The 144179-nt window shown below is 43.0% G+C and overlaps 2 protein-coding genes across 3 annotated transcripts; one reads left to right on the top strand and one right to left on the bottom strand.

The window, feature by feature from the left end:
* Positions 1–33085: 33085 nt before the first annotated feature.
* Positions 33086–72439, bottom strand: LOC141153035 (C-reactive protein-like). 2 transcript variants are annotated; one of them, XM_073637710.1, is made up of 3 exons: positions 38582–38910; positions 36130–36193; positions 33086–34429 (listed from the first exon to the last, which is right to left on the bottom strand). In XM_073637710.1, exons 2-3 carry the CDS (start codon positions 36188–36190, stop codon positions 33819–33821), a joined length of 672 nt encoding a protein of 223 aa, XP_073493811.1. In that variant the 5' UTR covers positions 36191–36193; positions 38582–38910; the 3' UTR covers positions 33086–33818. The 2 variants fall into 2 exon arrangements, with proteins under 2 accessions (XP_073493811.1, XP_073493810.1); XM_073637709.1 differs by lacking the exon at positions 38582–38910 and adding an exon at positions 72313–72439 and having other exon boundaries at positions 33087–34429.
* Positions 72440–81647: 9208 nt separating this feature from the next.
* On the top strand, positions 81648–93655 carry LOC141155456 (mucosal pentraxin-like). The gene is made up of 5 exons (XM_073642321.1): positions 81648–81945; positions 82171–82217; positions 82304–82402; positions 87893–87956; positions 91641–93655. Exons 1-5 carry the CDS (start codon positions 81648–81650, stop codon positions 92255–92257), a joined length of 1125 nt encoding a protein of 374 aa, XP_073498422.1. The 3' UTR covers positions 92258–93655.
* The last annotated feature ends 50524 nt before the right edge of the window (positions 93656–144179 follow it).

Here is a 144179-nt window from a genome sequence, read left to right as displayed (position 1 = left end):
GGCACTCTTCTAATAAAAAGAGATTGTCCAAAGTGGACAACCCCCTTTAAACACAGTTGTGGGTACATATATATATATATATATATATATATATATATATATATATATATATATATATATGTATATATAAATATATACATATATATAATATATATATATGTATGTGTATATATATATATATATATATATATATGTATATAAATGTCTATATATGTATATATGCACGCATTTAATTTAGGTTTGGATATTTGCATTCATTCCTTGAATAATGGAATGTGGGGTGAAAAATCAAGCCTTAATTTAGACTATGATCATAGGCATGAAACGGTTAATCCAAGTGTTTAAGCCCTGAGAGAAAGTAGCAGCAAGAAGGGAACCCTGGGGGGAGGGCAGGAGTATCTCCATAACAGCAGGGCCCGCGGGGAGGACAAGGTCCCGGAGTGTTGTGTGTATGGAAACTTCCTTCAGCAGACCTCTTCACATAAATCATGTTTTTGGAGCTTTATGTTTCCTACATTATTTCATTTTGTACCAATCTGTGCGGAGTTAAATTAAAGGAAAAATATACATAGCCCACGTTAGAAATCCTTGTAATTATTTCCTGTAGTCCAGGACAACTGAATCAATGGTGCCCTTTTCCAGTAGGATGAAGATTGGGACAAGTTGCATCTAGCATGTGCCTTTAAAAGGGTAACAATTGACATTAGCAAGGCTTAAAGTGGCAACACCATTTCATTTTTATTTCATAAACCAATAGTACACATGAAAATAAGCAACTTTCTAATATATCTTATCAGATAAATCTGCTTCTTTCTCCTCCTGGATTGATTTTTCAATCTCAATTCAGTGGTAAAATCTGTAAAATCAGTGAAGATAGATTTTCTCATTACTGAGATAGTAGATGACAGTTGGTGCTTTTAACATTCTATGGAGGAGGGGGATCTCGAGGCCAACACAGAGATTCTGCTGTAAGTTCCAAAGAACTTTATAACCTCCAACTGCCATCTCCTTTCTCAGTTATGGGAAAATCTGTATTCCCTGCAGACAGATTTTAGCTGTGAATTGAGAATTTTGAAAATGAAAGATCAGACCAGAAGGAGAAAGAAGCAGATTTCTCTGATAAAATATATGACAAAGTTTATTATTTTCATGTGTACTATTGATTAATGAAACAAAAATGAAAGCAATGGTTTCACTTTAGCCCCTTAACAACATTTGACGTACTAATACGCGTCTGTGCCCTGGGACTTAAGACCCAGACCCGTATTAGTACGTCATGGCGATCGCGCGCGCACACAGGCTGTGCAGGCGCGATCGCCGCCGGGTGTCAGCTGATTGTCACAGCTGACACCCGGTACTATGTGCAGGGAGCGGTCCCGCACCGCTCCCAGCACATTAACCCCCGCGATGCTGCGATCGAAGTCGATCGCAGTCGATCGCAGCATTGCGGTGGCAAGGGGAGATGATCGCAGATACTCACCTCCTCTTCCGGCTTCCAGCATTGTCTGCCGTGGCTTCCAGCATGTTGCCATGATGACCCGATGTCTTCATGACAATATCCGGGTCACCAGACAGCAGAAAGATTTTTTGGACATGCGCAGTACATCTCCAAACAATCTTCTCCCTGTCCAGCGCTGACAGCCTGCATGACACAGGGATGGTGCTGCATTCCTGTGCCATGCAGGCGATCAGAGAAAAAAAGTGAAAGTCCCATAGTGAGACAAATAAATAAAGTCTAAAAACTATCAGAAAGTGAAAAAAAATTTTTTAAAAAATTATAAAAATATAAAAAAATAAATAAAAAAAATAATTCACCAAAAATAAAAATATAATGTACCCATCAATAAATATTATTATAAAAAAAAAACAAAAAAAACAATAAAAGTACACATATTTGGTATCGCCGCGTCCGGAACAACCTGACCTATAAAACTGTCCCACTAGTTAACCCCTTCAGTGAACACGGTAAAAGAAATATATAAAAAACAAAGCAAAAAAACGCTTTATCACCATACCGCCAAACAAAAAATGGAATAACACGCGATCAAAAAAACAAATATAAATAAAAATTGTACCGCTGAAAACATTATCTCGTCCCGTAAAAAACAAGCTGCCATACAGCTCCATCAGCCGAAAAATAAAAAAGTTATAGCTCTCAGAATAAAGCTATGCTAAAAAATAATTTTTTCTATAAAATTGCTTTTATTATGTAAAAGTGCAAAACATAGAAATACGATGTAAATGTGGTACCGCTGTAAACATACTGACCCGAAGAATAAAGCTGTCTTATCAATTTTACCACACGCGGAACAGAATAAAAAAGAAAACAAAAAAAGCAATTCCTGAATTGTTGGTTTTTGTTTATTCTGCCTCCCAAAAATCGGAATAGAAAGCGATCAAAAAATGTCACGTGCCTGAAAATGGCACCAATAACAACGTCAACTCATCCCGCAAAAAACAAGCCGTCAAATGACTGTCTGCCAAAATCTGGAAAAATTATAGCTCTCATAATATGGCGATGCAAAAACTAGATATTACAAAAAATGCGTCTTTTAGTGTGTGACAGCTGTCAGTCATAAAAACCCCATATGATTCTGGTATCGCTGTAATCACACCGACCCGAAGAATAAAGTCGTCTAATCACTTATACCGCATGAGGAACGGCGTCAAAAATAAACTCTCAGGTTAGGGTTGGGCTAGGGTTAGGGTTGTGCTATGGTTAGGGTTGTGGTAGGGTTGTGATGGGGTTGGGATTTTATTCAAAAGTAAGAAAAAAAGATGACGATATGGCGACTAGTGTTGAGCGCAAGTGCTCGCTACTTGAGTTTGCATCGGGTGTTCTGGTATGCATTGAGTATCGTGGGTATTTGAGTGACATGCTCGAGTCTCCGCCCCATATGCTTCACGGCCCAAAAAACTTTGCGGGGATTGCCTGCCATGCACGAGCGATCCCCGCATGTTTTTTTTTGGTGTCTAATAACCGTGAAACATCCGGGCGGGGACTCGAGCATGTCACTCGAGCACACGCAGTACATGGTGCATACCTGAGTACCCGATGCAAACTCAAGTAGCGAGCACTTGCGCTCAAGACTAATGACAACTTATTCAATATGATGACTGTAACGGGTCTGGGAGGCGGAACCTCTGAGCTACTATACAAGGGGGCGGTCCTTGTAAGGGAGCGGGTGGCGACCAGGCAGGCAGTCACAGCAGGTGACCGGGACAGTCTCTAGAAGAACGGGCAGGAGGTCACGGCAAGTGACCGGGGCAGTCTCTGGATGAACGGGCAGATGGTCACGGCAAGTGACCGGGGCAGTCTCTGGGTGAACGGGCAGATGGTCACGGCAAGTGACCGGGGCAGTCTCTGGGTGAACGGGCAGATGGTCACGGCAAGTGACCGGGGCAGTCTCTGGGTAAAGGGTTGGTACGACCTGTGGCGGCTGATGGTAGACGTGAGCTCCCAGGTGAGCAGGCGAGAGTCTCTGGATAAACGGGTGGTCACAGCATGTGACGGCGGAGCCTCCAGGAAGACCAACAGACAGGCGGCAGATGAGCGCTCCCAGGTGAGCGGGCAGAAGTCTCTGGACAGGCGGGTGGTCACAGCACGTGATGGCAGAGCCTCCAGGTAGGCTAGCAGACAGGCAGCAGATGAGCGCTCCCAGGTGAGCGGGCAGGAGTCACTGGACAGGCAGGTGGTCACAGCACGTGACGGCAGAGCCTCCAGGTAGGCTAGCAGGCAGGTAGCAGATGTGCGCTCCCAGGTGAGCGGGCAAGCTGGTCCATAGACAGACTGACAAGAGTTGGAAGGCAGACCGTCGGACCTCAGGCAAGCAGGCAGGTAGTTGATGTGCGCTCCCAGGTAAGCGGGCAAGCTGGTCCTTAGACAGACTGACAGGAGTAGTAAGGCAGACCGTCGGACCTCAGGCTAGCAGGCAGGTAGCAGAATATTAGGCAGGAATAAGACAGCAAGCTGGCAGGAATCTGGTAGGTATCTGGCAGGTAACTGGCAACGGGACCTGAGGGCTGAAGCAGAGTAGTGAACAGTGCAACAACATTGCTCGGGCACCTCCATTTTGGAGGAGGTGCCTTATATATGGTGAAGTCCTCCGGCCATTGGCCGGGGACTCCTTAGGACGGCGCGCGCGGCCCCTTTAAGAGGGAGGGAGAGCGCGCGCGCGCGCCCTAAGCACAGTGGCCGGGAAGGAGCGCGCGCTGCCAGCAGAGCGGGAGGAGGACGCCGGGCACGGAGCAGAGAGGTGAGGGGAACAGCGTCCCTGCCTAGCAGAGGGCAGGGACGCCGGCGCTACAATGACCTAATGTTTTCAAATTCTGTGTCGTACCTCTGGGTTCAAAATGTTCACTATACACCTTAATAAAATCCTTGAGGGGTATAGTTTCCAAAATGGGGTCACTTGTGGGGGAGCTCCACTGTTTAGGCACATCAGGGGCTCTCCAAACGCGACATGGTGTCCGCTAACAAATTGAATGGAAAATCGGCTCAAATTGTTAGCACCTGGGGGTTGCAAGTGCTCACTATGCATCTAGATAGGTGCCTTGGTGGGTCTAGTTTCCAAAATTGGGTCACTTGTGGGGGAGCTCCAATGTTTAGGCACATCAGGGTCTCTCCAAACGCAACATGGTGTCCGCTAATTATTCAAGCAAATTTTACAATCAAAAGTCAAATGGCGCTCTTTCCCTTCCGAGCCCTGCCGTGCGCCCAAACAGTGTTTTTTCCCCACATATGGGGTATCTGCGTGCCCAGGGGAAATTGCACAACAAATTTTGGGGTCCATTTTTTCTTGTTACCCCTGTGAAAATAAAAAAAATTGGGTCTAAAGTAACATTTTTGTGAAAAAAGTTAAATGTTCATTTTTTCTTCCACATTCCAAAAATTCCTGTGAAGCACCTGAAGGGTTAATAAAGTTCCTGAATGTGGTTTTGAGCACCTTGAGGGGTGCAGTTTTTAGAATGGTGTCACTTTTGGGTATTTTCTGTCATAAAGACCCCTCAAAGTGACTTCAAATGTGATGTGGTCCCTAAAAAAACGGTTTTGTAAATTTTGTTGGAAAAATGAGAAATCGTTGGTCAACTTTTAACCCTTATAGCTCCCTAACAAAAAAAATGTTGGTTCCAAAATTGTGCTGATGTAAAGTAGACATGTGGGAAATGTTATTTATTAACTCTTTTGTGTGACATATCTCTCTGATTTAAGGGCATAAAAATTCAAATTTTGAAAATTGCAAAATTTTCTAAATTTTCGCCAAATTTCCATTTTTTTCACAAGTAAACGCAAGTGATATCAAAGAAATTTTACCACAATCATGAAGTACAATATGTCACGAAAAAACAATCTCAGAATCAGTGGGATCCGTTGAAGCGTTCCAGAGTAATTACCTCATAAAGTGACAGTGGTCAGAATTGTAAAAATTGGCCTGGTCATTAACGTGCAAACCACCCTCGGGGGTTAAGGGGTTAAATAAGTTTATAAAACATGGCTGCCTTCATCTGGTAACAGCACCAATTTTATACGTGGACTATGTATTGCAGCTAAGCTTCATTCTTCTGGAAGAAGGCAGCCATGTCTTCTTATCTCATTTGATCCCCTTGAAGACATTTCACTTGCCATAATGATGGAAATGCCATTGTTTTTCTGAATCCGGCGATGTTTTTCTTTTGCTCCTATGCCTTTCCATTCCTGAGATATGGCCTCTTCTTGCTTGTTTGCAAACCTTGTATTTTTAGCCAACTGGATGTAGTCCTTAAAAAAAGTTAAGGACAACGCCTGTTTGGCTAAAAAAATCATACATGGCTCAGTGCGATAGTAGTCATATTTATAGTCCCTCCCCCAACTATTTTATATTGGCAGAAACCCACCATGTAAAGTGTAGAGTAATAGTAGTAGTGGTGGAATAGAGCTGAGGGGATAAAAATGGTGTCCAGTCAGAAGTGGAGTAATAACTAATCTGGAGTTAGCCAGCCACCCAACCTGTCACCATGGCCGTCACTGCCAGGCACAAGTTGACCCCACATGGATGTCCCTGATTTGGCTGCACTCTGCCTTCTTCAATGAGTCTACATTAGTCTGAGCATTCGTGTGTTTTCAATAGGAAGACAGGTGAAAGCCACTGCCACCGGACTCCCCTGGCAGTGTCGTATTTTCCGTGAAACCAAAAGGATCAGGCATTGAAATTCCAAATACCATTGCTTCTCTCTCCCAATATCATCTCTTGGAGAAAAGTTGGGAAGCCCCAATCCAATCAATTGGGCAACCAGGCCAGCCAAAATTGGCAGGTGCATCCGAGTTTTATGTAATACGTATGCTTCTCCAAATGAATGGGGAGTCACTTGTTACCATAGGGAATCATCAAGGCAAGAGTAAAGTCTATATCCAACGCACTTGGTGCCTGGAGAAGCTCGGCAGTACTATCTGTGGCACCAGCATCTTATTGGGTCAATGATGTACTAAGGGGATATTGGAGAAATGTATGCATTTGCCCCACTCAATATATCAGCATCTTAAAACCCCTATAAACATTAGATCAATTTTGGAGAAACCGGCAGACCATCTGGTCTGACTTTTCTCCGGTAGATGATGACTGGGGAGGGAAGGATCGGGCGGGTGGAATTTTAACAGTTAATATTTTTGTATTCTTGGGAGATAAGTCATAGCCATAAGAACGGCTTCCCCTTCTCTCCCCATTGAAAATACATGGACACTCTTCCGAGTCGAGTGCTCAGGTGTATGGGGGAGTGGGGACAGCTGTCTGCTTAAAGTGGGGCTGTCCAGACAAAGAAAAACTTTGTGAAGCGAATGAGATATGAAAAAAATAAGAAACTTAGTCCTACTCACCGAATGACACCCGCCCAGATCCAGGGTAGTCCGAACGGAGACCAGAAGCATTTTACCAGCCGATGTGACCTTTGACTGGCTGCAGTGGTCAGGTGACTTTGAGCAGTGTGTCATCTTAAAACATCTGACTACATGCTGCTCAAGTCACATGATTGCTATAGCCAATTACAGAGTGCCGTGGTCTGATTGCTAGACCAAAGCGAACTGCGTTGGATCCAGGTGGCTGCTGGTTGGTAAGTACGGCTGCGTTTTACATATCCCACCCCCTGGACAAAGTTTTATTTTGCTTGGACAACTCCTTTAATGAACCTTCACCCAACAGTTTCTCATTAGATTTTTCCATGGTGATTAAGAAATGCAAATTTACCAACAATTCGATAGGCATGTGAACCCTACCCTGAACATCTACAGCCCACTTTTTGCATAAATTCCACCCCTTTGTGGTCCAGTTTGCAAGGCTGTCATGGCAAAATCGAGTGCAATAAATAATCTGGTACTGATGAGATCTGTCTTCATCTTGTCTTGTCTGGTTTGTAGAGACCCCCTGTCTGGATGCAATTGATTGACAGCTTGTCAGAAAACTTCTCCATCACTGACAAGCCGGGTATTCATCCCGAGATTTGCAAATGAAAGGCTTTCAGGTCTCCATGTGTTAACAATTTAGAAAATTCCTGAGCAAGGGGAACTGGCAGAGTCTGCTGGGAAAGTACGTGGCCCCTCAAGTAATACAGGACAATGGATATCGATATGGCAGGATTTCTCGCTCCATCTAGTAATGTATCGGGTTCACTTTGAATAATCACTATTTGTTAAAAGGTTCTCTTGACAATAAGTAAATCCCAATGTTTCCCCCTGCTCAGACCACCAGAAATCAGATGGAATTTGTGAGGAAGCCAGACAATGTTACATTTTTCTGCAGCACCCCCACAGGAGAAATGAAGTATTACACAGGGCTTCATTCAACTCACAGGGTTGTCTGTGTAATGCAGGACAGGACAGGTCCTCCAGAGAGCGATGCGCTTTGTAACAGTTGTTCTCTTTAACAAAGAGATGAGAATCCTGAACAGAGCACCTCTCTCATACTAGTAGGGTATGTAAAAAATGCATTCTCTAAACCAGACACCTACTGTAAAGGGTTATTCCCAAAAAAATCAAGTTATAGGATAGGAGATAACTTGCAGATTATTGGCAGTCCAGACATTGGGACCCCAACAATCCCGAGCACAGGGCTTTAGAATCCCGAGAATGGAGCTGAATGGAGTAAAAGTGTACATGCTTGACCTCCCCTCCAATCACTGTCTGTGGTTCTCCCAAGGACAATGGTAAGCTCTTTTTCGGCAGTCCCACAGACTATGAATGGTGTGGAGGTTGAGCATTCACACCTCGTCTGCTTTCAGTCCTGTCCTCATTGTTCCAGTGTCCTAGTCTTGGGATCGATGGAGGTAAAAGTGGTCAGACCACCAACAATCAGCAAGTTATCCAAAATCCAAAAGACGTAGCCATGCTTCTTTTTTAAGCATAGGTCTCTACATGCCCATTTTCTGCCCCTCTCCACTCTATTCTTCACCTCCCTCTGGAATTGTTGGATTCATGAAGGCATGAGGCATTTTTTGTGGGGCCCGAAAAATTTGCAGAATCTTGGTGAAGTTTTAGAAGAATGCGAGGTTTTGTTTCAAGATGCCTCATGACTCTCCACCGACAGATGAAATTTGGGTAAAGAAGGAATATGGATGGGTTATGCTGAATTTCCACTTCCAATTGTTTTGTTGTAAGGGGCAATAGATTGTGTTGTGTCATCTGTCCACAGGGTCTTCGGGGGTCCACACAAGAAGATCAATAGGAAGATAATTACATTATTTCCATAACAGCATGAAATCACAAGTGTCCTGTATAGAAGACCTGCCATTGTCTTTCTCCTAGTTATTCATGTCTATGTTCTTACCCTCAAACGGGACAATTCTGGATTATACTTTACTCAAACTTGTACTGTGCTTCTTTTATTCCTCCTGGCAGGGGATGACTAATTTGACACCTGGGTGTTACCATTCCCTTTATCAATGAGAAGCATCCAACACAGATAGATAGATAGATACAGTTGTGCTCAAAAGTTTACATACCTTGGCAGAATTTTCCCTTTATTGGCCTTGTTTCCGAGAATATGAATGTTATTATTTGACCATTTATTGTCAAACTACTGTGTTTTCTCTTTTTAAATCTTAATGACAACCAAAAACATCCAAATGACCCTGATCAAAAGTTCACATACCCCATTTCTTAATAACGTGTATTGCCCCCTCTAACATCAATGACAGCTTGAAGTCTTTGTGGTAGTTGTGGATGAGGTTCTTTAATTTCTCAGATGGTAAAGCTGCCCATTCTTCTTGGCAAAAAGCCTCCAGTTCCTGTAAATTCCTGGGCTGTCTAGCATGAACAGCACGCTTGAGATCTCCTCAGAGTGGCTCAATGATATTGAGGTCAGGAGACTGAGATGGCCACTCCAGAACCTTCACTTTGTTCTGCTGTAGCCAATGACAGGTCGACTTAGCCTTGTGTTTTGGATCGTTGTCATGCTGGAACGTCCAAATACGTCCCATGCGAGAGCTTCCGCGCTGATGAGTGCAGATTTGCTTCCAGTATTTGCTGATAACGTGCTGCATTCATCTTTCCTTCAACTTTTACCAAGTTTCCTGTGCCTTTGTAGCTCACACATCCTCAAAAAATCAGCGATCCACCTCCGTGCTTTACTGTAGGAATGGTGTTCCTTTCATCATAGGCCTTGTTGACCTCTCTCCAAATGTAACTGACTCGCCCCCTGGGCCGTAGGGCACTCGGAGCCGGGCAATAAGGAGACGAGACGATGGGGAGGTAGTAGTGGCAGCCCGGTTCCGTGGCTCAGGGTGGTCAGACCAGTGGTAGTCTGCTACGTGCTGTTGACAATGTCCTACTACGCCACCCGTGGATTGCGGTTATTAGGAACCGCCGCTGCAAGGCAGTCCCCTGAGGTTGATGGTATGCGCAACTGAGATTGTATAACTCCCCACGGGAAGAGTGTAACCCCAGGGCAGTGCAGTGGATGGTGGGGGTGATGGTGCAGGGCGTCCCAGTACCGTTAGTGCTGGAGGGACGAAAGAGTACACAGACAACGTACTGCAGTCCAATGTCTTTTACTCACAGTTCATATGCTCCGGGTCACTGCGGCACCAGTAGTGACTACCCGAGCCGTGCGGTGTTCACGAGGTGAGGGGCTCGGTCAACCCCCAGGCGGTTCAGGAGCATGGTACAGGACCCCCTTCTATACTTTCTCTGGCCTGCCTCACCAGTGACCCACTTTTGTCCAGCTGCCGCGGATCTGCGCGGGTAAACGTGGGCCCCGTCTCCCGCTGTCCTATATGGTGCCTTCCTAGCAGGTTTGATGAGGTGTCGCACCAATAAATGATCACGACGTCTGGTCTTGGCTGAGGGTAGTTTCTCCTCCACCAACTTGGGATCCGGTACCCTTAATCTGCCTGACCCTTCACCCGGTATTCTCGTGGGTTCTTAGGGTCCCTTCCACCTTCTTGTTCCTGAGCCCCTCTGTTTCTCTCTCTCTTCCCCTTCTTTCCTGTTCCTTCTTCTCCTCCTTCCTTTGGCCTCTTCTCCAGGCCCACTTCTCCTTCTCCTCTCAGGCTCCGGCCTTTTCTCTAGGCCTGCCTCTGAGCAGAGCTCCTACAGAGCCTCTGCTCCCTGTCTTCTCTGACTGAACTTCTCTCAGGACTGAACCCTGATCTAAGATGGTGCCCACCTTTTATACTTCCCTCTAAAACATGAGCCCAGGTGACCAGCAACCAATGGGCTCCTATCTACGCTCAGGAACCAACCCCTATCTGCTCCTACATCAATGGGTATTCCTCCCCCCTCCCCACTCCAGCCAGGGACATGGTCTGTCGTGCCTGCATTTCTGTCTAATGGGAGTACCGTTGAGCTGTCCCTCGGAAATGGGGTGAGTGTGCTGTATGCAGCTAACTGAGCCCTGGTCCATACTCCATCCTTACCTGGGAGTGGAATACCACACCTCTGGCAGAGGTGCAATACCCCTTGTAAGGCAGCGCTAGACAACATAATGGGGGATACTCGCTGCACTGGGTAAATCAAAGCACACCAGCAATGTCCTTCCGGTATTTCACAATGTTGCAGTTTATTGCTCTATCATAAACCGCATATTACACAGTCCTTCTTAGTTTATCACCGGCCTGTTTACACACTTAACATCCGGGAGTCTCTCAAGTAGCAGACAGGCCCAATTGGCCCAAGTTACAGCCTTCAGCAAGGTAATAACATAGCAATGTCCATATTAATATCCATATAACACAGGGTATTACCTTTGTCGGGTTTAGCTGCTGCAGTCCATTTAATCCGCCACCACTGTGGCTTTGCGGCTTCCCAGGTGGGGGTCTCTAGCCGTCGTTCCCTCAAAGGCCACTGATATCCACACAGGATCCAGGCTCTGCCTTTCAGGACTCTTCATCAATCCTCTGCCTTCCAAGGCCACTAGCATCCACACAGGATCCAGGCTCGACCTTTCAGGCACCAGGCTTCACTTGGCCTCACTAGGCCTCACACGGTCGGTGTCCCACACACACGGGAACAGGCCTTACGCCTCTCTCACAGAACATACCTGTCTCCCATCAAGCATGGTTTATATATCCATCCCGTGCACACACACACACACACACACACACACACACACACAGACAGGACCTTGCTGATGTCACAGTCATGTGATCAGACAGACATTCTGTGCGCGCAGGACCTGTGCTATGTCACAGTCATGTGACCAGTCACCTGAGGGGGAAGGTACATGGTCAGGTAAAACACATCCTGGACCATTACTGTAATGCCAGCAAGTCGCTGCATTACACCCTATAGCGGCCGAACCCTCGGGGCACTACATTCCCCCCTGGTAAACCACAGCATGTCCTCGGGCTGGAACAGAGCAAAAACAATTAAATACAGGACATGCAAACTTTTTCAAAACTTTTCACATTAGGAAACAGACAACGCAGTTCAATTCCCTTTATGGGAAACGCTTTTCTTTTCTTGTTACACTATTGTAAAACACGTTACTAACACTTCTGGAACTCTTTTGAAATATAAACATTATAGAAAACAGTCACAGTACTATTTAGCAGCATATAAAACTCTTTCTACATAAAACATTCACAAGAAAAACATTTTCAGAACACATTCTTAGATCCTGGCTGCGGTGCAACTTGCGACCAGGTGTTCATTCTTCTTAAAGGTGCAACACTCTAGCAAACTCTAGCAAACTGTCATATGAAAACACCATCGCTTTGAAAGCGATCTTTCTGCACACTGCATCAAATTGGTGGACCAATTATCGACAAAGTGACCTGCTTGTGTGTCTTTTTCAAATCAAGTTGTTTATTATGAGATACGATACATCTTTAAATGCAGTGTTATATTTATTATATGCACTTCCGCCTTAATCTGTGCCCTTTTGATGTTGTGCGCATGCTCCGCTCCCTCCGCTGTGGGTCGCGCGCCCGGCTGTCTCTGCGGGGCTGGTGCGTGCGCGGGCGCCCGGCCTTGTCTCTGGCCGTGCGCCCGCGCTTGCGCACTAGCCCCTGACTGCCTGGCTTCGCGTCCTGGGGCGGGGAGTGGCGACGCATGCGCCGCTTACCGGCATCAAACCACGCCTACTTGCTGATCAGGTGATCGGTCATGTGTGGCCACACATGACCGACGCCATGGTTGAAAAGGGTGCCGCTTTTTTACTCCTGCACATTCCCCTTGAGGAAGCGGCCAGTTTTGGGCCGTGAAACGCGCGTCGGGGCTTGCTACAGCGCGGCTATTACTACTAGCCAGTGTTTGGCTTTTCACTGGGTAAGATGACCTAATGTTTATATCTGTCCTTATGGTTATCCCTCTCTTTAATAGTAATTACTTTATTCTTATTACTTGATTAACTTACTGCATATTTTGGGATCATGAGGACCTCTACTGTTGGCCATCTTTTTCAGTGTACAATTTTCTTGGCCACCACCTGTATTCTGGGGGTTTGCCATTTTGTGGCCATTATCACTGGCTTGTGATTGATCTTCACTGGGTAAGGCTGCCTAACGCATAGGACCTGTCCCTCTGAAAATCCTTTTCTTCAGCAATAATTATTTTACTCGGAAACACACCTACAATTGTGCTCCGATATATACCACTATTGGTTTCAGTATATATATTATTCTGCTGTATGAATTTTCTGGGACCATGGGGACCTCTGTTGTTGGTTGTCTTCTCCAGTGAATATTTTTCTTGGCCACCATCTATATACTGTCACTTGATATTGTACTTTATATGTAATTTTAAATGTTGTAATAAAATTTGAATGTTTTATGCCTATAAAACAACTCTGTGTTTCTCAAATCTATTATATGTAACATGAGTTGGCATGATTTGGTGCTCAGGGTTAGTCTTTTCTTCCCCCAGATGCGCCAATCTAGCTATAAAAGGGTTAAATTGTTGACTCTAGCAAACTTGTCTTGAGGTAGACGTTGCAGTCTTTTTATAAAACCAGTAGGGGGCGCTTTAGGAAGTGCAACTATTTACAGGGGCGGCCGCTCTCAGTCCTCTGCCAGTTGGAAGGGGGGAATGGCTGCTCTCAGTCCTCAGCCAGGTAGGGGATGAGGGGCAACTTTCACGCGGTCAACAGTTCCATAACAGTTCCTTTTACCCCGACAGGTAACTATATACAGTCACACTTTACCATTTACTGGTAACGGTGTCCTCCTGATGCTCCTTGCTCCTCCTGGTCGTCTTCAGGCCCGGTGTGCTGGGCGAACAAGTCCGCGCCCAGGGGCTGTATGGCAGGGGGCACCGGTGGGGGAGCGGCGCTTGGGGGCACTCGGCCTTGCGACCAAGCCAGGGGGTCTTCTGGTTGTGCCCAGTGGCGGCCCAGTCCGGGAAGGGGGCGCTGGTGGTGTGACGGCGCCCGGGTTTACCAGGCCTTGCGACCAGGCCGGTGACGCTTCCCTCTTTACGGCGCCCGGGGTCAAGGGGCATGGCGCCGGGCGGGGCGTGGCCATGGCGCTCGCCGCTTGAGGCCTAGCTGGGAGCAGTGGCGGCGCGGCAACAGGTGCGGTGAGTGGGGCTTCGGGTTCTGCGATGGGAGGCTGGGGCAGGCTTGCAGCTGCTGGGCCTGGGGTGGTAACGTCCCCTGTACTTGCCTCGGTCCTCGTGGCTCCCTCCGCGACACCGTCTCCGGCCCTCACTCCTCCTTCACTGTCCTCAGAGGCAGGCGTACTCCGGGGTGCGGGTGATGCCTGTCGCTGGCGGGTTCCAGCCTGCCGGGCCAGTTCTTCTCTCCACCCGGCAAGCGCATCCCGCTGCGCCCGGACCATCCTCTGATTCAGGTCCTCCAGCGCAGCTTGCGTATGCTCCGGATCTCTAGGGAGCTGCGCCAGGATCTCCGCTAGGCTGCATGGCGGTTCAGCCTGCAGCAGGCTCCGAGCCATGGTATGGGTGCGGTTGGATCTCTCCTCCATTCCCGGGTGCGGTCCGTCCAGACTGATCCAGACCGCGCCCTGCCCCACAGTTTTCTTCTCTTCCCACCCCCATTGGGGGTGGTCCCGGGGCAACTTGGTGACAATCACTTTCAGGGGCAGTCCCCCCACCTTGATGGACATCTCCACAGCCGCGCTCATGGCTCTTGGGGGTGGGCTCCTTCTTTGGTGCCATTCTGGGACCTGGCCCATGATGGGAGGTGGCTTCCTGTGGTCTTTTGGTGCGCACATTATGGCGCTCGTTCTTCTGGGGCGGGTGCCATTTTTAACACAGTGAAACAGTCTCTTTTCAGGCGCGCAATACCCGTTTGTGGCGGGTTGGTCACAATCCTGCTGACTACGCCAAAGCTGACTCGCCCCCTGGGCCGTAGGGCACTCGGAGCCGGGCAATAAGGAGACGAGACGATGGGGAGGTAGTAGTGGCAGCCCGGTTCTGTGGCTCAGGGTGGTCAGACCAATGGTAGTCTGCTATGTACTGTTGATAATGTCCGACTACACCACCCGTGGATTGCGGTTATTATGAACCGCCGCTGCAAGGTAATCCCCTGAGGCTGATGGTGTGCGCAGCTGAGGTTGTCTAACTCCCCACGGGAGGAGTGTAGCCCCAGGGCAGTGTAGTGGATGATGGGGGTGATGGTGCAGGGAGTCCCAGTACCGGTAGTGCTGGAGGAGCGATAAAGTACACAGACAACGTACTGCAGTCCAATGTCTTTTACTCACAGTTCATATGCTCCGGGTCACTGCGGCACCAGTAGTGACTACCCGAGCCGTGCTGCGTCCACCAGGTGAGGGGCTCGGTCAACTCACAGGCAGTTCAGAAGTATGGCTCAGGACCCCCTTTTGTCCTCTCTCTGGCCTGCCTCACCAGTGACCCACTTTTGTCCAGTTGCCGCGGATCTGCGCGGGTAAACGTGGGCCCCGTCTCCCGCTGTCCTATATGGTGCCTTCCTAGCAGGTTTGATGAGGTGTCGCACCAATAAATGATCACGACGTCCGGTCTTTGGCTGAGGGTAGTTTCTCCTCCACCAACTTGGGATCCGGTACCCTTAATCTGCCTGACCCTTCACCCGGTATTCTCGTGGGTTCTTAGGGTCCCTTCCACCTTCTTGTTCCTGAGCCCCTCTATTTCTCTCTGTCTTCCCCTTCTTTCCTGTTCCTTCTTCTCCTCCTTCCTTTGGCCTCTTCTCCAGGCCCACTTCTCCTTCTCCTCTCAGGCTCCAGCCTTTTCTCCAGGCCTGCCTATGAGCAGAGCTCCTACAGAGCCTCTGCTCCCTGTCTTCTCTGACTGAACTTCTCTCAGAACTGAACCCTGATCTAAGATGGAGCCCACCTTTTATACTTCCCTCTAAAACATGAGCCCAGGTGACCAGCAACCAATGGGCTCCTATCTACGCTCAGGAACGAACCCCTATCTGCTCCTATATCACTGGGTATTCCTCCCCCTCTCCACTCCAGGGACATGGTCTGTCGTGCCTGCATTTCTGTCTAATGGGAGCACCGTTGAGCTGTCCCTCGGAAATGGGGTGAGTGTGCTGTATGCAGCTAACTGAGTCCTGGTCCATACTCAATCCTTACCTGGGAGTGGAATACCACACCTCTGGCAGAACCCTCGGGGCGCTACAGGACTTCTCTGCTGACAAGACCCAGAACTAAGATGGTGCCCACCTTTTATACTTCCCTCTAAAACATGAGCCCAGGTGACCAGTAACCAATGAGCTCCTACCTACGCTCAGGAACCGTCCCCTCCTGCTCCTACATCACTGGGTATTCCTCCCCCCTCCCCACTCCAGCCAGGGACATGGTCTGTCGTGCCTGCATTTCTGTCTAATGGGAGCACCACTGAGCTATCCCTCGGAAATGGGGTGAGTGTGCTGTATGCAGCTAACTGAGCCCTGGTCCATACTCCATCCTTACCTGGGAGTGGAATACCACACCTCTGGCAGAGGTGCAATACCCCTGTAGCGGCCGAACCCTCGGGGCGCTACATAACCTTTATGGTTGTGGCCAAAAATTTTGGTCTAATCACTCCAAATTACCTTGTTCCAGAAGTTTTGAGGCTTGTCTCTGTGCTGTTTGGCGTATTGTATGTGAGATACTTTGTGGCATTTGCGCAGTAATGGCTTTCTTCTGGTGACTCAACCATGCAGCCCATTTTTCTTCAAGTGCCTCCTTATTGTGTATCTTGAAGCAGCCACACCGCTAGTTTTCAGAGAGTCCTGAATTTCAGCTGATGTTATTTGTGGGTTTTTCTTTGCATCCCGAACAATTTTCCTGGCAGTTGTGGCTGAAATTTTTGCTGGTCTGCCTGACCGTGGTTTGGTTTTTACAGAGCCCCTGATTTTCCATTTGTTAATCACAGTTTTAACGCTGCTGACTGGCATTATCAATTCCTAGGATATTTTTTTGTATCCCTTTCCTGTGTTATACAGTTCAACTACCTTTTCCCATAGATCCGTTGACAATTCTTTTGCTTTCCCCATGACTCACAATCAGGGTCGGACTGGGGTGTCTGGGGCCCACAGGGAGAACTGACTCTAGGGGCCCACCTACAGCCATATGCAAATATCTGTTATCCGCTATCCCTGTTATAGTGGAGCATTGACTGGCGGCTCCTGCACATCTACTGTGCACCACTATAACTGGGATGTACAATTATGGTAGTTTGCATTAAAGGGCTTCTTTGGTTAAAACAAGTTATCACCGATCCATGGGATCCACAGGATCGGTGATCACTTATTGATCGTTTGGGTCCGAACATTGGAAAAGGCGCCTATCAGAAGAATGGGGAAGTTTCATCCCTGACAGGACACTTATCCCCATTTTAAAATGCAGCTTCCAAAAAAGAGCAGCGCTCACAGTCACTGAGGGAATGACTGGATGAGTGGTCGCATCTCACATGCCGCTCCAGTCTAATGGGGAGAAAAGCTCCACATTCTGCCGATTGTGTCCCAGCAGTCAGACCCCCACCAATCAATATCATCACTGATCCTGTGGAGAGGTGATTACTTGTTTTCACCAGAGAACCCCTGTAAGTGCATCTCTGCCGCTCTGGTCCAAGTATTTAATCTCTAAGGCTGCGGCCCCACTATCAGTATTTGGTCAGTAATTTTTCTCAGGAGTGGGAGCCAAAACCAGGTGAGGAACAATCAGAGAAAAGGTATAATAGAAACAAGTCACCAATTCTGTATTTATCACCCACTCCTGGTTTTGGCAGCTACTCCTGAGAAAAAATACTGACCGAATACTGATGGTGGGGCTGTGGCCTAATGGAAAAAAATCTTTTCCTAGTTAATATCAGCAAGAACAAAATGACTGCCATACACAACACAGTCCACTATATCAACACCAATAATACCACATACAAAAGAGACAAATATCGCCACACCATGACTAGATCACATATTACCACCACATAGTGACCGAATAATACTACATACAAGGAACAAATACGGCCACACCATGACCAGACCACATATTACCACTCCAAAGTGACCAAATACTACAATACTGATCATGAATACAAACCACAATACTAACAACACTGTTATTACCACCAGTGACATTATACACAGGAGCTCTGTATATAGTGTCAGTGTACAGGTAATACAGGGATCACCAGTGACATTATACACAGGAGCTCTGTATATAGTGTCAGTGTACAGGTAATACAGGGATCACCAGTGACATTATACACAGGAGCTCTGTATATAGTGTACAGTGTACAGGTAATACAGTGACCAACAGTGACATTATACACTGGAGCTCAGTATATAGTGTCAGTGTACAGGTAATACAGGGTTCACCAGTGACATTATACACAGGAGCTCTGTATAGAGTGTCAGTGTACAGGTAATACAGTGATCACCAGTGACATTATACACTGGAGCTCTGTATTTAGTGTACAGGTATTACAGTGGTCACCAGTGACATTATACACAGGAGCTCTGTATATAGTGTACAGGTAATACAGTGGTCACCAGTGACATTATACACAGGAGCTCTGTACATAGTGTATAGTGCACAGGTAATACAGTGGTCACCAGTGACATTATACACAGGAGCTCTGTATATAGTGTACAGATAATACAGTGGTCACCAGTGACATTATACACAGGAGCTCTGTATATAGTGTACAGGTAATACAGTGGTCACCAGTGACATTATACACAGGAGCTCTGTATATATTGCACAGGTAATACAGTGGTCACAAGTGACATTATACACAGAAGCTCTGTATATAGTGTATACATAATATAGTGATCACCAGTGACATACACAGGAGTTCTGTATATACTATATACACACGTGGTCAGAATTGTTGGTACCCCTCGTTTAATGAAAGAAAAACCCACAATGGTCACAGAAATAACTTGAATCTGACAAAAGTAATAATAAATTAAAAATCTATGAAAATGAACAAATGAAAGTCAGACATTGCTTTTCTGCTTCCACTGAATTTAAAAAAAAAATTAAACTCATGAAATCGGCCTGGACAGAAATGATGGTACCCCTGAAAATAATGTGACAAAAGGGACATGTTAAATAAAGTTGTGTCCACTAATTAGCATCACAGGTGTCTACAATCTTGTAATCAGTCAGTGGGCCTGTATATAGGGCTACAGATACTCACTGTGCTATATATAGGGCTGCAGATACTCACTGTGCCTGTATATAGGGCTACAGATACTCACTGTGCCTGTATATAGGGTTACAGATACTCACTGTGCCTGTATATAGGGTTACAGATACTCACTGTGCCTGTATATAGGGTTACAGATATTCACTGTGCCTGTATATAGGGTTACAGATACTCACTGTGCTTGTATATAGGGCTACAGATACTCACTGTGCTTGTATATAGGGCTACAGATACTCACTGTGTTGTTTGGTGACATGGTGTGTACCACACTCAACATGGACCAGAACAAGCAAAGGAAAGAGCTGTCTCAGGAGATTAGAAAGAAAATTATAGAAAAGCATGTTAAAAGGTAAAGGTTATAAGACCATCTCCAAGCAGCTTGATGTTTCTGTGACTACAGGTGCACATATTATTCAGAAATTTAAGATCCATGGGACTGTAGCCAACCTCCCTGGACGTGGGTGCAGGAGGAAAATTGATGACAAATCAAAGAGACGGATAATATGAATGGTAACAAAAGAGCCCAGAATAACTTCTAAAGAGATTAAAGGTGAACTTCAAGCTCAAGGAACATCAGTGTCAGATCGTACTATCCACCGTTGTTTGATCCAAAGTGAACTTCATGTAAGACGACCAAGGAGAACACCATTGTTGAAAAAAAAAAAATAGTAAAAAAGCCAGACTGGAATTTGCCAAACTACATGTTGACAAGCCACAAAGCTTCTGGGAGAATGTACTATGGACAGATGAGACAAAAATTGAAGTTTTTGGCAAGGCACATCAGCTCTATGTTCACAGATGGAAAAATGAAGCATATCAAGAAAAGAACACTGTCCCTACTGTGAAACATGGTGGAGGCTCTGTTATGTTCTGGGGCTGCTTTGCTGCACCTGGCACAGGGTGTCTTGAATCTGTGCAGGGTACAATGAAATCTCAAAACTATCAAGGGATTCTAGAGAGAAATGTGCTGCCCAGTGTCAGAAAGCTTGGTCTCAGTCGCAGGTCTAGCAACAGGATAATGACCCAAAACACACACAGCTAAAAACACCCAAGAATGGCTAAGAGGAAAACATTGGACTATTCTGAAGTGGCTTCTATGAGCCCTGACCTAAATCCTATGGAGCATCTTTGGAAAGAGCTGAAACATTCTGGAAAAGGCAACCTTCAAACACGAGACAACTGGAGCAGTTTGCTCATGAGGAGTCGGCCAAAATACCTGTCGAGAGGTGCAGAAGTCTCATTGACAGTTACAGGAATCGTTTGATTGCAGTGATTGCCTCAAAAGGTTCAACAAAATATTAAGTTAAGAAGAAGAACCATCATTTCTGTCCAGGCCGATTTCATGAGGTTAATTTTTTTTTAAATTCTGTGGAAGCAGAAAATCAATGTCTGACCTTCATCTCTTCATTTTCAAAAATTTGTAATTTATCAGATTGAAGTTATTTCTGTGACCATTGTGGGTTTTTCTTTCATTAAACGAGGAGTACCAACAATTTTGACCACGTGTGTAGTGTAAGTGTACATGTAATACACTGACTCACCAGTGATGTCTCTAGGTGAAGTCCTTCATCTTCGCTTTTCTTCTTCATCTGGCACAGACAGCCATCACTTCTTCCAGCCAGGAATCATCTCTGCAGAAAATAACACACAGTTATTAATAACTGATCTCTTCTAGAGAATATTCCCACTTTCCCCCCCGACCTCTACACTACACCAGTTGAAGAAAAAAAGCAACATAGTGCCGTCCTGCACAGTAACAGGACCTCTCTTTTGTCCCATCCCATGGAAAACAATTTCCTAAAAAGTAAATTATATTACAGAAGTAATAATGTAATAATAATTGGAATCTAAAGTAATAATGTTCCCCACTGGTCACCATAAACTAATAAAGTATGTTCCTCAATCTGGCTCCCAAACAGTAATTAAGTCCCTTGTCTAGCCAGGCACCCCCATATGTCCCTTCTGGCCACCATTTGTCTAGTGTGACCCCTCCATATATTTATCCTAGCACATGTGTATCGAGCCTGCCCCCTCCCATATACCCATCCTAGCCCCCCCATGTGCCAGTCTGCCCCCCCACATATCCATCCTTGCCTCCATGTTTCCAGCCTGCGCCCCCATATGTCCCCCCCATATATCCTCCATGTGTCCAGCCTGCCCTCTACATATTCATCCTGGCCTCCATGTGTCCAGCCTCTCCCCTCATATATCCATACTGCCCTTACCCCCTGCATATATCCATCCTGACACCCCCCATATATCCAGCGTGCCCCTCCATATATTTATGCTAGCCCATGTGTATCGAGCCCGCCCCCCCCCCACATATTCATCCTAGCCCCCCATGTGTCCAGCCTGTCCCCCCCATATATCCATCCTGGCCTCCATAAGTCCAGCTTGCCCCCCAGCATATATCCATCCTGGCCTCCATATATCCATCTTGCCCCCCCATATATCCATCCTGCCCCCCCCATATATCCATCCTGCCCCCATATATCCATCCTGGCCTCCATGTGTCCAGCCTGCCCCCCATATACCCATCCTGGCCACCCCCCTTTGCCTGGGTCCACCTTGGTTCCCCCTTGTGTGTCCTGCCAGGGCTCCCCCTTGTGTGTCCAGCCAGGGCTCCCCTCCCTTGCGTGTCCAGCCAGGGCTCCCCCCCTTGCGTGTCCAGCCAAGGCTCCCCCCCTTGCGTGTCCAGCCAGGGCCCCCTCCTTGCGTGTCCAGCCAGGGTTCCCCCCTCGTGTGTCCAGCTTGGCCCCCCCTCGTGTGTCCAGCTGGGCCCCCCTTCGTGTGTCCGTCCAGCTGGGCCCCCCCTCGTGTGTCCATCCAGCTGGGCCCCCCCTCGTGTGTCCGTCCAGCTGGGCCCCCCCTCGTGTGTCCGTCCAGCTGGGGCCCCCCTCGTGTGTCCGTCCAGCTGGGCCCCCCCTCGTGTGTCCGTCCAGCTGGGCCCCCCCCTTGTGTGTCTGTCCAACTTGGCCCCCCCTTGTGTGTCTGTCCATCTGGGCCCCCCTTGTGTGCCTGTCCAACTTGGCCCCCCCTTGTGTGTCTGTCCAGCTGGGCCCCCCTTGTGTGTCTGTCCAGCTGGGCCCCCCTTGTGTGTCTGTCCAGCTGGGCCCCCCCTTGTGTGTCTGTCCAGCTGGGCCCCCCCTTGTGTGTCTGTCCAGCTGGGCCCCCCTTGTGTGTCTGTCCAGCTGGGCCCCCCCTTGTGTGTCTGTCCAGCTGGGCCCCCCCTTGTGTGTCTGTCCAGCTGGGCCCCCACTTGTGTGTCTGTCCAGCTGAGCCCCCCTTGTGTGTCTGTCCAGCTGGGCCCCCCCTTGTGTGTCTGTCCAGCTGGGCCCCCCCTTGTGTGTCTGTCCAGCTGGGCCCCCCCTTGTGTGTCTGTCCAGCTGGGCCCCCCCTTGTGTGTCTGTCCAGCTGGGCCCCCCCTTGTGTGTCTGTCCAGCTGGGCCCCCCCTTGTGTGTCTGTCCAGCTGGGCCCCCCTTGTGTGTCTGTCCAGCTGGGCCCCCCCTTGTGTGTCTGTCCAGCTGGGCCCCCCCTTGTGTGTCTGTCCAGCTGGGCCCCCCTTGTGTGTCTGTCCAGCTGGGCCCGCCCTTGTGTGTCTGTCCAGCTGGGCCCCTCCCTTGTGTGTCTGTCCAGCTGGGCCCCTCCCTTGTGTGTCTGTCCAGCTGGGCCCCCCCTTGTGTGTCTGTCCAGCTGGGCCCCCCCATGTGTGTCTGTCCAGCTGGGCCCCCCCATGTGTGTCTGTCCAGCTGGGCCCCCCCCATGTGTGTCTGTCCAGCTGGGCCCCCCCTTGTGTGTCTGTCCAGCTGGGCCCCCCCTTGTGTGTCTGTCCAGCTGGGCCCCCCCTTGTGGGTCTGTCCAGCTGGGCCCCCCCTTGTGGGTCTGTCCAGCTGGCCCCCCCCCTTGTGGGTCTGTCCAGCTAGGCCCCCCCTTGTGTGTCCTGCTGGCCCCCGCCTTGTGTGTCCAGACCATTACACACACACACACACACACACACACACCTCTTACCTTCCTGCGATCCCGTGCGGTGTCCTCCTTCTCCTGAGTTGCGCGCCTCCTTCACAGCAGGCGCATGACGATGACGTCATAAGCCGGCCGGCGAAGGGAGACACGCAGCTTCAGCTGCTTCACTGGGACGTGCGCCGCGGTGGTTCATGTAATGAATGCTGCGTGCGCGCGTCCCTGCATACACTGTGCCTGCGCTTTTAAAGGGCCCGTGCCCCTTAAAACCGCAGGATTTTTTTTTGTTCTCTTCTCCCCCCTCTACTCTGCAGCAGGGGGTGGGGCCCACCGGGAAATTTCCCGGTATCCCGCCAGCCCAGACCGACCCTGCTCACAATCCAGAAACATCAGTGGCTGGATGAAAGATGCAAGAGTCTTTCTGGATCCCAGAACTCACTCAGCTTTTATGCACACACACGGATTACAAGCAAACAGGTCACAGGTGAGGATGTTACCTTTAGTAGCCATTCAAACCCATTTGTGTCAAATTCTGTGCATGCTATCAGGCCAAAATCACCAGGGTATGTGAACTTTTGATCAGGGTCATTTGGATGTTTTTGGTTGTCATTGAGATTTAAAAAGAGAAAACACAGTAGTTTGACAATAAATGGCTTCACCCAACCAATAACCATGAGTGGAGAAAAAGTTTTTTGTTATCATTCATATTTTCTGAAATAAGGCCAAGAAAGGAAAAATTCTGCCGGGGTATATAAACTTTTGAGCACAACTGTAGATAGATAGATAGATGATAATATATAAATAGATAGATAATAGAGATATAGATATGATGGATAGATATGATAGAGAGATAGATAATAGATAGATGGATGGATAGATAGATAGATACTGTTATGATCTGCAAACAAGAAGTAAGGAAAGAAGGGGAAAGCTTTCCCTACAGTAAGACTAAGCTGAATCCCTACGATGTAGCGGGCTGCCTGTTCCTAGTGAACAGACCCGCCTTAGTCCTAGGCTAGTCTGAACGAAGACCTATAGTATAAAGGGAAGGGGTCCCTAAAAGAACTAAGGACTGGAACAAAAATGGGACACCTCCTGAACAGAGAAAGTTGTTGTAGAAAACAAAAGATAAACTGACCAAAGGTACTAGAGGTCCCAGAAGGACCAAGCAAACTGAGAAATATAGGCACTGAAGCACCTGGCTAGCAAAACAGTCAAGCAACACTGAAGTCCTGCACAGCCAAAAAGGCACAGCTGGAATATATAGGCAGATGGTCACGTGACCGCAAAACTCAAGATGGAAAAAACAAACAGGAGGGTTCTAACAATAAGAATTTGATCTATCTGGATGCTGCCAAGCGCTTGAATGCCCGGTTTCATTTTTCTGTTACCTATATCCCTGGTACTAAGAATGTTAAAGCCGATGCTTTATCTCTCAGCTTCTCCCTTACAATCGGTGCCGAGGAGGAGGAGAGCATTTTACAGAAAGGAGTTGTGGTGGCGGCATTGGGCTCCGTTTTGGAGAATGAGGTTCTGAATGCTCAAGATGATGCTCCATCTAACACTCCCCATGGGAGGTTGTTTGTGCCTAGAGCCTTTAGGAGAGATTTGTTTGTGGAGTGTCATGAGTCTCTGTTGGCAGGTCATCCAGGAGTTTCGGAGACTAAGAGACTTATCATTCGCAGTTTTTGGTGGCCTGGATGGCAGAAGGAAGTCATCAAGTGGGTGCGTCAGTGTACTGTGTGTGCTAGGTCAAAGGCTTCACATACTCCTGCTGTGGGGTTGCTTTGCCCTCTGGAGGTTCCTAGTGTGCCTTGGACGCATCTCACAATGGATTTTATTACTGATCTTCCTGTGTCCGAGGGTTTTACGGTCACCTGGGTGGTCGTGGACCGTTTTAGTAAGATGTGTCATTTGGTTCCATTCATTAAGTTGCCCTGCACCAAGACACTCGCTAAGGCGTTTGTTACGGAGATTGTCAAGCTCCATGACTTTCCCACGGATATTGTTTCTGATAGAGGACCTCAGTTTGTGGCTCGCTTTTGGCGTGCTTTTTGTGACAGGTTGGGAGTCCATTTGTCATTTTCGTCTGGTCATCATCCTGAGTCTAATGGACAGACTGAAAGAAAGAACCAGGATGTAGAACAGTTTTTGCGTTGTTTTGTGGCGGACAATCAAGAGGTGTGGTCTGAGTTTCTGCCTCTCGCAGAATTTGCTCTTAACAATCATACATCCTCCTCAGCTGGGTGTTCTCCTTTTTTTTGTTGTACTGGGAGACATCCGTCTTTTGGTTCGTTCTCGAAATTGGGGTCGGCGGTGCCGGAGGAGGAGAATTTTTCCGGTGATTTGGAGAGAGTTTGGACTAATGTACGTTGCAACCTTCAAGAGGCTAATAAGAAGTCCAAGAATTAGTTTGACAGGAAACGTAAGGAGGTTTTGTTTACTGTGGGTGACATGGTTTGGTTGTCCTCAAGGAACTTGCGGTTGAGGATTGCCTCTAAAAAAACTGGGTCCTAAGTTTGTGGGTCCATTTAAAGTGCTTCAGGTTGTTAACCCGTCTGCTGTTAGGTTGGCTGTCCCTACTTCCTGGAAGATTAATCCGGTGTTTCATGTTTCCTTGTTGAAAAAGGCTGATGTATCAGATAGGGACACCACTGTCACAGTTCCTCCTGTGGTGGAAGACGGCGAATATGAAATTTCTCATATCTTGAATTCTAGATGGCATAGAGGGAGATTACAGTATCTCATCTCCTGGAAGGGTTTCGGTCCCGAAGATATCTCCTGGGTAAGGGCGGATGATGTCTCTGCTCCTAGGCTTGTTAGAGCTTTCCACAAAAGGTTTCCGGACAGACCAGGGCCTGGAGGATCCGGAGGATCCTCATAAAAGAGGGGGCACTGTTAGAACCCTCCTGTTTGTTGTTTCCCATCTTGTGTTTTGCGGTCACGTGACCATCTGCCTATATATTCCAGCTCCGGCCTTTTGGCTGTGCTGGACTTCAGTGTTGTTTGACTGTTTTGCTAGCCAGGTGCTTCTGTGCCTATCTCTGTCAGTTTGCTTGGTCCTTCTGGGACCTCTAGTACCTTTTTGTCAGTTTATCTTTTTGTGTTCTGCAACAACCCTCTCTGTTCAGGAGGTGTCCCATTTTTGTTCCAGTCCTTAGTTCTTTTAAGGACCCCTTCCTTTATGCTATAGGTCTTCATTCAGACTAGCTGAGGACTAAGGCGGGTCTGATCTTAGCCATGGTCCTGATCTTAATCCGATTGAGATTCTGTGGCATGACCTTAAAAAGGCGATTCATGCTTGGAAACCCTCCAATGTGACTGAATTACAATTTTGCAAAGATGAGTGGCCAAAATTCCCCCAGAGCATTGTAAAAGACTCACTGCCAGTTTACGCAAATGCTTGATTGCACTTTTTGCTGCCAAGGGCGGCCCAATCAGTTATTAGGTTTAGGGGGCAATCACTTTTTCACACAGGGCCCTGAAGATTTGGATTTCTTTTTCCCTTAATAATAAAGACTTTCATTTAAAAATTGCATTATGTGATTACTTGTGTTATCTTTGTCTAATACTTAAATTTGTTTTGTGATCAGAAACATTTAAGTGTGACAAACATGCAAAAGAATAAGAAATCAGGAAGGGGGCAAACTCTTTTTCATACCACTGAAAATAGATGATAGATATATGATATACCTTAAACTCCCTCCTGAAACCTAAAGCACAGGCCCCCAACCTCAGCAGTGAGGATCTGGCCACTTATTTCCTAGAAAAAATCAACCACATCCATCAGGACATCTCAGCCCCATCTCCTCAGTGCCTGGATCCCCTTCCCTGCCGCACTTCAAGCTCACTTGCCTTCTTTGAGCGTGTCACAGAAGAAGTTACCCAGCTCCTCGCTTCTTCTCGGCCTACAACCTGCACCTGTGACCCTATTCCCTCACATCTCCTGCAGTCTCTCTCACCAGTGGTCACCACTCACCTGACTAAAATATTTAACCTCTCTCTTTCTTCAGGTATCTTTCCCTCCTCATTTAAACATGCCATCATAAGACCTTTACTTAAAAAGCCATCCCTGGACCAGAACTGCACTGCTAACTACAGACCGGTCTCTAATCTTCCATTCGTCTCTAAACTCCTGGAACACTTGGTCCACTCCCATCTGATCCACTATCTCTCAGATAACTCCTCGACCCTCTACAATCTGGTTTCCGCTCTTTACACTCCACTGAAACTGCCCTCACTAAAGTCTCTAATGATCTACTAACAGCTAAATCCAATGGTCACTGCTCCCTGCTGATTCTCCTGGATCTCTCTGCAGCATTTGACACTGTGGATCACCAGCTCCTCCTCACTATGCTCCGCTCTATAGGCCTCAAGGAAACCGTTCTCTCCTGGTTCTCCTCCTATCTCTCTGACCGCTCCTTCAATGTATCTTTTGCCGGCTCCTCTTCCTCTCCTCGTCCCCTTACCATCGGGGTTCCGCAGGGCTCAGTCCTAGGCCCCCTCCTCTTCTCTCTATATACTGCCCTATTGGACTAACAATCAGCAGATTTGGGTTCCATTATCATCTGAATGCTGACGACATCCAATTATACACTTCTTCCCCTGACATCACTCCTACCCTAACACAAAACACCAAGGATTGTCTGTCTGCTGTCTCTAACATCATGTCCTCCCTCTATCTTAAATCTCTCCAAAACTGAACTTCTTGTGTTTCTCCCCTCTACTAACCTAACTCTACCTAACATCGATATTACCTTGGAGGGTTCAACCATAACTCCCAAGCAGCACGCCCGCTGCCTTGGGGTCATATTCGACACTAACCTTTCCTTTACTCCCTATAGCCGATCACTCACTCGCTCTTGTCACCTGCATCTTAAAAGCATCTCCAGAATCCGATCTTTTCTCACCTTTGAAAGTGCTAAAACTGTCGCTCTTATTCACTCTCGTCTGGACTACTGCAACTCTCTTCTAATCGGTCTCCCTCTTACCAAACTTTCTCCTCTCCAATCCGTCCTGAATGCGGCAGCCAGGGTTGTATTTCTGTCCAGCCGCTTCACCAATGCCTCCATCTTGTGTCAGTCATTACACTGGTTACCCATTCGCTATAGGGTCCAATATAAAATTATCGCTCTCACCCACAAAGCTCTCCACAGTTCTGCACCACCTTATATCTCCTCTCTCATCTCTGTCTATTGCCCTACACGTGCCCTCCGTTCTACAAATGACCTAAAACTAACATCCCCAATAATCTGAACTTCGCACCTCCATCTCCAATACTTCTCTCGTCCTGCACCAGTTCTCTGGAATGCTCTACCCCAGACGATCCGACTGATGCCTAGCCCCCATGTCTTCAAGCGCACTTTAAAAACCCATCTCTTTAAACAAGCCGACCACCTCAACTACTCAGTCAACTAACTTTCCCCTGTTCCCTCCTAAATATTATTCAGAATCTGCACCCTACTATTCATCTGTCTCCACACCCACCATGCACACGACTGCACTCGATACTTGATTATTGCACTTAAACATACTGGCTGATGACCGGATCATACAGCTTTATATGATAATCCCTACTTATTATAAGTATTGCCTGACCTGAAATAACCTGAAATGACAAGCACTTTTCACCTATTGTGTCCCCCCTTGTAGACTGTAAGTTTGCGAGCAGGGACCTCACTCCTAATTTAACTGTTTAAACTGTCTTACCTTGTATTGAATTTATTGTCTGTACATGTTCTCACTTAATTGTAAAGTGCTGTGGAATATGTTGGTGACGCGCCCCCTGGGCAGTGGGGTACTCGGTGCCGGGCCGGTCGTTGCTAGGGGAGATTTCACAGTGGCGGTGACCCGGTCCGTGACCCAGGGCAGTCAATAAAAGGGGATATTTACAGGGGATTTATAGTTTTTATATAAAGTTTGTGACGCCACCTGTGGTATACGGCTAAAGGGAGCCGCCGCTGCTGAGCAAGTCCTCTGGAGCTAATGTTAGTGCAGCAGAGTTGGTTTAGCTCTCCACAGGTAGAGCCTAGCTCCAGGGTGTTGCAGGGATGTTATAGATGAAGTAGGTGTGTAGAGTGGTGCAGGGGATGATGGCGCAGTAATAATTCGCAGAGACAGTGGGGTGCAGTCTTCAGGGTTTTACTCACGATTTTTAGACTCCAAGTTACCAGGGCCAGGGTAACTTCCCACACTGTCCTGTGTTTACTCAGGGAGGGGTTCAGCAATCCCTCAGGCAATTCCAGAGTACTTAGCCGGACCCCGTTCTGTGTGTTCCTTCTGGCCGTCTCCCTGCACCTCACACCCAGTGTCCCAAGCCAGTGACCGCGGACCTTGTTGGGCGACGTTTTCTCTGTCCCCTGGGTCCTCTATGGCCACCTTTTTGGAGATTTAGATGTGGCTTTTGGCTGCAGCATCTGAAATGCTGCACCCTTCAGTTATCTAGTTGAGACTTGAAGAACTCTGCTAGTTTAGGGGCCGGTCCCCTCTCTGTGGCCTGATCCTTCCACTCCTGATGGGTTCGGGTGCACGGGTGGCCTCCAGCACTTCCCGCACCCCTAGGATCCTCTCTTCCTTTCCTGGAGCTTTCCTCCCTGCTCCTCTCCTCTCTTCAGTCTGTCCTGGGTCTCTCTCACTAGGCCCTCCTCCTGAGCAGAGCTCCTGCAGAGCTCCTGCTCCTTTCACTGTCCTCCTAGACTGATCTCACTGAACTCAACTCTTGCTAGTCCGGAGTGGTGTAGTGTTGTATGCAGGTGTTTGGGTCCCGGGCAGTACTCCATCCTTACCTGAGAGTGGGATACCACACCTCTGGGTGAGATGCAGTACCTCTGTGGCGACTTAACCCGCAGGGGCGCCACATTGGCGCTATATAAATAAAAAATATTATTATTATTATTATGACTATTCCTGTAACATCAGTAGGATGTGCATTGTTGCAGTATTTCCTTTAGTTACACGGTGTAATTACCTATAAATATTTTCTTGGTTCTGATACTTTCCCTCAGTTCTTACATTATGGTGTTGGGGCTTGTACAGATAATGTGACCTCCAGGGCCAATTATTCATTACAGGAAATGGTTCTTACTTTCTAATCCATCTTGAAGAAGTGATTGTAGTGACAGACAAAGGCTCGGGCAGGACACGAGCGGCGTGCGGGCTGAATGTGGACGCCTGCGGGACACTTAAGCTCCCAGGGGAGATGCCACATGGGATTTCTATTAGATACTTAAGGTCTTAACACAAATCGGACTTGTAAAGATCTCGTAATGAATTTCTTAGAGGCCCACAAGCCTCCCGCTAACACTCTTCATGCAGATTGTCATTGATTGTGGCCTCAGTAATGGATACCAGATACTACAGTTCATTGTGCGGCAAAAGTGACCCAGTAATAGAATTCTTCAGGTCAGTATAATTACAGCGATACCAAATGTATAAGGGTTTATATATATATATATACATGTATATTAGTGGTAAGAAAATCTGAATTTTGTAAAAAAAAACAACTTTGGGTCTCTAACTTTTTTATATTTTTATCGGTGGGCCTGTTTGAGGGCTTGTTTTTGGGGTACATAAAGAGTTTTGATCCTTTTTTATGCCTTTTTTTTACAGGGAGGAGCGGTGACTGGAAAATTCCACTTTGGGATTTTTTATATTATTTTCTTTATAGCGATTGCCATACATGTTAAATAATTCTACATTTTTGTTTATTAAAGTTACATTTTAAAATTCACTGAAATAGCTAAACAAAAACTATGCAAGTTTGGTATTGCCGTAAGTGGACTGACCGGGAGAATCGGGTAACCAGGTCATTTTTAATGGACAATGAATGGCATAAAAATTAATGGCAAAAAAATAGCACAATCGAGTTTACTCACAGTTTCACCTAAATTGGATTTTTTCCCCCTTTTTTAAGTACATTTTATGGTAAAATGAATGTTGTCATCAAACGCTGCAATTCATTCTGCAAAAAATAAGACCTGATATGGCTTTGTAGATGGAAGAATAAAAAAGTTATGTCTCTTGGAAGAGGGTAAGGAACATACAAAAGTAAAACAATGAAAAATACATTATCCGGCTGTGTTGGGCATGATGCCTCATGGTCTGAATATAAGAGTATTTTGTAGAAAGATTAGTTTATTTCATATTTTAACATGCTGATGAAGAGACAATTAATGCACAGAAGGGATCGCTACAAGTCTACAAGGTTCTGCTGCGTTTCTTCACATTCAGGAACATGTTAAAACTGCCATTACCTTAGATGATTGTCTTCAGCAGGATCCACCAACCAATTATGATTTCTAACCCATAAAAAAATTCTTCCACCCAAATGTATTTTTTTTACAAAAATCTGATTAAAAGTGCAGTATGAAGCAGAGAATGGCATAGTTTGGGTATTTCCCTTGATATAAAGGATTGCGTTTTCCGAGACAACCCTTTATGGAAGCCTTCAGGCAGTGTAATCATAGTACGGCTATGTTCTCATTATGTTTTCCTAATTTTTATTGCAGACATACAGTACAGACCAAAAGTTTGGACACACCTTCTCATTTAAAGATTTTTCTGTATTTTCATGACTATGAAAATTTTACATTCACACTGAAGGCATCAAAACTATGAATTAACACATGTGGAATTATATACTTAACAAAAAAGTGTGAAACAACTGAAAATATGTCTTATATTGTAGGTTCTTCAAATTAGCCACCTTTTGCTTTGATGACTGCTTTGTACACTCTTGGCATTCTCTTGATGAGCTTCAAGAGGTAGTCACTGGAAATGGTCTTCCAACAATCTTGAAGGAGTTCCCAGAGATGCTTAGCACTTGTTGGCCCTTTTGCCTTCACTCTGCGGTCCAACTCACCCCAAACCATCTCGATTGGGTTCAGGTCTGGTGACTGTGGAGGCCAGGTCATCTGGCGTAGCACCCCTTCACTCTCCTTCTTGGTCAAATAGCCATTACACAGCCTTGAGGTGTGTTTGGGGTCATTGTCCTGTTGAAAAATAAATGATGGTTCAACTAAACGCAAACCGGATGGAATAGCATGCCGCTGCAAGACGCTGTGGTAGCCATGCTGGTTCAGTAATGCCTTCAATTTTGAATAAATCCCCAACAGTGTCACCAGCAAAGCACCCCCACACCATCACACCTCCTCCTCCATGCTTCACGGTGGGAACCAGGCATGTTGAGTCCATCCGTTCACCTTTTCTGCGTCGCACAAAGACACGGTGGTTGGAACCAAAGATCTCAAATTTGGACTCATCAGACCAAAGCACAGATTTCCACTGGTCTAATGTCCATTCCTTGTGTTCTTTAGCCCAAACAAGTCTCTTCTGCTTGTTGCCTGTCCTTAGCAGTGGTTTCCTAGCAGCTATTTTACCATGAAGGCCTGCTGCACAAAGTCTCCTCTTAACAGTTGTTGTAGAGATGTGTCTGCTGCTAGAACTCTGTGTGGCATTGACCTGGTCTCTAATCTGAGCTGCTGTTAACCTGTGATTTCTGAGGCTGGTGACTCGGATTAACTTATCCTCAGAAGCAGAGGTGACTCTTGGTCTTCCTTTCCTGGGGCGGTCCTCATGTGAGCCAGTTTTTTTGTAGCGCTTGATGGTTTTTGCAACTGCACTTGAGGACACTTTCAAAGTTTGCCCAATTTTTCGCATTGACTGATCTTCATTTCTTAAAGTAATGATGGCCACTCGTTTTTCTTTACTTAGTTGCTTTTTTCTTTCCATAATACAAATTCTAACAGTCTATTCAGTAGGACTATCAGCTGTGTATCCACCTGACTTCTGCACAACACAACTGATGGTCCCAACCCCATTTATAAAGCAAGAAATCCCACTTATTAAACCTGACAGGGCACACCTGTGAAGTGAAAACCATTTCCGGTGACTACCTCTTGAAGCTCATCAAGAGAATGCCAAGAGTGTGCAAAGCAGTCATCAAAGCCAAAGGTGGCTACTTTGAAGAACCTAGAATATAAGACATATTTTCAGTTGTTTCACACTTTTTTGTTAAGTATATAATTCCACATGTGTTAATTCATAGTTTTGATGCCTTCAGTGTGAATGTACAATTTTCATAGTCATGAAAATACAGAAAAATCTTTAAGTGAGAAGGTGTGTCCAAACTTTTGGTCTGTACTGTACATCAAACAAATCCATAAGGCTCCTTTGTATGTTGTATGCCAAAAATGTCCAGTGAATTGGACCATACAGAGATTTAGGGACACAATACACACTAGATGAAAGTTGATCCAACCAGCTGATTTTTGATAAACATTTGATGTTTTTAATGAGATGCTCCCCATTGAAAACACATGAAACCTCAGCCAAGCTGAGCGTTCATGTCTATGTTGGGAGAGATGGCTGTTGGCGAAATGATCTTTTGGTCATCAGGTATTGTATCTGTATGGCCAGATATTTATTTCTTCAGAAAATTATCCTGATGTAGACCTCTGTAACTGCCAAAATTTATGGGAGAAGGAGCCATGGTAATCTGTTGGTTGTCCAGATAACGCAACCTCTTTAAAGCTTAATTGCCAATGTTTTAAGTGCAGGGAAAGGGCACATCAGCTTCTGTTCACACAAGAGTAAAAAAGGGTTTCTCAACAAGAAGAATGGGAAAAATTGCAGTGTAAAAAGAAGCAACGTTGAAAAACGTTATTAAAAATCATCTGCATGCTAGAAAGCTTGACGAAACCTTAGGTAATGTGAACAGAGCTTTAGCATTAGTCATACCATGCATTCTTCATCTTAACTTGCATTGTTAATCAGTTTTTCTTTTGTAAAAGTACATATACTGTAGGTTGAGAAACTCTAAAAGTTACACTGAAATGGACCAATAATGAAATCCCCATCAGCGCCATCATATTTTAAAGCCCTCCAATTAATGATGTTACCAACTTTCCCCTTTTTATTATGATAATAATCATTGACTTCCCGTGGGTTCAGCACTCTGTCCCACACATGGATATCTGTGATCTCTCCCACATCCAACTTTGGTTTACCACCTAGAAAAATTTGTCCTGGTCCTATAAAAATCCTTGGATCGATGTATTCAATTCCTCTTTTCTCAAATTCTTTCTTTTCAGTTATCTTTCCGTTGACCGAAAGCACCATCTTGGCATTAGGAGAATCCCAGCTCAGACAGATACTTCTTTTGGGTCTGGTGTCATCAGTTGGAAAATTAACATCCACTCTTTGTCCTTTCACCCAGATGAGGCCAGTGTTGGTATCAGGACCTCCACCAAGAATGATAAAGAAGTAGTCATGTCGGGCTTCACTCAGCATGCTGAACATGACGCTCTCAGTCATATTTGTGCAAGACCTTAGACAGACGGTGAACTTGGAAAATTCGCCTCCTTCATAAGTGAGTTCTGCAGGGAAATTGTAGTTCTTGGAGAAAATGAGTGACTTGCAAGCCATGTCTGTATAGGAACAAGTTAATCATCGTGGTTACTACAAGGCACAACATATCAGTAGTGTGACACTAAGATATTAGCTTTCCCTAAAGGGTAAGTTGTAGAGATGAGAAGAGCAAGCAAAATTCAAATTCGCCTGTTCACGCAGTTTTTCCTGGCAAATAAGATTTGCAGAGAAGTTATTCTCCCCGAATCTAATGTCCCTTACTGTGCTCTGGGGTCTCTCCAGACAGCAGAACCTAATAAACGTAAAAAAAAACGAATACTTATATTCACCTTAATGCTCACCTCTCCGGCTTCTCTGGTCCTCACCTTCCCCTGTCCGGTCCTCACCGCTTATTCCTATAACCACCACTTAGGTTGAAATCCCTCTCATGCTGGGCTGGTACTTCTGCCCCTGATGAGGCCCGTGAGGGTTCTTCACGAAAAGGCATGACCGGCACCGTGACCTTGTATGCGCAGAATGTGATGAGGGCCGGACGAGTGACGGTGTGGAGCAGAGGTGCCAGAGAGGTGAGCGGTAGGGTGAGTATAGGTATTTTTTAATTTTTTTTTCAACCTTTTTTTTTGGTTCTTTGCAGTTCATAAAAATGGTGTCCGGCAGCTGCCATTTTGCTGAATCCACATGGAAGTGAATTACAAAAAAATCCACATTTTGGTGAATGTGGATTTATGTAAAATTCGAGTAGAATTCAATTCCGCTGGAATATATAATTCGCTCATCTCTAGTAAGTTGCCATATGGATCACCCGGCTGCTCTGAGCTGTCGTCTATTCATGTTCCCTTTACTACACACCAACTACATTACTGGACCTTGTCTGACTACTTTCTTGACAACTGTAATTGTCCCACATGCCTGGATCTGCTTCGTTGCCGTTTCCTAACCATTGGCTTCATGGCTACGCCTCAGCCCTGGACCAGCATCTATCTATGGCTGACTTCCTTGCCAGCGTTCACACTGCTCCACCTCACTTCTCCCAGTTAATATATGTGCACGCTCTTGGTAACCAGATCTTCAATAATTTTTTTTGTTTGTTTTCACATCCGCTAACATTTTCCAGATAATGAAAATAACTATTCCCATCTTCAAAGCTGAATATTGTCAGATGGTCCTTTTAAAAACAATTACTTTTGCAATTTACTGTTTTTAAAATTTGCCGACGTTCATGAGATATTAACAGCTTTGTTTTGCTTACAGCTTGTTGCCCAGGAGACCGACCACCGCTGCTGTTTACCTTGTAAACGTGCTGAAGATGGCCGGGATTTGAAGGTTACAAGCACGCTCCAGCGATCCTGGTCATCTTCAAAACCGTGCTTACAAGCTCAATAGAAAAGAGCTTGTAAGCACAGAGCATGTTCTGCTGTCTAGCAACAGTGGTCTGTCTCCAGGGCAACGACCTGTAAACAAAAGTATTAATATCTCAAGAATGGCAGATAATTTTAATAAGCAGTAAATTGCAAAACTGTTTGTATTTACAAGCTCTATCCCATTTATAAAGATGGGAATAATCCTTTAACCCCTGGACTGACAGGTGGTACATAAATCCTGGTGCCAACAATCCTTAAAGGGATACATGAGATATTAGCAGTATGAACCAACACAAGATGGGTCTTTTCTTTATCCTACCTATCGGCCCGCTCTTTTCCATGCACACTAACGTAGTTTGGTGTACTTTTGCAGGAGTCGAACAGCAATGTAAACCTACCTGTCTGACCCAGGATGCCAGAAACACTTGCAAAACCGAGTAGAATGATCATCGTCTCCATTTCCTACGAACAAATATAAGTATAAGGTGATTTAATTGAACCAGTATCAGAATTTAAAGTGAACCTATTATCTCTGGGGAAAAAAAGTGTCTGATGATGAAATTATAAAACTTTTCTCAAATATATGTCATTACTAAATTAGATTATTTCTATCAGAATTACAGGGACACAGGTTTTACTTTCATTTTACGAGTGAGCTCAAAATCTGGTGAGATTCTCTTCTCTGAGAGAAACCAACTGAGAGAGGGGGGATCTAATCAGCATCTGAGTGTTAAATGGAGCCTTGTCCTCATATATAGCAAATTTGTCCTGTTTCACCATTTTATCATGTCACTGCTCTATAGAATATATAATATTTGAGTCGATTCACAGATGTTTATTATAAATTTGCCAAAAGCAAAGCTCATGGTGACATATTTCACCAATGCATCCCAATGTGCTGTGAGTCAACACAAAGCAGATCAGGTGGACATTTTTCTGACGTCCAGCCAGAAGCCTGAAATTTACTTCATGCAGAATATTGTTATTTGTTAGCTATATATTAAGATGTCCCCGTGTATTGCATAGTCTAGATAAACGAGGAGGATACAGCTGCTTCTAAAGGGTAAATCTACAAGATGAGGACATAGGTGCCACTAAAGGATTCATCTACTAGATCGGGAAATAACTTCTTAAAAATAGTATAATGGGGAGATATAGCTGCTCCTTAGGGATTTATCAAAGTCTCTCACTAAAAAACAGCCAACTGCAGACACACTGAGGAGATGTGACAGGTTTTAGCTTTGCAGCTGTTTCTATTGCTCTCCTGTTGCTCCATAATACACAGGGATACCTCTTACAATGTGTGGCGCCCCTGAGGGTTCGGTCGCCACAGAGGTACTGCATCTCACCCAGAGGTGTGGTACCTCACTCTCAGGTAAGGAAGGAGTACAGCCCGAGACCCTAACACCTGCATCCAACACTACACTACTCCAGACCAGCAGGATGGGCAAGATGTGTCGCTTCCCTGCTGAGCCCTGTGCCTGGCTGGAGTGGGGGGAACCAAAGTAGGGGGTACCATGTAGTGGGTGTGGGTGGAGGAAAAAGATCAGGGGAGCACTTGTTAGGAGTAGTATAAGGAGGGGAGCCATCTTGGGTGTGTAGAGAGTTCAGTCAGTCAGTCAGAGGAGGACAGAGAGAGGAGCAGGAGCTCTGTAGGAGCTCTGCTCAGGAGGAGGGCCTAGAGAGAGGCCCAAGACAGTCTGAGAGGAGAAGTAGAGGGAGCAGGAGCTCTGCTCAGGAGGAGGGCCTAGAGAGAGGCCCAGGACAGACTGAGGAGGAGAGGAGCAGGAGGAAGGCTCCAGGAACGTGAAAGGGATCCCAGGGGTACGGGCAGTGCTGGAGGCCACCCATACGCCCGAATCTGCCAGGCGGTGGAGGGATCGAACCGCAGAGGGGACCGGCCCCTAATCAGTGAGAATTACAAAGTTCAACTGGAAACCGGAGGCTTCTGTACTTTAAGGGTGCAGTTGCCACATCCGCACTCAAGTCGCCAAAAAGGTACCAACATAGGATCCAGGGAACTCCAGGTTGCCCAGAAAGATCCGAGGATACCGGCTTGGGACATTGTTTGGCGAGGCACAGGGCAAGAAGGGTGAGGGCCAGCGCAGGAAGACGGCTGAGAAGGGCATATAGAACGGGGTCCTGTCAGGCACTCTTGAAACACCTGGGAGTTTGCTGAACCCCTGCCTGGTGAACGCAGCGCGACGTGGCAGGTCGTAATCCGGAAAGTGCAACCTGAGGAACTTAACAACTGTGAGTAAACTCTGAGGACTGCACCCCACTGTCTCTGTGAAGTTATTGCTGCGGCATCACCCCCTGCACTACACAGCAACATCTTTAACATCTACACTGCCCTGGAGCTAAGCTCTACCTGTGGAGAGCTAAAACAACTCTGCTGCATTAACAACAGCTCCAGAGGACCTGCTCCGCAGCAGCGGCTCCCTTTAGCCGCATACCACAGGTGGCGTCACGAATAGTGTTGAGCGATACCTTCCGATATCGGGAAATATCGGATCGGATTGGATCGGACCGATACCGAAAAAGTATCGGATATCGCCGATTCCGATACCGGAAACCAATGCAAGTCAATGGGACATAAATATCGGAATTAAAATAAACCCTTTCTTTCCTTGTAGGTTATTTCTACATGAAGGAAAACAACTAAGAATAATGTAGAATGTATTGGGGGAGGTGGGGGAGACAATAAAGGCATAGAGGTTTAGCCCAGTCAAATGGAATAGCAGGAATTACTATTTTTTTATTATGTTCTGAGTTACGGAAATATTAACTATGTTAAGTATTTTTATATTTTGTCAGATATTTATGTTTCACTACTTCCATGCTCCTCACCTTCTTTTTTACTTCTCCCACACTTTCTCCTTCATCATCCTCAGCATCTTTTTCATCCACTTCTTCTTCACCTTCTTCTTCTTCACCTTCTTCGTATTATTCTTTTTTTTACATTCTTCATATTCTACTTCTTCATCTTCTTCATATTCTTCTTCTTCATCATATTCTTATTTGTGACAGGCATTCCTGTAGTTGTTATCTATAAAAGGTTGGACATTACACCTTTCGTTCTGCCCGTCACAAAAGATTTACAACAGGATTTGTCCGCGTTCAGTTTGGCCTGCAGCAGCAGGTCTTTTCCAGGGGCACCACGAGGAGGAACGGACTCACCCCCATACACTGCTTAGTCATCTTCTGCTTATAATTTAGATATTATCTTTTGCTCTGATTTTTAGTCTTATGCTTAATGTTCTTCCGCTTTTTGTTCTGCAGCTTCTTGTATTTCTGCTTCTTGGTTTTCTGTCTCTTGTTCTTCTGTATCTTGGTGCTTGTCTTCTCTTCTTTGTCTTCTTGGTCAACTTCTTCAGGGTCATCTTCTTGGTCTTCTTCGGGGTGGTCTTCAAGGTCGTCGTCTTCGGGGGTCCTCGTCTTCGGGGTCCTCGTCTTCTTCGGGTTGGTCTTCTGGGTCCTCGTCTTCGGGGTCCTCGTCTTCTTCGGGGTGGTCTTCAGGGTCCTCGTCTTCTTCGGGGTGGTCTTCAGGGTCCTCGTCTTCTTCGGGGTGGTCTTCAGGGTCCTCGTCTTCAGGGTCATTGTCTTCGGGGTCCTCGTCTTCTTAGGGTTGGTCTTCAGGGTCCTCGTCTTCAGGGTCCTCGTCAGGGAGATCCAGAGTGATTACCAAGAACCATTTCAAAAAGCTTGAACTTGGAAATGTAGCAGAAGGTACAAGAAAGCTGAGGAACTACCGAGGACCAGCTGACGGTACTGGAACCCGGATGGGTAGCAGAAGGTACAAGAGCCAATGGAACTACCGAGGACCAGCTGATGTTACTGGAACTCGGTTACTAAGCAGGAGGTACCTGTGCCAGAAAGCACTACCAAGGACCAGCAGACGTTGGTGGAACTTGGATACCGAGAAGGAGGCACCTAATCCAAAGGCACTGCCGAGAACCAGCTGACGGTACTGGAACCCGGATGGGTAGCAGAAGGTACCCATGTAAAAAAAAGTTCAAGGCCGCGAGGCGGCCGCAGTTACCAAAACCCACAGTCCTACAGGGGGTGCTTGTCCTATTGGCACTATGGAACCAGCCTTCATTGCCAGATCCCGCAGCCCACATAGGAGTCACCTAAACTGCAGGCACCATAGAGTCGGCTAACCCGACCGCAACACGACAGGACAACGCATTGGATGCAAAGTGACGTTGACACTACCCGGAAACAGCTGGCGTGCTGGAACCAGGCTGGGCAGGAGGGAGTACCCGTGCCAAAGACACTGCCGAGAACCAGCTGACGGTACTGGAACCCGGATGGGTAGCAGAAGATACAAGAGCAAATGGAACTACCGAGGACCAGCTGACGGTACTGGAACCCGGATGGGTAGCAGAAGGTACAAGAGCCAATGGAACTGCCGAGAACCAGCTGGCGGTGCTGGAGCCCAGGGTAAATACTAAAAACAGAGGAGCCAGAGGTGTATTTGGAGGAGGTTTTAAATCCGTAGTACAGTGGATGTGGACAAAGCAGGAGAATTTGCCGGACACACAGCTGGGGATCAGCTGACGTTACTGAACCCCAATAACACTGGAGCAAGCGTTGACTGTGCAGACGGCACTTCTGAGCAGCAACTAGCGGTATTGGAGCCCAGGGTAAATACTAAAAACGGAGGAGCCAGAGGTGTAATTGGAGCAAGTTTTAAATAAGTAGCACAGTGAATATGGACAGAGCAGGAGAAATTGCCGTGAACACAGCAGGGGAACAGCTGACGTTACCGAACCCCAATAACACCGCAGCAAGTGTTGACTGTGCAGACGGCACTTCCGAGCGCCAACTGGCGGTGCTGGAGCCCAGGGATAAGAATGAAAACAGAGGAGCCAGAGGTGTAATTGGAGCAACTTTAAAATGTGTAGTACAGTGGATGTGGACAAAGCAGGAGAAATTGCCGTCCGTACAGCAGGGGAACAGCTGACGTTACCGAACCCCAATAACACGGCAGCAAGTGTTGACTGTGCAGACAGCACTTCCGAGCGCCAACTGGCGGTGCTGGAGCCCAGGGATAAGAATAAAAATAGAGAGGAGCCAGAGGTGTAATTGGAGCAAGTTTTAAATAAGTAGCACAGTGAATATGGACAGAGCAGGAGAAATTGCCGTGAACACAGCAGGGGAACAGCTGACGTTACCGAACCCCAATAACACCGCAGCAAGTGTTGACTGTGCAGACGGCACTTCCGAGCGCCAACTGGCGGTGTTGGAGCCCAGGGATAAGAATGAAAACAGAGGAGCCAGAGGTGTAATTGGAGCAACTTTAAAATGTGTAGTACAGTGGATGTGGACAAAGCAGGAGAAATTGCCGTCCGCACAGCAGGGGAACAGCTGACGTTACTGAACCCCAATAACACGGCAGCAAGTGTTGACTGTGCAGATGGCACTTCCGTGCGCCAACTGGCGGTGTTGGAGCTCAGGGATAATACTGAAAACAGAGGAGCCAGAGGTGTAATTGGAGCAACTTTAAAATCTGTAGTAGTGAGAATGTGGACAGAGCAGGAGAAATTGCCGTCCGCACAGCAGGGGAACAGCTGACGTTACTGAACCCCAATAACATGGTAGCAAGTGTTGACTGTGCAGACGGCACTTCCGAGCGCCAACTGGCGGTGTTGGAGCTCAGGGATAATACTGAAAACAGAGGAGCCAGAGGTGTATTTGGAGGAGGTTTTAAATCAGTAGTACAGTGGATGTGGACAGAGCAGGAGAAATTGCCGTCCGCACAGCAGGGGAACAGCTGACGTTACTGAACCCCAATAACACGGCAGCAAGTGTTGACTGTGCAGACGGCACTTCCGAGCGCCAACTGGCGGTGTTGGAGCTCAGGGATAATACTGAAAACAGAGGAGCCAGAGGTGTAATTGGAGCAACTTTAAAATCTGTAGTAGTGAGAATGTGGACAGAGCAGAAGAAATTGCCGTCCGCACAGCAGGGGAACAGCTGACGTTACTGAACCCCAATAACATGGTAGCAAGTGTTGACTGTGCAGACGGCACTTCCGAGCGCCAACTGGCGGTGCTGGAGCCCAGGGATAAGAATGAAAACAGAGGAGCCAGAGGTGTAATTGGAGCAACTTTAAAATGTGTAGTACAGTGGATGTGGACAAAGCAGGAGAAATTGCCGTCTGTACAGCAGGGGAACAGCTGACGTTACCGAACCCCAATAACACGGCAGCAAGTGTTGACTGTGCAGACAGCACTTCCGAGCGCCAACTGGCGGTGCTGGAGCCCAGGGATAAGAATAAAAATAGAGAGGAGCCAGAGGTGTAATTGGAGCAAGTTTTAAATAAGTAGCACAGTGAATATGGACAGAGCAGGAGAAATTGCCGTGAACACAGCAGGGGAACAGCTGACGTTACCGAACCCCAATAACATGGCAGCAAGTGTTGACTGTGCAGACAGCACTTCCGAGCGCCAACTGGCGGTGCTGGAGCCCAGGGATAAGAATAAAAATAGAGAGGAGCCAGAGGTGTAATTGGAGCAAGTTTTAAATAAGTAGCACAGTGAATATGAACAGAGCAGGAGAAATTGCCGTGAACACAGCAGGGGAACAGCTGACGTTACCGAACCCCAATAACACCGCAGCAAGTGTTGACTGTGCAGACGGCACTTCCGAGCGCCAACTGGCGGTGTTGGAGCCCAGGGATAAGAATGAAAACAGAGGAGCCAGAGTTGTAATTGGAGCAACTTTAAAATGTGTAGTACAGTGGATGTGGACAAAGCAGGAGAAATTGCCGTCCGCACAGCAGGGGAACAGCTGACGTTACTGAACCCCAATAACACGGCAGCAAGTGTTGACTGTGCAGATGGCACTTCCGTGCGCCAACTGGCGGTGTTGGAGCTCAGGGATAATACTGAAAACAGAGGAGCCAGAGGTGTATTTGGAGGAGGTTTTAAATCAGTAGTACAGTGGATGTGGACAGAGCAGGAGAAATTGCCGTCCGCACAGCAGGGGAACAGCTGACGTTACTGAACCCCAATAACACGGCAGCAAGTGTTGACTGTGCAGACGGCACTTCCGAGCGCCAACTGGCGGTGTTGGAGCTCAGGGATTACAGTTCAGGTGGTAGAAACATGAACAGAACAGGAGACCTGGATACTGTTGCCAACCAATTATTTATTCTGGAAGAGGACTGGCAAATTCATGAGAGATCCAGGCCTTGTTCATTTTGAGAAAAGTAAGCCTGTCAACGTTATCGGAGGATAGTCGCATGCGACGGTCTGTTAGTACACCACCTGCGGCACTAAAGACGTGTTCCGATAATACACTAGCAGCAGGGCAAGCTAGCACCTCCAGTGCATACTGACTAAGCTCTGGCCATGTATCCAGCTTACAGACCCAAAACTTGAAGGGAGAAGAGCCGTCTGGGAGTACACTAAGAGGGCAAGACATGTAGTCTGTCACCATCTGACGGAAACGTTGCCTCCTGCTGACTGGAGCCGTCTGTGATGGTGTAGACATTTGTGGCGGCGGGGACACAAAACTTTGCCACATTTCGGCCATACTGGTCTTGCCTTGTGCTGAGGCGCTGCTTCTGCTCCCTCTTTGTGCAGAGCTTCCTCCACTGCCTCGACGCACTGAGCTGCTTTGTAAAGCACTAGCAGCACTGCTCTCGGTTGGAATGGAGAACATGATGGAATGCACCAGTGCGTCTTGGTACTCCCGCATTTTACGCTCCCGGTTCAACGGTGTTATGAGGCTTTGTAAGTTTTCCCGGTAGCGAGGATCTAGGAGGGTGGACACCCAATAATCAGCCGTGTTGAGAATGTGGGCGATGCGGCGGTCGTTTCTCAGGCACTGCAGCATGAAATCAACCATGTGCTGCAGACTGCCAACTGGCCAAGAAACGCTGTCCCCTGCTTGAGGCGTGATCTCTGCATCACCCCACCCTCGCTCTAGATACTGACTACTAGAGCATTGTGTACCTCCCTCCTCTGGACAGATGTCTTCCTCATCCATTGACTCCTCCTCATCCTCCTCACAAAGTGTCCCCTGCCTAGGCCTTTGTGAGGAACCACGTTGCGCAGACTGTAGAGAAGCAGATGGCATTTGTGACTCCTCATCCTCCACCTCTTCCAAAACCTCGTCCCTTAGTGCTTGCAGTGTTTTTTCAAGCAGGCAGATAAGGGGGATAGTCATGCTGACTAGTGCATCATCTGCACTCGCCATCCGCGTGGAATAATCGAAGGCACGCAAAACGTGGCAAATGTCCTTCATAGAGGCCCACTCAGTGGTGGTGAAGTGTGAACGGCGCGCACTGCGACTTGTTTGCGCCTGCTGCAGCTGGTACTCCATTACTGCTGCCTGCTGCTCACACAACCTCTCCAACATATGTAACGTTGAATTCCACCTGGTGGGTAGGTAACATATGATGCGATGTTCCGGAAGACATAATCGGCGCTGCAGAGCTGCAATGCGTGATCTTGCATTGCTGGAACGCCGCAAGTGAGCGCACTCTATGCGGACCTTGTGAAGCAGTGCATCAAGATCCGGATAGTCCCTCAAAAAACTCTGCACGACCAAGTTGAGCACATGTGCCAGACATGGGATGTGAGTGAGGTTGCCTAGGCCCAGAGCTGCCACCAGATTTCGGCCATTGTCACACACTACCATGCCTGGCTGGAGATTCGCTGGCACAAACCACACGTCACTCTGCTGCTTGATGGCATTCCAGAGCTCCTGCGCTGTGTGGCTTCGATTCCCCAAAGAAATTAATTTTAATACGGCCTGTTGACGTTTGGCCACGGCTGTGCTCATATCGGTCATCATAACAGGTAACCGTTCACGGGTCGATGTGGAGGTAGACCGTGACGGCTCCTGCAGCGCTGATTCAGAGGAACTGGAGTATAAGGAGGAGTCAATGTGTACAGACTGGATTCCTGCAATCCTTGGAGTTGGCAGAACACGTACAGCGCCACTCTCAAGATCTGTACCCGGCTCCACAACATTTACCCAATGGGCAGTGAGGGAAAGGTATCGTCCCTGTCCATGCTTACTGGTCCACGCATCAGTGGTCAGGTGGACCTTGCTACTGACGGCGTTTTGTAGCGCATGTTTAATTTTTCCCTCCACATGATGTTGCAGGGCAGGGACGGCTTGCCTGCTGAAATAAAAGCGGCTGGGCACGTTGTATTGTGGGACTGCCAATGCCATAAAGTTACGGAATGTGTCAGTCTCCACCAGCCTGAATGATAGCATTTCAAGGGCCAGTAGTTTAGCAATGCCAGCATTCAGAGCCTGTGCTCGGGGGTGGTTTGCCGAGTATGGGCGCCTTTTCTCCCATGCCTGTGCTAACGATGGCTGTAGACTGGCCTGGGAGTGTGAGGATGACTGGGAAAGTGGTGCTGTGGGTGGAATTACACTGTGTCTCTGTACAACAGTGCCAGAGATTCTTCCATGGCGATCCTGTGAGGAAGCCGAACCAGCTGTGTGTGAGCTGGAGGAAGAGGCTACAACACGAGCTGAAGAGGTGGTAGGTGGCGCTGTAGGTTGGCCTAGGTCTTCAGTGTGTTTGTGTAACTCCACCACGTGCTTGGTCCGCACATGTTTCCACATATTTGTGGTATTGAGGTTGCTGACACTTTTCCCTCTTTTCACCTTCTGATTACACAGCTTGCATTTGACAAAGCAAATGTCATCTGCAACTGTGTCAAAAAAGGACCAGGCACTGCAAGTCTTGGGAGCGCCCGCTTTGGATTTTGGAAGAGCCATGCTCCTAATGGGTGCCGAAGTGGAGGCTACAGGCAACCAAGTCTGCCCCCTCCCTCTCCCTCCTTTTTGGGCCGTTCGGGGAATCTCTTCCTCAGAGCTGCTCCCACCACCTTCCTGTCCCTCACGCCATGATGGGTCAAGGACCTCATCATCTACACCACCCTCTTCAAACAACTGCTTCTCCTGGGTAGTCTCGACAGCACAGTACGCACCAGAAAGTGGCACCTGAGTCTCATCATCAGATGCGTACTGAGGTGTGCTGCTGACCATAGGCACTGGCCCACCCGCCTCTTCAGATTCAGAGAGACAAAACGGTTGCGCATCACTGCATACTACCTCTTCTTCAAATTCTCGAATTCTGCTTGGCTGGCCCCCTCTTTCCAAGCCAAGAGATTCAGAGAACAGAAGTAGAGATGGCTCCTGTCCAGGGCTCTCTGACTGCCTGGGCAATTTGGCAGGTGGTGAAGAGACAGATGGGTGCTCTTCAGTGCTCAGGACCTGAGAGGATCTGGAACTAATTGAAGTCGATGCGTTAGCTGGCATCCATCCGACAACGGCTTCAATTTGGTCCTCGCGCAGCAGTGGGGTACGGCTAGCTCCTACAAAGCTGCGCATAAAGGACTGTTCCCTGGTAAAACTGGGGGATGCTGAGTCACTGGTGCCCGCAGCAGGCACAGAATCCCCACGTCCTCTCCCTGCAGGCACAGAATCCTCACGTCCTCTCCCTGCAGAAACTCCACGCCCACGCCCACGACCACATGCCTTACTCCCTGCCTTCTTCATCTTGGTAGACTGATAAAGATAGGCAGAAAAGTACTAAGGGCTTAGTGTGCTTATTCCTGAACAGCTGCTAACAGGTATAAGAAACACTAATTTTATAAAGTGTGGACTAGACTTTAATATGAGCTAATGTGGCCTACACAACTGTAAAGTGGAGTGTTTGGTGAACTTTATTTAGGTTTTTTTTTGTCACAAAAAGACACTGGATGTGCCTAAAGATGTAATAACGATAGTATCACAAACTTTTTGTAGCTATTACAATGTAGGAAGGTAACCTACAATGCAATAGATGAGGCTGCAAAAAATAGGCTAATACTAATCTGGCTGGGGCTGCAGGGCCCAAGGCTGCAGAAAGGCTCCTCTAACTACTCCTATATAGTGTGTTTGGAATCAATTTAGCTGAATACGGATGGAACCACCACACTAATAGGAGATATCAGGAAAAATTATGAATTGGCAATAAAGGACAATGTATGAGGCAGTGACACACACTGAGTGCACTACAACCAGACGTGGTTGAAGCACACACTACAGGGTGAGCTGCACTCACACACCAGACCTTGCAGACAGCGGTGAACAGTACAGATGCAGAGCACTGTGCACTAGCGCTGCAAGACGGAAAAAAAATTCTCTATCTACTCCTATATAGTGTGTTTGGAACCAATTTAGCTGAATACAGATGGAACCACCACACTAATAGGAGATATCAGGAAAAATTATGAATTGGCAAAAAACGACAATGTATGAGGCAGTGACACACACTGAGTGCACTACAACCAGACGTGGTTGAAGCACACACTACAGGGTGAGCTGCACTCACACACCAGACCTTGCAGACAGCGGTGAACAGTACAGATGCAGAGCACTGTGCACTAGTGCTGCAAGACGGAAAAAAATGTCTCTATCTACTCCTATATAGTGTGTTTGGAACCAATTTAGCTGAATACAGATGGAACCACCACACTAATAGGAGATATCAGGAAAAATTATGAATTGGCACAAAAGGACAATGTATGAGGCAGTGACACACACTGAGTGCACTACAACCAGACTTGGCTGAAGCACACACTACAGGGTGAGCTGCACTCACACACAGACCTTGCAGACAGCGGTGAACAGCACAGGGAACTGTGCACTAGCACTGCAAGGCACAGTGATTTAGAAAGTAGCTTGGGTAAAGCAGTATAGAGCAAATAGGTAGCTAAAACTGTCCCTCAGAACAACAGCGTCCTATCCCTAACTGAATTCACAGCAGAGTGAGCTCAAAATGGCGGCGGTGGCTTTTATAGTGCATCATGACATCATTTCAGCAGCCAATCACAGCCATGCCATTAGTTAAGATGCCTACATGCCTAACAGGATGTGCCCACACTTCTTAGGATCCTCATTGGCCGAATAAAATGAAAATGTCTCATTGCATTATGGGAACTTCCGATTCCGGTATACGATATTGCAAAAGTATCGGAATTAAGTATCGGAATTCCGATACCGCGAATATCGGCCGATACCCGATATTTCAGTATCGGAATGCTCAACACTAGTCACGAACTGTATATAAAAACTATAAATCCCCTTTTCTCAATATTCCCTTTTATTGACCGCCCTGGGTCACGGACCGGGTCACCGCCACTGTGACATCTCCCAGCATCGACCGGCCCGGCACCGAGTACCCCACGGCCCAGGGGGCGCATCATCCATGTAGTGGGTGTGGGTGGAGGAAAAAGATCAGGGGAGCACTTGTTAGGAGTAGTATAAGGAGGGGAGCCATCTTGGGTGTGTAGAGAGTTCAGTCAGTCAGTCAGAGGAGGACAGAGAGAGGAGCAGGAGCTCTGTAGGAGCTCTGCTCAGGAGGAGGGCCTAGAGAGAGGCCCAAGACAGTCTGAGAGGAGAAGTAGAGGGAGCAGGAGCTCTGCTCAGGAGGAGGGCCTAGAGAGAGGCCCAGGACAGACTGAGGAGGAGAGGAGCAGGAGGAAGGCTCCAGGAACGTGAAAGGGATCCCAGGGGTACGGGCAGTGCTGGAGGCCACCCATACGCCCGAATCTGCCAGGCGGTGGAGGGATCGAACCGCAGAGGGGACCGGCCCCTAATCAGTGAGAATTACAAAGTTCAACTGGAAACCGGAGGCTTCTGTACTTTAAGGGTGCAGTTGCCACATCCGCACTCAAGTCGCCAAAAAGGTACCAACATAGGATCCAGGGAACTCCAGGTTGCCCAGAAAGATCCGAGGATACCGGCTTGGGACATTGTTTGGCGAGGCACAGGGCAAGAAGGGTGAGGGCCAGCGCAGGAAGACGGCTGAGAAGGGCATATAGAACGGGGTCCTGTCAGGCACTCTTGAAACACCTGGGAGTTTGCTGAACCCCTGCCTGGTGAACGCAGCGCGACGTGGCAGGTCGTAATCCGGAAAGTGCAACCTGAGGAACTTAACAACTGTGAGTAAACTCTGAGGACTGCACCCCACTGTCTCTGTGAAGTTATTGCTGCGGCATCACCCCCTGCACTACACAGCAACATCTTTAACATCTACACTGCCCTGGAGCTAAGCTCTACCTGTGGAGAGCTAAAACAACTCTGCTGCATTAACAACAGCTCCAGAGGACCTGCTCCGCAGCAGCGGCTCCCTTTAGCCGCATACCACAGGTGGCGTCACGAATAGTGTTGAGCGATACCTTCCGATATCGGGAAATATCGGATCGGATTGGATCGGACCGATACCGAAAAAGTATCGGATATCGCCGATTCCGATACCGGAAACCAATGCAAGTCAATGGGACATAAATATCGGAATTAAAATAAACCCTTTCTTTCCTTGTAGGTTATTTCTACATGAAGGAAAACAACTAAGAATAATGTAGAATGTATTGGGGGAGGTGGGGGAGACAATAAAGGCATAGAGGTTTAGCCCAGTCAAATGGAATAGCAGGAATTACTATTTTTTTATTATGTTCTGAGTTACGGAAATATTAACTATGTTAAGTATTTTTATATTTTGTCAGATATTTATGTTTCACTACTTCCATGCTCCTCACCTTCTTTTTTACTTCTCCCACACTTTCTCCTTCATCATCCTCAGCATCTTTTTCATCCACTTCTTCTTCACCTTCTTCTTCTTCACCTTCTTCGTATTATTCTTTTTTTTACATTCTTCATATTCTACTTCTTCATCTTCTTCATATTCTTCTTCTTCATCATATTCTTATTTGTGACAGGCATTCCTGTAGTTGTTATCTATAAAAGGTTGGACATTACACCTTTCGTTCTGCCCGTCACAAAAGATTTACAACAGGATTTGTCCGCGTTCAGTTTGGCCTGCAGCAGCAGGTCTTTTCCAGGGGCACCACGAGGAGGAACGGACTCACCCCCATACACTGCTTAGTCATCTTCTGCTTATAATTTAGATATTATCTTTTGCTCTGATTTTTAGTCTTATGCTTAATGTTCTTCCGCTTTTTGTTCTGCAGCTTCTTGTATTTCTGCTTCTTGGTTTTCTGTCTCTTGTTCTTCTGTATCTTGGTGCTTGTCTTCTCTTCTTTGTCTTCTTGGTCAACTTCTTCAGGGTCATCTTCTTGGTCTTCTTCGGGGTGGTCTTCAGGGTCGTCATCTTCGGGGGTCCTCGTCTTCGGGGTCCTCGTCTTCTTCGGGTTGGTCTTCTGGGTCCTCGTCTTCGGGGTCCTCGTCTTCTTCGGGGTGGTCTTCAGGGTCCTCGTCTTCTTCGGGGTGGTCTTCAGGGTCCTCGTCTTCTTCGGGGTGGTCTTCAGGGTCCTCGTCTTCAGGGTCATTGTCTTCGGGGTCCTCGTCTTCTTAGGGTTGGTCTTCAGGGTCCTCGTCTTCAGGGTCCTCGTCAGGGAGATCCAGAGTGATTACCAAGAACCATTTCAAAAAGCTTGAACTTGGAAATGTAGCAGAAGGTACAAGAAAGCTGAGGAACTACCGAGGACCAGCTGACGGTACTGGAACCCGGATGGGTAGCAGAAGGTACAAGAGCCAATGGAACTACCGAGGACCAGCTGATGTTACTGGAACTCGGTTACTAAGCAGGAGGTACCTGTGCCAGAAAGCACTACCAAGGACCAGCAGACGTTGGTGGAACTTGGATACCGAGAAGGAGGCACCTAATCCAAAGGCACTGCCGAGAACCAGCTGACGGTACTGGAACCCGGATGGGTAGCAGAAGGTACCCATGTAAAAAAAAGTTCAAGGCCGCGAGCCGGCCGCAGTTACCAAAACCCACAGTCCTACAGGGGGTGCTTGTCCTATTGGCACTATGGAACCAGCCTTCATTGCCAGATCCCGCAGCCCACATAGGAGTCACCTAAACTGCAGGCACCATAGAGTCGGCTAACCCGACCGCAACACGACAGGACAACGCATTGGATGCAAAGTGACGTTGACACTACCCGGAAACAGCTGGCGTGCTGGAACCAGGCTGGGCAGGAGGGAGTACCCGTGCCAAAGACACTGCCGAGAACCAGCTGACGGTACTGGAACCCGGATGGGTAGCAGAAGATACAAGAGCAAATGGAACTACCGAGGACCAGCTGACGGTACTGGAACCCGGATGGGTAGCAGAAGGTACAAGAGCCAATGGAACTGCCGAGAACCAGCTGGCGGTGCTGGAGCCCAGGGTAAATACTAAAAACAGAGGAGCCAGAGGTGTATTTGGAGGAGGTTTTAAATCCGTAGTACAGTGGATGTGGACAAAGCAGGAGAATTTGCCGGACACACAGCTGGGGATCAGCTGACGTTACTGAACCCCAATAACACTGGAGCAAGCGTTGACTGTGCAGACGGCACTTCTGAGCAGCAACTAGCGGTATTGGAGCCCAGGGTAAATACTAAAAACGGAGGAGCCAGAGGTGTAATTGGAGCAAGTTTTAAATAAGTAGCACAGTGAATATGGACAGAGCAGGAGAAATTGCCGTGAACACAGCAGGGGAACAGCTGACGTTACCGAACCCCAATAACACCGCAGCAAGTGTTGACTGTGCAGACGGCACTTCCGAGCGCCAACTGGCGGTGCTGGAGCCCAGGGATAAGAATGAAAACAGAGGAGCCAGAGGTGTAATTGGAGCAACTTTAAAATGTGTAGTACAGTGGATGTGGACAAAGCAGGAGAAATTGCCGTCCGTACAGCAGGGGAACAGCTGACGTTACCGAACCCCAATAACACGGCAGCAAGTGTTGACTGTGCAGACAGCACTTCCGAGCGCCAACTGGCGGTGCTGGAGCCCAGGGATAAGAATAAAAATAGAGAGGAGCCAGAGGTGTAATTGGAGCAAGTTTTAAATAAGTAGCACAGTGAATATGGACAGAGCAGGAGAAATTGCCGTGAACACAGCAGGGGAACAGCTGACGTTACCGAACCCCAATAACACCGCAGCAAGTGTTGACTGTGCAGACGGCACTTCCGAGCGCCAACTGGCGGTGTTGGAGCCCAGGGATAAGAATGAAAACAGAGGAGCCAGAGGTGTAATTGGAGCAACTTTAAAATGTGTAGTACAGTGGATGTGGACAAAGCAGGAGAAATTGCCGTCCGCACAGCAGGGGAACAGCTGACGTTACTGAACCCCAATAACACGGCAGCAAGTGTTGACTGTGCAGATGGCACTTCCGTGCGCCAACTGGCGGTGTTGGAGCTCAGGGATAATACTGAAAACAGAGGAGCCAGAGGTGTAATTGGAGCAACTTTAAAATCTGTAGTAGTGAGAATGTGGACAGAGCAGGAGAAATTGCCGTCCGCACAGCAGGGGAACAGCTGACGTTACTGAACCCCAATAACATGGTAGCAAGTGTTGACTGTGCAGACGGCACTTCCGAGCGCCAACTGGCGGTGTTGGAGCTCAGGGATAATACTGAAAACAGAGGAGCCAGAGGTGTATTTGGAGGAGGTTTTAAATCAGTAGTACAGTGGATGTGGACAGAGCAGGAGAAATTGCCGTCCGCACAGCAGGGGAACAGCTGACGTTACTGAACCCCAATAACACGGCAGCAAGTGTTGACTGTGCAGACGGCACTTCCGAGCGCCAACTGGCGGTGTTGGAGCTCAGGGATAATACTGAAAACAGAGGAGCCAGAGGTGTAATTGGAGCAACTTTAAAATCTGTAGTAGTGAGAATGTGGACAGAGCAGAAGAAATTGCCGTCCGCACAGCAGGGGAACAGCTGACGTTACTGAACCCCAATAACATGGTAGCAAGTGTTGACTGTGCAGACGGCACTTCCGAGCGCCAACTGGCGGTGCTGGAGCCCAGGGATAAGAATGAAAACAGAGGAGCCAGAGGTGTAATTGGAGCAACTTTAAAATGTGTAGTACAGTGGATGTGGACAAAGCAGGAGAAATTGCCGTCTGTACAGCAGGGGAACAGCTGACGTTACCGAACCCCAATAACACGGCAGCAAGTGTTGACTGTGCAGACAGCACTTCCGAGCGCCAACTGGCGGTGCTGGAGCCCAGGGATAAGAATAAAAATAGAGAGGAGCCAGAGGTGTAATTGGAGCAAGTTTTAAATAAGTAGCACAGTGAATATGGACAGAGCAGGAGAAATTGCCGTGAACACAGCAGGGGAACAGCTGACGTTACCGAACCCCAATAACATGGCAGCAAGTGTTGACTGTGCAGACAGCACTTCCGAGCGCCAACTGGCGGTGCTGGAGCCCAGGGATAAGAATAAAAATAGAGAGGAGCCAGAGGTGTAATTGGAGCAAGTTTTAAATAAGTAGCACAGTGAATATGAACAGAGCAGGAGAAATTGCCGTGAACACAGCAGGGGAACAGCTGACGTTACCGAACCCCAATAACACCGCAGCAAGTGTTGACTGTGCAGACGGCACTTCCGAGCGCCAACTGGCGGTGTTGGAGCCCAGGGATAAGAATGAAAACAGAGGAGCCAGAGTTGTAATTGGAGCAACTTTAAAATGTGTAGTACAGTGGATGTGGACAAAGCAGGAGAAATTGCCGTCCGCACAGCAGGGGAACAGCTGACGTTACTGAACCCCAATAACACGGCAGCAAGTGTTGACTGTGCAGATGGCACTTCCGTGCGCCAACTGGCGGTGTTGGAGCTCAGGGATAATACTGAAAACAGAGGAGCCAGAGGTGTATTTGGAGGAGGTTTTAAATCAGTAGTACAGTGGATGTGGACAGAGCAGGAGAAATTGCCGTCCGCACAGCAGGGGAACAGCTGACGTTACTGAACCCCAATAACACGGCAGCAAGTGTTGACTGTGCAGACGGCACTTCCGAGCGCCAACTGGCGGTGTTGGAGCTCAGGGATTACAGTTCAGGTGGTAGAAACATGAACAGAACAGGAGACCTGGATACTGTTGCCAACCAATTATTTATTCTGGAATAGGACTGGCAAATTCATGAGAGATCCAGGCCTTGTTCATTTTGAGAAAAGTAAGCCTGTCAACGTTATCGGAGGATAGTCGCATGCGACGGTCTGTTAGTACACCACCTGCGGCACTAAAGACGCGTTCCGATAATACACTAGCAGCAGGGCAAGCTAGCACCTCCAGTGCATACTGACTAAGCTCTGGCCATGTATCCAGCTTACAGACCCAAAACTTGAAGGGAGAAGAGCCGTCTGGGAGTACACTAAGAGGGCAAGACATGTAGTCTGTCACCATCTGACGGAAACGTTGCCTCCTGCTGACTGGAGCCGTCTGTGATGGTGTAGACATTTGTGGCGGCGGGGACACAAAACTTTGCCACATTTCGGCCATACTGGTCTTGCCTTGTGCTGAGGCGCTGCTTCTGCTCCCTCTTTGTGCAGAGCTTCCTCCACTGCCTCGACGCACTGAGCTGCTTTGTAAAGCACTAGCAGCACTGCTCTCGGTTGGAATGGAGAACATGATGGAATGCACCAGTGCGTCTTGGTACTCCCGCATTTTACGCTCCCGGTTCAACGGTGTTATGAGGCTTTGTAAGTTTTCCCGGTAGCGAGGATCTAGGAGGGTGGACACCCAATAATCAGCCGTGTTGAGAATGTGGGCGATGCGGCGGTCGTTTCTCAGGCACTGCAGCATGAAATCAACCATGTGCTGCAGACTGCCAACTGGCCAAGAAACGCTGTCCCCTGCTTGAGGCGTGATCTCTGCCTGCTCTGCATCACCCCACCCTCGCTCTAGATACTGACTACTAGAGCATTGTGTACCTCCCTCCTCTGGACAGATGTCTTCCTCATCCATTGACTCCTCCTCATCCTCCTCACAAAGTGTCCCCTGCCTAGGCCTTTGTGAGGAACCACGTTGCGCAGACTGTAGAGAAGCAGATGGCATTTGTGACTCCTCATCCTCCACCTCTTCCAAAACCTCGTCCCTTAGTGCTTGCAGTGTTTTTTCAAGCAGGCAGATAAGGGGGATAGTCATGCTGACTAGTGCATCATCTGCACTCGCCATCCGCGTGGAATAATCGAAGGCACGCAAAACGTGGCAAATGTCCTTCATAGAGGCCCACTCAGTGGTGGTGAAGTGTGAACGGCGCGCACTGCGACTTGTTTGCGCCTGCTGCAGCTGGTACTCCATTACTGCTGCCTGCTGCTCACACAACCTCTCCAACATATGTAACGTTGAATTCCACCTGGTGGGTAGGTAACATATGATGCGATGTTCCGGAAGACATAATCGGCGCTGCAGAGCTGCAATGCGTGATCTTGCATTGCTGGAACGCCGCAAGTGAGCGCACTCTATGCGGACCTTGTGAAGCAGTGCATCAAGATCCGGATAGTCCCTCAAAAAACTCTGCACGACCAAGTTGAGCACATGTGCCAGACATGGGATGTGAGTGAGGTTGCCTAGGCCCAGAGCTGCCACCAGATTTCGGCCATTGTCACACACTACCATGCCTGGCTGGAGATTCGCTGGCACAAACCACACGTCACTCTGCTGCTTGATGGCATTCCAGAGCTCCTGCGCTGTGTGGCTTCGATTCCCCAAAGAAATTAATTTTAATACGGCCTGTTGACGTTTGGCCACGGCTGTGCTCATATCGGTCATCATAACAGGTAACCGTTCACGGGTCGATGTGGAGGTAGACCGTGACGGCTCCTGCAGCGCTGATTCAGAGGAACTGGAGTATAAGGAGGAGTCAATGTGTACAGACTGGATTCCTGCAATCCTTGGAGTTGGCAGAACACGTACAGCGCCACTCTCAAGATCTGTACCCGGCTCCACAACATTTACCCAATGGGCAGTGAGGGAAAGGTATCGTCCCTGTCCATGCTTACTGGTCCACGCATCAGTGGTCAGGTGGACCTTGCTACTGACGGCGTTTTGTAGCGCATGTTTAATTTTTCCCTCCACATGATGTTGCAGGGCAGGGACGGCTTGCCTGCTGAAATAAAAGCGGCTGGGCACGTTGTATTGTGGGACTGCCAATGCCATAAAGTTACGGAATGTGTCAGTCTCCACCAGCCTGAATGATAGCATTTCAAGGGCCAGTAGTTTAGCAATGCCAGCATTCAGAGCCTGTGCTCGGGGGTGGTTTGCCGAGTATGGGCGCCTTTTCTCCCATGCCTGTGCTAACGATGGCTGTAGACTGGCCTGGGAGTGTGAGGATGACTGGGAAAGTGGTGCTGTGGGTGGAATTACACTGTGTCTCTGTACAACAGTGCCAGAGATTCTTCCATGGCGATCCTGTGAGGAAGCCGAACCAGCTGTGTGTGAGCTGGAGGAAGAGGCTACAACACGAGCTGAAGAGGTGGTAGGTGGCGCTGTAGGTTGGCCTAGGTCTTCAGTGTGTTTGTGTAACTCCACCACGTGCTTGGTCCGCACATGTTTCCACATATTTGTGGTATTGAGGTTGCTGACACTTTTCCCTCTTTTCACCTTCTGATTACACAGCTTGCATTTGACAAAGCAAATGTCATCTGCAACTGTGTCAAAAAAGGACCAGGCACTGCAAGTCTTGGGAGCGCCCGCTTTGGATTTTGGAAGAGCCATGCTCCTAATGGGTGCCGAAGTGGAGGCTACAGGCAACCAAGTCTGCCCCCTCCCTCTCCCTCCTTTTTGGGCCGTTCGGGGAATCTCTTCCTCAGAGCTGCTCCCACCACCTTCCTGTCCCTCACGCCATGATGGGTCAAGGACCTCATCATCTACACCACCCTCTTCAAACAACTGCTTCTCCTGGGTAGTCTCGACAGCACAGTACGCACCAGAAAGTGGCACCTGAGTCTCATCATCAGATGCGTACTGAGGTGTGCTGCTGACCATAGGCACTGGCCCACCCGCCTCTTCAGATTCAGAGAGACAAAACGGTTGCGCATCACTGCATACTACCTCTTCTTCAAATTCTCGAATTCTGCTTGGCTGGCCCCCTCTTTCCAAGCCAAGAGATTCAGAGAACAGAAGTAGAGATGGCTCCTGTCCAGGGCTCTCTGACTGCCTGGGCAATTTGGCAGGTGGTGAAGAGACAGATGGGTGCTCTTCAGTGCTCAGGACCTGAGAGGATCTGGAACTAATTGAAGTCGATGCGTTAGCTGGCATCCATCCGACAACGGCTTCAATTTGGTCCTCGCGCAGCAGTGGGGTACGGCTAGCTCCTACAAAGCTGCGCATAAAGGACTGTTCCCTGGTAAAACTGGGGGATGCTGAGTCACTGGTGCCCACAGCAGGCACAGAATCCCCACGTCCTCTCCCTGCAGGCACAGAATCCTCACGTCCTCTCCCTGCAGAAACTCCACGCCCACGCCCACGACCACATGCCTTACTCCCTGCCTTCTTCATCTTGGTAGACTGATAAAGATAGGCAGAAAAGTACTAAGGGCTTAGTGTGCTTATTCCTGAACAGCTGCTAACAGGTATAAGAAACACTAATTTTATAAAGTGTGGACTAGACTTTAATATGAGCTAATGTGGCCTACACAACTGTAAAGTGGAGTGTTTGGTGAACTTTATTTAGGTTTTTTTTTGTCACAAAAAGACACTGGATGTGCCTAAAGATGTAATAACGATAGTATCACAAACTTTTTGTAGCTATTACAATGTAGGAAGGTAACCTACAATGCAATAGATGAGGCTGCAAAAAATAGGCTAATACTAATCTGGCTGGGGCTGCAGGGCCCAAGGCTGCAGAAAGGCTCCTCTAACTACTCCTATATAGTGTGTTTGGAATCAATTTAGCTGAATACGGATGGAACCACCACACTAATAGGAGATATCAGGAAAAATTATGAATTGGCAATAAAGGACAATGTATGAGGCAGTGACACACACTGAGTGCACTACAACCAGACGTGGTTGAAGCACACACTACAGGGTGAGCTGCACTCACACACCAGACCTTGCAGACAGCGGTGAACAGTACAGATGCAGAGCACTGTGCACTAGCGCTGCAAGACGGAAAAAAAATTCTCTATCTACTCCTATATAGTGTGTTTGGAACCAATTTAGCTGAATACAGATGGAACCACCACACTAATAGGAGATATCAGGAAAAATTATGAATTGGCAAAAAACGACAATGTATGAGGCAGTGACACACACTGAGTGCACTACAACCAGACGGGGTTGAAGCACACACTACAGGGTGAGCTGCACTCACACACCAGACCTTGCAGACAGCGGTGAACAGTACAGATGCAGAGCACTGTGCACTAGTGCTGCAAGACGGAAAAAAATGTCTCTATCTACTCCTATATAGTGTGTTTGGAACCAATTTAGCTGAATACAGATGGAACCACCACACTAATAGGAGATATCAGGAAAAATTATGAATTGGCACAAAAGGACAATGTATGAGGCAGTGACACACACTGAGTGCACTACAACCAGACTTGGCTGAAGCACACACTACAGGGTGAGCTGCACTCACACACACAGACCTTGCAGACAGCGGTGAACAGCACAGGGAACTGTGCACTAGCACTGCAAGGCACAGTGATTTAGAAAGTAGCTTGGGTAAAGCAGTATAGAGCAAATAGGTAGCTAAAACTGTCCCTCAGAACAACAGCGTCCTATCCCTAACTGAATTCACAGCAGAGTGAGCTCAAAATGGCGGCGGTGGCTTTTATAGTGCATCATGACATCATTTCAGCAGCCAATCACAGCCATGCCATTAGTTAAGATGCCTACATGCCTAACAGGATGTGCCCACACTTCTTAGGATCCTCATTGGCTGAATAAAATGAAAATGTCTCATTGCATTATGGGAACTTCCGATTCCGGTATACGATATTGCAAAAGTATCGGAATTAAGTATCGGAATTCCGATACCGCGAATATCGGCCGATACCCGATATTTCAGTATCGGAATGCTCAACACTAGTCACAAACTGTATATAAAAACTATAAATCCCCTTTTCTCAATATTCCCTTTTATTGACCGCCCTGGGTCACGGACCGGGTCACCGCCACTGTGACATCTCCCAGCATCGACCGGCCCGGCACCGAGTACCCCACGGCCCAGGGGGCGCATCATCCTTGGTGTCACGAATAGGATATGAACCCACCCGTTATCACCGGGTATTGTGCGCCTAGAGACTGTGTTCTATACTGAATGTGGCACGCGCCCCAGAAGAACGGGCGCCATTATGTGCGAGGCAAAAGACAACAAGAAACCGCCTCCCATCGTGGGCCGGGTTCCAAAATGGCGCCAAAAGCAGGGCCTGCCCCGAGCATCAGTGACTATGTATGTAGATGTGTCCATCAAGCTGGGGGGGCCGCCCCAAGGTATGTCCGACAGCAAGCTGCCATGGAACCGCCCCGAAAGGGGAGAGTAGAGAAGAAACCGGGGAGACAGGGCGGAGTCTCCAGCAGTCTAGACAGACCGCACCTGGCAGGCAACATGGAGGAGAGTCCAGAGCAAGCTCCCGTCCATGGCCTGCAGTGACCAGAAATGCCTCTCACCCTGGAGGAGGCAATGGCGAAGTTATCCCTGGAGGATACCGAGTTCCTCCATGCCGAGATCCAGGAGCTAGGCCAGAGAATGGAGAGGGCCCAGCAGAATGCCATCGCCAGCTGGAAAGAGGAGCTGCTGGGGAAGATCGTGACCCGGCAGCAGCCAGCGGTGCGTTCCACCAGCAGCGTCCCAGCCCCAGAGGAGCCTGAACAGAGCCAGGAGGCAGAGGACGGCACAGGCGCAGACGTTGGAGCAGGTAAGAGGAGTCTCCCTGTCCCGGGCGCTGAGAGTGCTGACCTGCTCCTGGGCCCCCTGGCAGAGCCTTTGGTCCCGGGCGCCTGCTCCGCCGACCTGCTCCTAGGCCCCCTACCAGAGCCACCTGCTCCCGCACCCAAGTGGGTGTACGGAGGCCCCATCTATGACTGGTCCGCCAAATTCGAGGACCAGCAGAGACTCCCTCTGACACCGACACCCCCGGTTACCTGCCAAGAAGGAGAGGAGTTTTGGTGGGACAACTGGGAGGGGGACCTCATGGGGTTCCCGTGGGAGACCCAGACCCAGGCCCTCAGGAGGGAGGAGTACTGCAGACGGGAGCTCCTGCAGCTAGAGAAGGAGTGGCACGACCGGCAGGTGCGGTGGGAAGCAGATGGAGGCCCGGAACATGGCGGCCAAAACCCGGGCCCGCAAGGCAAGATCAACCACACCTAGCCCCCTTCTGGAGGGGATAGTGGTGAAGTTCGACCTGGACGCCGTGTGGGGCTTCGTCAGAGAGCCGCAGATGGATCGGGACGTCTTTGTTAATCGACGGGACGTCGAGCCCCATCTCCAACAGGGGCATCTCCGCCGAGACCTCTACCCCGGTGACCGTGTCACCTTTACCCGCCACAAGAGCGAGCGCGGGTGGTATGCCCTCCAGGTATACAGAGTGGTGAAGGAGAGGAGGGACATGCCCCCATAGTGTGAGGCTGATGACCCGGCTGGGTCAGCCTGCAGAAACCAGGAGATCCCCCGGAGGGAGCCCCACTGTTAAAACTGTTTCGTTGAAAGAAAAGGTTTACAGACTGTATATAGTTACCCGGAAGGGTACAGCAGAGACACTGCAAGTTTGTTTATGTGTGTGTTTACTTAATTACCCAGTGAGGGTACCAGAACTTATAGGCTGAGGACTGTGAGCAGTCAAAAACTTTACTGTAAATAGTTGCACTTCTTAAAGTGCCCCTTATTGGTTTTATATGACAAGACTGACCTCAGAACAAAAACCCATTTGGCGTGGCTGAAGATGTGGTCCAACACCTGGATCACCTATGCCCTGCAGCCACGCCCATGGCCTACGTTGAGGGTTTTCGGACGGGTCCCTCATGTTGCTCAAATTGCACCTTACCAGTGAAAATGACATTCGGCTATAAATTTCACTGTACTTGATTGAAAATATTTAATATGGAAAATGTTTTATGCGTGAGGAAAAATGTTATTTAAAAAGAAGTTTTATATAGTAACCTGCAAAATTTAAGAAATGTGCCTCCCATTAAGGGAAAAAAAAAAGTTGTGTGGTATTCTTCTATGTGAATGCATTCTAAAAATTTTTGTAAGTCTGAAATACCTTGTTTTTATTCTGTTCCAGCCCGCGGACGTGCTGTGTTTTACCAGGGGGGTATGTGGTGCCCCTGAGGGTTCGGTCACCACAGAGGTACTGCATCTCACCCAGAGGTGTGGTACCTCACTCTCAGGTAAGGAAGGAGTACAGCCCAGGACCCTAACACCTGCATCCAACACTACACTACTCCAGACCAGCAGGAGGGGCAAGATGCGTATCTTCCCTGCTGAGCCCTGTCCCTGGCTGGAGTGGGGGGAACCAAAGTAGGGGGAACCATGTAGTGGGTGTGGGTGGAGGAAGAAGTTCAGAAGAACACTTGTTAGGAGTAGTATAAAGAGGGGAGCCATCTTGGGTGTGTAGAGAGTTCAGTCTGTCAGTCAGAGGAGGACAGTGAGAGGAGAAGGCGCTCTGTAGGAGCTCTACTCAGGAGGAGGGCCTAGAAAGAGGACCAGGACAGACTGAGGAGGAGAGGAGCAGGAGGAAGGCTCCAGGAGGGCCAGCGCAGGAAGACGGCTGAGAAGGGCATATAGAACGGGGTCCTGTCAGGCACTCTTGAAACACTTGGGAGTTTGCTGAACCCCTGCCTGGTGAACGCAGTGCGACGTGGGAGGTCGTAATCCGGAAAGTGCAACCTGAGGAACTTAACAACTGTGAGTAAACTCTGAGGACTGCACCCCACTGTCCCTGTGAAGTTATTACTGCGCCATCACCCCCTGCACTACACAGCAACATCTTTAACATCTACACTGCCCCGGAGCTAAGCTCTACCTGTGGAGAGCTAAACCAACTCTGCTGCATTAACAACAGCTCCAGAGAACCTGCTCCGCAGCAGCGGCTCCCTTTAGCCGCATACCACAGGTGGCGTCACAAACTGTATATAAAAACTATAAATCCCCTGTAAATATTCCTTTTTACTGATCGCCCTGGGTCACGGACCGGGTCACCCCCACTGTGACATCTCCCTTAGCAACGACTGAGTACCCCACGGCCCAGGGGGCGCGTCAAATGCGTCATACCATACATCATTACATGCAGTGCGAAGGACAGCAACATACATCTGTCCTATGTTTCTACACAGCCTTTCCCCACACAGAAGCATATCTCAGCTCAGAGGCAGGAAATCTCACAAAGCCATCAAATTGTGCCATTGTGGAGAGTCAAACTTCAGCGTACTTCTCTTAAATGTTCAGGGCATTTATTATGTTTTTACATTTCCTCGTGATGTTTCTCAGGAGGTGATAAGTCCTCTTTAAGCATTTATTTATTATGATGTCACTTACATTTTCAGTAATATTTCAGATGTTATTAAATACAATATTTTGTCCCAAAATCTTAAAAAAAATTCATGTGAGAATATAAGTTGGTGCTACCTTTTTCACTAAGTTGCTAATGATTCATTATGGTCATGTGCTATGGTTGAATTTATCAGTGATGGATCAGCTCCGATCTGTGGAGTAACCCATGGCCCTCAAGATCTTTCTGTATTTTTAGCGAGGAAGGGTTGAGCTCCTAGTATGGAAAAGGAATTGTTGATGTCTTTACTAGTGTTGAGCGAGCATGCTCGACACTGCTCGGTACTCGCCCGAGCATCTCACTACTTGGGATGTTCGGCGAGCACCGAGCATTTCCGGGTTACTCGGGCGGGAGCTCGGGTCTCCGCCCTGCACGTTTGGCGCTCTTTACAGAGCCAATGAACATGCAGGGATTGCCAGCCATTCACTGTAATGCCGCAGCCATGTTGGTTGTGGGCATTACAGTGATTGGCTGGCCGCACAGCATCACCTCGAGTATTTAAAACCGGGCGCCGCCATCTTGGACACAGTCGCTCCGGATCAGACAGTGTAGGGTCAGCGCTGCTGAGTTAGGAAGAGATATATAGTGCGATATAGGTAGTGTAGGGTCTCTAAAGCCTGCCAAATCAAACAAACAGTCCTTCTCAGGACTAATATCCATCCCAGATATCAGGCAGGCAGGCAGGCTGTATAGGAGACGCAGTGGTTATACCAACAAACGCTGCATTACAGTCCTGTGTGCTCCTACTGGTCAAATTGCTAGACTTATCCCCAGGTCACAGGGGCCAGGAAAAATCCTTTTTTTTTCATCTAAATCCTGTATTTTTTTTTTCCTCAGTCAGACTGTACAAATACGCGTCTTATTAACCATTTCGTATCCCCTCCCCAAAAAAAATTGAGTGTGTCTGTGACTGTTCAGACACCAATATATCTGTTTAAAAGATTCTGGTGTAGGTCACATAACTATAACTGTGGTTTTACAGTTCCACGGGTCAAATCTCTGTATTATCCTGCTTTTGGCCTTTTTTCCGTAAAAAAAAACAGAAATAGTGTCTCGCTGACTGTTCAGACACAAATATATCTATTTAAAAGATTCTGGTGTAGGCCAGAGAAATAGAACTGTGGTTTTCCTCTTCCACGGTTCTAATCTCCTTTTTATTACCTTTTTTCCATTGATAGTGCGAGTGTAAGCTATTTTACTTAATTTACAATGGGCAAGACGCGTGGCAAGGGACGTGGAACTGGACGTTCTGGTGATGGTGCGCGTAGAGGACGGGGCCGAGGCCAAGGTGAAAATGTGCCACAACCAACAGCCACATCTTCTCGCTCCCACTTCTTGACCGAATTACTAGGGACGCACACTACAACACCAGTATTGCGAACTGATCAGTGTGAACAGGTTATTAATTGGATAGCAGATAATACTTCCAGTTACCTGGGCACCACCACCTCCGGTCTGTCTTCCACACGGTCAAGTTTTAGTAGCCGTGAGTCTCGACCACATACTCCTCCTCACCCTGATGCTCCTTCCTCCCACCATGCCGAGTGTCGTCAGACAGCAACTGATCCCACAGCTGGACACTCTAAAGAGCTGTTCACTGGTCCATTTCCATATTTGTGCCCCTCGCCTGCTCCGCTTGAAGTGGTGGAAGAGGAGATTCCATGTAGCGATGCCCAAATATTTGAACAGCCACGGCCACAGGAAGTCGACGCGGGCAATTTGTCACAAGAGGTGGACGATGAGAAGACACAATTGCCATGAAGTGAGGAGGAGGATCGGGCTGCGCAAGTGGAAGAGGAAGAGGTGGTGGATGATCTAGTAACTGACCCAACGTGGCAGGAGGACACGCAGAGCGAGGCCACCAGCACACAGGGGAGGGATGCAGAGTATCCCAACAGGCAGGAAGAAGCAGTGTGGTGGCCGCACACAGAAGGCGGGCAACAGTTCCCCGTAACACCAACACGAGGGAGGTTGCCAGTACAACCGGTAGGTCTTCCAGAGTCTGGAATTTTTTAAAGACTCTGCTGATAACACCAAAAAGGCCATTTGTACCACCAGCCATGCCAGCATCAGCAGGGGTGACAAAACTACCAGCCTGACCACCACCAGCATGATCAGGCACATGTCAGCAAAGCACCCGACTTTGTGGGGCGAACCCCAGGGTCCACAACCAGTGTCAGCGGGTGTCACTACTGCTTCTTCCGCTGTTGTGCATGTAAGAGAACCCCCTGTTGTGCATGCAAGGCAATCCCCTGTACATACTGCATGCAAAGATGCCCCCTCCTCTCAGTCTTCACTTGTTATGGCAGTTTCTCAAGAAACAGCATCAACGTCCACGTCCACGTCCCACCGCAGGGTTCAATTGTCCATATCCCAGACCTTTGAACAAAAGCGCAAATTCGCAGCCAACGCCCCACAGGCCACAGTCCTAAATTCGCACATTTCACGACTGCTTGCGTTGGAAATGCCGCCTTTTAGGCTGGTGGAGACGGAATCCTTCCGCAACCTTATGACGGTGGCCGTCCCTCGGTACTCGGTCCCCAGCCGACACTATTTTTCCTGGTGTGCCATCCCCGCACTACACAAGCACATGTCCCAAAACATCTGCCGTGCCCTCAACAATGCAGTTACTGGGAGAGTGCACCTGACAACGGACACGTGGACAAGTGCTTGTGGCCAGGGATAGTACATCTCCCTGACGGCATACTGGGTAAACATAGTGGAAGCCGGGACCCAGTCGGACCTTGGGACGGAACACATCCTCCCCACACCGAGGATTGCGGGCCCTATGTCAGTCAGAGTTGCCCCCACAGTGTGCAGCTCCTGCGCATCATCCTCCTCCTCCTCCTCATGTTCAGCCTCCATCTCAGATATCACCACATCAGTTACGAGCTGGAAGCACTGCAGTACTGCCTCCGCCAAGCGGCAACAGGCTGTGCTGAAACTCATAAGCTTAGGTGATAAACCTCACACTGCTTGTGAGTTGTGGACAGCTGTGAAAGAGCAGGCAGATCTGTGGCTGAGACCGCTGAACCTACATCCAGGCATGTTCATGTGTGACAATGGCCGTAACCTGGTGGCGGCTCTGAGGCGAGGCGAGATTACACACGTACCATGCCTGGCTCATGTGCTTAACCTCGTGGTTCAGCGGTTTCTTAAATCGTACCCCGAGTTGCCAGATCTGCCCGTCAAAGTACGCCGTCTGTCAGCTCATTTTCGGAAGCCGGCTTCAGCTTCCGCCGCCCTTGCTGTGTTGCAGCAGCGTTTGCAGCTTCCGGCACACCGACTGGTGTGTGATGTCCCCACATGTTGAAACTCTACCCTCCACATGTTGCAAAGGATTTGTGAGCAGAAGAGAGCAATTGTGGAGTACCAGCTGCAACAAGGCCATCGATATTCAGGTCAGACGCCACACATAAGACCTCAGGAGTGGACCTGGATGTCTGACATATGTACCATCCTGACAAACTTTGAGGAGTCCACCAAGATGGTGAGTGGCGATGACGCCATCATTAGCGTCAGCATCCCACTTGTCTGTCTTTTGCAACGCTCTCTGCAGAGAATTAAAGAGGAGGCATTGCAGCCAGAGTATGATGAGATGGACCAAGAAGCCGTAACGGGCGATTACTCACAGCCCAGCCTCATCTCACCCCAATGTGCATTGCGGGACAATGAGGGAGAGGAGGAGGAGGAGGAGGAAGAACAGGAGCTGGTATCATGCGCTGTAGACGGTAGTACCTGTACAACTGTCATACCGTTGGTTCAGCGTGGGTGGCCTGAGGACAGGGGGGAGGAGAAGGAGGAGAGTATGGTCAGTAGTTATCTTGGTGAGGACATGGAAGTCTTGCCCGTTACCAGTCTGGCACGCATGGCTGACTTTATGTTACGCTGCCTTAACCGTGACCCTTGCGTTGTCAAAATGTTGGGTGACGGTCATTACTGGTTGGTGACACTTTTAGACCCCCACTACAAGGAGAACTTTCACTCTCTTATTCCTGAGGTGGAGAGGTCTACAAAAATGGGGCAGTACCAGAAGGCCCTTGCTGCATAACTGTTAAAAAAATTCCCATCTGAACACTCTAGCAGCAGAGGTCACAGTTCGTTGCCCAACCAAAGTGTACAGGCGAGAGAGACGCAACTCCAATCCAGCAGAGGCAGGGGAACACTGTCAACGTTCTGGGACAGTTTTCTGAGACCCGCCCAGCTTACAGGCCCTGAGGAGCGGGGTACTCTCACAAGGAGTGGAAAGTTTCAAAAGATGGTGAGGGAGTACCTTGCCGACCGTACCAGCGTCCTCCGTGATTCCTCTGTGCCTTTTAATTATTGGGTATCCAAGCTGGACACTTGTAATGAACTCGCTCTGTACGCCTTGGAGGTCCTGGCCTGCCCTGCCGCTAGCGTGTTATCAGAGCGTGTTTTTAGTGCCGCTGGTTGAATTATAACTAATAAGCGCACTCGCCTGTCAACTGACAATGCTGACAAGCTGACCATTATTAAAATGAACAAGGGCTGGATTGGGCCAGACTTCTCATCACCACCAAATGACAGCAGAGTAACAAAGTCAAATCCACTGTGTTATTTCGGGAGGTGTATTCTCATGCACCGCTTCACACCCACACATGGGTATACGTTTCCTCATTTCGGCTGTATTTTGCTCTTCCCCTTATCCTCAGCCTCCACCACCACTATACCACCAGGGTGACCTTGGTCCGTGTTGCCAGCATTGCAAGTTCCTCCGTCCTAATTTTTGGCAGCTTTTGCTTGGAAGACATAGGCAAAGACTATGGGAGACCCACTCCCCAATAATGGGAATAATGTTTTTAATATGCTGTACTGCATGGCTCTTGTAAGGGGCATGAAAACTGTCTTGTTAAACACTCTGAACTCCACAGCTCTTCCAAGAGGCATTAAAACCATCTTGTTAAGCTACTGTGACTTCCACCACTCTTCCAAGGGGCATTTAAACCATCTTGTTAAGCTACTGTGACCTCCACCACTCTTCCAAGGGGCATTAAAACTGTCTTGTTAAGCTACTGTGACCTCCACCACTCTTCCAAGGGGCATTGATATTGTCTTTTTATTCCACTGCGACCTCCACCACTCTTCCAAGGGGCATTAAAACTGTCTTGTTAAGCTATTGTGACCTCCACGTCTCTTCCAAGGGGCATTAAAACCATCTTTTAAGCTACTGTGACCTCCACCACTCTTCCAAGGGGCATTGATATTGTCTTTTTATTCCACTGCGACCTCCACCACTCTTCCAAGGGGCATTAAAACTGTTTTATTAAGCTACTGTGACCTCCACCACTCTTCCAAGGGGCATTAAAACCGTCTTGTTAAACCACTCTGAGCTCCACAGCTCTTCCAAGGGGCAATAAAACCGTCTTGCTAAGCTACTGTGACCTCCACCACTCTTCCAAGGGGCATTAAAACTGTCTTGTTAAGCTACTGTGACCTCCACGTCTCTTCCAAGGGGCATTAGAACTGTCTTGTTAAGCTACTGTGACCTCCACCACTCTTCCAAGGGGCATTAAAACCGTCTTGTTAAGCTACTGTGAACTCCACCACTCTTCCAAGGGGTCTTAAAATTGTCTTGTTAAACCACTCTGAACTCCACAGCTCTTCCAAGGGGCATTAAAACCGTCTTGTTAAGCTACTGTTACCTCCACCACTCTTCCAAGGGGCATTGATATTGTCTTTTTATTCCACTGCGACCTCCACCACTCTTCCAAGGGGCATTAAAACTGTCTTGTTAAGCTACTGTGACCTCCATGTCTCTTCCAAGGGGCATTAAAACCGTCTTGTTAAGCTACTGTGACCTCCACCACTCTTCCAAGAGGCATTAAAACCATCTTGTTAAGCTACTGTGACCTCCACGTCTCTTCCATGGGGCATTAAAACCGTCTTTTAAGCTACTGTGACCTCCACCACTCTTCCAAGGGGCATTAAAACAGTCTTGGTAAACCACTCTGAGCTCCACAGCTCTTCCAAGGGGCAATAAAACCGTCTTGCTAAGCTACTGTGACCTCCACCACTCTTCCAAGGGGCATTGATATTGTCTTTTTATTCCACTGCGACCGCCACCACTCTTCCAAGGGGCATTAAAACTGTCTTGTTAAGCTACTGTGACCTCCACGTCTGTTCTAAGGGGCATTAAAACCGTCTTGTTAAGCTACTGTGACCTCCACCACTCTTCCAAGGGGCATTAAAACTGTCTTGTTAAGCTACTGTGAACTCCACCACTCTTCCAAGGGGCCTTAAAACTGTCTTGTTAAACCACTCTGAACTCCACAGCTCTTCCAAGGGGCATTAAAACCGTCTTGTTAAGCTACTGTTACCTCCACCACTCTTCCAAGGGGCATTAATATTGTCTTTTTATTCCACTGCGACCGCCACCACTCTTCCAAGGGGCATTAAAACTGTCTTGTTAAGCTACTGTGACCTCCACGTCTCTTCTGAGGGGCATTAAAACCGTCTTGTTAAGCTACTGTGACCTCCACCACTCTTCCAAGGGGCATTAATATTGTCTTTTTATTCCACTGCGACCTCCACCACTCTTCCAAGGGGCATTAAAACTGTCTTGTTAAGCTACTGTGACCTCCACGTCTCTTCTGAGGGGCATTAAAACCGTCTTGTTAAGCTACTGTGACCTCCACCACTCTTCCAAGGGGTATTAAAACCATCTTGTTAAGCTACTGTGACCTCCACGTCTCTTCCAAGGGGCATTAAAACCGTCTTGTTAAACCACTCTGAGGGGCATTGAAATGTTGTTTTTAATTACCTCTAGCCTCTACGACTCTTCCAACGGGCATTGCATTTCCTCCTAATTTTAGTTAGCTTTTGCTTTTCAATGCATAGGCGAACACTAAGGGAGACCCACTCCCCAATAATGGGTAGAAGGTTTTTAGTATGCCGTAATCCACGTCTGTTTCAAGGGGCATTGCAGTTCCTCATACTTTTTGGAAAGCCTTCCATTCACTGCTTAGGCCAACAGTGTACAGGAGACCCAGTTGCTATAAATGGAAAAAACGGTTTAGTTAAGGCCCTCTGACCTCCATGTCACTTCCAAGGGGCATTGGAGTGCCTCAAAATTTTTGGTAGGCATTGCGCTCACTGTATGCCCTATAACTGTGTAGCCAAAACGCTCCTTTTGGTAAAGAAACATATCCTACAAGACATGTGTGGTAGACTGGCCTGATATTGACGTGAATGGTCCCTGTTCCTCCTGCTCTTTCTCCTTTGCCACCACCTCATCCATCATTCATCACCTGAAGCTTTGTTTTAAAGGGAGTCATAGAACTGGAATAGTAGCAGGAAAACATCCAGCAATCCTCGGAGGAGGTAGGATATGCGCCAAAACGCTAACCACCTCAGGCCTAGCCGCTACTACATACATGAGCTTGCATTCCAAGGAACAGAAAGCTAAGGAGATGGATGGCCTCATGATCATGAATAATTTACTCGTTGTGTTGGAGGCCGAACACTGCTGCTGTCTACCTTCTGAACTTTGTGTTGAAGCCTGATTGACCCAGGACCTGCAATCCTCTGTCTGGAGGACGTGTTGCATCCCAGTGTCCAACTGTGTCCCGGCTTCCACAATATTAACCCAGTGTGAAGGCGTCAGTCAGATGGACCATCCCTGGCCACATTCACTTGTCTATGTGTTTGTGGTTAGGCTGTCCTTCAAATAGGGGCGGCTGGGGACCGTGTGTGGGCACCCGGCAACGAGGCGGCTGGGGACCAAGCGTGGACACCCAGCCGCCAGGCGGCTGGGGACTGAGTATGGAGACCTCGCCGCCGACGCAGCCATGACGTGGTGGCCAGATTCTGCCCCCACATGCCTAAAAGGCTCAATTTCAAGTGCAAGCAAGCTAGCAGTATGGTATTGCAGCCTGGGGGTGGGTGGGTGGCAGGCTGTATACTTGTGCTTGCATTGCAAGGAATGGGGGAGGTACAATTGAACACTGCCCTGGGACAAGGACTTGCATGGGGATAGTTGCAAGTCAGCATCTTCTGATGCGGCAAGGATCACTTCTGATGGGCACACTTTTAGACAGTGACCTGGGAGTCAGAGATGCTTCCAGGGGTCTTCCCCATGCTGTCCCCATGTCTTTTCAGCACTGTATGCATGTGTCACACAGCACATGGCCAGATAAGGTTGTAAAATGTTAAAATGACATTTCCCGGTGAATGCATTTGTCATGGTTGAAAGCAATACAAAAGTGCAAAAACGCATAAAAAATGCTACTTGTGAACATAGCCCAAGATGTGGAGGAGTATTTTTGTTTTTGGTTATTTATTTTACCTTATACATAAGTCTTTACCCTGGAAAGGATGCTCCTTAACATATTTCACAGGAAAACTGTTTCAGTTTCATTTTTGAACGTTTTATTGTGAGCCCGTAAAAGTGGCTTAATACCTCTGACCACGTTGTTGACAGCAGTGACCTTGGGGTCAGAAATGCTTCCAGGGGCGATCCCCATGCTGCCACCATGTCTTTTGAGCACTGTCACTATCGTTTTGGGCACTTTTTAGGCTTTCTACAGACTGCCGGGGGTGCCGCCGCAAAACTAACATTGGGCTCGTTGCTCAGGTCGAGCACCCGAGTATCACAGTGAGCTCGGCCCGAGCTTCGAGCACCCGAGCATTTTAGTGCTTGCTCAACACTAGTCTTTACGTTACTAGTCCTGATAGAGAACATCGAATGGACTAGCTTCAATTCTCTGACTTAATAGATCTTAACTTGACAGAAGTGCACAACCCAAAAATTGTATTTAAGATGTTTTTCTTTTTTTTTTATTGGTATGAATGCACTATGGTCCTAAACTTCATGATCCCAGGAACCATAAAATGTTAAATTTATTTTGAAAGTTAAAATGCCTTTATATTGACTATTTCCCTTTTGAAACCCACAAAAAACCTCAACTCACTAGTGTAGATAATCTCAGGATGGCGGCACAAAGCATAGCGAAAAGCTTCCTGTTACCTAATACTCTAACACTCCCCTCTCAAAACCCACATTGCAGCTGTCATAATAACTGAAGGCGTCTTCATGAACCAAGACAAAAAGAATTTTTGTGGTAATTTTGTTCCTTTTTTTTTATCTGTTTCTTCCGTGACCACATTGCTCAAGGCTTGTTACACTTTATGTTTTCAGAAGATATCAGACCCAATGAGTGAGTTTCACATTCACACTTTTGTAGAATTAAGCTTGAGCTACATGGACTACAATTGGTTGACAATAAAACCTAACTGGACTTATGTTTAGAACCTAACATCCTGTAGATCCAATTATTTACTTGTAAACAGAGTCACACTAGCCCACGAGGGAACCAGAGGATCTTCCGGACGGTCAAAGCTTTGGCATGATATTGGATCCCTAATATAACATGATCCAAAGGATCAAGTGGACAAAAATTCTATTTGGTGCAAGACCAATAGGATCTGTTTCTTATTAAACCCCATGAAACCCAACATGATTTGTTGTGGGTAGCCTGTTTCCTGAGTGGGTCCAAGGAACCCCAATCTGGTGCGGTCTGTAATTTAGGACTACAGGAACAAAAAAACTATTTAGACCTCACTGTATTTTTCTTTATCATATTCTGTATAAATTAAATTAATTTTTGAGTATTGTACATAGAATGTTTTAGTCTCATTAGTCCTTGTTCTTCATCAGTACACAATTTAGTTATTCCAAAATCTATATGGCCAAATTGAAGTATTGAGAAATCATTGTTCAGGGTATCAAATGTAAGTGTAAAAACATACCAAACTATTGTCTGACTTAGGAGGCAAGGACCACCAGTAACATTAACACTTGTAAATATTACATTACCCTCTTTCACCAATTTACCTACCGTATGCTTCTATATGATAATAATAAGCCTGGTAGCTCTGCTCTTGTCTGAATATTGTGAATCAAATATATTGTGTCATCTACTGCTCATGTTGGCAAGCAAGTGACTTATTCCTGCAGAGGGGCCCACCGGGGGATTTACCTCTTCTTCTGTGGGCCAATCCAAGCTTCTACAAAACCCATATTGTTCCATGATTCTTTTCTTTCCTTTAATTAGTAGGGGTTCCAGCAGTAACTCCTGAAGTTTATAGCTAAAAGAACAGACATCCAAAATGGCCAAACTTGTCCCTAAATCACAAGGAGATTGCCCTTGACTTATGATCAATGTCACAAACTCCCGATTTACTGTATATCCACGCAATTTACCCATAGATGAGCAGGTATATTATATTCTTTCAATATTTGTTGTCCCCGTCTTTCAGCACCTTAACTCATTTTACTATATATCCAGTGATTTTAGGAACGTACCTTGAAGGAGTCCACTCTTGCACTGCTCACCGTACAGTCCTGATACGTGCACTACTGTGTGCTTCCATGAGAATATAGATATTGTATGACCAAAGATTTAGAGCTTATTTATTTTAGCTTTTATGTTTATTTTATTAAGGATAGTCACACCTTCAGTAAAGCTAATGGGGTTTATGAGAGAGAAGAATATATTCCTGTTATATATCCAAAATCTGATAGAATAAGAAAAACAATAATGTAAGAGTTTTATAGCTTAAAAAATTGAACAAGCATATCATGGTCGCTTGACCTGTCCCTTGAACCTCAAGAAGCTAATTTTTGAGGTCAACATGATGGATTCCACTGGATCGGTGTATAGCCAGAAGAGATAAAAACATTGTAATGACTTTAGAAGATTAAGGAGATACAACTCAGATACTGTGTTGAAATGGTCACAAAACTTGTTTCGGTCCAATACAGAGATGAGAGGACCGAGATCCGAGTTGAATTTCCTGAAATTTATGGTTCCACAAGAATTCGAGCACTTTGATATTTGATTTGTGAGTCACAAAAAAAAATTGGCCAGTACCATTTCCGACTCTAGTGAAGCATCATAGAAGGTGCTAATGACATTTTGCGCAGCCGAGCGTCTTCCCTACAATGTCCTGCAGCTGTGACATCACATCCCAGTTGATCAGGTGGATTTTCATACCTTGTACAGTGGTGGTCAGTGCATCACTGGGTCATTGGAGATCAGTGGTTTCCAGTTGAGTACAGTCGGGTGCAGGATGATGATATATACCACACAGCTGGACTTCATTTCCACATTTACAGAAGCGGATTAGAGAGATCACATTGAAACAATATGTCTCCATCTCTCTATGCTCATGCTACATCCACTCTTGTTCTGGGGAGTCCTTCTGGCAACCTAACTACATTGCACAAATAGAACAAAGTCCGAAATTGAGAACTTTTATATCCAGGTTAGGAACCACAACATAAGGATAACCACATCTTCTAGAGAAGGTTACCCAGAAGGTGTCTTTAGGTTCGGAGACCATGATGGACTTGGGGGAGAATGGAGGAACATGTGCCCCATTTTTCAGGATGGGGCACCAATAATGGATGGATATTAAGACTAGGACACTGATTAGGAGGTTTTACCCTGGAAAGTTTAGCTTTCATTCTGAACCTTAGGCTTTACGGTGCAGAAGGTAGATATGGTAGGGCATAGCATAACGGAGGCTTGCACTCCCCTTCATAGTGCTAGGGTCACAGCTCACTGAGGCCATGCGTTATCTATATATTATACAGCCACATTTCATCTATTGGTTTTTCGGCACTGAGTTGCTTTGTGACTGTGAGCTCTGTCACTCTGTAAACTTGCACCTAGCCTCCTGTTAGTAAGTTTGGACACTTTCCAGAAGATTACTGACCTTTTACAAACAGTATAATCTGCACTTTTAACACATATGTTGATTCTTCTCTAGAACTGCTGGATCAAGGTAACTAAATATTACATTTTATTTTCTAAAGATATCTGACCAATTGTTATTCTATTTAACCCCTTAAGCGCTCAGCCTTTTTTGGCTTTAAAGGTTTTTTTTTTTTTTAATAATTGTGCCCAGCATGGAAAGTTATAAAATGTCGCAGATCATTATAATAGGGGACTTGTCTTCGTGCCTGTAAAAGTATTGTATGTAAGTGGCTTCCAAACTCCGTCTTTACCCCAGTATATTTGCTGGCCTTCGGCTGCATTTATATCAGAACGTAATACTTTGGAGTACAGATGATGGCAGTGATGGCTCCGCACCTGAGTCTCACTATCACTGGGATAAGCTCCTGCAGGAGATTGTGCTGATAAGCATAACTCTCAGAGGAGGAGACCAGTGCTGACCCATCACTGCCATCATCTGTACTCCAAAGTATTACGCTCTGATGTAAATGCAGCTGAAGGCTGGCAAATATACTGGGGAAAAGCCAAGGTTTGGAAACCACGTACCTGCAATTTTTTCACAGGAAAGAAGACCAATTTCCTATCAAAGTGATTTGCAAAGTTTCAGAACTTTCCATGTTGGACACAATTATAAAAAATGAAAGTTTAATTATTTTTAAAGGTTAATTCCTATAACAGGTAAGAGATGACTTGCTGGTCATTAAGACCCCCATCATAGAATCATAGAATCATAGAATGGTAGAGTTGGAAGGGACCTCCTGGGTCATCTGGTCCAACCCCCTGCTCAAAGCAGGATTCACTAAATCATCTCAGACAGATGTCTGTCCAGCCTCTGTTTGAAGACGTCCATTGAAGGGGAACTCACCACCTCTCGTGGCAGCCTGTTCCACTCATTAATCACCCTAACTGTCAAAAAGTTTTTTCTAATATCTAATCTGTGTCTCCTCCCATTTAGTTTCATCCCATTGCTTCTAGTCTTTCCTTGTGCAAATGAGAATAAAGATGATCCTTCTACAATGTGACAGCCCTTGACATATTTGTAGACAGCTATTAAGTCTCCTCTCAGTCTTCTTTTTTGCAAGCTAAACATTCCCAAATCCTGCAACCGTTCCTCATAGGACAGGGTTTGCAGACCAGTCACCATTCTGGTCGCTCTTCTCTGAACTTGCTCCAGTTTGTCTATGTCTTTTTTAAAATGTGGTGCCCAAAACTGTACACAGTATTCCAGATGAGGTCTGACCAAAGAGGAGTAAAGACCGATAATGACTTCACGTGATCTAGACTGTATGCTTCTGTTAATGCATCCCAGAATTGTATTTGCCTTTTTTGCTGCTGCATCACACTGTTGACTCATGTTTAGTCTATGATCTATTAGTATACCTAAGTCTTTTTCACATGTACTGTTGCTTAGTCCTATTCATCCCATTCTGTATATGCTTTTTTCATTTTTATTGCCCAGATGTAGTACTTTGCATTTTTCCCTGTTAAAAACCATTCTGTTGGTTGCTGCCCACTGCTCCAGTTTATTTAGGTCTTTTTGAATCCTCTCTCTCTCTTCTCTAGTATTAGCTATCCCTCCTAGCTTTGTGTCATCAGCAAATTTAATCAGTTTACCCTCAATTCCTTCATCTAAATCATTGATAAAGATGTTGAACAATACAGGTCCCAGGACGAAGCCCTGTGGTACCCCACTTGAGACATTCATCCAGCTGGATGTGAAGCCATTTACAACCACCCTTTGAGTCCGATCACTAAGCCAGTTATGAATCCACCTAATAGTTGCCTGGTCCATTGCATACTTGGTCATTTTTTCAATAAGGATGGTGTGAGATACTTTGTCAAATGCTTTGCTGAAGTCAAGATATACTATATCTACAGCATTTCCCTGATCCACCCAGTCAGTGATTCTGTCATAGAAGGAAATTAAGTTAGTCTGACATGACTTGTTAGTTACAAACCCATGCTGACTCTGGTTAATCACTTCATTCTTATCCATGTACTTACATACATGTTGTTTAATAATTTGTTCAAAGATCTTTCCTGGTATAGAAGTCAGACTCACCGGCCTATAGTTCCCTGGGTCCACCTTCTTCCCCTTTTTGAAGATAGGAACAACATTTGCTCTTCTCCAGTCTTCTGGGACTTCTCCTGTTCTCCAAGAATTTTCAAAGATTATGGAGAGTGGCTCTAAAATTTCTTCTACGATCTCCTTCAGTACTCTGGGGTGTAATTCATCTGGACCTGGAGACTTGAACTCATTTATGTTAGCTAAATATTCCCTCACAATCTTTCTGTTTACAGATAACTTGGATTCCTCTATTCCTTTAAAAGGACAGTGAAGATCAGTTGATGTTACATTTTCTTTCTGAGAGAAAACAGATGCAAAATAGGAATTAAAAAGTTCGGCCTTCTCAACATCCTCTCTTACCATTTCTCCATTTTCATCCTGTAAAAATCCTATAGCATCTTTGACTTTTCTTTTACTTTTGACATACCCCCAAAATCCTTTTTTATTGCTTTTGACATCTCTTGCAAGCCTTAATTCATTGTCAGCTTTAGCTACCCTGATACGTGCCCTGCAGGAACTGCAGACTGCATTATAATCTTCTTTAGATATGCCTCCCTCTTTCCATTTAATAAACATTTCTTTTTTTCTTTTTATCATGTGTTTAAGTTCTGTGTTCATCCATCCTGGTTTCCTTAAATGCTTCCCATTCTTCCTACTTTTCGGGATTGTTAACGATTGTGCTTTGAGAATCTCATTTTTAAAAATTTCCCATCCTTCCTGGACATTTTTGTCCTTAAGGACATCCAGCCATTGGATCCCTCCTATTCTCTTTCTGAGTCTCTTAAAATCTGCCTTTCTAAAATCTAACCTTGAAGTTTGAGTCTTCACATGTCTTCCTCCTCTAGTTATCCAAAATTCTATAATAGCATGATCGCTGCCTCCTAGGGTCCCAGCCACCTTTACCTCCTCAACCATTTCCTCCCTGTTTATAAGGATTAGATCCAAAGTAGCAGATCCCCTTGTTTTCTCCCCTACCTTTTGGAAGATAAAGTTGTCAGCAAGAGAGGATAAGAATTTGCTTGACCTGTTAGTTTTACTTGAGAGAGATTCCCAACAAATGTCTGGATAGTTGAAATCTCCCATGACCACTACGTCATATTTTTTGGAGAACTTGGTAATTTGATACATAAAGAGTACATCCATATCTTCAGCTTGCCCAGGTGGCCTGTAGTAAATGCCTACAATGGTGTCCTTTCCGTTGTTCTCTCCTTGTATTCTTACCCAAACAGTTTCCACAGAACTCCCAGTCTCTGAAGCTTCAATCTCTGTGCAGATATACGCTTTTCTAACATACAATGCAACACCTCCTCCTCGTTTATCAAGTCTGTTTCTTGCAAATAAGTTGTATCCTTTTAGCCTTTTATTCCAATCATGTGTATCGTCCCACCAAGTTTCAGTGATTCCAATGACATCATATTCCTTTTCCTGCATTAGTAGTTCCAATTCTCCTTGTTTGTTGCCCATGCTTTGTGCATTTGTATAAAAACATTTTAGCTTGTGATTGGTTTCTCTTCCTCCCATATTTTTATTATTTAAATTGTTTTGTCTTTGTTCTTCCTTTCCACTTCCAGTAGCAGAGATCTCAATAGTATTTGTCAGCTGTATGGCTTTTTCTGGCCTTTTGCTTCCCTTCCCACATTGTTCTAGTTTAAAGCTCTTCTGATGAGTGTAGCAAGGCGACTTCCAAATACATGTTTTCCAGTCTTTGTAAGGTGCACCCCATCTCTAGCAAGTAGTCCATCGTATAGGTAATTCATTCCGTGATCCAGAAATCCAAATCCTTGTTGACGGCACCATCGACGTAGCCAGTTGTTCACCTGTAGAATCTTATTCCACCTCATTGTTCCATGGCCATCCACTGGGAGGATGGATGAGAAGACCACCTGCGCTCCCAATTCTTTCACTTTCTTGCCTAAGTCTTCAAAGTCACTGCAGATGGTTTCCAGGTCCTTTCTTGCGGTGTCATTTGTCCCCACATGTATTAGCAGGAATGGGTAGTGATCTGTAGGTCTGAAAAGTCTTGATATCCTGTCCGACACATCTTTAATTTTTGCTCCTGGAAGACAGCACATTTCTCTTGAGGTTATGTCTGGTCTGCAGATAGCGGCCTCTGTTCCTCTTAACAGGGAATCCCCCATGACCACCACTCTCCGTTTTTTCTTCACAACATTCTTCTTTCTCCATCCAGGAGGATTCTGAGGGCTTACAAGGTTATTCATTGCTGGCAAAGTCTTATTTTGCTGTATTTCTTCATGGTTCTCCTGCGTGAGAGCCTGGTACTGGTTCCTGAGCAGTATGGGTGCTGACTGCCTCTCGATCCTCCTGCTTCTGTGGGTCACATGCTTCCATTCCTCTGTTTCCTCAGGTGCAGTTCGAATTTCTTCTCTTTCTGAATCATGAAGAGATAATTCTGCTCTGTCTAAGAACTCTTCACCTTCCTTAATGATTTTCAACGTAGTTAACCTCTCTTCTAGATTTCGCAACTTTTCCTCCAACAGGGACACAAGCTTGCATTTCTGGCATGTGAAGTTTGGCTTTTCCACTGGCAAGTCTGTGAACATGTAGCAGGATATGCAGCTCACCAAATGGCTCCTGGACTCTTCCATGTTCTTATTGTTAATGTTCTGAAAACAGTGAAAAAGGCTTAAAAAAAAAAGCTTCAAAATGCGCGCGCCGGAAGGCGCGCGGTTTACCGATGTCCTCTTTTCAGCTCCAACAGCCAAAATCCAGTGTTCTTTGAGCTCGCGGAGACTCTTCACTTACCCCAAAATGCAGTGGGAATATGCAAATGATCTCCTCAGGACTCCTCCCCTGGTTTGTAGAGGGTGGGGCCCTGAAATGCCTTGTTGGGGCGGCTATTTGTACTGATAGCACCGCAGAGGCCGAGAACGTGGTCTTTACCCTGGTGGATACCTGGAGCAGCAGATGGCTCCGCTGTAGCCAGGATGGGACTCCGGTAGCTGACAAATTTGGGTTGTGAGAAACCAAGGAGGACACCATATGATGAAAAGGAGGCGATGTGTGGAGAACTGCGGGGTTTATTAGTCAACGCGGTTCTAAGTGCACAGACTTCTTCATCAGGAGAATCACATTGCAAGGAGGAGTGCAGACACGTATAATTACATCACATTCAGGTAAAAGGACACACGAGGTGTCCTGTGACTCGTCATCTGTCCAGTTCAGTAAAGGTTGCTGAAAATAAAAAAGGATTTGCATGCTGGGTGGAAAAGTCCATAATTGTGTATAAATACATGTGTGAAAAGAATAAAAACTTTATTAAAAAACTTCATTTAAAAGGGATTTTTTCAAAAAAGGAGGTGAAATAAAACCAGGAGCCATCGATTCAAAGGAGCAGAGAACCAGGACTGTTTGATGAGCGCTAACGAGAAGATCACCTGCTGATTGACGGACAGAAAGCTACACTGGGATCTAGAAAGCCGGGCCAGGGTCATCCATGTAACCCTATAAAAACGGGCCAGTGCAATTCATTCACTATTTACCATGCTAAACATTAGATGATTATTTTAATTAAATACAGGAATAATAAATACAACAGAACTGAACCCGCTAGGAGTCATCACTTAATAAATGAACTGCTGATTACGAGGAGGAAACTGGTACGGTGTAGGGTATAGGAGCCGGACTGGTGTAATTCATTCATACCTACTACATTCAATAATTACATGAATGATTTGTATATATGTATATATAACAATGAATTGTAATATTTGTACAACTATTACATGAAAAATGTATATATTTATAAAGTATACAGTACAGACCAAAAGTTTGGACACACCTTCTCATTTAAAGATTTCTCTGTATTTTCATGACTGTGAAAATTGTACATTCACACTGAAGGCATCAAAACTATGAATTAACACATGTGGAATTATATACTTAACAAAAAAGTGTGAAACAACGGAAAATATGTCTTATATTCTAGGTTCTTCAAAGTAGCCACCTTTTGCTTTGATGACTGCTTTGCACACTCTTGGCATTCTCTTGATGAGCTTCAAGAGGTAGTCACCGGAAATGGTCTTCCAACAATCTTGAAGGAGTTCCCAGAGATGCTTAGCACTTGTTGGCCCTTTTGCCTTCACTCTGCGGTCCAGCTCACCCCAAACCATCTCAATTGGGTTCAGATCTGGTGACTGTGGAGGCCAGGTCATCTGGTGTAGCCCCCCATCACTCTCCTTCTTGGTCAAATAGCCCTTACACAGCCTGGAGGTGTGTTTGGGGTCATTGTCCTGTTGAAAAATAAATGATGGTCCAACTAAACGCAAACTTGATGGAATAGCATGCCGCTGCAAAATGCTGTGGTAGCCATGCTGGTTCAGTATGCCTTCAATTTTGAATAAATCCCCAACAGTGTCACCAGCAAAGCACCCCCACACCATCACACCTCCTCCTCCATGCTTCATGGTGGGAACCAGGCATATAGAGTCCATCCGTTCACCTTTTCTGCGTCACACAAAGACACGGTGGTTGGAACCAAAGATCTCAAATTTGGACTCATCAGACCAAAGCACAGATTTCCACTGGTCTAATGTCCATTCCTTGTGTTCTTTAGCCCAAACAAGTCTCTTCTGCTTGTTGCCTGTCCTTAGCAGTGGTTTCCTAGCAGCTATTTTACCATGAAGGCCTGCTGCACAAAGTCTCCTCTTAACAGTTGTTGTAGAGATGTGTCTGCTGCTAGAACTCTGTGTGGCATTGACCTGGTCTCTAATCTGAGCTGCTGTTAACCTGCGATTTCTGAGGCTGGTGACTCGGATAAACTTATCCTCAGAAGCAGAGGTAACTCTTGGTCTTCCTTTCCTGGGGCGCTCCTCATGTGAGCCAGTTTCTTTGTAGTGCTTGATGGTTTTTGCAACTTCACTTGGGGACACATTCAAAGTTTGCCCAATTTTTCGGACTGACTAACCTTCATTTCTTAAAGTAATGATGGCCACTCGTTTTTCTTTACTTAGCTGCTTTTTTTCTTGCCATAATACGAATTCTAACAGTCTATTCAGTATGACTATCAGCTGTGTATCCACCAGACTTCTGCACAACACAACTGATGGTCCCAACCCCATTTATAAGGCAAGAAATCCCACTTATTAAACCTGACAGGGCACACCTGTGAAGTGAAAACCATTTCCGGTGCCTACCTCTTGAAACCCATCAAGAGAATGCCAAGAGTGTGCAAAGCAGTCATCAAAGCAAAAGGTGGCTACTTTGAAGAACCTAGAATATAAGACATATTTTCAGTGGTTTCACACGTTTTTGTTAAGTATATAATTCCACATGTGTTAATTCATAGTTTTGATGCCTTCAGTGTGAATGTACAATTTTCAAAGTCATGGAAATACAGAAAAATCTTTAAATGAGAAGGTGTGTCCAAACTTTTGGCCTGTACTGTATATACAAAAATATACTATCTATAAAAAATGTATTGCAATATTTTTAATAGGAGATAATTAAAATGTGACAACTCAGCCAAGCATTGACAGAGGTCTCTAACAGGAGTGAGAAGCCCCGTGAGGATGGAGTTCTCCTTCTCAGGCTGCGGGTGAGGAGGAAGAGTGCATTAGAATCAAAAGTAGGTCAAGAAGATTGAAGGAACCCAAAACATGACTGGGTAGAGCGCTGCTGAGCAGTAGCCCAGTCATATAAAATTCTGGCAACACATCAAGCAAGGGAGAAAACAGCAAGGTCATACTCATCTTGCCACCAGAACAGATATCTGATGTAGACAGTATCATAGCCTGTCAGAAAACACACTGTAAGTGGACACCACATCAGCTCTGGACCTACAGAAGAAATTTTAACCAGCAGTATTTTGTTGAAATGGGCTGTGAAATGGTCTATAAAAGAAGGATCTGGAAGCAATGTCAAGACTGGTGGGACATGGGTTGTGAAGTGGTCTACGAAAGAATGATATGGAAGCAAAGTCAAGACTGGTTGAGCCCAGTTCATGTTCAGGCTCTGCAATTGAGCCCTAAGGTACACTTTCCAAAATTTTGTTTGATGGAAGATGATACCCTATTGACAGTGGTAATTCATGAAGCGATAGATCCACGAGAGAAGAATGTCCAAGGCCAGGGACTGGTTGGACAAGACATGATCCCAACCTGGGGAACAATGGGCAGAGACAGCCCAAATCAAGAATGCAGGCTTTGCCAATGGAGGACACCACTGCGGTAGTAGGTCTACAACTGCTAGTCCTTTCAGGTGCTGGCAATGGCAATGTGACTAACCCAGCAACTGTCTAGCCATGGCTGATCTCCTACCTCAAACATTTGTCATGGGGCTCCATATTTATATACACTTGAACTGTATCTGAACTAACAATGTTTATATTGTTGATAAGTGAAATGGGTCATAATTGCCAAATCTTATCTTCAGTCCTTTAGAAAGGTGAGCAAATCTCTTCAGAAAAAACAGTTAAACGCCGACCACATCCTGTTCCATAATACAAAAACCAACAACTGTCCGATAGATAGCTTAACCCTATAAAAAAGCCTCACCGTGTACAGGAGCATATACTTCAGATCATTGCAGACGAGGGAGAGCGCGGCAGGAAGGTGAGGATTACACTCTTTGTATGTAACTAGATTTTTACCTTTGATGTTCTCAATCCCTTCTTATTGGTGGAAGTTCCATAGAACCGGTTTCTGGTTTAATTCCGTAGTGTTGCATGTCGTGAGCACTGGTTAATTAATAATTCATGAGATATATATAAGTCTGGCGGAGAAACATAGGTGGGTTTCTGCTGAAACTGCAGGTACCAATTTCCGCAGTTTAATCCCTCAGATGCCGCAGTCAATACCGATCACTGCATCTAAGCGGACAGAGAGAGTTTCCTCTATCGCGAGATTGCCGAGGACAGTTAGCCGCCTAAAGTTGCTCCATCTTACTGTACCTATCCGGGTCTAATATTGTCATGGCCGTCCGGCGACTAAAGTAGCTTCACATTGAGCATGTGCACACAACAGTTTTCCCACATAGATTTTCAAGCGTAAAGACAAATGTCTGCATTTTTTTTCTTTCCTAAAGTCTCTTTTTGTGCTCATTTCCCGAATCAGATTATAAACATTTTTGTTATTTTCTCAAGTGTTTTCCTGAGGCGTCTATAAGTGTTTTTGTAGAATCTTTTGGGGCGATTTGTGGGCGTATTTTTAAGCCCGTTAAGCAATGGCTTATTTTTTAGACGAAAATGCTAATAATATTCCCAAAAAGACACCCAGACAGGCGCCTTCCGGGCATCTTTTCAGCCTTCCCATTGACTTGTAAGTAAGGAGCATCTTCCAAAGCCTGAAGAACTACCTGCTCTCTTGCTTTAACAGCTTGGTGTTTTTGGAAACCTGAAGTGCGTAAAAGATGCTGAAAAGACTGAATATATGAACAGCAAGGGGTTTTTATATAAATGTGCCCATGTTCATACTCTTGAGAGTTTTTTGAGCGCTTTTTCAGGAGGTTTTTGGTGTGAACCTGCTGCATGTGAACATACACAAAGTGCACCTATTAGACCATAGACCCTGTCAGATGCAGGGTCTAATAGGGTAAGTTCACACACTGTTTTTTTCAAGCATTTTTTTTCTGGATGAAAAAAAGCCAGAAAATAGTAGCAGTAATTCCATGTGCATTTTGTTGCGTTTTTTTTACTTTTATTCCTAACCTATTTTAATCTGAATTTAGAAAAACTGCAGTAAAAATGCCAATAGAATTGACCTGCTTCGTTATTTATAAAAAAAAAAAAAAAACACAAGAAAAAAATGCACCACATGAATGAGATTTTAGAAATTGCTTTCTTTTTGCTGTTACTGTGAAATGGATTATTAAATAATAATAATCCTGCATGAAAAACGACACAGAAAAATAATGCATCAAAAACGCAATGTGTGGGGCAAGTACATAAGTACTGCAGTATGTTAGCAATAAAATTAAAATCATTAAAGGGGTTTTTTGTTTTCGAAAACCCCCAGCTGAAATTTATTGTAAAAAAACCAAACTGGTCTTTACTCACTCTCCGCGGGTCTGGAGCTGAATTCTCAGCTGCTGCTTTTAGGGTATGTGCACACGTTGCGGATTAGCTGTGGTTTTGACGCTGCAGAATTTCTGCATCATTTCAGCACCTAATATTCAAATGAGGTTACTTGCGGTTTTTACATACGGTTTTGCCGCATGCGTTTTTGGTGCGTTTTTTCATGTTGAAATTTGCAGAGTTTCAGAGAATAGTTTTTTTTTAAACAAACTTTGTTGATCATCATGTAGCGTTTTTGTGTGCGTTTCCGCTGCGGAAACGCTATTGAAAAACACATGCGGTTTTTACGCATTCGGATGTTCCTCACCTAATGCAAGTCTATGGGAAAATCTGCATGCGTTTCCGCAAGAGAAACTGACATGCTGCAGTCTGGAAAAACGCGCCTCATGTCAGTTTCCGGGGGTGATCCGCATGTGCACAAAAACGCATAGTGGGCATGAGGTTTCTACAAATCCCATCCACTATACTGTAACATCTGCATAAACACGCAGCGTCAAAACCATACCAAATCCGCACCGTGTGCACAAAGCCTCAGGGTCTGTTTTTGTCAGCAGCACTGATGTCACATTGAAAACACTGCAGCCAATCAGTGAGCTCAGCAGCTCTGTCGGCTTCACATTACCGCTGCAGACAATAACATACACTAGGAGCAGCGGTGGAGACTCGGCCCTTGACCACGGGAAGGTGAGTAAAGCGAGTTTTTTTTATATATAAACTTCACCTGGGGGACATGGATTTTCTGAAACTGGAAAACCCCTTCAAGTTCAAGTCCCCTTGTGATACTAAAATAAAATGTAAAAATGGGATGAAAAGATTATAAAAAAAATATACTGAAAAAAAATCTTAAAGAGTAACCCTCATTTTATTTATTCTTTCAAAAATCAATCGTACAGGGGAAAATAAGAAACTTTGTAATGTATCTTACAAGAGAAATCTGCTTCTTTCTCCTCCTGGACCGATATTTAATTCTCAATTCTTGGGTAAAATCTGTCTTCAGTAAATACAGACTTTCCCATTAATGAGATAGGAGATGGCAGTTGGTGCTTTTAGTTTTATGCAGAGGGGAAGGAGCTTGAGGTCGACAGACATTCTGCTGCAAGTTCTCCTGAAATAACAGTTACAGTTCTCTATAGAACTTAATAAGTATCAACTGTCATCTCCTGACTTTGCCTCTAGCTCCTCCTCCTCCATAGAATTCTAAAAGCTCCAACTATCATCTCCTGACTTTACCTCTAGCTCCTCCTCCTCCACAGAATTCTAAAAGCACCACTATCATCTCCTGACTTTGCCTCTAGCTCCTCCTCCTCCATAGAATTCTAAAAGCTCCAACTATCATCTACTGACTTTACCTCTAGCTCCTTCTCCTTCATAGAATTCTAAAAGCTCCAACTATCATCTCCTGACTTTGCCTCTAGCTCCTCCTCCTCCATAGAATTCTAAAAGCACCAACTGTCATCTCCTGACTTTGTCTCTAGCTCCTCCTCCTCCATAGAATTCTAAAAGCACCATCATATCCTATCTCAGTCATGGGAAAATCTGTCTTTACCTAATATGAATTTCAGAGATTTTACCCACGAATTAAGAATGAAAAATCAGTCTAGAAGGTGAAAGAGTTGATTTCTCTAATAAGATATAGTACAAAGATTCTTTTTTTTCATGTGCACTATTCATATAGGAAATAAAAATTAAACTGTGACACTTTAACCCTTTCATGACATGACATAAATATACGTCATGGTCGGATAGGGGTTCCCAACTGATGACGTATAGGTACATCATGGCGATCGTGTGAGGCACAGCAGCTGAGCCTGAGCGATCGCTGCCGGGAGCTTGGCTTATGTGACAGCTGAGCCCCAGCTATCACAGCCAGGAGTGGTGTTCACACCAACCCCGGCAGTTTAACCCTGTAAATGCTGTGATCGATATCGAATGCAACATTTAGGAGGCTGGGAGGGGGCTCCCTCTCCCATCCGATCGGCGTCCGTGTGACATCATCACAAGGGCGTAATCGTGATCATGGCAACCCGAGGTCATCATGATGACATCTGGGTTACTCAGCTACAGCAAGCCTGTTAGACCAAGCTCAAAGCAATGCATTATACTGGCAATCAGATTGATAAAAGTGAAAGTCTCATAGAGGGACTAAGTAAAAAAACAAAATTGTAAAAATATTTTTTTTTAAAAATTACGGGTGCATGTCTCCAGAAGCACGAGCTGGGCACTACAACATACTGGGCACTACAACAGCAGATTAGCAATTTTCACTTGCCATCATCCACTGCTGCTTGTTTCTGGAAAACACCCATGGGGTCAAATCATTACTACATCTGTAGATAAATTCCCAAAGGGGTATAATTTCCAAATTGGAATCACTTGAGGGGTGATTCTGCTCCCCTAGCACTTAGGGGCTCTGTATATGGAGTCTGCATGCTATACTAGGAAAATCTGAGCTCCAGGAGGCAAATAGCGCTCTGTCCCTCCCGAGTGTGGCTAAGCAGTACTGTACAGCCACATATGGGGTATTTCTACATTCAGCAGAAATTATGGGACAAATTTTGGTGCCATTTTTCCTCATGTGAAAATGTAAAATTTCGGGTTTAAACAAAATTTTTGTGTTAAAAATGTAATTATTTTTTCTTCACTGCACAATGTTATAACATTCTGTGACACACCCATGGTGTCAATATTATCACTGCACCCCTAGATTAATTCATTGGGAGGTGTAGTTTGTAAAATGAGGTAATTTTTGGGAGGTCCTCAGGGGCAACTCAGGGGCTCTCCCAGTGGGTCATGGCCCCCTCAAACTAGTCCAGCAAAATCTGAACTCTAATATGACACTCCTTCCCTTCTAAGCTTGGCACTGTGCCTGAAAAGTAGTTTTTGACCACATATGGGGTATCGGTGTACTCAGGAGAAATTGCACAACAAATTGTGTGGTCCGTTTTATCCTGTTACCCTTGTGAAAATGAAAAATTTGGAGCTGAAGAAACATTTTTGTGGGAAAAATGTATTTTTTCATTTTCACAGCTCGACATTATAAAATTCTGTGATGCCCCTGTGGGTTTAAAGTGCTCACCACACCTTTAGACAAGTTCCTTGAGTGGTCTAGTTTCCAAAATGGGGTCAAATGTGGGGAGCTTCCACTGTTTAGTCACATCAGGGGCTCTCCAAACGCGACATGGCGTCCTGTATCTAGTCCAGTCAATTTTGCACTCCAAAAGTCAATTGGTGTTTCTGAGCCCTGCCGTGCGCCCAAACAGTAGTTTTCACCCAAATATGGGATATCGGCGTGCTTAGGAGAAATTGCAAAACAAATTGTAGGATCCATTTTCTCCTGTGAAAATGCAAAATTTTGGGCTAAAGCAACATTTTTGTGTGAAAAAATAAAATGTTAATTTTTTTTCCTTCCACAGTGCTTTAATTCCTGTGAAGCATCTGAAGGGTTAATAAACTTCTTGAATGTGGTTTTGAGCACTTTGAGGGGTGAAGTTTTTAGAATGGTGTCAGTTTTTGGGTATTTTCTGTCATTTAGTCACTTTCAGTGACTAAATGTGATGTGGTCTCTAAAAAAATGGTTTTGGAAATTTTGTTGGAAAAATGAGAAATCGGTGATCAACTTTTAACCCTTATAGCTCCCTAACAAAAACAAATTATGTTTCAAAAATAATGCAAATATAAAGTAGACATGTGGGAAATGTTATTTTTTAACTATTTTGTGTGATATAACTATGTGGTTTAAAGGCATAAAAATGAAAAGTTTGAAAATTGTGACATTTTCAACATTTTACCAAGCTTCTGATAGTTTCACAAATAAATGCAAAAATTTACCAATAACATAATGTACAATGTGTCACAATGTGAGAACAATCTCAGGATCAGGGGGATCTGTTGAAACGTTCCAGAGTTATTACCTCATAAAGTGACAGTGGTCAGAATTGTCAAATTGGCCTGGTGAGGAAGGTGAAAACAGACTGGAGGGTGAAGGGGTTAAGCGTATTTGACATACCAACCATTTATATAACCATGCGATTTTGTTTATCTTTTTCAGATCATGAAGAAAATACTCTGCTTATTTGTATTTGCCAGTGTCCCTGGAATTCTGGGGCAGATCGGTGAGTTACAGGGTCCTCGGCATCACTAAAGTGTGTAACTGTCAGGGCTGTGGAGTCAGAGTCGGAGTCCATTTTGGTGGAGTCGGTATAAAATGGACCGACTTCGACTCCTAAAATATATAATAAATTGGGTACAGTCGTACAATGCAGTTTGTGGGGAATATTTTTTCATACGAATTTGGGAAAGTTATGAAATGTCCTATAAATGTCTGTCCTATTCCTGATCTAAGGGTCTGGACTTTTAGCTGAGATGAATCTGGGCTGCAGTAAATCTATCACTTACACATGAGCCGTGTATGAGGGAGTCGGAGTCGTGGAAATTGAGTTGGAGTGGGAGGTTTGACTTACCCACTCCACAGCCCTGGTAACTGTAAAAACATTTTGTCGCCTCTGTTCAGCTCTTATGAGCTAAAGATAGTGAAAGCCACAAATCTTTGTTCCCGAGTCTCCATATTTGTCAAAGGGCTCATTCAGACGTGCAAATCGGTCCGACCGCAATGCAAGGACTAGACGCAGATCTCTCAACCTGATCGTGATAGCCTCATAGAACTATATGAAGCTGTCACGCTCCGGTTAGGAGAGCCACAGCCAGTCCGTGCTTTAGTGGTCCGCGCTCATCAATGCTGTCTGAATGAGAGCTGTCTGAGTTAGAGTTTCTAAACAGGTTGTGTGGACTGAATATACCCCTGTGACTAGAGATGTGTGACTGTGACACCCTACTAAATGTGAACAATTTTCGGTTGTGTGTATAAGTGTTTATCTATGCTCACTCTGGCTATTGGATTATTATAGCTATGATGTCTGGCCACCTGGTATACTAAATATATCTTCACCTGTCCCACCTCCGTTTAACCCACCCTTACAGTCAACAGGGATAGATAGGGTTTAGGAGGGACAGCCGTCGACGAATGGGGGTGCCATTGCACAGGATAAGAGGGTGCCAACCTCCACTGTCAGGCAGGGACAGGCTTAGGGCAATGTAAGGGTCACTATCCCTTCCCTTTACAATTTTTTTCTGTTTATACTGGGAATTTTATCTCTATAATAATTCAAACCATTGGATACGTACTAATATGGCCCTGAGTTTATAAGGTGACACATGGCTTGTGGTCCGCCACTCATTCACCATTTGACCTAGAAGTGTTATAAGTGCAACCTTTTCTGGCTGTTATTTTTTGGGGAAAAATGCAATAAGCCATGTCTATACATGTATTATCATCTTCATTTTTCGTTAACGGACATGTTCTATGTCAAAGACTACATCTTAAAATCATTCTTTATGGTCTACAGCACCAGCACTTACTTCTATTTTTTGGTTACATTACGGAACAAAATAGAGCCACACGGCAGCAATATCGTTTATTGGTACCTGTTTCCCAGTTTCTTCTAGTATTACGGCCTTATAGGGCAGGGAGGGACAGCCCCCGAGGAGCGGGGGCGCCACTAGCGTAGGAAAAAGGGTGCCAACCTCCACTGTCAGGTAGGGGTGAGTTTGAGTGTGAGCTATAGGGCTATTTTAGCTCCCTTCCTTTGTATATATGTCTTTCACCAGGGTGATGTGTCTTTTGTATTGTATTTTATGAAATAAGTATTAAAAGTTATATTTTAAGTTTATCCTCCAAAAAAGTACAAAGTAGAAATGGTGAACTGAATGAGCCCTAATTCTCAAAAAGTTAATTGGATTATGGTTCCCATGAGCAGCAACCTCACATGACTTTGGCATTAAGGGAATCTATTGGTAAGGTCAATTTACATATATGAGCATGCAGGTCTTTGTAATGTAAATCCATCAACACCTTTATATCTTCGATCAGTTGCTGCATTCCTGAGTATTTAGTTTTTATACATATGCAAATGAGTCATTATGTGCTCTGGGCTTGACAGAGCACTTCCCGAGGATCTGCCTCCCAAGGATGATTCCTCAACCAACACCAGACTCTCGTTGGTGGAGGCAGTAGTAATAGTTATACATTGCCCTTTTCGTTCTTGAAATTAGTGGTGGTCCGAGATCACAAACTTCACCAATGTGATCTTATCCCATTTTAGATATCAAATTATCACTTTATTTGTCGTGTGTGACTAGAGTGTGACAACATAAATATGGGATAAATCTATTAATGTGCCATATAAGTGACTGATGAATTCACAACCATTTATAATATGGGAGAAATGCTCCAGGTCTAATAATGTCTAGGCTACTAAGTAAAAAGTGGTATAGCCTGAATTATTTGTCATTACGATCGAAGCTAGCACTGTGCTGGCTAGAGATAATTGGATCCTGTGCCCATACCTTTAATCCTTTAATTATGTGCATAAAAGGTTCCCATTTCCTACCAATAGATGTCAGACATATGCAGAAGAGTGAGAAAAACAGTGTAGACCAGGAGAAAAGGCGTCTTAGCTAGATAGGAAGTGGGGGTGAGTTTCAGCCTGAGCCATCTCCAGTTGAAGGAGATTAGCCCATCTGTACTAGAGTACCACCATTACTGAGAAAGTGCGAGGAGATTCACCAGAGGGGAGCATAGAGGTTTATCCATGTGCATAAAGAGTGCATTTGATGTAAAGGCAAATAGTAGCTGCCATAAAAGCAAGGATTTTCCTTCCATAGCACCGAGAAGCATATAGGCTTACCTTTGTGAGCATTGTCCCACCAAAGCAGTCTGAGTGCTGATGCCTAAGTGTGAAGAGAATTGCCACCCCAGAGATGGCTAGAGACTGGTGCCGGAGTGTAAGGGACTGTGATGTTATAACTGGGTAAGTAGGATGCAAGAGTGCACAAGATTGCCAGACAAGAGCTACTGTTGAGTATTTCTGAAAAGAAAAGTGACCATGAGGAGCTGTGACGAGCATTATGAGTATATGCTGAGAGACATTGAGAGACGCAGAGACTTTATCAGATTGAAGGAAGTGCTGCTGAAGTGAATGCCAGCAGAATGTCGCAGGCACAAGTAAAAGGTCACAGGTACAAGTAAAGTGCTGCAAGTATCAGCTTGTTGTTCTACTGCCTTTGTTCAAGCCTTATGTAAAATTGTCTAACCACCAAGTAAATTTTCTTATGAAGGACTTAGTAACTATCAAGCGTGCTGCTTCCCTGTGAGTAAATTTTACGAACTGTCACTTGTGCGCACCAGAATTCCTTACAATCTGTCACCTAGGACCATAGTATTCACTCTCTCGAAGGGAAACAGTCACCTCGGAAAACATTTTCTTGCAGATATAGGATTAAAATGCTGCCTGGCCGCCTTACAGAAAGTGCATTTACCAGGATAAAATGAATTTATTTGCTCCCTCGAGCCGCCGGCTTTCAGTCATGTGGGCGTTCGGAAATGGCTACAGTCACCGCTCGGGGAATTATGAGCGGTGCCTATAAACACTCTCCGGTGCATAGATTGACAGTATATTTGTGCAGAACGAGCCTACAGCCAGCGTTCACATTATAGCGAGCGGTACAGTGATTGGTGACTTCAGCCTTTCCGGGAACTCACACATGACTTAAAGCCGGTGGCTCCCAGGATGAAATAAGTCCATTTTGTCCAGGTAGCTGATCTTTCAGTAAGGCTGATCCTATATCTGCACGTAAAAAGCGTTTTCCGAGGTGACACTTTAAAGAGGCAAACTGGAGCACCCCTTTAACCCCAGTTTACATTAAACCAATGTGTAATTCTTGGTCTTCTTCCTTTACAGATATGACTGGCAAAGCATTCTCATTTTATGAGAGACGCACTGACTCTTTGAAAATTATACCTGCGGCAAAAACCTTCAGTGAATTTACCACTTGCCTAAAATCCTGCACAAACCTGAATGAGAACAACCTGCTGGTACTGCTGCTCAGCAAAGATAACTCCACTCGATTTTTAGTCTTGTTTTTTTCCAACCCCGAAAAGCCTGGAGTCCATATCCTCATTCATTATAACAATTTTGCAGAAAATTTCCAACTCAGTGACTCCAAGACGTGGATCGACATCTGTGTGACATTTAGTTTTTGCAGTGGAAAGCTGGTGGTGTTCCTTAACGGGAAGGAACATAAGATCTTAGGGCTGGGGCGCACAAAACAAAATCACGTTACCGCGCAGACTATTTTACTTGGGAAGACCAAGGCTTACCCAAACACAGATGTGGCTCAGATTACAAATTTTAACATTTGGAGTTCAGCACTAACCAAACGGGACATAGAAAGGTTCGCAAAGCAAAACAGGGGAGGCGATATCATTAACTGGCGGTCAGTACTTTTTGAGTCGGACCATGCCATCTCCATAGAACAGCCTAGGTGTTCCACTAAGGATATTTTCACTGCCAAATAAAGAAAAAAGAAATTCCTGGAAATTACCAGAAAATTCTATAAATCCATCCTGAATTTCTGCTGATTATTTCCAGCAGAGAACAGAAGGATAATATGGAATTTTACAAGACCAGGAGCTGAAAAGAGCAAGAAAATGGCAGATTTCACGTCAGCATTTAACCTTTACTTATAAAAGTTCTAGCTTTTTCTTGGACGTCTTGTCCAATATAGGAAAGTGGCTTATACACAGTCTATCCATGCATTACATGATCGCTTATTTATATCAATGTCCATCATGTAATACCACATTTCTCCAGCAGTGGCTGCTGCAGGTGTAGGGTTTAGCCAGCCAAAGCTTCATCTGGTGGTACAAACTAATTGTGTTGCTTTTCTGATGTTTATCATAGAGAGCAGTAATTTTATTGTAGCTAAAAGTATTTTTTTTTTGCCGACCGATATTGAATTTAGCAGTTGTCAGAGATTTGTATTTGTTACAGCATATAGCAGGGCATGGAATAGATTACAGCCAAAGCTTCATCTGGAGGCAAATTCTGATCAAGGGGGTTTCTGATGTTAATCATGGATTACAGCAATTTTACTATAGCATGAAAAACACGTTTTTACAATTAGGTAATGTGCTCACAAAGTTTTTGGAGGCGTTTTTGGAGCAGAAAGTGAGCTCTGAAAGGTCAGCAAAAAAAAATTTGATTTTTCTTAGTAATATTTCCAAATTACTTGCTGTTTTAATTCTATAGAACTGATGAACATAGGCTTTTATGTAGAGTGCTTCCTCATACATGTGAAATGTTCTTCTTGACTTATCACAGATATTCCTTTGTCTTCCCCCTCTGTATAGTTAAGAACATGGGGCTATCCTTTATTTACTTGTACAGTGGGAGGCTGCCATTATGACTGTGTATTGAAAGCAGTTGAAGGGCTCTGCAACTTCTTTCTGAGGATTATGAGGGTCCCAACAGTTAGAGAACCCACCAAAAATAGATGGCTTAACCTTGCAAGCTTTAAATTTCCTTCACTAGTGGGAGGTAAATGCATATGGATTTATACCGTCAGTACTCTACTTAAAGGACACTTGTAATCAGAAACCCCTAGTGGCCAGTGTGAGAATTGCAAGATTTTTCATTTTTAATACAGAATGTGATGTGAAAAAAAAATGCATTTAACACAAAACATGATTTGAACAATAGGATATTTTTTGAAGACACGTTCTCTTCAATGGGAGCTGAAAAAATATCTGTGTGGTGAGCTCCCTCTAGTGGCAGCAGTAGGCAAGCGCTATGATTTTTAGATTTTTGCTTTAGCTCAGAAATAATTGCTTATCAATCGAAAATGTTGCTTCTGAATAAAAAAAAACCTGTAACAATGAAAAACAATCAATAAAAACCTGTTGTGCAATCAAAAAGTATTTTCCTATTTTTGTGTATCTGGTTAAGTTTATTTAGAATAGTTTCAAAATGTATTTGAGTTCATTTATGACAACTATCAGTTATTTTCTGCTTTCTTGTATCCAGATTTCCCAATGAATTGAATGGGATTTTATCTTGCAAAAATGTTAATAAGGGAGGTAATAGCTAATGACACTGCACAATATACACAAATAATGCGGAACTACTGTACAAATAAATAGCACTTCTACACTGAACATACAGGAGATATTACTGCAATACTGTACAAATAATACTGCTACACTGCTCACATACAGGAAATATTACTGCAATACTGGACAAATAATACTGCTACACTGCTCACATAGAGAAGATATTACTGCAATACTATACAAATAATAGTGCTACACTGCTCACATACAAGAGATATTACTGCAATACTGTACAAATAATACTGCAACACTCCTCACATACAAGAGATATTACTGCAATACTGTACAAATAATACTGCCACACTGCTCACATACAAGAGATATTACTGCAATACTGTACAAATAATACTGCTACACTGCTCACATACAGGAGATATTACTGCAATATTGTACGAATAATACTGCAACACTACTCACAAAGAGGAGATATTACTGCAATACTGTACAAATAATACTGCCGCACTGCTCACATACAGGAGATATTACTGCAATACTGTACAAATAATACTGCTACACTGCTCACATACAGGAGATATTACTGCAATACTGTACAAATAATACTGCTACACTGCTCACATACAGGAGATATTACTGCAATACTGTACAAATAATACTGCCACACTGCTCACATACAGGAGATATTACTGCAATACTGTACAAATAATACTGCAACACTACTCACATACAGGAGATATTACTGCAATACTGTACAAATAATACTGCCACACTGCTCACATACAGGAGATATTACTGCAATACTGTAGAAATAATACTGCAACACAGCTCACATACAGGAGATATTACTGCAATACTGTACAAATAATACTGCTACACTACTCACATACAGGAGATATTACTGCAATACTGTACAAATAATACTGCTACACTGCTCACATACAGGAGATATTACTGCAATACTGTACAAATAATACTGCAACACAGCTCACATACAGGAGATATTACTGCAATACTGTACAAATAATACTGCTACACTACTCACATACAGGAGATATTACTGCAATACTGTACAAATAATACTGCTACACTGCTCACATACAGAAGATATTACTGCAATACCATACAAATAATACTGCAACACTACTCACATACAGGAGATATTACTGCAATACTATACAAATAATACTGCAACACTACTCACATACAGGAGATATTACTGCAATACTGTACAAATAATACTGCTACACTGCTCACATACAGGAGATATTACGGCAATACTGTACAAATAATACTGCTATACTGCTCAAATACAGAAGATATTACTGCAATACTATACAAATAATACTGCTACACTGCTGACATACAGGAGATATTACTGCAATACTATACAAATAATACAGCTATACTGCTCACATACAGAAGATATTACTGCAATACTATACAAATAATACTGCTACACTGCTCACATACAGGAGATATTACTGCAATACTGTACAAAATAATACTGCCACACTGCTCAAATACAGAAGATATTACTGCAATACTGGACAAAGAATACTGCTACACTGCTCAAATACAGAAGATATTACTGCAATACTGGACAAAGAATACTGCTACACTGCTCACATACAGGAGATATTACTGCAATACTGTACAAATAATACTGCAACACTGCTCACATACAGAAGATATTACTGCAATACTGTACAAATAATACTGCTACCCTGCTCACATACAGAAGATATTACTGCAATACTGTACAAATAATACTGCCACACTGCTCACATACAGGAGATATTACTGCAATACTATACAAATAATACTGCAACACTGCTCACATACAGGAGATATTACTGCAATACTGTACAAATAATACTGCTACACTGCTCACATACAGAAGATATTACTGCAAAACTGGACAAAGAATACTGCTACACTGCTCACATACAGAAGATATTACTGCAATACTGTACAAATAATACTGCTACACTGCTCACATACAGAAGATATTACTGCAATACTGTACAAATAATACTGCCACACTGCTCACATACAAGAGATATTACTGCAATACTGTACAAATAATACTGCTACACTGCTGACATACAGAAGATATTACTGCAATACTGTACAAATAATACTGCTACACTGCTCACATACAGAAGATATTACTGCAATACTGTACAAATAATACTGCAACACTGCTCACATACAGGAGATATTACTGCAATACTGTACAAAATAATACTGCCACACTGCTCAAATACGGAAGATATTACTGCAATACTGGACAAAGAATATTGCTACACTGCTCAAATACAGAAGATATTACTGCAATACTGGACAAAGAATACTGCTACACTGCTCACATACAGGAGATATTACTGCAATACTGTACAAATAATACTGCAACACTGCTCACATACAGAAGATATTACTGCAATACTGTACAAATAATACTGCTACCCTGCTCACATACAGAAGATATTACTGCAATACTGTACAAATAATACTGCCACACTGCTCACATACAGGAGATATTACTGCAATACTATACAAATAATACTGCAACACTACTCATATACAGAAGATATTACTGCAATACTGTACAAATAATACTGCAACACTGCTCACATACAGAAGATATTACTGCAATACTATACAAATAATACTGCTACCCTGCTCACATACAGAAGATATTACTGCAATACTGTACAAATAATACTGCTACCCTGCTCACATACAGGAGATATTACTGCAATACTGTACAAATAATACTGCTACACTGCTCACATACAGAAGATATTACTGCAATACTGTACAAATAATACTGCAACACTGCTCACATACAGAAGATATTACTGCAATACTGTACAAATAATAATGCAACACTGCTCACATACAGTAGATATTACTGCAATACTGTACAAATAATACTGCCACACTGCTCACATACAGGAGATATTACTGCAATACTATACAAATAATACTGCAACACTGCTCACATACAGGAGATATTACTGCAATACTGTACAAATAATACTGCTACACTGCTCACATACAGAAGATATTACTGCAAAACTGGACAAAGAATACTGCTACACTGCTCACATACAGAAGATATTACTGCAATACTGTACAAATAATACTGCTACACTGCTCACATACAGAAGATATTACTGCAATACTGTACAAATAATACTGCCACACTGCTCACATACAAGAGATATTACTGCAATACTGTACAAATAATACTGCTACACTGCTGACATACAGAAGATATTACTGCAATACTGTACAAATAATACTGCTACACTGCTTACATTCAGAAGATATTACTGCAATACTGTACAAATAATACTGCAACACTGCTCACATACAGGAGATATTACTGCAATACTGTACAAATAATACTGCAACACTGCTCACATACAGGAGATATTACTGCAATACTATACAAATAATACTGCCACACTGCTCACATACAGGAGATATTACTGCAATACTATACAAATAATACTGCAACACTGCTCACATACAGGAGATATTACTGCAATACTATACAAATAATACTGCAACACTGCTCACATACAGGAGATATTGCTGCAATACTGTACAAATAATACTGCTCACATACAGAAGATATTACTGCAATACTGGACAAAGAATACTGCTACACTGCTCACATACAGAAGATATTACTACAATACTGGACAAAGAATACTGCTACACTGCTCACATAGAGAAGATATTACTGCAATACTGTACAAATAATACTGCTACACTGCTCACATACAGAAGATATAACTGCAATACTGTACAAATAATACTGCAACACTGCTCACATACAGGAGATATTACTGCAATACTACACAAATAATACTGCCACACTGCTCACATACAGGAGATATTACTGCAATACTATACAAATAATACTGCAACACTGCTCACATACAGAAGATATTACTGCAATACTATACAAATAATACTGCTACACTGCTCAAATACAGAAGATATTACTGCAATGCTGGACAACGAATAATGCTACACTGCTCGCATACAGGAGATATTACTGCAATACTGTACAAATAATACTGCAACACTACTCACATACAGAAGATATTACTGCAATACTGTAAAAATAATACTGCAACACTACTCACATACAGGAGATATTGCTGCAATATTGTACAAATAAGGCTGCTACACTGCTCACATGCAGGAGATATTACTGCAATACTGTACGAATAATACTGCTACACTGCTCACATACAGGAGATATTACTGCAATACTGTACAAATAATACTGCTACACTGCTCACATACAGGAGATATTACTGCAATACTGTACAAATAATGCTGCTACACTGCTCACATACAGGAGATATTACTGCAATACTGTACAAAAAATACTGCTACACTGCTCACATACAGGAGATATTACTGCAATACTGTACAAATAATACTGCTACACTGCTCACATACAGGAGATATTACTGCAATACTATACAAATAATACTGCTACACTGCTGACATACAGAAGATATTACTGCAATACTGTACAAATAATACTGCTACACTGCTCACATACAGGATATATTACTGCAATGCTGTACAAATAATACTACAACACTGCTCACATACAGGAGATATTACTGCAATACTATACAAATAATACTGCTACATTGCTGACATACAGGAGATATTACTGCAGTACTGTACAAATAGTACTGCTACACTGCTGACATACAGGAGATATTACTGCAATACTATACAAATAATACTGCAACACTACTCACATACAGGAGATATTACTGCCATACCGTACAAATAACGCTGCTACACTGCTCACATACAGGAGATATTACTGCAATACTATACAAATAAGACTGCAACACTGCTCACATACAGGAGAGATTACTGCAATACTGTACAAATAATACTGATACACTGCTCACATACAGGAGATATTACTGCAATACTGTACAAATACTGCTGCTACACTGCTCACATACAGGAGATATTACTGCAATACTGTACAAATAATGCTGCTACACTGCTCACATACAGGAGATATTACTGCAATACTGTACAAATAATACTGCTACACTGCTCACATACAGGAGATATTACTGCAATACTGTACAAATAATACTACAACACTACTCACATACAGGAGATATTACTGCAATACTGTACAAATAATGCTGCTACACTGCTCACATACAGGAGATATTACTGCAATACTGTACAAATAATACTGCTACACTACTCACATACAGGAGATATTACTGCAATACTGAACAAATAATACTGCAACACTATTCACATAGAAAAGATATTACTGCAATACTGTACAAATAATACTGCTACACTGCTCACATACAGGAGATATTACTGCAATGTTGTACAAATAATGCTGCTACACTGCTCACATACAGGAGATATTAATGCAATATTGTACAAATAATGCTGCTACACGGCTCACATACAGGAGGTATTACTGCAATACTGTACAAATAATACTGCAACACTCCTCACATACAGAAGATATTACTGCAATACTGTACAAATTATACTGCTTCACTGGTCACATACAGGAGATATTACTGCAATACTGTACAAATAATACTACAACACTGCTCACATACAGAAGATATTACTGCAATACTGTACAAATAGTACTGCTACACTGCTGACATACAGGAGATATTACTGCAATACTATACAAATAATACTGCTACACTGCTGACATACAGGAGAGATTACTGCAATCCTGTACAAATAATACTGCTAAAGTGCTCACATACAGAAGATATTACTGCAATACTGTACAAATAATGCTGCTACACTGCTCACATACAGGAGATATTACTGCAATACTATACAAATAATACTGCTACACTGCTCAAATACAGAAGATATTACTGCAATACTGTACAAATAATACTGCTACACTGCTCACAGACAGGAGATATTACTGCAATATTGTACAAATAATGCTGCTACACTGCTCACATACAGGAGATATTACTGCAACACTGTACAAATAATGTTGCTACACTGCTCACATACAGGAGATATTACTAAAATACTGTACAAATAATACTGCAACACTACTCACAGGAGATATTACTGCAATACTGTACAAATAATACTGCAACACTACCCACATACAGGAGATATTACTGCAATACTGAACAAATAATACTGCAACACTACTCACATACAGAAGATATTACTGCAATACTGTACAAATAATATTGCTACACTGCTCACATACAGGAGATATTACTGCAATATTGTACAAATAATGCTGCTACACTGCTCACATACAGGAGATATTAATGCAATATTGTACAAATAATGCTGCTACACGGCTCACATACAGGAGGTATTACTGCAATACTGTACAAATAATACTGCAACACTCCTCACATACAGAAGATATTACTGCAATACTGTACAAATAATACTGCTTCACTGGTCACATACAGGAGATTTTACTGCAATACTGTACAAATAATGCTGCTACACTGCTCACATACAGGGGATATTACTGCAATACTGTACAAATAATACTGCTTCACTGGTCACATACAGAAGATATTACTGCAATACTGTACAAATAATACTGCTACACTGCTCACATACAGGAGATATTACTGCAATACTGGACAAATAATACTGCTACACTGCTCACATACAGGAGATATTACTGCAATACTGTACAAATAATACTGCTACACTGCTGACATTCAGAATATATTATTGCAATACTGTACAAATAATACTGCTACACTGCTCACATACAGGAGATATTACTGCAATACTGTACAAATAATACTACAACACTACTCACATACAGGAGATATTGCTGCAATACTGTACAAATAATACTGCAACACTACTCACATACAGAAGATATTACTGCAATACTGTAGAAATAATACTGCAACACTACTCACATGCAGGAGATATTACTGCAATACTATACAAATAATCCTGCTACACTGCTCAAATACAGAAGATATTACTGCAATACTGTACAAATAATACTGCTACACTGCTCACATACAGGAGATATTACTGCAATATTGTACAAATAATGCTGCTACACTGCTCACATACAGGAGATATTACTGCAATACTGTACAAATAATGCTGCTACACTTCTCACATACAGGAGATATTACTGCAATACTGTACAAATAATGCTGCTACACTGCTCACATACAGAAGATATTACTGCAATACTGGACAAATAATACTGATATACTGCTCACATACAGGAGATATTACTGCAATACTGTACAAATAATACTGCTACACTGCTGACATTCAGAAGATTTTACTGCAATACTGTACAAATAATACTGCAACACTACTCACATACAGAAGATATTACTGCAATACTGTACAAATACTGCCACACTGCTCACATACAGGAGATATTACTTCAATACTGTACAAATAATACTACAACACTACTCACATACAGGAGATATTGCTGCAATACTGTACAAATAATACTGCTACACTGCTCACATGCAGGAGATATTACTGCAATACTGTACAAATAATACTGCTACACTGCTCACATACAGGAGATATTACTGCAATATTGTACAAATAATACTGCTACACTGCTCACATACAGGAGACATTAACACAATATTGTACAAATAATACTGCTACACTGCTCACATACAGAAGATATTACTGCAATACTGGACAAATAATACTGCTACACTGCTCACATACAGGAGATATTACTGCAATATTGTACAAATAATGCTGCTACACTGCTCACATACAGGAGATATTAATGCAATATTGTACAAATAATGCTGCTACACGGCTCACATACAGGAGGCATTACTGCAATACTGTACAAATAATACTGCAACACTCCTCACATACAGAAGATATTACTGCAATACTGTACAAATAATACTGCTTCACTGGTCACATACAGGAGATATTACTGCAATACTGTACGAATAATACTGCAACACTCGTCACATACAGAAGATATTACTGCAATACTGTACAAATAATGCTGCTACACTGCTCACATACAGGAGATATTACTGCAATACTGTACAAATAATACTGCTACATTGCTCACATACAGGAGATATTACTGCAATACTGTACAAATAATACTGCTACACTGCTCAGATACAAGAGATATTACTGCAATACTGTACAAATAATAATGCTACACTGCTCAGATACAGGAGATATTACTGCAATACTGTACAAATAATACTGCTACACTGCTGACATACAGAAGATATTACTGCAATACTGTACAAATAATACTGCTACATTGCTCACATACAGGAGGTATTACTGCAATACTGTACAAATAATACTACAACACTGCTCACATACAGGAGATATTACTGCAATACATTACAAATAATACTGCTAAAGTGCTCACATACAGAAGATATTACTGCAATACTGGACCAAGAATACCGCTACACTGCTCACATACAGGAGATATTACTGCAATACTGTACAAATAATACTGCAACACTACTCACATGCAGGAGATATTACTGCAATACTATACAAATAATACTGCTACACTGCTCAAATACAGGAGATATTACTGCAATACTGTACAAATAATACTGCTACACTGCTCACATACAGGAGATATTACTGCAATATTGTACAAATAATGCTGCTACACTGCTCACATATAGGAGATATTACTGCAATACTGTACAAATAATGCTGCTACACTGCTCACATACAGGAGATATTACTGCAATACTGTACAAATAATACTGCTACACTGCTCACATACAGAAGATATTACTGCAATACTGGACAAATAATACTGCTACACTGCTCACATACAGGAGATATTACTGCAATACTGTACAAATAATACTGCTACACTGCTGACATTCAGAAGATTTTACTGCAATACTGTACAAATAATACTGCAACACTACTCACATACAGAAGATATTACTGCAATACTGTACAAATAATACTGCCACACTGCTCACATACAGGAGATATTACTTCAATACTGTACAAATAATACTACAACACTACTCACATACAGGAGATATTGCTGCAATACTGTACAAATAATACTGCTACACTGCTCACATGCAGGAGATATTACTGCAATACTGTAAAAATAATACTGCTACACTGCTCACATACAGGAGATATTACTGCAATATTGTACAAATAATACTGCTACACTGCTCACATACAGGAGATATTAGCGCAATATTGTACAAATAATACTGCTACACTGCTCACATACAGAAGATATTACTGCAATACTGGACAAATAATACTGCTACACTGCTCACATACAGGAGATATTACTGCAATATTGTACAAATAATGCTGCTACACTGCTCACATACAGGAGATATTAATGCAATATTGTACAAATAATGCTGCTACACGGCTCACATACAGGAGGCATTAATGCAATACTGTACAAATAATACTGCAACACTCCTGACATACAGAAGATATTACTGCAATACTGTACAAATAATACTGCTTCACTGGTCACATACAGGAGATATTACTGCAATACTGTACGAATAATACTGCAACACTCGTCACATACAGAAGATATTACTGCAATACTGTACAAATAATACTGCTTCACTGGTCACATACAGGAGATATTACTGCAATACTGTACAAATAATGCTGCTACACTGCTCAGATACAGGAGATATTACTGCAATACTGTACAAATAATACTGCTACACTGCTCAGATACAGGAGATATTACTGCAATACTGTACAAATAATACTGCTACACTGCTGACATACAGAAGATATTACTGCAATACTGTACAAATAATATTGCTACTCTGCTCAGATACAGGAGATATTACTGCAATACTGTACAAATAATACTGCTACACTGCTGACATACAGAAGATATTACTGCAATACTGTACAAGTAATACTACAACACTGATCACATACAGGAGATATTACTGCAATACTTTACAAATAATACTGCTAAAGTGCTCTCATACAGAAGATATTACTGCAATACTGTACAAATAATGCTGCTACACTGCTGACATACAGGAGATATTACTGCAATACTATACAAATAATACTGCAACACTACTCACATACAGGAGATATTACTGCAATACTGTACAAATAATACTGCTAACGTGCTCACATACAGAAGATATTACTGCAATACTGTACAAATAATGCTGCTACACTGCTCACATACAGGAGATATTAATGCAATATTGTACAAATAATGCTGCTACACGGCTCACATACAGGAGGCATTACTGCAATACTGTACAAATAATACTGCAACACTCCTCACATACAGAAGATATTACTGCAATACTGTACAAATAATACTGCTTCACTGGTCACATACAGGAGATATTACTGCAATACTGTACGAATAATACTGCAAGACTCGTCACATACAGAAGATATTACTGCAATACTGTACAAATAATACTGCTTCACTGGTCACATACAGGAGATATTACTGCAATATTGTACAAATAATGCTGCTACACTGCTCACATATAGGAGATATTACTGCAATACTGTACAAATAATGCTGCTACACTGCTCACATACAGGAGATATTACTGCAATACTGTACAAATAATACTGCTACACTGCTCACATACAGAAGATATTACTGCAATACTGGACAAATAATACTGCTACACTGCTCACATACAGGAGATATTACTGCAATACTGTACAAATAATACTGCTACACTGCTGACATTCAGAAGATTTTACTGCAATACTGTACAAATAATACTGCAACACTACTCACATACAGAAGATATTACTGCAATACTGTACAAATAATACTGCCACACTGCTCACATACAGGAGATATTACTTCAATACTGTACAAATAATACTACAACACTACTCACATACAGGAGATATTGCTGCAATACTGTACAAATAATACTGCTACACTGCTCACATGCAGGAGATATTACTGCAATACTGTAAAAATAATACTGCTACACTGCTCACATACAGGAGATATTACTGCAATATTGTACAAATAATACTGCTACACTGCTCACATACAGGAGATATTAATGCAATATTGTACAAATAATGCTGCTACACGGCTCACATACAGGAGGCATTACTGCAATACTGTACAAATAATACTGCAACACTCCTCACATACAGAAGATATTACTGCAATACTGTACAAATAATACCGCTTCACTGGTCACATATAGGAGATATTACTGCAATACTGTACGAATAATACTGCAAGACTCGTCACATACAGAAGATATTACTGCAATACTGTACAAATAATACTGCTTCACTGGTCACATACAGGAGATATTACTGCAATATTGTACAAATAATGCTGCTACACTGCTCACATATAGGAGATATTACTGCAATACTGTACAAATAATGCTGCTACACTGCTCACATACAGGAGATATTACTGCAATACTGTACAAATAATACTGCTACACTGCTCACATACAGAAGATATTACTGCAATACTGGACAAATAATACTGCTACACTGCTCACATACAGGAGATATTACTGCAATACTGTACAAATAATACTGCTACACTGCTGACATTCAGAAGATTTTACTGCAATACTGTACAAATAATACTGCAACACTACTCACATACAGAAGATATTACTGCAATACTGTACAAATAATACTGCCACACTGCTCACATACAGGAGATATTACTTCAATACTGTACAAATAATACTACAACACTACTCACATACAGGAGATATTGCTGCAATACTGTACAAATAATACTGCTACACTGCTCACATGCAGGAGATATTACTGCAATACTGTAAAAATAATACTGCTACACTGCTCACATACAGGAGATATTACTGCAATATTGTACAAATAATACTGCTACACTGCTCACATACAGGAGATATTAGCGCAATATTGTACAAATAATACTGCTACACTGCTCACATACAGAAGATATTACTGCAATACTGGACAAATAATACTGCTACACTGCTCACATACAGGAGATATTACTGCAATATTGTACAAATAATGCTGCTACACTGCTCACATACAGGAGATATTAATGCAATATTGTACAAATAATGCTGCTACACGGCTAACATACAGGAGGCATTAATGCAATACTGTACAAATAATACTGCAACACTCCTGACATACAGAAGATATTACTGCAATACTGTACAAATAATACTGCTTCACTGGTCACATACAGGAGATATTACTGCAATACTGTACGAATAATACTGCAACACTCGTCACATACAGAAGATATTACTGCAATACTGTACAAATAATACTGCTTCACTGGTCACATACAGGAGATATTACTGCAATACTGTACAAATAATGCTGCTACACTGCTCAGATACAGGAGATATTACTGCAATACTGTACAAATAATACTGCTACACTGCTCAGATACAGGAGATATTACTGCAATACTGTACAAATAATACTGCTACACTGCTGACATACAGAAGATATTACTGCAATACTGTACAAATAATATTGCTACTCTGCTCAGATACAGGAGATATTACTGCAATACTGTACAAATAATACTGCTACACTGCTGACATACAGAAGATATTACTGCAATACTGTACAAGTAATACTACAACACTGATCACATACAGGAGATATTACTGCAATACTTTACAAATAATACTGCTAAAGTGCTCACATACAGAAGATATTACTGCAATACTGTACAAATAATGCTGCTACACTGCTGACATACAGGAGATATTACTGCAATACTATACAAATAATACTGCAACACTACTCACATACAGGAGATATTACTGCAATACTGTACAAATAATACTGCTAACGTGCTCACATACAGAAGATATTACTGCAATACTGTACAAATAATGCTGCTACACTGCTCACATACAGGAGATATTAATGCAATATTGTACAAATAATGCTGCTACACGGCTCACATACAGGAGGCATTACTGCAATACTGTACAAATAATACTGCAACACTCCTCACATACAGAAGATATTACTGCAATACTGTACAAATAATACTGCTTCACTGGTCACATACAGGAGATATTACTGCAATACTGTACGAATAATACTGCAAGACTCGTCACATACAGAAGATATTACTGCAATACTGTACAAATAATACTGCTTCACTGGTCACATACAGGAGATATTACTGCAATACTGTACAAATAATGCTGCTACACTGCTCACATACAGGAGATATTACTGCAATACTGTACAAATAATACTGCTACACTGCTGAGATACAGGAGATATTACTGCAATACTGTACAAATAATACTGCTACACTGCTCAGATACAGGTGATATTACTGCAATACTGTACAAATAATACTGCTACACTGCTGACATACAGAAGATATTACTGCAATACTGTACAAATAATACTGCTACACTGCTCAGATACAGGAGATATAACTGCAATACTGTACAAATAATACTGCTACACTGCTGACATACAGAAGATATTACTGCAATACTGTACAAATAATACTACAACACTGCTCACATACAGGAGATATTACTGCAATACTTTACAAATAATACTGCTAAAGTGCTCACATACAGAAGATATTACTGCAATACTGTACAAATAATGCTGCTACACTGCTGACATACAGGAGATATTACTGCAATACTATACAAATAATACTGCAACACTACTCACATACAGGAGATATTAATGCAATACTGTACAAATAATACTGCTAAAGTGCTCACATACAGAAGATATTACTGCAATACTGTACAAATAATGCTGCTACACTGCTCACATACAGGAGATATTACTGCAATACTATACAAATAATACTGCTACACTGCTCAAATACAGAAGATATTACTGCAATACTGTACAAATAATACTGCTACACTGCTCACATACAGGATATATTACTGCAATATTGTACGAATAATGCTGCTACACTGCTCACATACAGGAGATATTACTGCAATACTGTACAAATAATGCATCTACACTGCTCACATACAGGAGATATTACTAAAATACTGTACAAATAATACTGCAACACTACTCACAGGAGATATTACTGCAATACTGTACAAATAATACTGCAACACTACTCACATACAGGAGATATTACTGCAATACTGAACAAATAATACTGCTACACTGCTCACATACAGGAGGTATTACTGCAATACTGTACAAATAATACTACAACACTGCTCACATACAGGAGATATTACTGCAATACTGTACAAATAGTACTGCTACACTGCTGACATACAGGAGATATTACTGCAATACTATACAAATAATACTGCAACACTACTCACATACAGGAGATATTACTGCAATACTGTACAAATAATACTGCTAAAGTGCTCACATACAGAAGATATTACTGCAATACTGTACAAATAATGCTGCTACACTGCTCCAATACAGGAGATATTACTGCAATACTATACAAATAATACTGCTACACTGCTCAAATACAGAAGATATTACTGCAATACTGTACAAATAATACTGCTACACTGCTCACATACAGGAGATATTACTGCAATATTGTACGAATAATGCTGCTACACTGCTCACATACAGGAGATATTACTGCAATATTGTACAAATAATGCTGCTACACTGCTCACATACAGGAGATATTACTAAAATACTGTACAAATAATACTGCAACACTACTCACAGGAGATATTACTGCAATACTGTACAAATAATACTGCAACACTACTCACATACAGGAGATATTACTGCAATACTGTACAAATAATACTGCTTCACTGGTCACATACAGGAGATATTACTGCAATACTGTACAAATAATGCTGCTACACTGCTCACATACAGGAGATATTACTGCAATACTGTACAAATAATACTGCTACACTGCTCACATACAGGAGATATTACTGCAATACTGAACAAATAATACTGCTACACTGCTCACATACAGGAGATATTACTGCAATACTGGACAAATAATACTGCTGCACTGCTCACATACAGGAGATATTACTGCAATACTGAACAAATAATACTGCTACACTGCTCACATACAGGAGATATTACTGCAATATTGTATAAATAATGCTGCTACACTGCTCACATACAGGAGATATTACTGCAATACTGTACAAATAATACTGCAACACTACTCACATACAGGAGATATTACTGCAATGCTGAACAAATAATACTGCTACACTGCTCACATACAGGAGATATTACTGCAATACAGGACAAATAATACTGCTACACTGCTCACATACAGGAGATATTACTGCAATATTGAACAAATAATACTGCTACACTGCTCACATACAGGAGATATTACTGCAATATTGTACAAATAATGCTGCTACACTGCTCACATACAGGAGATATTACAGCAATACTGTACAAATAATACTGCAACACTACTCACATACAGGAGATATTACTGCAATACTGAACAAATAATACTGCTACACTGCTCACATACAGGAGATATTTCGGCAATACTGTAGAAATAATACTGCTACACTGCTCACATACAGGAGATATTACTACAATATTTTACAAATAATGCTGCTACACTGCTCATATACAGGAGATATTAATGCAATACTGTGCAAATAATACTGCAACACTCCTCACATACAGAAGATATTACTGCAATACTGTACAAATAATAATGCTTCACTGGTCACATACAGGAGATATTACTGCAATACTGTACAAATAATGCTGCTACACTGCTCACATACAGAAGATATTACTGCAATACTGAACAAATAATACTGCTACACTGCTGACATACAGGAGATATTACTGCAATATTGTACAAATAATGCTGCTACTCGGCTCATATACAGGAGGTATTACTGCAATACTGTACAAATAATACTGTAACACTCCTCACATACAGAAGATATTACTGCAATACTGTACAAATAATACTGCTTCACTGGTCACATACAGGAGATATTACTGCAATACTGTACAAATAATGCTGCTACACTGCTCACATACAGGAGATATTACTGCAATACTGTACAAATAATACTGTTACACTGCTCACATACAGAAGATATTACTGCAATACTGGACAAATAATACTGCTACACTGCTGACATTCAACCAGACAATGTGAACTGAGGTCTAAGATGGCAGACATACAAGAAACAGAGGCATGTTCACACTAGCAAAAAAGAAGCAAGAAAAAAATATATCTCATACCCTACCATAATTATATATAAATGTAAAGCAAAGTTGCATAATAAATATAGGGTACTTAGTGAACTATTTTTGATCAAAAAAAGTATACAAGCCGTCCCACCAGCGGCAAGGTGACCCTAAATTGGGACGGTACCTATACTGCCTATATTAAAAACCTTACTGTATATCAAAGTTGAAGTAATGCATATAAAAGGGTAGACAAATAGGACCGGGTCCCAACTCCAAACCACCTAGGCCCGTGGTAAGCTACATATATACCAATCAGGTTTTTAATATAGGCAGTATAGGTACCGTCCCAATTTAGGGTCACCTTGCCGCTGGTGGGACGGCTTGTATACTTTTTTTGATCAAAAATAGTTCACTAAGTACCCTATATTTATTATGCAACTTTGCTTTACATTTATATATAATTATGGTAGGGTATGAGATATATTTTTGTCTTGCTTCTTTTTTGCTACTGCTGACATTCAGAATATATTATTGCAATACTGTACAAATAATACTGCTACACTGCTCACATACAGGAGATATTACTGCAATACTGTACAAATAATACTACAACACTACTCACATACAGGAGATATTGCTGCAATACTGTATAAATAATATTGCGACACTACTCACATTCAGAAGATATTACTGCAATACTATACAAATAATACTGCTACACTGCTCAAATACAGAAGATATTACTGCAATACTGTACAAATAATACTGCTACACTGCTCACATACAGGAGATATTACTGCAATATTGTACAAATAATGCTGCTACACTGCTCACATACAGGAGATATTACTGCAATACTGTACAAATAATGCTGCTACACTGCTCACATACAGGAGATATTACTGCAATACTGTACAAATAATACTGCTACACTGCTCACATACAGAAGATATTACTGCAATACTGGACAAATAAAACTGCTACACTGCTCACATACAGGAGATATTACTGCAATACTGTACAAATAATACTGCAACACTGCTGACATTCAGAAGATATTCCTGCAATACTGTACAAATAATACTGCAACACTACTCACATACATAAGATATTACTGCAATACTGCACAAATAATACTGCTACACTGCTCACATACAGGAGATATTACTGCAATACTATACAAATAATACTGCTACACTGCTCACATACAGAAGATATTACTACAATAGTGTACAAATAATACTGCTACACTTCTCACATACAGGAGATATTACTTCAATACTGTACAAATAATACTACAACACTACTCACATACAGGAGATATTGCTGCAATACTGTAAAAATAATACTGCTACACTGCTCACATGCAGGAGATATTACTGCAATACTGTACAAATAATACTGCTACACTGCTCACATAGAGGAGATATTACTGCAATATTGTACAAATAATACTGCTACACTGCTCACATACAGGGGATATTAATGCAATATTGTACAAATAATACTGCTACACTGCTCACATACAGAAGATATTACTGCAATACTGGACAAATAATACTGCTACACTGCTCACATACAGGAGATATTACTGCAATACTGTACAAATAATACTGCTACACTGCTCAAATACAGAAGATATTACTGCAATACTGTACAAATAATACTGCTTCACTGGTCACATGCAGGAGATATTACTGCAATACTGTACGAATAATACTGCAACACTCGTCACATACAGAAGATATTACTGCAATACTGTACAAATAATACTGCTTCACTGGTCACATACAGGAGATATTACTGCAATACTGTACAAATAATGCTGCTACACTGCTCACATACAGGAGATATTACTGCAATACTGTACAAATAATACTGCTACACTGCTCAGATACAGGAGATATTACTACAATACTGTAAAAATAATACTGCTACACTGCTCAGATACAGGAGATATTACTGCAATACTGTACAAATAATACTGCTACACTGCTGACATACAGAAGATGTTACTGCAATACTGTACAAATAATACTGCTACACTGCTCACATACAGGAGGTATTACTGCAATACTGTACAAATAATACTACAACACTGCTCACATACAGGAGATATTACTGCAATACTTTACAAATAATACTGCTAAAGTGCTCACATACAGAAGATATTACTGCAATACTGTACAAATAATGCTGCTACACTGCTGACATACAGGAGATATTACTGCAATACTATACAAATAATAATGCAACACTACTCACATACAGGAGATATTACTGCAATACTGTATAAATAATACTGCTAAAGTGCTCACATACAGAAGATATTACTGCAATACTGTACAAATAATGCTGCTACACTGCTCACATACAGGAGATATTACTGCAATACTATACAAATAATACTGCTACACTGCTCAAATACAGAAGATATTACTGCAATACTGTACAAATAATACTGCTACACTGCTCACATACAGGATATATTACTGCAATATTGTACGAATAATGCTGCTACACTGCTCACATACAGGAGATATTTCTGCAATACTGTACAAATAATGCTGCTACACTGCTCACATACAGGAGATATTACTGCAATATTGTACAAATAATGTTGCTACACTACTCACATACAGGAGATATTAATGCAATACTGTACAAATAATACTGCAACACTACTCACAGGAGATATTACTGCAATACTGAACAAATAATACTGCTACACTGCTCACATACAGGAGATATTACTGCAATATTGTACAAATAATGTTGCTACACTACTCACATACAGGAGATATTAATGCAATACTGTACAAATAATACTGCTACACTGCTCACATACAGGATATATTACTGCAATATTGTACGAATAATGCTGCTACACTGCTCACATACAGGAGATATTTCTGCAATACTGTACAAATAATGCTGCTACACTGCTCACATACAGGAGATATTACTAAAATACTGTACAAATAATACTGCAACACTACTCACAGGAGATATTACTGCAATACTGTACAAATAATACTGCAACACTACTCAAATACAGGAGATATTACTGCAATACTGAACAAATAATACTGCTACACTGCTCACATACAGGAGGTATTACTGCAATACTGTACAAATAATACTACAACACTGCTCACATACAGGAGATATTACTGCAATACTGTACAAATAGTACTGCTACACTGCTGACATACAGGAGATATTACTGCAATACTATACAAATAATACTGCAACACTACTCACATACAGGAGAAATTACTGCAATACTGTACAAATAATACTGCTAAAGTGCTCACATACAGAAGATATTACTGCAATACTGTACAAATAATGCTGCTACACTGCTCCAATACAGGAGATATTACTGCAATACTATACAAATAATACTGCTACACTGCTCAAATACAGAAGATATTACTGCAATACTGTACAAATAATACTGCTACACTGCTCACATACAGGAGATATTACTGCAATATTGTACGAATAATGCTGCTACACTGCTCACATACAGGAGATATTACTGCAATATTGTACAAATAATGCTGCTACACTGCTCACATACAGGAGATATTACTAAAATACTGTACAAATAATACTGCAACACTACTCACAGGAGATATTACTGCAATACTGTACAAATAATACTGCAACACTACTCACAGGAGATATTACTGCAATACTGAACAAATAATACTGCTACACTGCTCACATACAGGAGATATTACTGCAATATTGTACAAATAATGTTGCTACACTACTCACATACAGGAGATATTAATGCAATACTGTACAAATAATACTGCAACACTCCTCACATACAGAAGATATTACTGCAATACTGTACAAATAATACTGCCACACTGCTCACATACAGGAGATATTACTAAAATACTGTACAAATAATACTGCAACACTACTCACAGGAGATATTACTGCAATACTGTACAAATAATACTGCAACACTACTCACATACAGGAGATATTACTGCAATACTGTACAAATAATGCTGCTACACTGCTCACATACAGGAGATATTACTAAAATACTGTACAAATAATACTGCAACACTACTCACAGGAGATATTACTGCAATACTGTACAAATAATACTGCAACACTACTCACATACAGGAGATATTACTGCAATACTGAACAAATAATACTGCTACACTGCTCACATACAGGATGTATTACTGCAATACTGTACAAATAATACTACAACACTGCTCACATACAGGAGATATTACTGCAATACTGTACAAATAGTACTGCTACACTGCTGACATACAGGAGATATTACTGCAATACTATACAAATAATACTGCAACACTACTCACATACAGGAGATATTACTGCAATACTGTACAAATAATACTGCTAAAGTGCTCACATACAGAAGATATTACTGCAATACTGTACAAATAATGCTGATACACTGCTCCAATACAGGAGATATTACTGTAATACTATACAAATAATACTGCTACACTGCTCAAATACAGAAGATATTACTGCAATACTGTACAAATAATACTGCTACACTGCTCACATACAGGAGATATTACTGCAATATTGTACGAATAATGCTGCTACACTGCTCACATACAGGAGATATTACTGCAATATTGTACAAATAATGCTGCTACACTGCTCACATACAGGAGATATTACTAAAATACTGTACAAATAATACTGCAACACTACTCACAGGAGATATTACTGCAATACTGTACAAATAATACTGCAACACTACTCACATACAGAAGATATTACTGCAATACTGTACAAATAATACTGCAACACAGCTCACATACAGGAGATATTACTGCAATATTGTACAAATAATGTTGCTACACTACTCACATACAGAAGATATTAATGCAATACTGTACAAATAATACTGCAACACTCCTCACATACAGAAGATATTACTGCAATACTGTACAAATAATACTGCTTCACTGGTCACATACAGGAGATATTACTGCAATACTGTACAAATAATGCTGCTACACTGCTCACATACAGGAGATATTACTGCAATACTGTACAAATAATACTGCTACACTGCTCACATACAGGAAATATTACTGCAATACTGGACAAATAATACTGCTACACTGCTCACATACAGGATATATTACTGCAATATTGTACAAATAATGCTGCTACACTGCTCACATATAGGAGATATTAATGCAATATTGTACAAATAATGCTGCTACACGGCTCACATACAGGAGGCATTACTGCAATACTGTACGAATAATACTGCAACACTCGTCACATACAGAAGATATTACTGCAATACTGTACAAATAATACTGCTTCACTGGTCACATACAGGAGATATTACTGCAATACTGTACAAATAATGCTGCTACACTGCTCACATACAGGAGATATTACTGCAATACTGTACAAATAATACTGCTACACTACTCACATACAGGAGATATTACTGCAATACTGTACAAATAATACTGCAACACTGCTCAGATACAGGAGATATTACTGCAATACTGTACAAATAATACTGCTACACTGCTGACATACAGAAGATATTACTGCAATACTGTACAAATAATACTGCTACACTGCTCACATACAGGAGGTATTATTGCAATACTGTACAAATAATATTGCTACACTGCTCAGATACAGGAGATATTACTGCAATACTGTACAAATAATACTGCTACACTGCTGACATACAGAAGATATTACTGCAATACTGTACAAATAATACTGCTACACTGCTCACATACAGGAGGTATTACTGCAATACTGTACAAATAATACAACAACACTGCTCACATACAGGAGATATTACTGCAATATTGTACAAATAATGTTGCTACACTACTCACATACAGGAGATATTACTGCAATACTGAACAAATAATACTGCTACACTGCTCACATACAGGAGATATTACTGCAATATTGTACAAATAATGTTGCTACACTACTCACATACAGAAGATATTAATGCAATACTGTACAAATAATACTGCAACACTACTCACATACAGGAGATATTACTGCAATATTGTACAAATAATGCTGCTATACTGCTCACATACAGGAGATATTACTGCAATACTGTACAAATAATACTGCAACACTACTCACATACAGGAGATATTACTGCAATACTGAACAAATAATACTGCTACACTGCTCACATACAGGAGATATTACTGCAATACTGGACAAATAATACTGCTACACTGCTCACATACAGGAGATATTACTGCAATATTGTACAAATAATGCTGCTACACTGCTCACATATAGGAGATATTAATGCAGTATTGTACAAATAATGCTGCTACACGGCTCACATACAGGAGGCATTACTGCAATACTGTACAAATAATACTGCAACACTCCTCACATACAGAAGATATTACTGCAATACTGTACAAATAATACTGCTTCACTGGTCACATACAGGAGATATTACTGCAATACTGTACGAATAATACTGCAACACTCGTCACATACAGAAGATATTACTGCAATACTGTACAAATAATACTGCTTCACTGGTCACATACAGGAGATATTACTGCAATACTGTACAAATAATGCTGCTACACTGCTCACATACAGGAGATATTACTGCAATACTGTACAAATAATACTGCAACACTCCTCACATACAGAAGATATTACTGCAATACTGTACAAATAATAATGCTTCACTGGTCACATACAGGAGATATTACTGCAATACTGTACGAATAATACTGCAACACTCGTCACATACAGAAGGTATTACTGCAATACTGTACAAATAATACTGCTTCACTGGTCACATACAGGAGATATTACTGCAATACTGTACAAATAATGCTGCTACACTGCTCACATACAGGAGATATTACTGCAATACTGTACAAATAATACTGCTACACTACTCACATACAGGAGATATTACTGCAATACTGTACAAATAATACTGCAACACTGCTCAGATACAGGAGATATTACTGCAATACTGTACAAATAATACTGCTACACTGCTGACATACAGAAGATATTACTGCAATACTGTACAAATAATACTGCTACACTGCTCACATACAGGAGGTATTATTGCAATACTGTACAAATAATACTGCTACACTGCTCAGATACAGGAGATATTACTGCAATACTGTACAAATAATACTGCTACACTGCTGACATACAGAAGATATTACTGCAATACTGTACAAATAATACTGCTACACTGCTCACATACAGGAGGTATTACTGCAATACTGTACAAATAATACAACAACACTGCTCACATACAGGAGATTTTACTGCAATACTTTACAAATAATACTGCTAAAGTGCTCACATACAGAAGATATTACTGCAATACTGTACAAATAATGCTGCTACACTGCTGACATACAGGAGATATTATTGCAATACTATACAAATAATACTGCAACACTACTCACATACAGGAGATATTACTGCAATACTGTATAAATAATACTGCTAAAGTGCTCACATACAGAAGATATTACTGCAATACTGTACAAATTATGCTGCTACACTGCTCACATACAGGAGATATTACTGCAATACTATACAAATAATACTGCTACACTGCTCACATACAGGAGACATTACTGCAATACTGTACAAATAATGCTGCTACACTGCTCACATACAGGAGATATTACTAAAATACTGTACAAATAATACTGCAACACTACTCACAGGAGATATTACTGCAATACTGTACAAATAATACTGCAACACTACTCACATACAGGAGATATTACTGCAATACTGAACAAATAATACTGCTATACTGCTCACATACAGGAGGTATTACTGCAATACTGTACAAATAATAGTACAACACTGCTCACATACAGGAGATATTACTGCAATACTGAACAAATAATACTGCAGCACTACTTACATACAGAAGATATTACTGCAATACTGTACAAATAATATTGCTACACTGCTCACATACAGGAGATATTACTGCAATATTGTACAAATAATGCTGCTACACTGCTCACATACAGGAGATATTAATGCAGTATTGTACAAATAATGCTGCTACACGGCTCACATACAGGAGGTATTACTGCAATACTGTACAAATAATACTGCAACACTCCTCACATACAGAAGATATTACTGCAATACTGTACAAATAATACTGCTTCACTGGTCACATACAGGAGATATTACTGCAATACTGTACAAATAATGCTGCTACACTGCTCACATACAGGAGATATTACTGCAATACTGTACAAATAATACTGCTACACTGCTCACATACAGGAGATATTACTGCAATACTGGACAAATAATACTGCTACACTGCTCACATGCAGGAGATATTACTGCAATACTGTACAAATAATAAAGCTACACTGATGACATTCAGAATATATTATTGCAATACTGTACAAATAATACTGCTACACTGCTCACATACAGGAGATATTACTGCAATACTGTACAAATAATACTACAACACTACTCACATACAGGAGATATTGCTGCAATACTGTACAAATAATACTGCAACACTACTCACAGACAGACGATATTACTGCAATACTGTACAAATATTACTGCTACACTGCTCACATTCAGGAGATATTACTGCAATACTATACAAATAATACTGCTACACTGCTCAAATACAGAAGATATTACTGCAATACTGGACAAAGAATACTGCTCACATACAGAAGATATTACTGCAATACTGGACCAAGAATACCGCTACACTGCTCACATACAGGAGATATTACTGCAATACTGTACAAATAATACTGCAACACTACTCACATGCAGGAGATATTACTGCAATACTATACAAATAATACTGCTACACTGCTCAAATACAGAAGATATTACTGCAATACTGTACAAATAATACTGCTACACTGTGTTATGCACACGCCCGGGCTAAGCAGCGTGTGCGTGTGATTGGTAGTGATTCCACTGGACCGTGCCGGAGAGTGAATGCCTGGAGGGGCGTGACTAGGTATTCACCCGATCCGACCAGGGTCGCACGACGGCATACGACGCCAGTGCACCAAGGAGGAACCGAGCAGAGGGACCAGGTGCTACTCCAGGACAGACCCCGGACACGGCTGTTGACCCACACAGGGGAATACAGGAACAGGCTGGTAGGCTGGCACACAGACTGGTGGGTAAAGGCAGGCACGACTGGTATGCAGGCAGGCGGGTATGCAGGCAGGGGGGTAAAGACAAGCACAGCTAGAGTGCAGACAGGGAGGCACTAGCGGGTAGGAACACAGGCGGGATAGGACCCAGTACACACTGGGACTCAGGAACAATACAGGCAGAGGGTTACAGGCAAGCACAGCTAGAGTGCAGACAAGGCTGAGCAGGGAGGACAGGGCTCTGTTCACACGGAACAGACAGGAAGGGAAAGACAGAGCCAGATACTCACACAGTACTTGCAGAGACAACAAGCAGGAGTTAGGTACGAGTTCAGACTCTGCAGAAAAAGGAAGGGAACGGACATAGAGGCAAAACAGGTAAAAGACAGGAGAGAGTTCAGACTGGAACTGAGTGTACGGAGGAGACCGACACTGCAGAGGGATACAGGAGCGGGTCTGGGAATACGGCCCCCAGAGAGGCGGAACGAACAGGCAAGGAGCGTGTTCAGACAGGACAGACCAGACACAGGAGCGGGTCTAGGAAATCGGCCACTAAAAGGCGGAACGAACAGGCAAGGAGCGTGTTCAGACAGGACAGACCAGACACAGGAGCGGGTCTAGGAAATCGGCCACTAGAAGGCGAGAGGAACAGGCTAGGAGCGAGTTCAGACAGGACAGACAAGAGAACACAGAAAGGACTCAGTTCAGACACAGGAGCTGATACCGCAAAGCAGGAGACATACAGGACTCAGTTCAGACACGGGAGCTGATACCGCAAAGCAGGAGACATACAGGACACAGTTCAGACACGGGAGCTGATACCGCAAAGCAGGAGACATACAGGACTCAGTTCAGACACGGGAACTGATACAAAAAGCAGGAGACAAGAGACGGGACCTGGCACCTTCAGAGTGCAAGCACACACTGAAGGAAACACTATGCTCAGGCAGGGATAGAAGGGAGCTGCTGAGCTATATACCAAGTGACAGACAGCAATAGGCTGAGGACGCACAAGGGGTGTGACCCACAGCAGGTACAAAAAGCAGGAAGTGATCGGGCGCCGCCCTTAAGCAGCAGAAACAGACAGCATGGAGGGAAGCCAGAGAGACATTCTGGACAGGAGATCAAGTGCGCCCTCTTGCACAGTGGGAGATGGACCACCATGCAAGGACGCCGCCAGGTATGTTACAGTACCTCCCCCCTTACGCCCCCTCTTCTTCAGGCCTGCCAGAATCTTCCGCAGGGAATTCGAGGACCAGTCGTTCACTGGGTTGGAGGGGGACAGAGACTTAAGGGTAATCTCTGCTTCGAGGTACATCTTGTCAAGCTCACAGGAAGAAATAGACGGGTTATCAGGTACATAATGAGGAAAAGTCACTGTCTCTTTGTTATCTGGTGGTATCCCGGAGGATTCAGGAAACAACTGGAGGTCCTACGCCGGGTCAGAAGAGTGCAGAGGCTCAGAGAAAACAACTGCTTCAGAGTACACTAGGTCGGACTCACTGGAGGAAGCAGGCGAGGTATCGGGTACCGAATATAGGAAAGTCTCTGTCCATTCACCACCAGGTGGCACCCCGAAGGGTTCTGGAGACAGCTGGCGGTCCTCCGCCTGGTCAGAGGGGTGTAGAGGCTCACGGGTAACCTCTGCTTCAGAGTACACTAGGTCGGACTCACTGGAGGAAGCAGGCGAGGTATCGGGTACCGAGTATAGGAGGGTCTCTGTCCTTTCGCTACCAGGTAGCACCCCGAAGGGTTCAGGAGACAACTGGAGATCCTCCGCCTGGTCGGAGGGGTGTAGAGACTCGGAGGTAACTACCACTTTGGGGTACCCATTGTCAGGCTCACAGGACGAAGCGGACAAAGTATTGAGTACCGGGTGTAGAGAAGTCTCTCTCCATTTGTCATCGAGTGGTATCCCGGAGGGTTCAGGAGGCAACAGGGGATCCTCCGCCAGGTAGTAGAGGTGCACAGACTCTGAGGTAACCACAGCTTTGGAGCATCCTTGGACATGCACACCGGTTAAAGAGAAAGAAGCATCTGATGCCGGGTGCAGGAAGTTCTCCTGTGTGGAGTCTGGATGGGCAGAAGTCTCTTCGGCCAGGAGAACTGGTGCACTACCCACGCACATTACCCATTGGGGTTTCTCCGGGATACAGGGAGATGAAGCTTCAGTAGGGACTTCAAGGTTGGGGTCAGGAGGTCTCAGGGAGGACAGACCCTGGCGTGACGGCTTGCCTCTAAGTCTAGCACGTCTGGACTGCCTCTTGAGGTTGAGAGAAGTATTCCGGAAAGCGTAGTCACCCTGTGAGGATTCTGGGTGGGCAGTAGTCTCATTGGGCTGGAGGACTATTGCGCTACCCACACACATTACCCGTCGGGGCTGCTCCGGGATATTGGGAAGTGAAGCTTCAGCAGGGGCTTCAGAGTTAGGGTCCTCGAAGACCATACGAAAGGCCACCAGGAAGGCCTGCAGGTCAAGGATGACAGGATCCCATGCTTCCCATAGGGGGGTGACCCATTTCAAGGCATCACCCGCTAGGTAGTCAATCATAAAGGCCACTTTAGCCCAATCGGAAGGAAAATAGAGAGGGTAGGCCTTAAAGTGTAGCATGCATTGCTCCACAAATGCACGACACTGTCTTGGATCCCCATAGTAACGTGGCGGATCCGCAGGAACGAGAGCTGATAGATCCATCTGGACGGGTGCGTAATTCGCCTGGAACTCAGCTAAAGGGGGAAAAAAATTTATTTATTTATTTTAATGCATGTATTCGCTGGAAAAACTTCTCAAAGAGCGAAGGCCGTGGGGCTCAACGGGAACCATGGCCTGAGCATGCTGTTATGCACACGCCCGGGCTAAGCGGCGTGTGCGTGTGATTGGTAGTGATTCCACTGGACCGTGCCGGAGAGTGAATGCCTGGAGGGGCGTGACTAGGTATTCACCCGATCCGACCAGGGTCGCACGACGGCATACGACGCCAGTGCACCAAGGAGGAACCGAGCAGAGGGACCAGGTGCTACTCCAGGACAGACCCCGGACACGGCTGTTGACCCACACAGGGGAATACAGGAACAGGCTGGTAGGCTGGCACACAGACTGGTGGGTAAAGGCAGGCACGACTGGTATGCAGGCAGGCGGGTATGCAGGCAGGGGGGTAAAGACAAGCACAGCTAGAGTGCAGACAGGGAGGCACTAGCAGGTAGGAACACAGGCGGGATAGGACCCAGTACACACCGGGACTCAGGAACAATACAGGCAGAGGGTTACAGGCAAGCACAGCTAGAGTGCAGACAAGGCTGAGCAGGGAGGACAGGGCTCTGTTCACACGGAACAGACAGGAAGGGAAAGACAGAGCCAGATACTCACACAGTACTTGCAGAGACAACAAGCAGGAGTTAGGTACGAGTTCAGACTCTGCAGAAAAAGGAAGGGAACGGACATAGAGGCAAAACAGGTAAAAGACAGGAGAGAGTTCAGACTGGAACTGAGTGTACGGAGGAGACCGACACTGCAGAGGGATACAGGAGCGGGTCTGGGAATACGGCCCCCAGAGAGGCGGAACGAACAGGCAAGGAGCGTGTTCAGACAGGACAGACCAGACACAGGAGCGGGTCTAGGAAATCGGCCACTAAAAGGCGGAACGAACAGGCAAGGAGCGTGTTCAGACAGGACAGACCAGACACAGGAGCGGGTCTAGGAAATCGGCCACTAGAAGGCGAGAGGAACAGGCTAGGAGCGAGTTCAGACAGGACAGACAAGAGAACACAGAAAGGACTCAGTTCAGACACAGGAGCTGATACCGCAAAGCAGGAGACATACAGGACTCAGTTCAGACACGGGAGCTGATACCGCAAAGCAGGAGACATACAGGACACAGTTCAGACACGGGAGCTGATACCGCAAAGCAGGAGACATACAGGACTCAGTTCAGACACGGGAACTGATACAAAAAGCAGGAGACAAGAGACGGGACCTGGCACCTTCAGAGTGCAAGCACACACTGAAGGAAACACTATGCTCAGGCAGGGATAGAAGGGAGCTGCTGAGCTATATACCAAGTGACAGACAGCAATAGGCTGAGGACGCACAAGGGGTGTGACCCACAGCAGGTACAAAAAGCAGGAAGTGATCGGGCGCCGCCCTTAAGCAGCAGAAACAGACAGCATGGAGGGAAGCCAGAGAGACATTCTGGACAGGAGATCAAGTGCGCCCTCTTGCACAGTGGGAGATGGACCACCATGCAAGGACGCCGCCAGGTATGTTACACACTGCTCACATACAGGAGATATTACTGCAATATTGTACAAATAATGCTGCTACACTGCTCACATACAGGAGATATTACTTCAATCCTGTACAAATAATGCTGCTACACTGCTCACATACAGGAGATATTACTGCAATACTGTACAAATAATACTGCTACACTGCTCACATACAGAAGATATTACTGCAATACTGGACAAATAATACTGCTACACTGCTCACATACAGGAGATATTACTGCAATACTGTACAAATAATACTGCTACACTGCTGACATTCAGAAGATTTTACTGCAATACTGTACAAATAATACTGCAACACTACTCACATACAGAAGATATTACTGCAATACTGTACAAATAATACTGCCACACTGCTCACATACAGGAGATATTACTTCAATACTGTACAAATAATACTACAACACTACTCACATACAGGAGATATTGCTGCAATACTGTACAAATAATACTGCTACACTGCTCACATGCAGGAGATATTACTGCAATACTGTACAAATAATACTGCTACACTGCTCACATACAGGAGATATTACTGCAATATTGTACAAATAATACTGCTACACTGCTCACATACAGGAGATATTAATGCAATATTGTACAAATAATACTGCTACACTGCTCACATACAGAAGATATTACTGCAATACTGGACAAATAATACTGCTACACTGCTCACATACAGGAGATATTACTGCAATATTGTACAAATAATGCTGCTACACTGCTCACATACAGGAGATATTAATGCAATATTGTACAAATAATGCTGCTACACGGCTCACATACAGGAGGCATTACTGCAATACTGTACAAATAATACTGCAACACTCCTCACGTACAGAAGATATTACTGCAATACTGTACAAATAATACTGCTTCACTGGTCACATACAGGAGATATTACTGCAATACTGTACGAATAATACTGCAACACTCGTCACATACAGAAGATATTACTGCAATACTGTACAAATAATACTGCTTCACTGGTCACATACAGGAGATATTACTGCAATACTGTACAAATAATGCTGCTACACTGCTCACATACAGGAGATATTACTGCAATACTGTACAAATAATACTGCTACACTGCTCAGATACAGGAGATATTACTGCAATACTGTACAAATAATACTGCTACACTGCTCAGATACAGGAGATATTACTGCAATACTGTACAAATAATACTGCTACACTGCTGACATACAGAAGATATTACTGCAATACTGTACAAATAATACTGCTACACTGCTCACATACAGGAGGTATTACTGCAATACTGTACAAATAATACTACAACACTGCTCACATACAGGAGATATTACTGCAATACTTTACAAATAATACTGCTAAAGTGCTCACATACAGAAGATATTACTGCAATACTGTACAAATAATGCTGCTACACTGCTGACATACAGGAGATATTACTGCAATACTATACAAATAATACTGCAACACTACTCACATACAGGAGATATTACTGCAATACTGTACAAATAATACTGCTACACTGCTCAAATACAGAAGATATTACTGCAATACTGTACAAATAATACTGCTACACTGCTCACATACAGGATATATTACTGCAATATTGTACGAATAATGCTGCTACACTGCTCACATACAGGAGATATTACTGCAATACTATACAAATAATACTGCTACACTGCTCAAATACAGAAGATATTACTGCAATACTGTACAAATAATACTGCTACACTGCTCACATACAGGATATATTACTGCAATATTGTACGAATAATGCTGCTACACTGCTCACATACAGGAGATATTACTGTAATACTGTACAAATAATGCTGCTACACTGTTCACATACAGGAGATATTACTAAAGTACTGTACAAATAATACTGCAAAACTACTCACAGGAGATATTACTGCAATACTGTACAAATAATACTACAACACTGCTCACATACAGGAGATATTACTGCAATACTGTACAAATAGTACTGCTACACTGCTGACATACAGGAGATATTACTGCAATACTATACAAATAATACTGCAACACTACTCACATACAGGAGATATTACTGCAATATTGTACAAATAATACTGCTAAAGTGCTCACATACAGAAGATATTACTGCAATACTGTACAAATAATGCTGCTACACTGCTCCAATACAGGAGATATTACTGCAATACTATACAAATAATACTGCTACACTGCTCCAATACAGAAGATATTACTGCAATACTGTACAAATAATACTGCTACACTGTTCACATACAGGAGATATTACTGCAATATTGTACAAATAATGCTGCTACACTGCTCACATACAGGAGATATTACTAAAATACTGTACAAATAATACTGCAACACTACTCACAGGAGATATTACTGCAATACTGTACAAATAACACTGCAACACTACTCACATACAGGAGATAGTACTGCAATACTGAACAAATAATACTGCTACACTGCTCACATACAGGAGATATTACTGCAATATTGTACAAATAATGTTGCTACACTGCTCACATACAGGAGATATTAATGCAATACTGTACAAATAATACTGCAACACTCCTCACATACAGAAGATATTACTGCAATACTGTACAAATAATACTGCTTCACTGGTCACATACAGGAGATATTACTGCAATACTGTACAAAAAATGCTGCTACACTGCTCACATACAGGAGATATTACTGCAATACTGTACAAATAATACTGCTACACTGCTCACATACAGGAAATATTACTGCAATACTGGACAAATAATACTGCTACACTGCTCACATACAAGAGATATTACTGCAATACTGAACAAATAATACTGCTACACTGCTCACATACAGGAGATATTACTGCAATATTGTACAAATAATGCTGCTACACTGCTCACATACAGGAGATATTACTGCAATACTGTACAAATAATACTGCAACACTACTCACATACAGGAGATATTACTGCAATACTGAACAAATAATACTGCTACACTGCTCACATACAGGAGATATTACTGCAATACTGGACAAATAATACTGCTACACTGCTCACATACAGGAGATATTACTGCAATACTGTACAAATAATACTGCAACACTACTCACATACAGGAGATATTACTGCAATACTGAACAAATAATACTGCTACACTGCTCACATACAGGAGATATTACTGCAATACTGTACAAATAATACTGCAACACTACTCACATACAGGAGATATTACTGCAATACTGAACAAATAATACTGCTACACTGCTCACATACAGGAGATATTACTGCAATATTGTACAAATAATGCTGCTACACTGCTCACATACAGGAGATATTACTGCAATAGTGTACAAATAATGCTGCTACACTGCTCACATACAGGAGATATTACTGCAATACTGTACAAATAATACTGCTACACTGCTCACATACAGAAGATATTACTGCAATACTGGACAAATAATACTGCAACACTACTCACAGGAGATATTACTGCAATACTGTACAAATAATACTGCAACACTACTCACATACAGGAGATATTACTGCAATACTGAACAAATAATACTGCTACACTGCTCACATACAGGAGATATTACTGCAATATTGTACAAATAATGTTGCTACACTGCTCACATACAGGAGATATTAATGCAATACTGTACAAATAATACTGCAACACTCCTCACATACAGAAGATATTACTGCAATACTGTACAAATAATACTGCTTCACTGGTCACATACAGGAGATATTACTGCAATACTGTACAAATAATGCTGCTACACTGCTCACATACAGGAGATATTACTGCAATACTGTACAAATAATACTGCTACACTGCTCACATACAGGAAATATTACTGCAATACTGGACAAATAATACTGCTACACTGCTCACATACAGGAGATATTACTGCAATACTGAACAAATAATACTGCTACACTGCTCACATACAGGAGATATTACTGCAATATTGTACAAATAATGCTGCTACACTGCTCACATACAGGAGATATTACTGCAATACTGTACAAATAATACTGCAACACTACTCACATACAGGAGATATTACTGCAATACTGAACAAATAATACTGCTACACTGCTCACATACAGGAGATATTACTGCAATACTGGACAAATAATACTGCTACACTGCTCACATACAGGAGATATTACTGCAATACTGAACAAATAATACTGCTACACTGCTCACATACAGGAGATATTACTGCAATACTGTACAAATAATACTGCAACACTACTCACATACAGGAGATATTACTGCAATACTGAACAAATAATACTGCTACACTGCTCACATACAGGAGATATTACTGCAATATTGTACAAATAATGCTGCTACACTGCTCACATACAGGAGATATTACTGCAATAGTGCACAAATAATGCTGCTACACTGCTCACATACAGGAGATATTACTGCAATACTGTACAAATAATACTGCTACACTGCTCACATACAGAAGATATTACTGCAATACTGGACAAATAATACTGCTACATTTCTCACATACAGGAGATATTACTGCAATACTGTACAAATAATACTGCTACACTGCTGACATTCAGAAGATATTACTGCAATACTGTACAAATAATACTGCAACACTACTCACATACAGAAGATATTACTGCAATACTGGACAAATAATACTGCTACACTGCTCACATACAGGAGATATTACTGCAATACTGTACAAATAATACTGCTACACTGCTGACATTCAGAAGATATTACTGCAATACTGTACAAATAATACTGCAACACTGCTCACATACAGAAGATATTACTGCAATACTGTACAAATAATACTGCTACACTGCTCACATACAGGAGATATTACTGCAATACTATACAAATAATACTGCTACACTGCTCACATACAGGAGATATTACTTCAATACTGTACAAATAATACTACAACACTACTCACATACAGGAGATATTGCTGCAATACTGTACAAATAATACTGCTACACTGCTCACATGCAGGAGATATTACTGCAATACTGTACAAATAATACTGCTACACTGCTCACATACAGGAGATATTACTGCAATATTGTACAAATAATACTGCTACACTGCTCACATACAGGGGATATTAATGCAATATTGTACAAATAATACTGCTACTCTGCTCACATACAGAAGATATTACTGCAATACTGGACAAATAATACTGCTACACTGCTCACATACAGGAGATATTACTGCAATATTGTACAAATAATGCTGCTACACTGCTCACATATAGGAGATATTAATGCAATATTGTACAAATAATGCTGCTACACGGCTCACATACAGGAGGCATTACTGCAATACTGTACAAATAATACTGCAACACTCCTCACATACAGAAGATATTACTGCAATACTGTACAAATAATACTGCTTCACTGGTCACATACAGGAGATATTACTGCAATACTGTACGAATAATACTGCAACACTCGTCACATACAGAAGATATTACTGCAATACTGTACAAATAATACTGCTTCACTGGTCACATACAGGAGATATTACTGCAATACTGTACAAATAATGCTGCTACACTGCTCACATACAGGAGATATTACTGCAATACTGTACAAATAATACTGCTACACTGCTCACATACAGAAGATATTACTGCAATACTGGACAAATAATACTGCTACACTGCTCACATACAGGAGATATTACTGCAATATTGTACAAATAATGCTGCTACACTGCTCACATACAGGAGATATTAATGCAATATTGTACAAATAATGCTGCTACACGGCTCACATACAGGAGGCATTACTGCAATACTGTACAAATAATACTGCAACACTCCTCACATACAGAAGATATTACTGCAATACTGTACAAATAATACTGCTTCACTGGTCACATACAGGAGATATTACTGCAATACTGTACGAATAATACTGCAACACTCGTCACATACAGAAGATATTACTGCAATACTGTACAAATAATACTGCTTCACTGGTCACATACAGGAGATATTACTGCAATACTGTACAAATAATGCTGCTACACTGCTCACATACAGGAGATATTACTGCAATACTGTACAAATAATACTGCTACACTACTCACATACAGGAGATATTACTGCAATACTGTACAAATAATACTGCAACACTGCTCAGATACAGGAGATATTACTGCAATACTGTACAAATAATACTGCTACACTGCTGACATGCAGAAGATATTACTGCAATACTGTACAAATAATACTGCTACACTGCTCACATACAGGAGGTATTACTACAATACTGTACAAATAATACTGCTACACAGCTCACATACAGGAGATATTACTGCAATACTGTACAAATAATACTGCTACACTGCTGACATACAGAAGATATTACTGCAATACTGTACAAATAATACTGCTACACTGCTCACATACAGGAGGTATTACTGCAATACTGTACAAATAATACAACAACACTGCTCACATACAGGATATATTACTGCAATATTGTACGAATAATGCTGCTACACTGCTCACATACAGGAGATATTACTGCAATACTGTACAAATAATGCTGCTACCCTGCTCACATACAGGAGATACTAAAATACTGTACAAATAATACTGCAACACTACTCACAGGAGATATTACTGCAATACTGTACAAATAATACTGCAACACGACTCACATACAGGAGATATTACTGCAATACTGAACAAATAATACTGCTACACTGCTCACATACAGGAGGTATTACTGCAATACTGTACAAATAATACTGCAACACTCCTCACATACAGAAGATATTACTGCAATACTGTACAAATAATACTGCTTCACTGGTCACATACAGGAGATATTACTGCAATACTGTACAAAAAATGCTGCTACACTGCTCACATACAGGAGATATTACTGCAATACTGTACAAATAATACTGCTACACTGCTCACATACAGGAAATATTACTGCAATACTGGACAAATAATACTGCTACACTGCTCACATACAGGAGATATTACTGCAATACTGAACAAATAATACTGCTACACTGCTCACATATAGGAGATATTACTGCAATATTGTACAAATAATGCTGCTACACTGCTCACATACAGGAGATATTACTGCAATACTGTACAAATAATACTGCAACACTACTCACATACAGGAGATATTACTGCAATACTGAACAAATAATACTGCTACACTGCTCACATACAGGAGATATTACTGCAATACTGGACAAATAATACTGCTACACTGCTCACATACAGGAGATATTACTGCAATACTGAACAAATAATACTGCTACACTGCTCACATACAGGAGATATTACTGCAATACTGTACAAATAATACTGCAACACTACTCACATACAGGAGATATTACTGCAATACTGAACAAATAATACTGCTACACTGCTCACATACAGGAGATATTACTGCAATATTGTACAAATAATGCTGCTACACTGCTCACATACAGGAGATATTACTGCAATAGTGTACAAATAATGCTGCTACACTGCTCACATGCAGGAGATATTACTGCAATACTGTACAAATAATACTGCTACACTGCTCACATACAGAAGATATTACTGCAATACTGGACAAATAATACTGCAACACTACTCACAGGATATATTACTGCAATACTGTACAAATAATACTGCAACACTACTCACATACAGGAGATATTACTGCAATACTGAACAAATAATACTGCTACACTGCTCACATACAGGAGATATTACTGCAATATTGTACAAATAATGTTGCTACACTGCTCACATACAGGAGATATTAATGCAATACTGTACAAATAATACTGCAACACTCCTCACATACAGAAGATATTACTGCAATACTGTACAAATAATACTGCTTCACTGGTCACATACAGGAGATATTACTGCAATACTGTACAAATAATGCTGCTACACTGCTCACATACAGGAGATATTACTGCAATACTGTACAAATAATACTGCTACACTGCTCACATACAGGAAATATTACTGCAATACTGGACAAATAATACTGCTACACTGCTCACATACAGGAGATATTACTGCAATACTGAACAAATAATACTGCTACACTGCTCACATACAGGAGATATTACTGCAATATTGTACAAATAATGCTGCTACACTGCTCACATACAGGAGATATTACTGCAATACTGTACAAATAATACTGCAACACTACTCACATACAGGAGATATTACTGCAATACTGAACAAATAATACTGCTACACTGCTCACATACAGGAGATATTACTGCAATACTGGACAAATAATACTGCTACACTGCTCACATACAGGAGATATTACTGCAATACTGAACAAATAATACTGCTACACTGCTCACATACAGGAGATATTACTGCAATACTGTACAAATAATACTGCAACACTACTCACATACAGGAGATATTACTGCAATACTGAACAAATAATACTGCTACACTGCTCACATACAGGAGATATTACTGCAATATTGTACAAATAATGCTGCTACACTGCTCACATACAGGAGATATTACTGCAATAGTGTACAAATAATGCTGCTACACTGCTCACATACAGGAGATATTACTGCAATACTGTACAAATAATACTGCTACACTGCTCACATACAGAAGATATTACTGCAATACTGGACAAATAATACTGCTACATTGCTCACATACAGGAGATATTACTGCAATACTGTACAAATAATACTGCTACACTGCTGACATTCAGAAGATATTACTGCAATACTGTACAAATAATACTGCAACACTACTCACATACAGAAGATATTACTGCAATACTGGACAAATAATACTGCTACACTGCTCACATACAGGAGATATTACTGCAATACTGTACAAATAATACTGCTACACTGCTGACATTCAGAAGATATTACTGCAATACTGTACAAATAATACTGCAACACTGCTCACATACAGAAGATATTACTGCAATACTGTACAAATAATACTGCTACACTGCTCACATACAGGAGATATTACTGCAATACTATACAAATAATACTGCTACACTGCTCACATACAGGAGATATTACTTCAATACTGTACAAATAGTACTACAACACTACTCACATACAGGAGATATTGCTGCAATACTGTACAAATAATACTGCTACACTGCTCACATGCAGGAGATATTACTGCAATACTGTACAAATAATACTGCTACACTGCTCACATACAGGAGATATTAATGCAATATTGTACAAATAATACTGCTACTCTGCTCACATACAGAAGATATTACTGCAATACTGGACAAATAATACTGCTACACTGCTCACATACAGGAGATATTACTGCAATATTGTACAAATAATGCTGCTACACTGCTCACATATAGGAGATATTAATGCAATATTGTACAAATAATGCTGCTACACGGCTCACATACAGGAGGCATTACTGCAATACTGTACAAATAATACTGCAACACTCCTCACATACAGAAGATATTACTGCAATACTGTACAAATAATACTGCTTCACTGGTCACATACAGGAGATATTACTGCAATACTGTACGAATAATACTGCAACACTCGTCACATACAGAAGATATTACTGCAATACTGTACAAATAATACTGCTTCACTGGTCACATACAGGAGATATTACTGCAATACTGTACAAATAATGCTGCTACACTGCTCACATACAGGAGATATTACTGCAATACTGTACAAATAATACTGCTACACTGCTCACATACAGAAGATATTACTGCAATACTGGACAAATAATACTGCTACACTGCTCACATACAGGAGATATTACTGCAATATTGTACAAATAATGCTGCTACACTGCTCACATACAGGAGATATTAATGCAATATTGTACAAATAATGCTGCTACACGGCTCACATACAGGAGGCACTACTGCAATACTGTACAAATAATACTGCAACACTCCTCACATACAGAAGATATTACTGCAATACTGTACAAATAATACTGCTTCACTGGTCACATACAGGAGATATTACTGCAATACTGTACGAATAATACTGCAACACTCGTCACATAGAGAAGATATTACTGCAATACTGTACAAATAATACTGCTTCACTGGTCACATACAGGAGATATTACTGCAATACTGTACAAATAATGCTGCTACACTGCTCACATACAGGAGATATTACTGCAATACTGTACAAATAATACTGCTACACTGCTCACATACAGGAAATATTACTGCAATACTGGACAAATAATACTGCTACACTGCTCACATACAGGAGATATTACTGCAATACTGAACAAATAATACTGCTACACTGCTCACATACAGGAGATATTACTGCAATATTGTACAAATAATGCTGCTACACTGCTCACATACAGGAGATATTACTGCAATACTGTACAAATAATACTGCAACACTACTCACATACAGGAGATATTACTGCAATACTGAACAAATAATACTGCTACACTGCTCACATACAGGAGATATTACTGCAATACTGGACAAATAATACTGCTACACTGCTCACATACAGGAGATATTACTGCAATACTGAACAAATAATACTGCTACACTGCTCACATACAGGAGATATTACTGCAATACTGTACAAATAATACTGCAACACTACTCACATACAGGAGATATTACTGCAATACTGAACAAATAATACTGCTACACTGCTCACATACAGGAGATATTACTGCAATATTGTACAAATAATGCTGCTACACTGCTCACATACAGGAGATATTACTGCAATAGTGTACAAATAATGCTGCTACACTGCTCACATACAGGAGATATTACTGCAATACTGTACAAATAATACTGCTACACTGCTCACATACAGAAGATATTACTGCAATACTGGACAAATAATACTGCTACATTGCTCACATACAGGAGATATTACTGCAATACTGTACAAATAATACTGCTACACTGCTGACATTCAGAAGATATTACTGCAATACTGTACAAATAATACTGCAACACTACTCACATACAGAAGATATTACTGCAATACTGGACAAATAATACTGCTACACTGCTCACATACAGGAGATATTACTGCAATACTGTACAAATAATACTGCTACACTGCTGACATTCAGAAGATATTACTGCAATACTGTACAAATAATACTGCAACACTGCTCACATACAGAAGATATTACTGCAATACTGTACAAATAATACTGCTACACTGCTCACATACAGGAGATATTACTGCAATACTATACAAATAATACTGCTACACTGCTCACATACAGGAGATATTACTTCAATACTGTACAAATAGTACTACAACACTACTCACATACAGGAGATATTGCTGCAATACTGTACAAATAATACTGCTACACTGCTCACATGCAGGAGATATTACTGCAATACTGTACAAATAATACTGCTACACTGCTCACATACAGGAGATATTAATGCAATATTGTACAAATAATACTGCTACTCTGCTCACATACAGAAGATATTACTGCAATACTGGACAAATAATACTGCTACACTGCTCACATACAGGAGATATTACTGCAATATTGTACAAATAATGCTGCTACACTGCTCACATATAGGAGATATTAATGCAATATTGTACAAATAATGCTGCTACACGGCTCACATACAGGAGGCATTACTGCAATACTGTACAAATAATACTGCAACACTCCTCACATACAGAAGATATTACTGCAATACTGTACAAATAATACTGCTTCACTGGTCACATACAGGAGATATTACTGCAATACTGTACGAATAATACTGCAACACTCGTCACATACAGAAGATATTACTGCAATACTGTACAAATAATACTGCTTCACTGGTCACATACAGGAGATATTACTGCAATACTGTACAAATAATGCTGCTACACTGCTCACATACAGGAGATATTACTGCAATACTGTACAAATAATACTGCTACACTGCTCACATACAGAAGATATTACTGCAATACTGGACATATAATACTGCTACACTGCTCACATACAGGAGATATTACTGCAATATTGTACAAATAATGCTGCTACACTGCTCACATACAGGAGATATTAATGCAATATTGTACAAATAATGCTGCTACACGGCTCACATACAGGAGGCATTACTGCAATACTGTACAAATAATACTGCAACACTCCTCACATACAGAAGATATTACTGCAATACTGTACAAATAATACTGCTTCACTGGTCACATACAGGAGATATTACTGCAATACTGTACGAATAATACTGCAACACTCGTCACATAGAGAAGATATTACTGCAATACTGTACAAATAATACTGCTTCACTGGTCACATACAGGAGATATTACTGCAATACTGTACAAATAATGCTGCTACACTGCTCACATACAGGAGATATTACTGCAATACTGTACAAATACTACTGCTACACTACTCACATACAGGAGATATTACTGCAATACTGTACAAATAATACTGCAACACTGCTCAGATACAGGAGATATTACTGCAATACTGTACAAATAATACTGCTACACTGCTGACATACAGAAGATATTACTGCAATACTGTACAAATAATACTGCTACACTGCTCACATACAGGAGGTATTACTACAATACTGTACAAATAATACTGCTACACAGCTCACATACAGGAGATATTACTGCAATACTGTACAAATAATACTGCTACACTGCTGACATACAGAAGATATTACTGCAATACTGTACAAATAATACTGCTACACTGCTCACATACAGGAGGTATTACTGCAATACTGTACAAATAATACAACAACACTGCTCACATACAGGATATATTACTGCAATATTGTACGAATAATGCTGCTACACTGCTCACATACAGGAGATATTACTGCAATACTGTACAAATAATGCTGCTACCCTGCTCACATACAGGAGATACTAAAATACTGTACAAATAATACTGCAACACTACTCACAGGAGATATTACTGCAATACTGTACAAATAATACTGCAACACGACTCACATACAGGAGATATTACTGCAATACTGAACAAATAATACTGCTACACTGCTCACATACAGGAGGTATTACTGCAATACTGTACAAATAATACTGCAACACTACTCACATACAGAAGATATTACTGCAATACTGTACAAATAATATTGCTACACTGCTCACATACAGGAGATATTACTGCAATATTGTACAAATAATGCTGCTACACTGCTCACATACAGGAGATATTAATGCAATATTGTACAAATAATGCTGCTACACGGCTCACATACAGGAGGTATTACTGCAATACTGTACAAATAATACTGCAACACTCCTCACATACAGAAGATATTACTGCAATACTGTACAAATAATACTGCTTCACTGGTCACATACAGGAGATATTACTGCAATACTGTACAAATAATGCTGCTACACTGCTCACATACAGGAGATATTACTGCAATACTGTACAAATAATACTGCTACACTGCTCACATACAGGAGATATTACTGCAATACTGGACAAATAATACTGATACACTGCTCACATACAGGAGAAATTACTGCAATACTGTACAAATAATACTGCTACACTTCTGACATTCAGAATATATTATTGCAATACTGTACAAATAATACTGCTACACTGCTCACATACAGGAGATATTACTGCAATACTGTACAAATAATACTACAACACTACTCACATACAGGAGATATTGCTGCAATACTGTACAAATAATACTGCAACACTACTCACATACAGAAGATATTACTGCAATACTGTACAAATAATACTGCTACACTGCTCACATACAGGAGATATTACTGCAATACTATACAAATAATACTGCTACACTGCTCAAATACAGAAGATATTACTGCAATACTGGACAAAGAATACCGCTACACTGCTCACATACAGGAGATATTACTGCAATACTGTACAAATAATACTGCAACACTACTCACATGCAGGAGATATTACTGCAATACTATACAAATAATACTGCTACACTGCTCAAATACAGAAGATATTACTGCAATACTGTACAAATAATACTGCTACACTGCTCACATACAGGAGATATTACTGCAATATTGTACAAATAATGCTGCTACACTGCTCACATACAGGAGATATTACTGCAATACTGTACAAATAATGCTGCTACACTGCTCACATACAGGAGATATTACTGCAATACTGTACAAATAATACTGCTACACTGCTCACATACAGAAGATATTACTGCAATACTGGACAAATAATACTGCTACACTGCTCACATACAGGAGATATTACTGCAATACTGTACAAATAATACTGCTACACTGCTGACATTCAGAAGATTTTACTGCAATACTGTACAAATAATACTGGAACACTACTCACATACAGAAGATATTACTGCAATACTGTACAAATAATACTGCCACACTGCTCACATACAGGAGATTTTACTTCAATACTGTACAAATAATACTACAACACTACTCACATACAGGAGATATTGCTGCAATACTGTACAAATAATACTGCTACACTGCTCACATGCAGGAGATATTACTGCAATACTGTACAAATAATACTGCTACACTGCTCACATACAGGAGATATTACTGCAATATTGTACAAATAATACTGCTACACTGCTCACATACAGGAGATATTAACGCAATATTGTACAAATAATACTGCTACACTGCTCACATACAGAAGATATTACTGCAATACTGGACAAATAATACTGCTACACAGCTCACATACAGTAGATATTACTGCAATATTGTACAAATAATGCTGCTACACTGCTCACATACAGGAGATATTAATGCAATATTGTACAAATAATGCTGCTACACGGCTCACATACAGGAGGCATTACTGCAATACTGTACAAATAATACTGCAACACTCCTCACATACAGAAGATATTACTGCAATACTGTACAAATAATACTGCTTCACTGGTCACATACAGGAGATATTACTGCAATACTGTACGAATAATACTGCAACACTCGTCACATACAGAAGATATTACTGCAATACTGTACAAATAATACTGCTTCACTGGTCACATACAGGAGATATTACTGCAATACTGTACAAATAATGCTGCTACACTGCTCACATACAGGAGATATTACTGCAATACTGTACAAATAATACTGCTACACTGCTCAGATACAGGAGATATTACTGCAATACTGTACAAATAATACTGCTACACTGCTTAGATACAGGAGATATTACTGCAATACTGTACAAATAATACTGCTACACTGCTGACATACAGAAGATATTACTGCAATACTGTACAAATAATACTGCTACACTGCTCGCTCACATACAGGAGGTATTACTGCAATACTGTACAAATAATACTACAACACTGCTCACATACAGGAGATATTACTGCAATACTTTACAAATAATACTGCTAAAGTGCTCACATACAGAAGATATTACTGCAATACTGTACAAATAATGCTGCTACACTGCTGACATACAGGAGATATTACTGCAATACTATACAAATAATACTGCAACACTACTCACATACAGGAGATATTACTGCAATACTGTACAAATAATACTGCTAAAGTGCTCACATACAGAAGATATTACTGCAATACTGTACAAATAATGCTGCTACACTGCTCACATACAGGAGATATTACTGCAATACTATACAAATAATACTGCTACACTGCTCAAATACAGAAGATATTACTGCAATACTGTACAAATAATACTGCTACACTGCTCACATACAGGATATATTACTGCAATATTGTACGAATAATGCTGCTACACTGCTCACATACAGGATATATTACTGTAATACTGTACAAATAATGCTGCTACACTGCTCACATACAGGAGATATTACTAAAATACTGTACAAATAATACTGCAAAACTACTCACAGGAGATATTACTGCAATACTGTACAAATAATACTACAACACTGCTCACATACAGGAGATATTACTGCAATACTGTACAAATAGTACTGCTACACTGCTGACATACAGGAGATATTACTGCAATACTATACAAATAATACTGCAACACTACTCACATACAGGAGATATTACTGCAATACTGTACAAATAATACTGCTAAAGTGCTCACATACAGAAGATATTACTGCAATACTGTACAAATAATGCTGCTACACTGCTCCAATACAGGAGATATTACTGCAATACTATACAAATAATACTGCTACACTGCTCCAATACAGAAGATATTACTGCAATACTGTACAAATAATACTGCTACACTGCTCACATACAGGAGATATTACTGCAATATTGTACGAATAATGCTGCTACACTGCTCACATACAGGAGATATTACTGCAATATTGTACAAATAATGCTGCTACACTGCTCACATACAGGAGATATTACTAAAATACTGTACAAATAATACTGCAACACTACTCACAGGAGATATTACTGCAATACTGTACAAATAATACTGCAACACTACTCACATACAGGAGATATTACTGCAATACTGAACAAATAATACTGCTACACTGCTCACATACAGGAGATATTACTGCAATATTGTACAAATAATGTTGCTACACTGCTCACATACAGGAGATATTAATGCAATACTGTACAAATAATACTGCAACACTCCTCACATACAGAAGATATTACTGCAATACTGTACAAATAATACTGCTTCACTGGTCACATACAGGAGATATTACTGCAATACTGCACAAAAAATGCTGCTACACTGCTCACATACAGGAGATATTACTGCAATACTGTACAAATAATACTGCTACACTGCTCACATACAGGAAATATTACTGCAATACTGGACAAATAATACTGCTACACTGCTCACATACAGGAGATATTACTGCAATACTGAACAAATAATACTGCTACACTGCTCACATACAGGAGATATTACTGCAATATTGTACAAATAATGCTGCTACACTGCTCACATACAGGAGATATTACTGCAATACTGTACAAATAATACTGCAACACTACTCACATACAGGAGATATTACTGCAATACTGAACAAATAATACTGCTATACTGCTCACATACAGGAGATATTACTGCAATACTGGACAAATAATACTGCTACACTGCTCACATACAGGAGATATTACTGCAATACTGAACAAATAATACTGCTACACTGCTCACATACAGGAGATATTACTGCAATACTGTACAAATAATACTGCAACACTACTCACATACAGGAGATATTACTGCAATACTGAACAAATAATACTGCTACACTGCTCACATACAGGAGATATTACTGCAATATTGTACAAATAATGCTGCTACACTGCTCACATACAGGAGATATTACTGCAAGAGTGTACAAATAATGCTGCTACACTGCTCACATACAGGAGATATTACTGCAATACTGTACAAATAATACTGCTACACTGCTCACATACAGAAGATATTACTGCAATACTGGACAAATAATACTGCAACACTACTCACAGGAGATATTACTGCAATACTGTACAAATAATACTGCAACACTACTCACATACAGGAGATATTACTGCAATACTGAACAAATAATACAGCTACACTGCTCACATACAGGAGATATTACTGCAATATTGTACAAATAATGTTGCTACACTGCTCACATACAGGAGATATTAATGCAATACTGTACAAATAATACTGCAACACTCCTCACATACAGAAGATATTACTGCAATACTGTACAAATAATACTGCTTCACTGGTCACATACAGGAGATATTACTGCAATACTGTACAAATAATGCTGCTACACTGCTCACATACAGGAGATATTACTGCAATACTGTACAAATAATACTGCTACACTGCTCACATACAGGAAATATTACTGCAATACTGGACAAATAATACTGCTACACTGCTCACATACAGGAGATATTACTGCAATACTGAACAAATAATACTGCTACACTGCTCACATACAGGAGATATTACTGCAATATTGTACAAATAATGCTGCTACACTGCTCACATACAGGAGATATTACTGCAATACTGTACAAATAATACTGCAACACTACTCACATACAGGAGATATTACTGCAATACTGAACAAATAATACTGCTACACTGCTCACATACAGGAGATATTACTGCAATACTGGACAAATAATACTGCTACACTGCTCACATACAGGAGATATTACTGCAATACTGAACAAATAATACTGATACACTGCTCACATACAGGAGATATTACTGCAATACTGTACAAATAATACTGCAACACTACTCACATACAGGAGATATTACTGCAATACTGTACAAATAATACTGCAACACTACTCACATACAGGAGATATTACTGCAATACTGTACAAATAATACTGCAACACTACTCACATACAGGAGATATTACTGCAATACTGAACAAATAATACTGCTACACTGCTCACATACAGGAGATATTACTGCAATACTGGACAAATAATACTGCTACACTGCTCACATACAGGAGATATTACTGCAATACTGAACAAATAATACTGATACACTGCTCACATACAGGAGATATTACTGCAATACTGTACAAATAATACTGCAACACTACTCACATACAGGAGATATTACTGCAATACTGAACAAATAATACTGCTACACTGCTCACATACAGGAGATATTACTGCAATATTGTACAAATAATGCTGCTACACTGCTCACATACAGGAGATATTACTGCAATAGTGTACAAATAATGCTGCTACACTGCTCACATACAGGAGATATTACTGCAATACTGTACAAATAATACTGCTACACTGCTCACATACAGAAGATATTACTGCAATACTGGACAAATAATACTGCTACATTGCTCACATACAGGAGATATTACTGCAATACTGTACAAATAATACTGCTACACTGCTGACATTCAGAAGATATTACTGCAATACTGTACAAATAATACTGCAACACTACTCACATACAGAAGATATTACTGCAATACTGGACAAATAATACTGCTACACTGCTCACATACAGGAGATATTATTGCAATACTGTACAAATAATACTGCTACACTGCTGACATTCAGAAGATATTACTGCAATACTGTACAAATAATACTGCAACACTGCTCACATACAGAAGATATTACTGCAATACTGTACAAATAATACTGCTACACTGCTCACATACAGGAGATATTACTGCAATACTATACAAATAATACTGCTACACTGCTCACATACAGGAGATATTACTTCAATACTGTACAAATAATACTACAACACTACTCACATACAGGAGATATTGCTGCAATACTGTACAAATAATACTGCTACACTGCTCACATGCAGGAGATATTACTGCAATACTGTACAAATAATACTGCTACACTGCTCACATACAGGAGATATTACTGCAATATTGTACAAATAATACTGCTACACTGCTCACATACAGGGGATATTAATGCAATATTGTACAAATAATACTGCTACTCTGCTCACATACAGAAGATATTACTGCAATACTGGACAAATAATACTGCTACACTGCTCACATACAGGAGATATTACTGCAATATTGTACAAATAATGCTGCTACACTGCTCACAAACAGGAGATATTACTGCAATACTGTACAAATAATACTGCTACACTGCTCACATACAGAAGATATTACTGCAATACTGGACAAATAATACTGCTACACTGCTCACATACAGGAGATATTACTGCAATACTGTACAAATAATACTGCTACACTGCTGACATTCAGAAGATTTTACTGCAATACTGTACAAATAATACTGGAACACTACTCACATACAGAAGATATTACTGCAATACTGTACAAATAATACTGCCACACTGCTCACATACAGGAGATTTTACTTCAATACTGTACAAATAATACTACAACACTACTCACATACAGGAGATATTGCTGCAATACTGTACAAATAATACTGCTACACTGCTCACATGCAGGAGATATTACTGCAATACTGTACAAATAATACTGCTACACTGCTCACATACAGGAGATATTACTGCAATATTGTACAAATAATACTGCTACACTGCTCACATACAGGAGATATTAACGCAATATTGTACAAATAATACTGCTACACTGCTCACATACAGAAGATATTACTGCAATACTGGACAAATAATACTGCTACACTGCTCACATACAGTAGATATTACTGCAATATTGTACAAATAATGCTGCTACACTGCTCACATACAGGAGATATTAATGCAATATTGTACAAATAATGCTGCTACACGGCTCACATACAGGAGGCATTACTGCAATACTGTACAAATAATACTGCAACACTCCTCACATACAGAAGATATTACTGCAATACTGTACAAATAATACTGCTTCACTGGTCACATACAGGAGATATTACTGCAATACTGTACGAATAATACTGCAACACTCGTCACATACAGAAGATATTACTGCAATACTGTACAAATAATACTGCTTCACTGGTCACATACAGGAGATATTACTGCAATACTGTACAAATAATGCTGCTACACTGCTCACATACAGGAGATATTACTGCAATACTGTACAAATAATAC

This window comes from Phyllobates terribilis, unplaced genomic scaffold (assembly GCF_046119375.1).
Source record: "Phyllobates terribilis strain yellow unplaced genomic scaffold, ASM4611937v1 Scaffold_7__3_contigs__length_470593459, whole genome shotgun sequence".
Lineage (NCBI taxonomy): Eukaryota > Metazoa > Chordata > Amphibia > Anura > Dendrobatidae > Phyllobates > Phyllobates terribilis.
Note: the sequence above shows the minus strand (reverse complement) of the source record. Positions and strands in the feature narration are given on the sequence as shown.

Excerpts from the sequence above, each read along its gene's own strand:
- LOC141155456 (XM_073642321.1), top strand. The coding sequence starts at position 81,648 with ATGGGCTGTGAAATGGTCTATAAAAGAAGGATCTGGAAGCAATGTCAA. Across the intron at positions 81,946-82,170 it reads CCCAACCTGGGGAACAATGG|TGAAATGGGTCATAATTGCC; the intron begins GCAGAGACAGCC and ends ATTGTTGATAAG. Across the intron at positions 82,403-87,892 it reads AGGTGAGGATTACACTCTTT|ATCATGAAGAAAATACTCTG; the intron begins GTATGTAACTAG and ends TATCTTTTTCAG.
- LOC141153035 (XM_073637709.1), bottom strand. The coding sequence starts at position 36,190 with ATGGAGACGATGATCATTCTACTCGGTTTTGCAAGTGTTTCTGGCATC. Across the intron at positions 34,430-36,129 it reads TGGCATCCTGGGTCAGACAG|ACATGGCTTGCAAGTCACTC; the intron begins GTAGGTTTACAT and ends GTTCCTATACAG.